The sequence below is a fragment of the Podarcis vaucheri genome (genome assembly GCF_965113315.1).
Source record: "Podarcis vaucheri genome assembly, chromosome: 3".
Classification (NCBI taxonomy): domain Eukaryota; kingdom Metazoa; phylum Chordata; class Lepidosauria; order Squamata; family Lacertidae; genus Podarcis; species Podarcis vaucheri.
This window is the reverse complement of record NC_138761.1, coordinates 70,400,800-70,543,767: the sequence shown is the minus strand read 5'-3', so window position 1 is coordinate 70,543,767 and position 142,968 is coordinate 70,400,800. Positions and strand designations below refer to the sequence as shown.

Sequence of the window (142,968 nt, the reverse complement as noted above, 5' to 3'; positions counted from 1 at the left end):
ACATCCCTCAAGATTTATCTGCAATAAAATCTGTTGTCAGTTTTAGCTGAGACAGGATTCTACCAACATGAACAATGAAACTCCCTTATAAATTAAAACAGTTTAAGTTGGTGTGATTTTGAAATAAAGCCATATATTTCAGTTTGGCTTCAAGGATAATTGGCTGTTCTTTCCTTAATTTCATTTCATCAGTAGCCAAGAAACTGTGGTGTGGGATGCACAGACGGCAGCTTTAAGGAGTTCAGGGGTTGCAGGTGCAGGGGAACCAAACAGGTAATGCTCATCATGTGAAAATATCCCTGCTGCTTCTCTAGTGTGCACAGCAACATGCAAATGTGACTTGAAATGCCACAGATAAACAACCTCACTGCACTTAAAGCTACTAATGCACACATAGCCTTTATGGCAGTAATAGCAAGTCAAATCCAAAGCATTTTAAGTGTTCCTCCTGTCCCAAGGGATAAGAAGAGGTTTCAGGGACAATGCTGCAGGATTTAATGTCCTTTGGGGGCAGTGCATAGGAAATTTGCAGCATCTTGGTATTCTTTGTTTCAGTTACAACTGAAAAGCAGAGCTTACTAGAAGTTAATCGACACTCCTATAGCAGACAGCAAAATCTGCTAATCTGACATCATGTTTCCAGAGAGAACCCTTGTATCTCAAGATGCTACAGCACTCATCTCTATTTCACTGGCTCCAAACTCTTTATCTGAGCGCCTCCTGCCAACTTCTCAAACTAAAGAGGAATCTCAATCTGTTAAGGAATATGAATATTATTTTGTTAAATTCCAGACTCCTATCGTGCGGCACTCTTTTTAAAACCGTAATGATAGACCCATGATCAGTAATCAAAACGATATCACAGCTTCTGGTGTGTGCTGCATATGCAACTAGCTGCTGCTACCACCACCATTCAGTTTCTTGGTTGGACTTTGACTCCAGTTTGCTCAGCTGGGAAGGAGGCAGAAGAAGTCTTGCACAGGAGAGAAAGGCAGATAGGGAAGTTTGGGGGGAAGGCTGCTCTAGACAACAACCAAACATATGTGCATAGATAGCTTTCCCATGAATGCAATCCATTTGTTTTGCTTGCAGCCTTTGTGACACACATGCTATGGTTTGGTCAGACTTGAGGTTTGGTGTACTAAACTGCATGTTGTGGAAACATTTCCCCTCTTTGTTTTTTGCTCAGCTGCAACGCTTTTACACAAAGTTTATGCCTTACAGAGCTTTGGCACTTTGCAGTTTCTGAAAGCCCTTTCTATAAGCTTAGTATTTCTAATAAAATTCAGAAATACAGCCGGATTATCTTCTGTATTTTTAGTGCAGCATGCATCGTTTCGGTGCCTTTGCTTAAGGAAGAACCAGCGTAATAATGGAGACATACTGTGGTAAAAGGATGCAGACAATGGAGAAAACAGGGCTGCTATAATAGGACATGTACAAATGTGCCATTCATTGTGACCTCAGTTTTGGCAAGAAAGAGGTCATTAAATATGAATGCAGGCCCTTCTTGGGAAATTACAGTGAATATATTTATGAAATAGGAAAGCAGCACTACTGGTTTGAGACCCAATAAAAAATAGTGGAAGTACATGAGGCGAGGAAAGGTTTGTGAGTAAAACAAAGGAATGTGAGAAATCAGCACTGATATTTTATTGGAAAACAGTGGCAAAAAGTTGCACAAGGCAGCGAAATGCAGGCAGGTCAGGATGTTTTGGAAGAACTCTTGGTGATCTGAAGGAAATAGGCAAGGATTTCTGACTCTAGTTGTACGGTGAAATAAAATGACTCCTGCATTGCAGGGGTTTGGACTAGATGACCTTCCAGCTCTATGATTCTACGATTCCCCCTCCAAAATGTTATCACTGAAACAAATAAAGCTTTAGTAGAGGCTTGAGAAAGTAACCACAAGTTGGTTTTTGTGTGGTGGGACTGTGAGATCAGTTCGCTTCTGGCCTTCATCCAGAACAAATCCCTGGATTAAGAATTTTTTCAATCCCAATGTATGCCTTGTGCATCTGACTCTCAATGACAGATCTGTGCATAAACACCCAAACACCCAGACTAGGTGGCCTAAACCTGAAGTCTACGCTAGTCTGACAGAAGATGGACTCTGGTTCACAAATGGCTTATGTCTTAAAAGAAAAAAAGATGTCACATGACTCTTTTTACTGCAACAGACCAACATGGCTACCCCTCTGGAAACTGTGACAAAAGTAGTTTTGCTAAAACGGAAAACTTTGCAGCAGGTGGAGCACCTCAGACCCAGGAGTCAAATGCAGCCCTCCAGGCCTCCTTGTCCAACCCTCAGGACTCTCCCCGGGCCACACTGCTCACAGGTCCTGGTCTGTGCCCTTCTGAGTGCTTCTGCCTGGTTGGAATGTGTCCTTGCCCAGTGATAATGCCTCCTGGTTATCCTCTCCCACAACTTTATTTTTTGTTTGCCAGGATGGCCAGAGGCCTCTGTGTTATATTTCTGATAATATAACCAGCAAGATCTAGCTGAAGGTGTCACACACACACACACAACCCAAAGTGAATTCACAGTGATTAATAGTGTCTAGATTTGCCAAAGTATTGCTGTACTAAATTCATTCCATTTGGCAGAGCAATTTGGCACAATGCTTGATTAATGCGAAAAGTGCAATATGTATAGTGGAATGATAAGATCCAAACTGCCTTATACATTTTATATGCCAATGGGTACCCACTTTCCTGGCATCTGACATTGTCAGTACACAATGGCGCTGATACAGAGGAAGAAACACTTTTGCTAGATTAACCACCTCTGAAAGTCATTCAGACCTTTGCCTTGTTGCCTAGTTATCAGATTAATCTTCCATTGAACTGCACCATCCCCAACCAAATCAAAATACAGTACTGTTGTTTTTATATTTTGTACATTGCATTGGGGCATATGTGGTAGGTGATTGTGGTCTGCAGGACCACAAGGGCTAATTAATTGCCCCAAACACAACTGTGGAGAGAACAATGAATTATGGATTGCCTGTAGTTGATGATGGTTTCCTCCTCCTCCTCCTCCTGGATGCTGCCACAATGGCCCAGCAGCTCTGAGAGCAGAATTTGTCATTCCACTGTAGTTTTAAGTTCCATCTGCTGGCAGCCACACAAACATCAACATAACAACATCCTTAAGAAAATATTTATCAAGAGAGATAGTAGAACTGTTCTATAAACTGGAGGGTGGCTGTAAATGTTTCGAAATGGACCTCTAGTACTTAGTACAAGCTCCATGTGAATCATATGGAAGCAAAGGAAATCTTTTTTCTTCTTTCTTTTTTCTAGAGGCTTCTTTAATAGTTCATCAGCAGTTATAGCCCCAGGCATACAGTTTTTTGGATCTCCTTCATTAATTTTTGAAGGGCATTATGAGCCATGATTGAAAGCATCTCATTTACGGGAAGTGCATTTGGGGGTTGCATGATCTAGTCGTTTCAGCTCTGATTGGCATTTATTGTTAAGAGCCGGTACTCTTGCTACATTTCTCTCTTCAGCACCTCCTCCTAGACTGCTTTGCAAAGGAAAGTAGCTGATTTTCTCTTGCAGCCCTGAAAGCCTAACTTTGGATCCATTGTCATCAGTAGCATTTTATGTGCCTGCACATTTGGAAACAAATCAGGATTTGCTTCTGGGTGATGTGTGAAATGGCCTGCACAGATTGGTACCACCCATTGTGTTGTTTGAATGTGGGAGTGTCATCATGGGTGACCTTACAAGAATAAATTTTGTATATGATTAAGACAGTTTTTGCAAGATCCAAGCAACAGTGTCTAACACCCCAATATCTAAAAATCATAATCATGACTATGGTAACTTTTGCCAGATGTGTCCTTTGTGGGGTTTTACTGTTTAAATTGTGTGTGTGTGTGTGTGTGTGTGTGTGTGTGTGTGTGTGTGTGATACATTATAGCTTAACTGAGACTTTTAAAACTAGAGCAATCAAAATAATGGAAAGTATTGTTAGCAACATTTGGGAAATTTCTCTTACCCTTTCTGACATTTCATTCTGTTGATTGGAGTGTAACAATTCCATACATGTCTATTTTGTGCAATGCTTTTTAAGTCCACATAAAATCATATAAAAGTAAAAAATTCTGCTGACCATTAAAAAAAAAAAAATAGCTTCCACAGTGTCTCCAATAGCATGCATGATTGTGTTTGGCTTCATTATTTAAAATAACAATCTGAACCCTTAAAATAACCGTAGAGTTTAAAGACATCTACTCTGAATGCATTAATATCCTGATCTTTTAATAATACGGTATTTTGGAATAAACCCACAATGTCCTATTTTGTTTTGTTTTTTTTTAACAATCCAGTTGCTGATGCTGCACTACACTGTTTGATGCTTAATCCCTTCTGCTAAGATTTGTGTCTGTATAGGTACTGAAATCATAAAACAACATTCTGAAACTGTGGTCTATAAACTCAGCTTATGCTAAAATGTGTTGGTATTTTCACATGAACTGTGCTTCATTTTTAGGTGTGTAGTTTGTGCAAGGAATTGTCATATTTAATCAATACCTTTTATGTTGAGCTGTTGCAAAACAGTGTTTCATACCTTGCAATGGCACAAAGCATTTTATTTTTGCTCAAGCAGTTAGTGTACATTAACCACTGCGAAACTTGAGTGTTTCTTAGTGTTAACCAGCTTCTTCTAAAGGTTACAGTTTGTAGCTGTCATGGCTGCATACTGGAAAGCTGCAAATTGGAAAAGAATAAGTATGGCCAAGCTTATAGTCATTTGAGGATGAAGTCCAACTGCAGGCACAAACCAATCCAAGTTTAGCACCTTGAATTCCCTTTTGTTTAATTGGAGGAATTAAGCATGTTCCCGTATAAATTGGTGGGGCTTAAAAGGTGATCACATTGAGCCAGCCCCAGCCCAAGACATTTTGCTACCAGTGAAGAACAAGATTGTGCCCTCAGTGCATTCCATGTGCATAAACCAATTGGACTGGTAATTTAATCTTAGTGCTGCCAGTAGGACAGTGTGCTCCACCACGCCTGAAGTCAGCCAGTTATGGGGCCACAGGACAGGCTAGTTATGTGTGGAATACACAGCTCTGTTCTCCAACAAAAGCATATGACCAGGGAGCTTGGGAGAGACAGTCATGGAGGCTGCCCCTGCTAGCCTCCAGCATTTGATACCAGAGGTGGTCACCTCACACTGCCTAATGGTAGGGCAGGCCATGACTGCAAATGGTATGTCTCTTAAAAATATTGTTTTGTCCTCTCCTATTAGCTATTGTTTTTGAATCTATGGTTGGTTTTGCTTCTTAGGGAGAGCATTTTGCTAACTTGTGATTTAATCCACATGGTGTGCATTCCTGACCCTTTGAAGTCAATGGGCCTGTAGTTACTGATATATATCAATCTGCACAGTCAGAACTGTAGGCTGCATTTCCCTTGTGGTTTTAAAATCTAGTAGAGTGGAAGCTGTGTTTTTCCTCGAGCATTTATCCTCTTTAGCCACTGACCCTTTAAGCCACAGCATAGATCACTTTACTTTCCAGCTAGGTCCTTCTCCATTATATATAATTACACATTCATATACAGCAGCTGTATGAAGATTTGATATGATACCCAGTTTTCCTTCCAGATAAAGAGGTTAGCTGTGGGCAGCCCAGTAGTTCCCAGCATGGCCAATTTATATATGACTCAGCAAACAAATATCATTCTCTTAAACTCTCCTTTATGAAAATATTTCAGATATTATGGGTGATATATTGATATGTTTTTCCCCCAAGGTGGCTGAGGTGTATGGGTATTTTTGGTTGAATTAACTCAATTATATTAATATTATGTGGGCATAACTGACTGGCAATTACTGACATTTTAAAAATTGATATCTAATCCATATTTGGCAAATTGCTAAATTCTTTGGCACAGAATTTTCTTTGTAGCAAGGAGTTCCATAGTTCTGCTTTCCTTAAGCTAAATACAGACAATTTGCTCTGGAGGCATTGTGACTCAGCCTCCCCAATTTAAGCAGAATTTGCTGCTCCAAAAGCACTTGGGTTGTTTATGTTTTCCCCTACTCACTCTAATATGCCTCCCCAACTATTTTTACCATATCCTTATTCCCCACCCCAAACTCCCAGTTTCTTCAACCTCTCCAACCTGGTCCTTCTGCATCCAATCTGCCCTCCTCTTTTATCCATTTTCCTTTCTATTCCCACTTTGCATTTTTATTTACGTTATTAATAGTATAATAAATACTAATATTTTCCCCCACTTTCTAATTTCCTTCGACACTTCATCTGGCCCCTCCGTTTCCTTCCCTTATCTTCCCACCCCAAAATTATCTGACTCCCAGCCTCATTTACTCAGTATGCAGCGAGTTATGGCATGCCTAGGGGATGGAGTAGGCAAGTGAGGAGGCATTTAGCAGGCTAATGCTCACCTGGAAGTGGCCCAAGGCCTATTGGTGGGTCTTGATCCACAAAGGAACACTGGTCAAGGGCATATTCTATTCCAGGAGTAGTTTCCAGTTGTTCTTGGATTACAGCCCCAGCCAGCCAGCATGGCCAAAGGCAGGGATAATGGAAGTGGCAATCCAATGACATATTGAGGGCACTATTTGGGCTACCCCTGCTCAGAGAAATAAATGTTTTGAGTGGCATGATTTAGGGCAGTGTGACCAGTTTTGCCGCACTGGGCACCAAGCCTAGGGGGTGCTGCAGCGCATGGCAACCGTGAAGTAGTGAATTAAGCAGAACAGAAGGTGAGAGGTGATGGGGGTGTGCGTGCCAGATTTTGGCCTCTCACAGGCCACCGCTGCTGAAATGTGAAAGACCAAACTCTGCCTCTGATCCAGTTGGGTCTGCCTGTGTGCCAAATGGACTTCTCTTCATGGAATGGGCCTTCTTCCTCTCCTCCCTCCTGCAGTTCATCTCACATCCTCAGATCTGCTCCAGAGGGTATGGGGACCTGACAAGCAGATCTGGGGATGTGGGAGGCAGTTGCAGGAGAGGAGGAAGTGGAAGTCCTGTTCACTGAGCTGATGTCTACTTGTGTCATGTTTCGCTATCACTTTTCAACATTACTATACAAAACTGAATACTATGTTTTATTTTGAAACTGAGTAAGATGTTTAATACCTTTTACAAAGGTTTAATATCTTTCATTAAAGCTCAATTCACTTTTAACAGGCCCTGCTTTCATTTCTGTGTAGATCAAAGACTTTAACGGTGGAGCATTTTGTACATAATAACTCTTTTGAATTAGCATCACAGACTCCCTGAGGTAAAGTCCAGGTGAAGAAGCAGTGAACTGTGAAGCTGCCTTAGTTGCAGTTTCAGGTGACCTACATTTGCCTGGAAATATGAATAATATTGTGGATTTTAAATATAAATCCCTTTCATTAGTTTCGCCTGGTACAATCTGCATCTGACATAGTGGATAATGATGGGGGAGGGGTTGGTACTAAATATTATGAGCAAACCCATTGAACAAAAGCTGATGAACTGGGTGTGCCTTGGGCTATAATTCACCCCTCCTTTACACCAAATAGTCCTTGGGAGCTTGGTGAGCAGGCTCCATAATGACTAGCTTGGAGCCTCTGTTTCTAGGGAAAGATGACTGATGAAGGGAGCCCTAGGATTATTCTGATGATTTTATGGAGATGGAAGACATACCAATTTACAGAGCTGAAATATACGTGGTGGGATTTCTAAATGAGGATGGGGAGACTGCAGAGAAGCTAAATGAATTATTTGTGTAGTTTTTCACTGCAGATGATGTTGGACAGCAGCTACTCATACCTGACCCAGTGCACTGAGTACATGTCTACTCAGAAGTAACCTCATTTGATTCAATGGGGCCTACTCCCAGGTGTATCTAGGATTGCAGACTGAATCTTTGTTTCTTTGGAGAGGGTGCCAGAAAAAAACTGACTGAAATAGAGGTTACAAGATATCACAGTAGAGATCCACATATTAACTCATCTATTTTTTAGATGTTTAGTTTTAAATGTATGGCTCCATAGCTGAAAAAGTTGCCAAACAAATCTATTTCTGTTGTAGATTTTTTTTTTTTACTGAGGCTGCATATACACATTTTATTCTAGAATCAATGAAGGCTTGCTTTTTTCTACATAGTCGACACGTAATCTAGATCTATTGCTTATTCTCTGCCTCTGAAAAGTGCTTTTTGAGAAATGGGTTTCATCCGAGAAAAAAAGTTCATTGCAGATTGATTCTGCATTACTCAGCAGTGTATCCATTTGAAAACAGATGTAGGTGGCCCCAACAAGGTGTCTGCATGTATTCATGCCTGTCCAATAATGTTGTAGATGGACATAACCCAAGATTGCAATCATCACATCCTCCTTCATTCACTTAGGACATGAGCAGGGAAGAAAAGGCATGGATAGCCTAATCAAGCCCCGCCCCCCATGCATATCAAGTAACTATGCCCACCCTGGGGATAGGGTTAGCCTAGGATCAATTGTAGATTGAAACCACCATGTTGAGAAGGAGCAGGAATTAGTTTGGAATGAGGAAAAACTACACTTTTGTGCTACAAATGGGTTAGCACGTATGCAGCCTAAAATGCAGTTTGTCCTTGTGGTAAATGTAGGTTACAAATTAATTCAAACACAGCTGTACTTTACTTCCTTAATGCATTCTTATTTCATATCTTTATTCAACATTTTAGAACATACATTCTAAGTCAGTGCACCCACTTCCTTCTTGTTGAGTCTGGGCATGCAAGAAGAACACAGATTGCTATGATCAGGCAATGAGGTGGCTGGATATTTGTGAGTATTAGAAGCAACTGACTGAGAGCATAGTCAGAATGGGTTTCATTCACAGATGCAGCAGCCCAAGTTTAAAAATGTTTCATTGCAAGGAAACAGTGTGTGTGTATGTGTGTGATTTTAAGTAGTTGTCCAAGCCATTAATGCATTGAGAAAGATACTTATTCAAATTATCTCCCCCCCTTTTTTAAAAAAAAAACAAACCTCCTAGCTTATCTAGTATATCTAGATATCATTAACTGGCAGGACCATGGGGAGGAGAAAGAGGATCCCAGCAAGGGGTGTAGCTGAGACTGGGAAATACTGGGGCAAGCTGGAGATGGGGAAGGAGAGGTTGGAGTAGGAAGTACTCACAGGGTGAGGGAATGAGGTCAGTGCATAGGAACCCAAGCAGGACCCAAAGCTAGAGCCAGAGGGGCCTATTTCCAAAAACAGAACGGACTCTGAGGTGTAGGGAGCAGCCAGAGTGGTGCTCTAGGAGGCTGAGGCAGACAAGACCCAACAGTCTAGCCCATTAGCTGGCCAGGTGAGACTCACTAGCCCTGGGAGGAAGTGTGTGATTCCTCAGCTGGAGGAGGCCTGGAACAGGTGAGGGTTACATGCCTCATCAAGCCCAGATGCTGCAATCAGCATATGAAGGGAAGTAGAGCTGAGGTGCTGTGTCTGCTCAACTGCCCATGTTGATGACCCTCAACTTGATGCCCCAGGATCTCTGCTGGACTGTGCTTCAGTTTGGACTTTGGACATGTGGATTGACCCTGGACTGGGGGGTTGACATACTGACTTGCTGCCAGGTAGGCCGGGGGTTCAGGGCACTAGATGATTTTTTTTGTAGTATTTTTAATTATTTCATAAAATCTAAAATGTAGTTGGGGCAAATTTTCTATTCATTGATTTGGGAATGAGCAAGTGTTCCCTGCATATGAGCACAAGCACTGAAGGATCTTCACTATAATTAAGTAAGATTGTTTTTTGATACATCTGCACCTGTATTTTTTCCTGTGTAAGAAATCTGCCATTGAATGAAATCTGGCTGTGCTTGGCACTTCTGAGCAAGTGGGTGCTAGTTGTACTCTGTTTAGCAGAATCCTATGCACATGAATTCAGAGGGATGCCCTGTTAAATTGATCTTGATTGTACCTGTTATGCTGGTATATTTTTATTTTTTTGCATTTTTCTTGTTGAGTTCTTATGATTTTTGTGGTAAGCTTATTCACAATGTAGAGCAATATACATATTTCTAAGTGAAGGAAGCAATAAGAAATGGAACACTTGCTTTGCAACCCTGCACTGATAAAAGCAGTGGAGTCTTGTGACACCTTAAAGACATTTATATTGTAGCATAAGCTTTCATGGACTCGTGTCATCATTTCGGACCAGGAATCCTTGAATGCAAAGTCCTCTTACGATGGTTTGAATTAGGAAAAGAATGTACCCATTCTTTATCTTGTTCCTTGCATTAGTAGCATTTATTAAATTTACACCAGGCTCTTCCTCCCCAAGGAGTCCAGGGCAGCAAGCAGATAAACAGTTAAAAAACAAAAGCAAAGCAAAAACATTGAGAAACAGTTAAAACATTCCAAAAACAATTTCAATTAAAAACAGTCCAAAAGAAATAACACTTAAGAATATACTTTTATTCGATGATCTCAGGGGTATTGTTGGTATTATTAGTTGCTTGTTACTAAAGTCTACCAGTGACTTACGTTTGAAACCATAAATACAGTTTTCCATAAAAAATTCATAGAAAACATTAACAAGCTCATACAATTCTTACATAATTACATTCATAATCTGCCCCCCTATAACAGCTGCAGGAAGCTTTGACAGCACATTAACAAGAGAAGGAAAAGCCAGCTTAGTTCATCAAAGATCTGGGCTAGGGGAAAGCAAGTATTTACCTGACACCAACAAGATGTCTGTGAAGGTGCCATGCAGACCTCACTGGGGCGAGCATTTGACAGATGGTGGGCCACAGCTGAAAAGGCCCTCCCTCTTTTTATGGCTCCTTTGGCATCTGCCTGCACATACATGCTTCTCTCAAAATGACAAGGTGGCTTGGAAAACATCTGCAGGCAGCGCATTCACCTGCAAAAGGCACCTAGTGACTTCCCAGGCCTGAAGAAAGGAAATGCTATTGGACTGGTTACCTCTATTAGCCTCTGCCAGTCATGTCAAGCCCCATCTATTTTTTCAGGTGAGGATATATTGCAGGGCGAATGCCTTTCTGCATGCAGTCAGAAGCACCAGTGTTAAGCAATCCCTACCATCTCTGCCCCAGGAGCGAACCTGTCCCACTGTGTCACTCAAGCACAAAGGACATTTTCCTTTCTCTGTGTGACTCATAAGGTGACTTGCAATGCTCTCGCTCCCTCCCTCCCCCAAATCTCTTCTGCTCCAATAAATTCTTGTGTTGGAGCCACTATGCCGCAGTGAGAAAACTGCTGAGTTTCTTACTGTAATATCATTTACAATTAGTTTGCATGGTTTTGATTATGCTCCCTACAGAAACATATTTTCAGCAATGTATTTGTAGCTGGCTTGCAATGGTCCTGCATGATCCACAGTGTGGAATAACTGCTTTTATGCCTGTGACATTTATGTAGAATATTTCCAAACTTCCCAACCACAGATTTGTGGGTTAAACCACAGAGCCTAGCTAGGACTTGCCAATCGGAAGGTTGGCGGTTCAAATCCCCGCGACAGGGTGAGCTCCCGTTGCTCGGTCCCTGCTCCTGCCAACCTAGCAGTTCAAAGCACGTCAAAGTGCAAGAAGAGAAATAGGTACCGCTCTGGCGGGAAGGTAAACTGTGTTTCCGTGCACTGCTCTGGTTTGCCAGAAGCGGTTTAGTCATGCTGGCCACATGACCCGGAAGCTGTACACTGGCTCCCTCAGCCAATAAAGCGAGATGAGCGCCACAACCCCAGAGTCGGCCACGACTGGACCTAATGGTCAGGGGTCCCTTTACCTTTACCTTACACCACTCGCCCCAGCTCAGCTGCAAATATTGCTGAGAGGATTTCACCCAACACGGCTGATCTGTGTTGAGTGAAATGCACCCAATAGTTTTTCAATGGTAAAATAGAGCGATGGGCAAACTCTGCTGGTTTTGATTTAGAATTAGGCTTAGTAAGTCACACACCAGTTTCCAAAAGTACATACATGAATCAAAAGCTCTTTTCCACGCTCCATTTCTGAATATGGGGAACCCCATCATGCTTTCCATGATGTCACAGGGAGCACAATTGCCTTTGTATTCCACGAATCACAGTCTGCCAATGAACCCTCTTACTGCTTCTTTTCTTCTTCCTAAACTTACGCAGCCGAAAAGTTCAGAGTATGTTTTGCTCATTGTTATTTATGAGGACTGGCAAACTCCCCCCCCCCCCGGTATTCTGTAAATATCAGGACTATGAAACATTGCAGTTAGTGAGAGAGAGAGAGAGAGAGAGAGAGAGAGAGAGAGAGATGGTGTGGTGGTGGTGGTTTTCTGGATTTATGCATTTTTTCCCTTTATTTGGTCTGTGAGTGACATTATATATTTGCATCTAGCTTTTCCTCCCTGTAAAAGGTAAAGGTAAAGGTACCCCTGCCCGAACGGGCCAGTCTTGGCAGTCTCTGGGGTTTGTGCACCCATCTCACATCTATTGGCCGGGGGCCAGCGCTGTCCGGAGACACTTCCGGGTCACGTGGCCAGCGTGACAAAGCTGCATCTGGCGAGCCAGCGCAGCACACGGAACGCCGTTTACCTTCCCGCTGGTAAGCGGTACCTATTTATCTACTTGCCCCCGGGGGTGCTTTCGAACTGCTAGGTTGGCAGGCGCTGGGACCGAGCAGTGGGAGCGCACCCCGCCGCGGGGATTCGAACTGCCGACCTTTCGATCGGCAAGCCCTAGGCGCTGAGGCTTTAGCCCACAGCGCCACCCGCGTCCCTTTCCTCCCTGTAGTTGGTGTAAATTATCCTCCCCCTGTTTATCTTTACAACAGCCCTGTGAGGTAGGGTAAACTAAGTAAAAATATATACATAAGCAGCAGCAGTTCTTGCCAATGGGTACTGATGGTGCAGGGCCCCCAATCCATATTTAGCATTTTAGGGCCATGAAATCTTGTTTGCATCTCTGTGGCCTTCAACTCATGCTTCTCTCTCTTTTGAGATGTATTTTCCTTTCTGCATGTCTTAGCCCAGGGTGTACAATCCATACAAGACACATGAAGCAAAGTCCACCAGCCATCTATGACAACATACCCTCCAACATTTCTCCGATGAAAATAGGGACGCTCCATTCCATAATGCTAATTTTACTATTTATACCCCACACATTTTACTGGGTTTCCCCAGGCACTCTAAGCAGCTTCCAACATATATAAAAACGTAATAAAATATTAAACATTTAACAAAACTTCCCTACACAGGATTGCCTTCAGATGGCTTGGGGGTCTGATAATGCCTTACCCTTCAATGAAAATAGGGACATCCTAAGGAAAAGTGGGATATTCCGGGATCAAATAGGAAACTGGGATAGCTTCTCCAAAGCAGAGACGTCCCTGAAAAACGGACACTTGGAGGGTCTGTGACAACTCACTGGGTGCTTAATAAGCTTTCTGAAAAGGGCTCCCATCCTATCCCACTTACCAGGGATATAAGTATCACTGAATTTAGTAGGACTTACCTCTGAGTAGATATGGTTAGGATTGTGCTGCTTTGTTGCCTGCCTGGGACAGCAAAAACGTGTGTATTAAGTAGCCCTGGGAAGGCACAGTAGTGTGTCATGTTTCTCTTTTCCTTTTGTGGGCGATATTCATAGCACAGCAACATTCATTTTCAGTTTCTTACGACACCCTGGCATTTTCATCAGCCTGTTCTTTGTCACTTGAATTTGTTTATATGTAAGGAACATTTTCTTTCATGAGTTTCTTCACTTCATTTCCATTTCTGATCGTTCAAATAGTGTTAATGGCCTGTCTGCTTTGATAGGCGAGATCTTGCACTGAATTAATGCTCTAGGAAGAAAGACATGCTGACAACCAGAATTTTTGAGATCTAGTTTTGCAGTCAGTTGTGCTACGATTTTGGGCTTCTTGGAATGAGTGATGACAAGCTATCACACAATATACACTTAAGTGGGGCCCCATTTGTGTGGCCAAGCGGCCACCTCTTTCAAGCTTCTGTAGGAGGATGCAGGATCTTGTGAGAGATCTACGTGGGCAGAGTGGTAGAGGACTTAAAACCTTCAGCCGTTGAGCAGATGGGGGGGCCATGTTGGTTTCTATTATCAGGGGGACTATAGATCAACTGAAGTTGTGATGTCCAGTTTTAACTTTTAGAAAAAATGGTCTTTAGCCATGCTACATAATTATCTTTTTTGGGGGGAAACATTTCCCCATCACTTGAGTTTGTTTATTGTAGATATTTCAACAATGCTGTCTTAACGCCTACCTGAATCAAGCTGGACAGTGTGGGCTAATGAATCTATTGTTAATTCCTGAGTATTTGCTGCCCTCTGCAGCTGAAACGGTTTATTAGCTTGTCAGCCATTCAAATACAACCCTGCATCAATGACTTTCCAAGCTCTTTAAAGCATGCCCTTTTGTCTTAATGCTGTACCGACGCTGCTATTGCTATCGATTAAGCAGTACCCATCCAATAGTCTTTCTTGACATAATGGTAGGGAGAGGAATCCTTGGAAATGATATCACAGACTTGGGCACAATACAGAAAAGGTTGAGATAACTTCCCTACAAGGAAAGAGTTTGAAAACCTGCTGGGGAAAAATGAGGTTTGTACAGGGCTTCCAACTATTTATTGTGCTCACTTGACTGCTTCAGTCTGTGGAACTGGCACTGGTACAGGTCACACACAATACTCATTCTGTAGTTGTAAGAAATTGATTTTTTAGCGTGATGGCACCTACAATTTGGAACTTCCTGCTTGACGTCAGGCAAGCACCTTTGCTGTGCTCTTTTCGGTGCTTGCTTAAAACATGCTTGTTTAGGAAAGCCCATCCAGAAATGTGATGTTGGCAAGTTTTAATCATTTTTAATTACCTTTTAGTGATTTTTAACTGTTTTTAATTGTTTTTAACAGTTTTCATTGATAATTTTAACATTTCCAGTAAACTGCTTAGAGGTTTTACTATAATCAAGTGATATATGCCAGGTGGCCCAAAAGTAGGCTTACAGAAGTTGGTATACAGTTGAAGGAAGGAAATTCCTCACAACAGATTATATGGGTACACATAACTGACACACCACAAAGTGACCGTTAAATTTTAGGCTGGCAGTTGGAAAGAATAGTGGAATCAGGTAAAAGGATTATTCTTCTTTACTGATATTGTGAATGATGACAGCGAACTTGAGTCAAGAACAAAGAAAGTGGATTTTAAAAGCAGTATACCTACTTTTGGGGGTCCCTGTACACTTTGCTATTTTAATAATAATATTATTATTATTTATCTGAAGTAACTAACATGGGAAGCTTCCTTATACTCAGTGTTATGAGCTGCCAGTACACATTTCTTGATAAAAGTGGTGTGGGTGTTGGCACAAAATGGCTGCCATGGGCAGCAGTAAAAAGCAGAGGAGGTATTTCATAGGAGTGAGAGCCTGCATTTTAAAAACAAACACCACTACTTGCACTGTATCAGACCATGGGTCCAGCTAGTTCTGTGTTGTCATCACTGATCAGTTACCTTTTAATACCCATTAATAACTGCTTTGAATTTAAAACTGGAGAAAGATTTCCCAACATAATAATATTTGGAATGGAGGTTCGAATCCACTTGGTAGCTGTAAGTCCAGAATGAGGGTTCCCACAGAGCAACAAATTGTGAGCAAAAGGTGAGATTTGGCATGTGTGCCTTGCAGTTGCTGCTCAGTGCTGCTCAGGTTCCCGGATTTTTCAGAGGGTACCGAAAAAGGCATTGGACAGAAGGGACAGGAATGTCCTTGAAAGAGGTACAGAGCTGTTAGCTTTGTACACTGGGATTGTTATTGCTGGCCTGGTCTTCTGGCGTGACAAGTCACATAGTGAATGGATGAAAGGTACATCCAGTTTTAGCCTAAGGGAAAACCATCCATCTGGGTCATTCTTCAGTTGAAGAATTGCTCTGTTTTTTATATCTGGCAAGGGACAGACAGGTCTGTCTGCAGAGAGAATTTCTTAGCAGGAACAGATGGAATCTGAAGTAGAAGATTTCTCTTCTCTTCCAACACTTCCTATTAATAGTTAATATTTCAGCCACTCGTGTCTGTTTCAGATATCTGTAACAGTTTTAGGTCTGCAGATAGCAGGGATTTAGTTATTATCATAATAGTATTTCTATCCCACCTTTCCACTTAGCATAAAATTCTCGAGGCAGCTTACAATGCAAATTAAAACACAATATTACACAACCATCTTCCTGCAGGTGGATCTGAAATTACAGCCTGTCTCAGGTTGCCATCCAAACAAAAACAACTTCTTATTGGTGTCAGGGCAGTTAGCTTCTGAATCCATTGTCCTGAATGCACCTTGTCTCTAAAAATCCAATTACAGTGGACTGAAAGCCATTTTCTCATGTTTGATTTTAAAGGTTTCTGATTTTTAAAGCTGCTCTTCTATCCTTTTCAGGCACCATCCTGTGATTAGCAGTAATGTGCTCCCCTCTTGTGTAGCTTTCACTTTTAAACCAGGGCATCAGCACCAGCTAGCATAATACTAATACTGATACCAATACTAGTATTATTTATACCCCATCCATCTGACTGGGTTTCCCCAGCCACTCTGGGCAGCTTATAGCATATATAAAAACATAGTAAAGCCTCAAGCATTAAAAATTTCCTGATACAGGGCTGCCTTCAGATGTCTTCTAAAAGTTCTTTATCCCCTTTACATCTGAAGGGAGGGTGTTCCACAGAGAGGGTGCCACTACCAAGAAGGCCCTCTGCCTGGTTCCAGAATCAGGAATAGCAAGAGCTGTAATGATCCCCCTAGTTTAAACTAATCAGAGTTTCTTTGGGCTTACACAGCTCCTTTGTGACATAAAAGTGTGACTTGCTGCCTTAGCCATCCCTATCGTGTGTGTGTGTGAGAGAGAGAGAGAGAGAGAGGGGGGAGAGAGGGGGGTAACTACGTCATCTATGGTTGTCTCTGGGAATTTCTGGAGTGAGCAAGTAAGCTCTCCATTTGACTGTCAGATGTAGAACATGAATAGTCCTCCAGTGATAATCCAACAATGATATTTGACGTGCCAACTGAATAGACGGTTCTGAGGTACAGTTTTGAGAAGGAAAGTGGTTTTTGTTCTTTTTTTAAAGAAGGGACTGAAGGGAGAAAGGTTGTTTTCTGCTGCTCCGGAGAAGCGGACACGGAGCAATGGATCCAAACTACAAAAAAGAAGATTCCACCTAAACATTAGGAAGAACTTCCTGACAGTAAGAGCTGTTCGACAGTGGAATTTGCTGCCAAGGAGTGTGGTGGAGTCTCCTACTTTGGAGGTCTTTAAGCAGAGGCTTGACAACCATATGTCAGGAGTGCTCTGATGGTGTTTCCTGCTTGGCAGGGGGTTGGACTCGATGGCCCTTGTGGTCTCTTCCAACTCTATGATTCTATGATTCTATGATTCTATGTTTATTTTCCTTTTGAGAATAAATTATAAATGCCACACAGATCAGCCTGTCTGAAAAGGCTGAATTAATTAGCCTGCCACCTGAGAGAGTTACCGTCCTTTCTGCCAGGGATGGAGTGTTTTCAAAGAGCACTACAGAGATCCCATGTGGTACTTGACCTTTCCAGAGATGTGGTAGACAGATCAACGGGTGAGTGACTGCAACAAGCTGAAATGGCGTAGCTGGGAAGAAGGAGAAGAGGTAGAAAAAAGTTGTGAGAGCAATTGAGAACATAATTCTCATAAACCTTAAAGAACTACTTCGGTTTGTAAGGTGAAGGATGGAACTAGTGATCCACTTAGGTGGCCTTGTTTCATGAGTACAGGTCAAACTTGTAAAACTGGTGTTTCCCAAACTTTGGATAGGAAAAAAACCACCCCATGAATTAAAATGAGAATTATGCTTCATTCTTACACCCCCGCCCCAAATGTTTACAGCAGCCTTCTTCAACCTGGTGTCACCCAGATGTGCTGACTATCACTCCCATCATCCTTGACCTTGACAGAGGAGGCAAGTGGAGTTTAAATATACAGTGGTACCTCTGCTTACGTACTTAATTCGTTCCAGAGGTCCGTTCTTAACCTGCAACTTTTCTTAACCTGAAGCACCACTTTAGCTAATGGGGCCTCCTGCTGCTGCTGCGCCGCCGGAGCACGATTTCTGTTCTCATCCTGAAGCAAAGTTCTTAACCCGAGGTAATATTTCTGGGTTAGCGGAGTCTGTAACCTGAAGCATATGTAACCTGAAGCGTATGTAACCCGAGGTACCACTGTATCTGGACGGCACCTGGTTAGGAAAAGCTGTTTGAGAGAAATGCAGCAATTGCCAGAGGCCCTGCTCCAGGTCCAACTGCCAAATGAAGCACAGTGGATGGTTGCTAGGAGCAGGGCCTTTCCACTGGTGGCAATGACTTTATGAAACACCCTCTGCAGAGAGATTTGGAGGCCTTCAACATTGCCTTCTGTCAGGTGCCAAGCCAAATGTTACTGTAAAAAAACCCCCCAAACCACCCTTAGGCAAGCCTGGTTTGATAATGCCGCTACTTATTGTTGACTCTCATTGTGATGGTGTGTGTCAGGGATGGTATATTGCAATAGCTGCATCCTGCACTTAAGATCCTTCATTGAGTAGGATGTTGGACTGCATGACAACTCTTACATTCTCTGGGAGGAATACAACATTCCACTATTATGAATGTTCCATCTGTGCAAGCATTTCAGCTTGTCAGATAAAACAATTGCCCTCTCCTCCTGCCCCATAGTGCTGTTCTGGGGATATCCCAAGCCAATTTGGGGAGCATAGGGAGCACACAGATGGAGGAGAGGGGAGGAAGTGCTGGTGAAGATCCTTGTACAGGCGTCCACTAGCCAGGCTCATTAACAGAATCATGGGGATTCATTCATCTATGTTATGTACTGAGTTGAATTGGATCCAAAATGCAGCAGTCTGATTAGTCCTAGAATAATAGGATTCAGAATGCAGCAGTTTGATTGGTCCTAGAACAATAGGATTTTACCTGAACCATTGTAGAGGTTTGTGCCCTTTGTAGCTAAAGCAGGATAGTTAGTACCCTTGGAAGGTGAGCCAAGCAGCAAGACTCTGTCCCTTCTTCTTGGTCTACAGAAGTTCTAGCATAGCGCTCCCCTGGCCACACTGCCCACTGCTAGGATGGCGTGCAGCTACTGCTGCTGGTTGTTTATCCTTCTGGATTCTGTTTCACATCCACCTGACCCATAAGATGGCATAGCTGCTCCAGTCAGGGGTGGGGCAGGGGTGATGGCAAAGTTGTGCTGATGTCTTCTTGGCCTCCTTGGCTGTGGAAGCAACTTGCTGAGATAAAAAAAAATGGAACTCCCATAACAGTCCTACAAAGTTACCGAAGCTTTATAAGTATTATACCGAAGCTTTATTTGCCTAGGTGCTGGAAGAGAAAGGTAGAGCTTGTGTGGGAATGGATACAGGGAAGAGATTTACAGATTTACAGATCAAGGACTAGTTCACACAAGCAGGTGGATCATTTGATTTTCTAGCACTTTTATCTCTGCCCTTGATGATTGAGTGTGTGAACTGAGGGAAAATGTCACACATAAATGGCCACATAATGCAACTCATGAGGAATGCACATGTGTAAACCAGTCAAAACATTTGGATTGAAGCCAGATTACAACCCTTACCTAGAGGCTGCACATAGGGTGCGTAGCAGTGTGTGGCAGTTCTGAACAAAGATGGCATTCCATCTGTAAAACGTCTGGAAACGACTGTGCTGAAATAAGCTATTTATTACTAGGGTGCAAGATTTGTCGTTGCCTCCCTTTCTTCATGTAAAGATGGTGGTTTCTTTGTGACACATTGCAGGAGATTGCTGTGGATTTTTATTTTTTATTTTTATGAGAAGGCATCAAAGGCATGAGAGCTTTCTTCATGTCCTTCACGCAGCATAGTCAAAGTGGTGTGTAAGACATAGACACACAGCATTCAATCCTTCTGGTGCCCTGCTGTCTTTTTATGGGTCTGGCTTTGGTCTGACAAAGCACTAAAAGAAACTGTTAGCAATCTGAAAAGCAAGTCCCATTCAGTACAATTGTCATTCTATAGCTACAGTATACTAAAATCCATGTTTCTTAGCAAGACCAATAAATGAAACCTGGGATGGGACTATGTAGATGAAGGGGTGGGGCCTATGCAAATAGGTCCAGGCTTCATTTTGGGTTGCTGCATTTAAGGCCTCGGGGAGCTACGTGCCAAGTAGTTGGGCTGTAATCCAGGTCAGAGACATCACCTTGCCGACAAAGGTCCGTATAGTTAAAGCTATGGTTTTCCCAGTAGTGATGTATGGAAGTGAGAGCTGGACCATAAAGAAGGCTGATTGCCGAAGAATTGATGCTTTTGAATTATGGTGCTGGAGGAGACTCTTGAGAGTCCCATGGACTGCAAGAAGATCTAACCTATCCATTCTTAAGGAAACCAGCCCTGAGTGCTCACTGGAAGGACAGATCCTGAAGCTGAGGCTCTAATACTTTGGCCACTTCATGAGAAGAGAAGACTCCCTGGAAAAGACCCTGATGTTGGGAAAGATGGAGGGCACAAGGAGAAGGGGACGACAGAGGATGAGATGGTTGGACGGTGTTCTTGAAGCTACAAACATGAGTTTGACCAAGCTGCGGGAGGCGGCCGAGGACAGGGGTGCCTGGCGTGCTCTGGTCCATGGGGTCACGAAGAGTCGGAGACGACTAAACGACTAAACAACAATAATCCAGGTCAGTGTTCTTCAACCTTAGATTCCCAGATGCTGTTGGACTACAACCTTCTGTGTCTGTAGCAAGGTGCTATTGTGCTCGTGTCCTGCTTACAGGCCTCTCACAGGCATTGGGTTGGCCATTGTGAAAACTGGGTGCTAGACTAGATGGATGGTTTGATCCAGAAGGGTTCCTCTATGGTGCTTAGTGGCTCACTTCAGCTCTGTGGTCTTTCAGCTAACCTTAGGCTCTTCTGCCTCGCACACTTTCCTCTCATAACGCTGTGCATTTTTGTGCCAATTATAATAAAAGTCAATCCCCTCGCTTCCATTTCTTTGTCACTGGTGTACTGTGACAGAACTGAGTCGTTCAGCAACATCACTTCAAAATGGTTTTAAAATGCATTGACCAAAGCCAACCAAGTGTACAGGCTGGAACAACGAAGAAGTGCAGATAAAAACCACAGGACCCGACGTACCAAAAAATGGTAAAGACAGTCATGCATTTTCCTTTGAATCCCTAATGAAATCAAACAGGCCGATGAAAATACTTCAAATATCATTCCCTCCCAGCTCCTCCCAAGCCCCCATAGTCTCAGATGATTGCGTTAATCCAATTGCCAGGGAAATCCAGATCTGATTCAAGAGGGTGATTATTAGTGGCCAATGATGTGCTGGACTATGCAAAATCAAATCGTCCCGCATCAATCATCATTTCCCTCTGCCTTCCTTGATCTGTTCTTTAACTTCTTGAAAGCATTGATGTGTGCCCTGTTAATAATGCCAAAGTCCTTTCAGGTGCAGTAGGCGGAGAAATAACTGGGCAACAACTACCTCACTTTCGGTCACAGGTACCCCATTGTTAGGTAAGGTGATCATGAGGGCCATGGTGGGACAATTGCAAGCATTCTCTGATGAAAAGGGGTTTTCTTGGGGACGCAGGAAGCTGTCTTATACTGAGCCAGACCGTTGGCCTATCTAGTTCAGTATTGTCAACATTGGCTGGCAGCAGTTCTCCAGGATTTCAGGCAGGGAACACTCTCTATTTCTTGACCCATTTCCATCCAGGTCAAGGCCTGCTTATTACCCAAGGCTTTTTTTCAGCCGGAACTCATTTCTGGCACCTCTCAGGTAGGCAGCATTGCCATTATAAAACAGCATGGGAGGTATTCATGGTGAGTTCCAGCACCTCTTTTTTTAGAAAAATAGCACTGATGGTATCCTTGGCAAGCTGTGTCTTGGGGGCACTACTGTACAGTCGCTCCACTCCTATCTTTGAGGTCCCTTTCAGGGACTAGCATTGGATAGTTACTTGGGAGGGGCATGGCAGTTGCATGGTGTCACATGGTTGCATACTGTCTCTGATGCTGTTTAACATTGTATAATAATAATAATTGTATAATTCCCTTCATCCCAGGACGGTTCACAACAGAGTATGCAAACAAAACAAAACAAAACAAAACAAAACAAAACAAAACAAAACAAAACAAAACACATAATAAAACAAAAAGAAACCACAAACACATTTAAAAAGCCACAGAGCAGTCATTAAAACCATGAGAGCAGTCATTAAGAGTTTTGAGGCTCCGTTTCTCTGTAACATCTGCATTCCTACATGGAACCCCAACCAGTACTCTGGCCATTGCATTTTACACAGATGGAAGGTTCTGAGTCATCTCCATGAGTAGCCCCACAAAGAGTGCATTGCAATAGTCCCGTCCTCTCTGTCCAAAGGGGGCTGTAGTTGTCAGGTGCAGCTGGAAAAAGGCACTTGTAGCCACTGAGGCCACCTGAGCCTCCAGTGACTGTGTTGAATCCAGGAGCACCCCCAAGCTGACCCTTCCAGGGGAGAACCCCCCTTCCAGCTTGGTGAAAACAGCATACAGAAATGCATTAGGTAAGGAAGAAACACTTTGCAAAAATGTGTATATTAGACACAATTGCACACCAAAACACTGCTGAATTTTTATGAAGACATGTTTTTTTGTTTTTTATCACACATAGATGTGGAAATGGAATTGAATAATGAGAAACTGAGAGAAACCGAAACTGACAGATTTGCCCATTGCTAACTAGGAGGCACACGGCTTGGAAACAGCCTAAGGATGCCATCATATACCCACTTTCCTGGGAGTAAGCTACACTGTACTCAGTGGATTTCTTCTGAGTAGGCAAGCACTGGAATGCAGCAGTACATTGTTGCACTACAGACAAGCCAGATCCATTTGTGCAAGTGCCCTTCAAAAATTCAAAATGGAATATTCCCCACCCACACAATTGACATAGCTTGAGCAGAGAAGCTTGGAGAATTGGTGCTCTTTTCATTTCCCCTGATGAAGAGCCAAAGAACTGGCTGAGGGGAATTGTGCATTAGCATTTGGCGGTGCCCTTTGGTCCCCTTATTAACACTCTCTCAGCCCCGCCACGGAAAGGCCAGCACACCCTGCCCTGTTTTCCTTGCACTAAGCACTTCTGCAATGTTTTCTTCTCTTGCACCAGACTCTTTGGCAGTATGAGTCATTTTATACTTACAGCAATTTTCTGCTGAGAGCTTAATGAGTGCAAAAGGGCACTTTAGACTTACAAACATCACAAGGCAAAAATAAGCGCTATGTGGAAGCAAGGCAAATTAAAAACAACCAACTAACCCCCTCTCAAATAAAAATAGACAGATCACAAGGCAGAAAAGTGATGGTGGTGAGATGTACAAAAAGAGAAAGAAACAAATTCTGGATGGCTCACAATGATCCCTGGACTCCATTTACAGCTGCAATGTATTTTTTAAAAAATTAAATGATATTTCTAATGCACTCTTAAGCCTTAAGGTATTTGTAATGTGCCTGAGACATAATGAAGCACATTGTTGCTTTGACCCATGCAATGTGAAATTGTTTCAAAAAATCCGTTCGCTGCTACTGGCTAGAAAAATTCTAATGTTCTAAAACTTCTTGAGAAGTCCTCAGTTTGTATTTGGATTAAGGCCCAGAAGGTAGATCTCGATCTACTGGTAGCTCTCTGGCTGATTTGCATTAGATTGGCAAGGAGTGTTGGCTCTCACTTTTTAAAATCTGGCTTCCAGTTTGCTACTGGGCTATGTTCAAGGTGCCTGTTTTGGTGAGTCAACCACATATAGCTTGGGATGAGGATACCGGATATATCATCTCACCCTGTATATACCCAAATGATCATATGAAGAAAGCTCAAGGCAGCTATTTGTGTGGAAGCACAGTTCAATTCTGATACTCAAAACAAATACCTGGGTTCATTCTCTGTCTTTTGCAGCAGGCTCTTATTGGTGGATCTTGGGATTCTTTAAACTAATAATAATAATGAAGTAGTTTCCACAAGCCTGAAACCTGGCCACCCATGTGCTAGTCACTGATCACAAAAGATCCATAAGAGCAGCTGGTTGACATTCTACCATTATAAATCTTCAACACTGTACCTATTTTCATTCTCCTCTGGTCTTCCACTCCACCTGCCACACAGCTTTCCCCTCGATGTTATTTATGTAGGGTGTCTTTATTAAGTACATGTGCCAAGAGTAGGAGGAATTCCTGCTTCCTTTTTCTATCATACTGTGTGATTGCTTTGGGGAGACTTGTTCCATCAATAATTCTTTCCAGCTTTCTTGATTGACCATAAGGATTGCTTATTGAAAAGTCACCCAGTGAAGGGTGGTATTGGATTTGGCCAGACTTCTGGCAGCACATATATTATGTTTGAATTCCCAAGCATTCTGTGAAAAACATATTGGGGTGGTGGGGGAATCACACTTTGGGAATTGGTTTTCCATAATACCTTTTTCCAAGTCCCTGTGCATATGAGTAAAATAGTAACTCCTTATTAGGGAAGAACAAATTTTGAAAGTCATTCATTCCTTGTATTAAATGGATTTGTATCCTAACAGATGTTAAGAAGTTAGAGATGCTGACATGAGTTAATTTACAATCAGAATTATGTAAAACTGAAGCCTTGAGTATTTTGGAAAGAAAACCAGGAGGTGGCAGCATAATGCTATCTCTTTGCCTAGTTTATTTATTTATTTTTAATGTTAATATTGCAAACAGCAAGAAGAAAAAGGAAATAAAAGAAAAACTGTCAGCTCACATTAGCAATAAAAAAAAAACAATTTTGGCTGAAACGTATATATTAATATAAGCAGTTTTGATCTCCAAACAATGTGATTTATGATAATAAATCCGTTCAAATGTAGAAAGGGCAGTGAGAGCTTCAAACTGCTGAGTCATGGATGGTGGGCGTTTATCCTTCAAGTGTCAGTCTCTTTGCAATCATAAGAGCTTGCAGGATTCATGGTGCTAGTTCCTACATCACAGCAATATATTGTCTGCGAACATCCACAGGATTTCCCCCACCACACCACACCCCCCATGCAAAGTTAATATGAACAACAATTTCTGACCAGGAAAAAGGCACCGCAGGACATACCCACATCAAATGCCTCCAGCAAATAATAGATTACTCACAACAGCAAATGTGGGTGTCAACCCATCCCTTCCCAGTATGTAGTTCTGATTAGCTATATTTAGTCTTGTTTCACAATGGGGTAAAATACCTAATCATAAACTAGTTTACTTTTGGTGATTAGAATAAAAATTCTTAAGAACTTTGTGCATGCAAATGACCATGGCTGTCTTTCCTCTAGCTACCTAAATAACATGCCATTCACTTGTTCTCAAAGATAGTTCTAGCATTTTCAAGTTTGCGTACATGTCTGAAACTACTTTGGCCTCTTTTTTTTGCAATTTGCTTTATTAAGTAAAGCAAAAGAACATTTTTTTTTAAAAAAATGATTTTATTGCTTTTTCACATATAACAAACATTGCATAAAATACAATAAATAGCAATAATAGCAGCTAAACCAGGCATAGGCAAACTCAGCCCTCCAGATGTTTTGGGACTACAACTCCCATCATCCCTAGCTAACAGGACCAGTGGGTCACATTACAGTACAGTACAGTACAGTACTCAGCATTACAGTAATGGGACACATTACTGTAGTTGAATACCATCCAGGAACTCTAAGCTTACCATAACACCCAGGATAGGAAGACGGTAAAAGGATGAATAAGCATCACAGCGAGGACAGGGTGCAGAGGAAAAGGTCCATTGTGATTGACGGGTCCAGCTTGTAATGGAAGGAAATTCTTTACTTCTATTCACCAATCCCTGGGCTTTGAGTGGAAGGAGTTTTGCAAGAGGAAAACCTTTGTCATTAAGCTTAGGGACAACATCATAATGTAAAGCAAGGAGAGATGGTTCTTTCAGTAGAGTTTCTTTTCGTACTTCCTATCCCACATCCAACTTTAAAGATGTCTAGTACACTGGACCACTTGTCAGCAATTTGGCAGGTTTCTTGCTCCGGGGACCTCTCTCGTGCCTTCAATTTTCAGACCAATTGCCCACGAAACATTATATCCACTTTGGAGGGGCTATGATGCTTGCAAATTTAATCAACTTCTGTCAAAAGCTTGGGAAAGGTTATGGCCATTGTTTGATTTCCCCATAGAGAATGGCAGTGGAAGGGAATCAAGTGGACTTGGACCCCTGGGTCGAATTGAGCAGCCTCTGTATTGGCTTGAGCTGAATTGCGTTATGAAGTGCCAAATTCACATCCCAACATATATATATGGCACTTATTTAAACTGAGCAATCTGATCCAGTCCTAACACCAAAGATCAGTAACGATGACAACAATTACAATTATATAATCAAGATACTGTACATGCTGGGGCCCCCACCTCCTTGACTTGAAGGACAAGCCAACCCCAACAAAGCCTGTTTACGTCCCGTTGATTTCATCATCACGTGCTTCACTCTCTCACCAATTGTACTTCATGGGTCTTCCCTTTGGCTAGATTGTGTCATCTTCCTTGCATTTAATGTTCACAGTTCTAATTCAGGAGAATGATCAAGAACCCGTTCTTCATGAAGAGTTATAAACCTTCCAAATTAGGGTACCCATGTGTTGCGCATTATAGAGGACAACCTGCTTAAAGTACTGTCCAGTCCAAGTCTGCTTTAAAGATAGAGCACCGTAAGAAGGGAGAGCAGAAGGGGCCTTGAAGTTGCCTGTCAACAGTTAGTACCAGGACTGATTATAGGCCTCCCCACTGTAGCGGGATATACTATTTGTTTAAATGATAGTCAATCTTGTTTTTTAAAATTATAACATATATTAGCATATTCAAATTTTATGTGAAAACAACCTTCTTCTGCCCTCTTTTCTTTTCTGAAGCATTCTTTCTATTATAATGACTGCTCTTTTTCATGTGGAGGAGTGCTTGTCAGCATTGCCCGGGAAGGAACTCCATACTTTTCCGGATATATCCTTCTTGTCTTGCAACTGGAAAGTCCATATTTTTCATGTCCAAAGGAGATCTATGTTTCAGTTTGTGTGCTCAAGGGCTCACTGCATGGCCTTGGCCCCAGCCGCTGTCTTTCAGCCCAGCCCACCTCCCAGGATTGTTGTGAGGATTAAATGGGGAGGAGAGCCATGTATACTACCCTTAGCTCCTGGAAGGAGAAGGGGAGACGTAAAGGCAAGAAATGAACAATCACTTTTTGCAGATTCCTATATCACAACCTTCCCAGAATCTGTTTACCTCTCCATCTGTTGTTGGTTTGCAGGAACTAGGCTTGCCTTTCTGCTTTTGTTGTAGCTTGAGCCTCTGCTGCTGCTATTGAAGACGTGAGCTAGATGTTTGCTAAGGCAGGCCAAGCTGGAGGAAGGACTGTGCTGTCTGATTCCTCAGGAGGCTGAAGAGAAATTTCATGCCATCACATTATTTTTTCCTAATCAAACACTCTAACAAGATTAATCTAAATGGTTCCATCAATTCCTTTTGGTGTTTTAAAACAAAGCCTAATTATAATTTCAGATTTCTGAGTCCTCAGAAATTAGATCAGATCAATATTTTCCTGCAAGTGTTTGAAAGTCTGACTCAATTTAAATTTCTACTTTTCCTGTCTGGTAATCGTTCAGCTTTGTTTACTCCTAAATGAGCACAGTTTTCCTCTCTTCCTCTGCAGTATTTCATCTGTCCCCCTCTTCTTCCATAATTAAATATTTGTAACCAGTGCTGTAGGGACGCGGGTGGCGCTGTGGGCTAAAGCCTCAATGCCTAGGGCTTGCCGATCGAAAGGTCGGCGGTTCGAATCCCCGCGGCGGGGTGCGCTCCCGCTGCTCGGTCCCAGCGCCTGCCCACCTAGCAGTTCGAAAGCACCCCGGGAAGGTAAACGGCGTTCCGTGTGCGGCTCTGGCTCGCCAGAGCAGCGATGTCACGCTGGCCACGTGACCCGGAAGTGTCCCCGGACAGCGCTGGCCCCCGGCCAATAGATGTGAGATGGGCGCACAAACCCCACAGTCTGTCAAGACTGGCCCGTTCGGGCAGGGGTACCTTTACCTTTACCTTTACCTAACCAGTGCTGTGTTGTAATCCTGATAGGCAATGTGCCACAAAAAATTGCTTCAGGTAAAGAGAGATTCAGTGAAACTATGCTTTTGAGAGCTTCTATCCCTGTTTTCCAAGGATTACCCATAGCAACATAGGAGGCTGCCATATAGCAAATCATACCATTGGTCCATCTTCTTTAGTATTGTCTGCTCTGACTTGCACTGGCTCTTCAGGGTTTCAGGCAGGAGGCCTTTTCAGTCCAGCCCAACCTGGTGATGCCAGGGATTGAACCTGGGACCTTCTGCATGCAAGGCAGTTGCTCTTACAATAGGCCACAGTGCTTCCCTAGTAGTGTTGTTGTTTAGTCGTTTAGTCGTGTCCGACTCTTCGTGACCCCATGGATCAGAGCACCCCAGGCACTTCTGTCCTCCACTGCCTCCCGCAATTTGATCAAATTCATGCTAGTAGCTTCAAGAACACCATCCAACCATCTCATCCTCTGTCGTCCCCTTCTCCTTGTGCCCTCCATCTTTCCCAACATCAGGGTCTTTTCCAGGGAGTCTTCTCTTCTCATGAGATGGCCAAAGTATTGGAGCCTCAGCTTCACGATCTGTCCTTCCAGTGAGCACTCAGGGCTGATTTCCTTCAGAATGGAGAGGTTTGATCTTCTTGCAGTCCATGGGACTCTCCTCCAGCACCATCCCTAGTAGTATACTACTATTATTACTACTGTACTACTATTATAGCTTCCTCTGATAGACCATGTTAATACTGAAAATATATTGCTTATCCTGAAGTCCAGGTAGAAATGTGGCAGTAGTTACTTTACAATGCAGGCCAATTCTGAAGATGTCGAGGAGACAAATGTTTAGGAATTGCCTGCTTTAAGGTGAAACTTCATGAAAAGTAGCAAGTGGAACTTCTGTGGGTCGGGGAAAAGGTTGGGCCCCATTGACCCCTGTGCTTAATAGGGAATGTCCTACTGACAGCAGTGAAGGGGCTGATGTAGTAAAATAGCCTTATTAGCAACAGGGATCGTCTGGTAATTATGAACGAGGAGAAAGAAATTGATTTTGAACACCATAAAATTACTCAGCTATCTGTTATTACTAAACACTTGGTGTTTAGAACCAATAAACTGGCCATAGTGTAGATGAAACCAAGGAGTAATCGGACGTGTGAACTGCAACACAGGACAAAGTGTTTCTCCTTTTGGTTACTCAAGGTTCTGTAAGGTTCCTCCTTGTTTCAGTGGAGGCTGCTCCATCAGGACTGCCCCATCAACCTCAGTCTACAGTCAGCCAGTCCTCATCTGGCCTCACACTTGCAACCTGTCCAGGGGCTATCACTGAATGTCCACGTTCCCCTCCTTGGTCTCAGTGCTGCCATTGTGGAACTTGGTGAGGAGGAGGATGGAGATACAACTAAAAGTGATTGGCTCCCCTGCTCATTTGTTCTGGCTGCCTGCTTTCTGTCCCATCAGTCCCATAGGCACCAGCCCCCACGGCTTTCTTCTCTCCTATATTTCACAGCAGGGCCAATGATGTCGTCTTTTGGGCACTATTTGCCAATCATCCGAATGCCAAATAAGCAAGCTTTTCTCAAAGAGCCATTCACCAAAAAAAGGTAAGCTGAGGAAGAGGGAGGTTACATTCACATGCATGGCTAAGGATTAAACTGCTACCTTAGGATAGTGCCAGAATTCTTTTATTACGACCAACCAGAACGTCACAAAATAGTGAATAAGCATTTGAGTTCATCCAGATTGGATGGTAAGCAAAAGGGTTGTGGGTATAAGGGGTGGGGAATAGGTTTGGTATTGAAACCAGGGTGTATTGCAAAACCTTATTTTTGCAATACAGTCTAAGAATGGTGTGTCATGAAAAGATTCTGCCCTTCAGAGATTACCACTACTCTGCTGAATATGAAGCATGACTTCTTAAGATCATACTGTACTTCCAAGGGAGGGGACTTAAAGTGACGCCCTCCTAAATTACACAAACATTCTCACTGTGCAAGTAAATGTGCATGTTTTGAAAGGGCCTGCAGTATTTTATTGCTCGATTAATAACATTTTAGCCATATAAATAAAGTGGCATTTGCAGCTGAACGTGAATGTGAGAATGTTGGGGGATATAACCCAACGAGGAGCTCTGCCTCCCTTCACATCTGTTCCTCTATTTGTTCAATTTGCATTTTTAAATTAATTCCATTATTCTTATGGAGCCCCAGCCTTCTCTCCTGTCCTTTCAGCATCTGTCCCCGTGACACCTTCCTTGATTCCAAACCCTGAGAAATAAAAGCAGCTCTGCGGACCAGCTGGTAGGAGAGAGCCTTGTAGCTGTCCTCTGATTCCCATGTGGCTCCCCTGAGCGATGTTCTTTTGAAATACTAACAGCATCTCTGGGCGGCTCCAGATTCTTGATTAAACTCAGCCTTTCTAGTCAACAGCTGAAAGGGACAGCATCTTTAATAATTTCTTTAATTCCTTTTTGGCTGGGAAAGTGTAAAAATCAAAGTCCACCAAGTTTTTGTTCCCCAGAGAGCAGAGAGAGCTCAAGCTTTTTATTTTATTTTGAAATTGCTCCATGAAAGTAGTAAGAAAACTTCTCAGTGTGTGTGTGTGTGTGTGTGTGTGTGTGTGTGTGTGTGTGTAAAAAAATAGGAAATCCATAACAGCTGTCCAAGGATTAAGAAACAGTGGGATGTGCCAGGAGTGTGCTACAGCTTGGAAAATTTAATAATAATAATCATTATTAGGATTCCTAAAGTGTCCAAGAATGTTCAGAGCAATTACTTGCTTTATTTAAACATTTTTCATCCCATCCTTCAGCACATGCGCTCTCAGAGCAGCTAACAAAAGGTCCTCCTCTGCCCCTTTTATCTTCCTAATAGCCCTTTGGGGTAGGCCAGAATGAAGGTTGGTGAAGGGCAGGTAATAAACAAATTAACAACAACATCAATACTCAGGGATGATGAGAGCTGGAATCCCGACAATCCGAGGTGCTGCAGGTTTCCCATAATCTCCCTGTTTGCTTCTGAGAAGCTCCATTCTCGTAGGTTTAGTAGGATGCATGTGGCACTCTGTATTTGGAACAGGAGGTCTTTTTTGATACACAGGGTAAACAGAGGCATTGAACTCTTTTTAATGAATTTTTCACCTTACCTGCTCCTTCCAGTGAGCAAGGTTTTTAAACAGCTGCAGGGTTGTTGCCCTTGCCGTGACTGAAACTTACATACTGAGTCTTTCATATGGCCCCCCAACCCCTCCCCCCCCCCCGAATTTAGCTTTTGAGGACTGTGAAGGTCTCTTTCATCTCCCTTCATTGTTGGATCTGTAAAATGTGCAGACCCAGGTTTTGTTTGGTTTTTGAAATGTTAATTCATTACTTCTCACTTTCTGTTCTCTTTTCTTTGTTGGTTATTTCACACAACATTTGTCTGGATGTAGCTTGGGGGCGAGTCTCAGTGTCTCTTCGCTGTGCTAACATTTGAGAAACCAACAGAGTATTGAGCTTAACAGTGGAGATCCCTTTGGTTCTGCTCACTGAGAACTCCTGAAATGGGCCCATTGGAGAGAGGTGCAAAAATCATAATACAGTGGTACCTCGGGTTAAGTACTTAATTCGTTCTGGAGGTCCGTTCTTAACCTGAAACTGTTCTTAACCTGAAGCATCACTTTAGCTGATGGGGCCTCCTGCTGCCGCTGCGCCGCTGCTGCGCGATTTCTGTTCTCATCCTGAAGCAAAGTTCTTAACCCAAGGTACTATTTCTGGGTTAGCGGAGTCTGTAACTTGAGGCATATGTAACCCGAGGTACCAGTGTATTGTGAAACATCCCTGCAGCTGTTGAACAATCTCATTTGCACAAGTTGCTTATACCTTTTGCATTGGATGTCTTGTGTTCAAAAGGCATGTCATTGCGTACTTTGCGGTATGCATCTAGGTTATTTCCACCCTTGGGTTTTTCAGAGTTTTGCCTTTCCCGTGTTGTAGGTCACTAGTGTGCCAGCCAGTACCTTCTAAGACAACTATTTAAAGTTGCAGTGACCTTCCCTTAAAAATCCACAATGCAAAAGGGAGTGGGATGTATTCTACATAGTGCTAACTCAGCAGTATACTTGCTTTTTGGTGAAATATTTTGCACTAGTGGAACACCTTTGCACAAGAGAATGCAAGTTGCTGGTAACTTTGTCACACAATCATGAGATTCTTAAGATACCCTGTGTCTTCAGATCTGAGAGTAAAAAATAATACGTGAATCTAGATAAATTTGGTATTAGTCAGAGTCTTAAGAAGAATTCTTTGCTCACTGTGAATCAGAGGTTTGGCAACTTGGGAATCACAGCTGGAGAAAACATGACAAAGAAAATACTTACAAGAAAAAAAATGCTACCAGTTTCATAGTTCAGTCCTATGCAAGGTAGTTCAGAGGTCATTGTTGACTGTGCTCAGTTTCCTTCTAGGGGTGTATGTGTGTGTAGCTTAAGGGTCTTTTCACGCAAGACTTAAATTTAACACAAGGCTGTGACTTCAGTTGACCTCTAATACAATTCTAAACTCATTTCAAGGCGAGTCAAGCTCTTTCAAAACAATTCTTGTCATTTCACAACAGCCCTAAACATCTATTGAGACTGATATAAAGGAGCAATCAGCAAACAGTGATGAGATTCTGTAGTGTGTTTGCTTTCAAATTTGGAGCCTATCTTTCCAGGTAAGCATGAACAGCAGAAACAACACTGACCCCCACAAAACATGGGCGTAGCCAGGATTTTTGTTGGGGGGGGCAGGACTTGGTTGGAGTGGGCATACCCAATGTGATTGGCCAGTTAGTTAAGCATTTCTATTGTTTTACTTGATCGGGGGTGGGGTGGGGAGAGCTGCTCCCCTGCCCTCCCTGGGCTACGCTCATGCCACAAAGCAAATTTTGTTCGGTTGTAGTTTTTTTGGTGGGGGTGTCATTTCAACTTGATTAAGAGGAATAGTTGTCCCAGGCTTAACACTGGAAGTTTTGGGAGCCATACAAAGTACCATATATAATGTGTGCATGCCCACCCCCCATTCTGCAACCAGAATCAAATGGCATGGACACATTTGCACATACTTTTTGGTTATACTTTATTCTGCTTCTTCCCCCTAGGAGACAGAACACAGAACTCTAAGGAAAGCAGGCAGCCTGCTCCCTAAACACTGGCATTGTTCTGTCTTTGCTTTCTACATCATTCCTGTAGGATCACCTAAGCAGCCTTTTCAACAGCAGGGCAGTGGTGTGGTGGCGTCTCTCACAAGAAAGACTACCTGATCTCTCCAACCACTGTTCCTCACTATAATGCAAAGTATTTTCTTTAAGCAGTAGCAGAAAGTGTAGTTTGCAACTTTAAGGTCCATATGGCCCATGTCTGACTTCGAAAGAGTTTTGTATCATCAGCTCCAGCCAGCCCTACCAATTGTCCTGGATGGTGAGAGTTGTAGCCCAACAACTTTTGGAGGGCAACTGATTCCCCATCTCTGATGCAAATGTGACCTTTACACGATGGAGGTGGAAGTATTTAAAGATCTCCCTTGCAGTACCTGTTGGTTAAACAAATGTATCCATTAAGTCTTGTGACTCAGCCCATCTCGATCTGGTGAGGAAGTTGGTGATAGATAAGCCCTTTCTTGATCCCATTTGATTCAGTTAGCCATACTTAGAGTAGACCCACTGATTTATATGTAACTCATTGGGAGATCTCCCAACTAACTAGAATGCTTGGGTTGAACTGAAAGAATCACATAAGGAGCTTCTTTTGTATATGTGCTGCTCAATGACACACTACAGAATATTTCAAAGGATTGCAGGGGATTTATTGATCTTACCTTTGGTCCAGAAGTCACAAATGCAAGGTGTTTGTAAAAACCATATCCTTAGCTCATTGGTTTCTTATGACTGAAAGGTAGGACGGCTGCTGTAGGGATCCTAAGTTGGAGACTCTTTTTGCGAAATTATTAAATGAGGCGCCACTGTCATGTTCAACAAGACTCCCAAGCTCACATGATCTGAGCTTGGGATGATCTGAGCTGAGATTACTCCACTAGAGGCCGATTGAGCTAACTGCTCAACAGCAGCTCTTCCCTTCGTTCCCTAGGATTCTAGTACGAATAGTGTCATATTGCTTCTTCCCATTTCCTAAGCCTAAGACCTTCCAATCATGTCACCAAATCTTGTAAGAATGGTGCTGTGCCTTGGGGAGAAGGGGTTGAATAGAACTGTAGAGTTGAAAGGGCTGCCAAGGGCCTTCTAGTCCAACCCCCTGCAATGCAGGAATTTCAGCTAAAACATCCATGACAGATGGCCATCCAACCTCTGCTTAAAAAGCAATGAAGGAGAGTCCACAAAAAGGAAGCAACGTTGCCCCTCCATCGGTTTACCAGACAGACGGAGTCTAATTGACAGCAGGGGTGCCTATTCCTTAAGGAAAAAAATAGGGCAGTAGATTACACACACATAGATATTAGCACATTATTGGGGGAGTGGCTTTATGGGGCACCAAAAATCACTTGGGCAAGGACTGGATATAGCTTGCAGGCTGCAGTTTAGCTACTTCTGGTTTAGTTGGTAAGTACTGCTCCTGCCAACCTAGCAGTTCGAAAGCACCTCAAAAGGGCAAGTAGATAAATAGGTACTGCTCCGGTGGGAAGGTAAACGGCGTTTCCGTGTGCTGCTCTGGTTCGCCAGAAGCGGCTTAGTCATGCTGGCCACATGACCCAGAAGCTGTACGCTGGCTCCCTCGGCCTATAGAGCGAGATGAATGCCGCAACCCCAGAGTTGGCCACAACTGGACCTAACGGTCAGGGGTCCCTTTACCCTTTACCTTACTGCAGTAGAAATAAATCTACAGAACCAGTTTTGGTTCATTACCTTCCATACAGCTATCCAGCATAACTTTTCCTCTTTACAGGAAATTTAACTCTTTCGGCACTTCAGTGCAAGGAAAAAAATCCAATAAAATAAGAGGCTGTATTAAAAGACTTTATTCACAATAGATTTTTTTTGTTTTGTTTTACAAATATAGTTCTTAAAAAGTAAGCATTTTGTTCTCTTATAACTTCAGAGATTTCTATAAAGGTGGAAGAAAACTAAGTGGGATATGCAGAAATAATAATTAAAAAAATACGCAATATGACCACACAAGTTTACTGAATCAACAAGGTGTCACTGGGTATCATAGAGCTGTCATATAAACAAACATGGACTTTAAATTCGCATTTCAGGATTTAATATATATTTAAACAACTGCAGTGTGATATGCTGAAGAGCAATGTAAATTTAGACACTGTTGAAACAGGAAGAGACACTTTAAAAAAATTAAAAATTGCCTTAAATTACACATACAGTGGTCAGCATTAGCTCAGTCACCCATAGTTACTCCTACTGAATGTAAACACAGTGTTATTTCCAGCTTGATTGTGTGACAAATTCTAAGAAATACTTAAAGTTAATTCTGAAGCTATTTACACCACTGTAAATAATTTCAGGACTGTAGCTACAACTTTTTAAATGGTGATCACTCTGAAGTTTTATACTTTGGTGTTTTGTGTTAACATAAATGACTGCTTTGAAGATATAAAAACATGTTTCTCTTACACTTTGCAGTTCTACAGGGAGATACAATCTTCTTGTCTACTTACATCACTTTACAAAAAAGGTACATTATAGTGCAGCTTGTACATACAACCTGATTACTGTATGTTATAGAAACATTGTGCTCTTTCAAATAATAAGACCAATGAACAAAAAACTACCATAATCACAACTTCCCATAAAGAGAAATATGTAACTGATCAAAACACTTGTGTCAAATACATTAGGGAAAATAAACCTGGTGAAATAATCACTAAATTGCCTGCAAGAGGAAAATAAGAAATATCCAGTACAATTCCTGCTGCATTTATAAATTTCTATTTCCACTCTGTTTATAGTGACTGACAAAAAAAAGTTTCACAGAAGCACAGTAACCATTTCACACATTTGGCCAGGTTCCTCCAAAATGGCACCAGTGGGTTTTGATGAGGTCCACACTGGAAGATTGGCAACAAATAGGGGAGAAATTATGCATTAGGCCAGGCATAGGCAAACTTGGCCCTCCAGATGTTTTGGGACTACAACTCCCACCATACCTTGCTAACAGGACCAGTGGTCAGGGATGATGGGAGTTGTAGTCCCAAAACATCTGGAGAGCCGAGTTTGCCTATGCCTGCATTAGGCAATAAAAGATGTCAACTGGACCTGAGCCACTGACAAAATACTACTGTTAGAGTGTGTTGGAAAAATGATTCCCTTTAAAGGCTTCTATCAGGACATTTTTGAGAAACAGGATGCTTAAGGTGTGATGTATCCTGCCTAGAATATGGGGCTGGACTGAATATTATTTTTAACAATTCACTACAGATGGCATTACACAGTTTGAGGGCTATAGGGTTTACTGAGCTTTGCTTAACCAGACAATACTTCTATGTATGAGCATCTGCTGAAAGCCCAGAAGAGCAAGTTACAAAGGGCTACTTATGTTCAATGATGCCATCTCTTGGAATGTTTAAAAGCCTGTTAAACTGAACAGAAAATACTATCTGGATTGTGGCCTTTGAAAATCAGGACAATTTGTCTTAGCTATACATAGCAGATTATATCTCTACAGAACATTTTTTAAACAAAATGTTCCAGATTTATACGTGAAGAGAAGCAATCGATTGGCACAAAAAGGGTGTGGTAATTCTACAAGGCAGCCTGTTAAAAATGGAGCCTGGCAGGACTTCAGTCAGAAGGCAGAAATGGAATACTATATTAAAAAACTGAAAACCATACTAGGTAATCCAAGATCACTGCCATTTTTATTGGCTCAGTCTTAGAAGATGCCCTCTGCTTTTGGTTCTAACGTTTATTCCTCATATAGGCTCTCAAATGGGATAATTCACATTCTACTACGATGCCTCTGTGGGAGAACTTGCTCAGAAGATGGATTCCCCCCACTGACATTAGCTTCCACAGAAAGTAAGAGGGGTTCTTTCGTTGAAGCTGTAACTTAAGCTTGGGAAATCATTTAAAAATAAAAAAACTTATACAGTTAGCAACTTTCAAAAATTTGGTGACTCTGCAGCCCAACATTTAATTGGTGTCTTGCATTTGCTTTTCCATTTTAGGTTTTGAAGAACCAATTAACCTTAAAAACAGAGGTCTGCCAGTCAACACCAGCAGACTTACATCATTCCAAGTTACCAGATGAGAATACCTGTATGGCTGAGTATATTTTGATCCTGTCCTCTCGCTTGTGTGTTGCATATATTTTCTTTATATGGCAGAAGCCACCACTATTTGCTTAAAAAATTAGAGAATTTAATTCCATTCTGCATTTAGACTTTGAATATACACACAATAGTGCTTTGGGTGATACAATAGGATGTTCTTTGTAGTTTGAAAAATGCATTATAGCCTGTGAGCTAGAAATAAACCAGAAGCTTCTTTCCCCTTCATTCCTTCAAGGGGGGGGGGGCCGATAAAATATGAAGTTTCTCATAACAGAAAGTAAATGAATGTTTTAGATTTACCACAGTATTGATTTTCTATACATCAGGCTATCCAACTATTTTCAAATAAAAATGTTTAAAGTGAATAACATCTGAATTAATGTTTCACATAAATGAGTAAAGAATTGAGCACACAGACACATAGCAGAAGAGCATAGCATATGAAAGGCTTCTTTTAATTTGTCTAACTGATTTTCTGGAATGTAAAGATGTTAGCAGAAGTCCAGAATCAGAAATGTGACACCGATTCTAGTTAAATAAAGGAAAAAAAATGTTTGTATTTTCATTATTATACTTTATTATAGTGGTTCTTGTGATGGCTTAAAAATCCATACACCAACACCATATCCAATTACCTGAACATCAGTCTTGAATAATAATCAAGTTTTAGTGTAAGAAAATTTGCTAGGCAACTCATTTGTAATAACCAGAGATTCATGTGTGCCAGCAACTCGCATGGTTTCCTTTGATTCTTCAGCTGCCATGCCTGATCTTAGAATAATTTTTTTAAAAAAACATTGGGATGGGTGAGTAGGGAATGAATGTAGTACGGAGAGGCACAGAAAGAGGAATACATAAATTTGGGGGGAATTATTGCTTGTGTTCTCTCACTATTCTACCAGATCGAAATATAAGAGATTTCATTCCTATGGCCTTCACAAATGCTGTGGCATAGCCCTGGGTAAATCTATTATATTGAAAGTTAGAATTGTGTAAAGCTGTTCATCAGCACAGAAACTGATGCAGATTATCACCAGGTTTTTTAAAATCTGTGGATCACTCATTTTATGCACCATTCCAAAAAGTCCTTCAGCTACCAAGGAGTTACCTGTGTTGAATCAAATCTGTGGTTCTCATATTTCTTAGCATAAAAAGGTTTGCAATAGATTAGAATAACAGTGTGTGCCTGTTAAATCACAGGCACCTATGTGGCCAAGTAGCTTTACTATATTAATCACTAATTAAAGGCTATTCTGCTCAGAAAGGCATCCCAACTGGTAAACTGGAAAAAGCGGTGCTGTTTCATCCTCTGATTAGACTACTAACCACAGTTATTGAAAAAATTTGGGCTGTCTCAACCAACATTCCATTTCTGTCACTTTGATTAACACTGATTAATATGAGTACAGAGTAGAATCTTTTTTAAAGCAAAGCATTTAAAGCAGTAGTGGTTTTTTTTCCATCTCTCAAATGTGAATGAAAGCTGAAATGTGGATTTCTAAAGCATAGCACCTTCTCTTCCTACTTTCACAGCATTGTTCCTGGTATCTACCAAGTGTCACACAGTGGAATGTCTGAAATGGCAATCAACATACTTGCAATACTAGCCAGTCCTAGTCTCTAAATGGGCAAAGGCTTAACACAAAGGATTTCACAGATCAACCCATTTCTCATAAGAAATTACAAGTTTCAGGAGAAACCAGGTTGTGCCTTCAAATGCAAATCATGCTGAAACTTTGCACTAACAGAAGGTTTTGAGATTTGCAAATTGTTGTAGATAAGGGTAAGTTCAGATGGCAGCTGCTATGCTCTTGGGTGTTGTGGCTGCTTGTGAAACCAAATACAGGAAAAGAAAAAAAGGGCCCTAAATTTACTTGTATTTAAGTTGATTTGCAGTTATGTTCTAAAATTGTTATTAGATAAGGGTTTCAACATCTGGACTTTGCCTATCAAGAAAAGCCACAGTTTAACATAATAGTGCACACAGATGAGATGAAACTATTCTTATGAACAGAACACCTTCTAAAGTATTCAAATTACCAATTAATGATAGACCCGCATAAGAAGAGGCTGTCACAGTCAGATTTGTCTCTAGTAATAGACAAACCACATTAACATATATTAAAAAAGAAAAAGCTCTTCATACTTAATTCTTTATGGCTTTTTGCAACACAGCAAAGTATTACAGCTTAAAGCAGACATCTCCTCACAGAGGAGGAAAAGATTTTGCAGTCAAAAACAAAATGGAAAACAAGTAACATGCTGACCTCTGTATTCTATTTGGCCAGATGCATACTGCAGCCTAACAAAATCTAGAGATGACAAGTTACAATTCCTGTCAAAACATAAATATGTTTAATTATAATTAATTACTTTAGGTCACTTGTTAAATATTGTACGGGTAGACACCAGACTGCAAATAATTGGTTCAAAACTAAAAAATGATGGAATTTTAATTACTACGTTGTGTGCCCCAAACAGAATTCAGCATTATTTTATTGGCTTTTTCTTTTTTTCCTCCTCTTCTTTTTTCAGAACTGGTAGAGGGTGTGCCTCAGTGTTAAAGACCCAATGTTCAAACGGTAGAAGATCATCTTCAGAAAATAATAAATATAGATACCTGGCCAAAAAAAAAAGGATATTTAACAAACTACAAAACTGGAAGGCTCACATAGGAATAATAATGGAATCATTTGTATCTCTCAAAACACCTAGATCAATAAAAGTACAATATATCTTCAATGTGGCATAGTGGTTAGTGTTGAACTAGGACCTGGGAGAACAGGGTTCAAGCTTATTATGTGACTTTGGGCCAGTCTGTGCCTAAACTACCCCACCGGGTTGTTGCGAGGATAAAATGGGGCAAGGAAAACCCATGTCTGCCACCTGAGCTCCTTGGACAAAAGGTGGGATATAAATAAAACAAAATATAAAGGAATAGCTAGGAAAATACCTGACTGCATCTAAATTTTAGTTCCCTTTCTAAGCTCACATTTGTGTGTGCGCGCAAAGCAGCTTAGCACTCAAAATGACACATGGGGAAAGAAGAGATTTCCTCGAAGGAAACATGGAAATGCAGCTATGGGACTTTTTTGCTCTTCAATATACAGATGCTCCAGAAGCTAAAATGGGACTTAGAAAGCCCCTGTTGCCTCTGGAAGGGATGATATACAGAAGATAAGCCCTGATGGATCAGACCAAAGGCCCATCTAGTTTTCATGCAGATGCCAGATGATACTCAGTTGCTCAAGAGCCTCCCCTTCGAGAGCACACAGCCCTCTTCTGTCCCTTCACAAATTATCTATTGGGAACATAGTATTTGTAATAAAGTATTTGTCCAGGTAGTGTTAACTATTCGTTTTAGGTGGATAGCTTGCCAAATCCACTGCTCAATTTGCTCTGTGACACAGAAAGGAATGACTCCTTCATAAATCAAACCATGCTCAACTATGAAAACTAGATTACTTTGCTGCACAGAACTACATTTCAGACAGTATTTAAGAATTAATGCTTAGGTGTTCAAGCTTGCTTCGAGAGACTTTTGAAAGGGTCTCGCCTACCTGATTTGGAAGCACCTTTACTTCCTTAACATTTCCTTGAGAAGTTCAGACTTCTGGAGAAAAGCAACTGAAACAACTGCATGTAACTAAAGTTTGCCAACTTTCTCTTTCCATCAGCCCCCTCCATCTGCCTGGGCAACTGCTCTCTGCCAGGCTCCACAGATACTAAAGCTTATACAGTGGTACCTTGGGTTACATACACTTCAGGTTACATACGCTTCAGGTTACAGACTCCGCTAACCCAAAAATAGTGCTTCAGGTTATTAACTTTGCTTCAGGATGAGAACAGAAATTGTGCTCCAGCGGCGCGGCAGCAGCAGGAGGCCCCATTAGCTAAAGTGGTGCTTCAGGTTAATAACAGTTTCAGGTTAAGAACGGACCTCCGGAACGAATTAAGTACTTAACCCGAGGTACCACTCTATAGCACATAGCAAGAGTTCAAAACACTTCATAAATTCTCACTAATAATATTTATTATTCCCATGTTACAGAAAGTAGGGTTGGGTCAGAAAATGGAGAATTCAAGGTAAGTAAGCAAATTTCTATATGATATGCAATGAATCACAGGACTTTCTAGAGCACCTGCTCTGCCAGTATTTGTTTATATCTTGACTTTCTTTCAGTGAGCTCATAGCAGCATAAATGCTTCTCTCCTCCAGTCCATTCTCATAAAACACTGGGGGTAAGTGGAGAAACAGGGATGGGTTCAATGCTCAAGGTTGAGTGGGAATTTGACCATGGTTCTCCTAAGTCCTAGGTCCGACACTACCCACAGGTCAGTTTTCAGAGGCACAGAACCAAATGACTGCAGTCTCACCCTTACTTGGAACCAATCTGCCTGATCACAGCCCTGGCGTTCCTGGTCACAGTTACATTTCTTTGTCCTTGTCTGAACTGACATGCTTGCTGAAGATAACAGCAGTACCCCCTGAAGCCCCCTGCTTCTATTCTGGCCCCGAACAGCATTTCCACGCAAAAGCAGAACTTGTTTTCTCCACCACACACCAAGATTATGTGCAAAACTCCCATCTGTTAAAATACTATGGTACTTCAGTAAACAGACCATCTTGTCTTTGAAAGACCACTAGAGATAACCTGCTTGCTTCTCCTGGTTCTGACTCCCCATATTCCCATGCCCCTTTTTTGTTCTGCTGCCCTGTACGCCAGCCCATACAAAGATTAATGACTCTTAGCTCTTCAACTTTTAAACTGAAGGGTTTCAATTGCTTACTTGAGTGTTTCTGAAAGGAAGAAACTCTGTTGCACATCATCATGGGTTTGACGGTTGCTGTAAACATCCCTAACACCAGAATAGCCGCCATCTACTCTGCAGTATTTTTCCAATGCCTGAATTCAAAGAAAGGAAAAGAGGAGTTTGATATTTTATAACTTACACCCTGCGCTTTAATGTAAAACATATTCAGGGCACCTAATAGCACAAAGTTAAAAATTTAAACACAATATAAAATAGCACAATTAAACACCAGCATCACAACAAATGTAAAACAACTGCCCAACTGAAGCCAACAAGACCAGTTAATGATTGCTATTTAAAGTCTCATTGATTTTGAGCCATTTAACACACAACTTCAAAATGGAGTTCTCAAATTCCCTACACTGTAGTTTTTTCAAACAGATACAGTTCCTGAACTCAAAGGACATGCAGAGTAGAAAAACTACCATCTTTATTCCACACCTAGACAAAGCTCCTATTGTACTGATGTGTTTCCCAGCTCACCAACCATTCTGATGGAAGTCGAAGATACTGAAAGATACTGGGCACAGTATGACTTGGGACCTAAATACTTGAAGTTATCCTGGTATCTGCTGATGGGGCCCTACTGAGAAGTGCACCAGTGAGTGATTGCAGCTGCTGTTACTATTATGGTTTTACCATTTCAATATTTGTCTGATGTTCATGTTTTGATATTTATGATTACAGTTGCATTGAAGTTTATATTTGGCTGTGGTATTTGCTCTGTAATTACTATATATTGCTTTGGGATCACTTTTGACATGACCGGCAGCCAATAAATCCAAGGAATTGGACACTGAATATATTCATATTAAAATAGAGTTAGGTACTGATGGATACTAAAAAAGAATTAATAGTTATTTTTCAAACAAAAGGAAATAGGAGATTTGTGGAGAACTGTCTGGGATATTTTGTGGGAAACTGCAGTCAAACATAACTATGCATGAGTGCTGGTTAGTACATGAAGGGGTTAAGAACAGAGAAGTTCTTAACCCCTTCATGGTTCTTAACCACTTCACTTCTGTGATGTGGGAGGAAGTGAAGCCTTCTCTTCCTGTTCCCTTTCTCTGTGCCATGTAACTAACTGGTCAAGAAGATTTGTCTAAGCAAGCGCCAAGCTTAGAGCATGTGTTTGATGCTTTCTGTATCTTCTACCCAAGAGTGTTCTGCCAGTGTTCTCCTTGCTGCTGCTTGGACAAATGCATGAATCTTTGGAACCTCTGGAACATTTTGTAAATAAAGTATTTTAAACATACTTACCAGTGTGTAGTCAGTTCATTGCAAGAGTGGTAGAAAAAGAGGAACACTGTAAAAGGGTCTACCAACCTATATTGATATTGCTGCTAGACTTTTGTGTGTTTAAACTCTGCTATTGGGGGCTCTCTTCTGCTACAGAGTGTGCAAAGCTCCATGTTTTGAATCTGGGCACCCAGCAGATTCTTTTGTTATTTACCCCCCACATTTGGGTCACAAGGATTAATATTTTCCTCCCGTATGTTTAAGACTCATAAGCTGAGTATTTATCAGTATTTCCAGCTAATGCACAAGGTGGGAGGGCACTAAGGAACTAAAATCAAGGAGTTAGAAGGAATGAATAAGGACACTGTTAATGAGGAATTATTTAAGGAACTGGGTAATTATAATATTCACATGAGGCAGAAAAATCATTACTTTTTACTAGGCAAGCTTATTTTGAGTGAATATAAAACACATTATTCAAATTTAAGCCTTTAAAGAAACAAACAAATATATTACCTCTACAGCTTCCCAGCCCCACTGCCGGTACTTTGGATCATGAGTGAATCTCCACATATACATGTAGGTTTCGATAACTTCAGGCCGTAAGATGTAGTATTTTTCATTCTGTCTAGTAGCAATTGCCTCAACTCCACCATCAAACCTGAAGGCTTCTGGTCCCAGCTTCATGCCTACACAAACAATGTGCAATATCCAACTGAGTTGGCACATGAAAAACTTTCAACTCTGCTTGTGTCATTAATGCATGACATTTTAGTGTGGAGGGCACAAATATTTTGAGAGCATCCCAATAAAACTTATAAAAACACACCTCTTCTATGACATTTATTGATATCCCTGTCCCTTCCAGGAAATAATGCAGAATAAAAAGGGCAAACTGGGGAAACAAAACCAGAAGAATGAATCTGCTTAAAAATTGTAGGCAACAATATTTCCAAGCTGAAAGTTGGGTCAAAGATAATGTTGGACTATGAATAGGCCTTATGTATGAACCACTCTAAGTTTTCTAGCAATATTGCTTTCTCTCACTCCAGGTTTTATTGGAAAAGGAAACATGTCCTTGATGAAACTTTAGCTTGAATATTTAAAATCTTATTATTTTTTGAGTACATAATGCCAATTGGTTGAAAGGGTTTACAGTGGTGCCTCGCAAGACGAAATTAATTCGTTCCGCAAGTCTCTTCGTCTTGCGGTTTTTTCGTCTTGCGATGCACGGTTTCCCATAGGAATGCATTGAAAATCAATTAATGCGTTCCTAGGGAAACCGCCTTCAGACCAGGTCCGGGGACAGTCTGTCCCCGGACCTCTTCTGAAGGCTGGGGGGGGGGGACAAGGGATTTTCTTCCCACCCCCAGCTTTTTAAAAAACCCTGGGACAGCGGAGCGGAGGACTTCTCCGCTGTCCGGGGCGATTTAAAAGCCCCTGGGAAGGCAGGCAGGGGGGACAAATACTTTCGCCCCCTGCCCGCCTTCAGAAGGTGTTCCCGCCCCGCTTCGGAACAGCGTTCCGAAGTGGGGCGGCTGGGGCAGGTCTTCCCGCCCCCCTCCCCGCTTCGGAACAGCGGGCTAAGCGGGACCTCCCGCCGGGCATGCGAGGCTTGCCGGCATCTCCCCCAGGCAGGGGGCGGGCTCCGCAGCTCACCCCCTGCTTGGGGATGCAGGCTGCCGCCCCAAGCCTTGCGCGCAAGGCTTGCCGGCATGGGTCGGGAGCGAAGCGCTGCCGACCCCCAGCATTTTAAAACCTTCCCGGGACACGGGGAGATTTTAAAATGCTGGGGGTCGGCAGCGAACGCTTCGCTCCCGCCCGCCCGCATTTTAAGATCGCCCGGGGCAGGCGGGGGGGGGGGGAAGGCAGGCGGGGGGGAGCAAAGACTTTTGCCCCCCGCCGGCCTTCAGAAGAGGTCCTCTTCTGAAGGCCGGCTGTGGGTGAAAGTCTTTGCTCCCGACCGCCAGCATTTCCCTATGGGCTTTCGCCTTGCGATGCAAGCCCATAGGGAAATTCGTCTTGCGAAGTGCCTCCAAAACAGAAAACCCTTTCGTCTTGCGGGTTTTCCGTCTTGCGAGGCATTCGTCTTGCGGGGTACCACTGTATATGCCAACAGTTTAGCCTGTTTTAAATAGGCTCAACTGATCTCAACTAGAAGTCAGGTCAGGGAACACTCCTTCAGCTGAGATTCAGCAAGCACCCTCACTTTTGACTCTTAGGTGTCTCTTCAATATCTTTTTATACTGACAAGTCTTGCATTGGTTTGAGTTCTTTTAGTCTGGCCCGCCATTTTAATTATTGTTTTGTACTGTTTTTAATTATTTTTGTGTTTTATTGAAGTATGCCGCCAGAGACTGTAGCATATAAATACTTTAATAAATATTGATCCGTGCTTGTTTCAAGTTCTAGGCAATTCAAAATTAAGTTCTTGCATGCATTGATCATACTTTGCAGCCAAAGTTGATACAAAAGTCTGCTACTTTTCCCTTTACTGGACAGTTTGATGTAACTTGGAAGTTCACAAGACAAGTGCCCGTTCCTCTGGAAGCAGAAGCAACTATTAAAACGCTACTGAAATCTACAAAGTAGTCGTTAGTAAAGGCAGTTAAGTCCAAGACATAGGAATACATTTAAATCTGCTGGGAACATGTTGCATCTTTTTAGCTTTTTAAAAATACCTGTAAAAACAAACCCTTTAGAAGTTTTCCCATTGATGTACATGGATATTGGACAACTGTGTACAATATCTATTGAATGTGTTTTAACAGAGGCAAAATGATACATAATGCATGTGTGCTGAAATGGGGAAGCTTCCAAGTAAACTGAGTGGAACTGATTTCTAGCACAGCCTTCTCCAATGTAGCGCCCTCCAGATGTTTTGGACTATGTCTTCCATCACCCCATACCACTGGCCATGCTAGCTGGGGCTGATGAGGAGTTGGAAGTCAACAACATCTTGAAGGCACCAGGTTGGAAAAGCTAGTCTAGCTTTTTACACGTCTGTCAAACTAACACAGGCACTCACTGGCTGATAGCCCACTACAAAACTTGCTACCAGTGTTAAAAGAGAGAGCGAGAAACACTCTTTAGTCAATAAGAAAATAGATTACAGGTAGTGTCATCCTGTACCAATCATAGTTTCAGTGGTGTTGTCTAACTACTCCAAGGACAGAAGGTGGTTGTCAAAAGCAGTTCTACAGCTTATCTTTGAATGCATGAATATACCACTCTGGGTCTTAATATCAAGGGGAAACTCCCCCTCAAAAAACTTCCCTCCAAACAACATACAGTGGTACCTCGGTTTATGAACTTAATCCGTTCCGGAAGTCCGTTCTTAAACCGAAACCGTTTTTTAACCGAGGCGTGCTTTCCCTCATGAGGCCTCCCGCCACCGGTGCCCTTTCACCATTCGGATTCCATTCCTAGACCAAGGTAAAGTTCTCAAACTACTTCCAGTTTTGCGGAGTTTGTAATCGTTCGTAAACAGGGCTGTTCTTAAACTGAGATACCACTGTAAGGGAAGCAGTAAAGGAGTCTAGAAATGTTGTGAAGTGCTGAAAAGCTGCAGAATCACTTAGCATGCTGAATCACTGTGACTCATCTTGAGGGTGACTCATTCTCTGTATACGTATTGTATCTGTCTGCAGGCAGACTCAGTCAGTCAGTCAGTGTGTGTGTCTGTGTGTATGGAGCCTGACTCAGAAGTGAAGCCTGTACTCTGTGTATGCTCTGAAGCTAGTTTAAATCTTCTGTTCACTATGCTGTTTATTTGCAAACAAGTTTTAACACGGCAAAGCTTTTATTCTTTTACTGAAGAAGACTCTGCATTATTAATTTACGCTGCGCGTCTATCTGCTCTGGGATCTGGTGGTGAAGGGCATGTAAAAATAATAGATGACCCTCGTGGACCCTTCCAACTCTACAAGTCTGCGATTCTGTGGTGACAAGTAACACAAATTCAATGCAGAAAAAGTAAAATGTATTAACTATGTTGGGGTGGGGGAAAGCAAAATGCACAGCACTAACCATCAATATAGAATTGGGCAAGTTTTTTTTTTTTTGGGGGGGGGGAACCCTCTGGAAAAGAGCTACTCCACAAAGTTTAATGCTTACTTGTGCGATCATAAGACTCGTGACATGTGCGGGCAATTTCAGCACCAAGTTCAATGTGACGTCCAGTTTTATCAGCAGGTGCTCCATCTGCACCCAGAACGAACATCCCTCCAGCAAAGCAAGTGAGGTGGCCCATTTTGTGTTCAAGCAGCCCACCCTTCCACTCAGCAATGTACATCAAACCAGTGCTAGATTTTCGGAGCAGATGGGTTTCGATAGACTAGAAAAATGCAAAGATATTTCTGTATTAGAAATAGACGCTCAGCTGGAAGGTATACTGCAGATCAGAAAGGGTACCAGAGGATGTTGTCATAGTTAACAAGAAGAATCAAGGAAGTTGTTTTGAGACAGGAAGGCTTCCCTCAGAAACTAGAAGCGTTGCCCAAATTAGAACAATATGAAAAACAAATTTGTACCAAAATGCTAGCAGACGGTAATGGTTGTAAAAAGGAAGCATGTTGCTAAAAACATTAAGACAAACAATAAAATAGTCTTTAAATACATCAGAAGCAGGAAACCAGCTAGGCAGGTGGCTGCATCAATAGAAAGCAGGGGAGGAAAAGGAGTGTACAAAGGAGCTGAATACATTTGTTGTGTCTGTCTTTACTGCCTGAAGTGACATTTTCCGGGAGCGACGTGAAGAACCGAGGCAAATAGTGACAAAGGACAAAATTCTAGGCCTTACTGACTTATTTAAAATAAACAACTTGCCAGATCCAGATAGTATCTACTCTAGCATTCTTGAACTCTAATGTGAAAAGATTTAGGGGCTTCTTAGTCTGCCTGGCAGCAGTCCCCCTCCCCATAAGCGACTTCCATAGCTTGGTATAGTATTTCATGAAGAATGAGCAGCTGTCATGGCAAGGGCAGATTTCGGCACACACAGTATGTTACTAGTGTTTCACATATGCAGTGGCCTCTGTACAGCATAGGCTTAGTTGACATATCTGATTAAACTTTTTTAAAAGATGGAAACCCAACTTATTATGCTTCCCTTTACCTGAGGGAAAGGGCTACATTTAGTACAGGACTGCTTTTAAAAATCCACCATCTTTGAACAGTCACAAAGATACATTTTAGTCACAACAGCCAGTGAGGGCTTCATTCAGAAATAACAGATTTTCAATATTTAGTTATTGCTGTTCCTTGTAGCCATTGGGGGGGGGGGGAATCCTGCAAGGCCACTACATACATTCCGTCAACTAATGTTGTCAACATAAAAGCTATTGAAAAGTGTGTTGTCATAATGTTTTGAAACAGAATTGACACATGTTTAATAACCATGTAGGTCTGGTTCAAGAGATGTTTTGTGTGAGCAGTCCTGCTTCCCTCATGCCCTATCACACACCATTCTGAAAGGACCCTCGATCCTGGGAGCAGCTTCTGAGGGGAAGAGTTTGGGAAATCATTGGCATGCGAGCAGAGTCTGTCTATGGGTCAAACCCATTACATTTACAAAAATTTTCTACTGCCAAGCATGGAGTAAATTATATGCTTTGTTAGTACTGTATCTCTTTTCACAGATAAATAGGCTTTGGCTAATCTTACAACTAGAGGGAAACTGACCACCAGACACAGGTACATAATCAGTACGATGTGAAGACAGATGTAGGAGGAAATCATGGTCTATTCATAAATTAGGAACAATGACATTCATGTAAAGTAGATGAATATACTTACAAGTTTAGTTTAAAGGAATACATATTCAATCAAAATTTATTGTTGAAAATATTTAAACAATCCAGACACTTAACATATGCTGCAAAGCCCCTTTCTTTAGAAGGTGTTTCATATTAGAAAATCTTAAGTAGATTTATATATTTCATTTACCTGAACAGCATCATAATACATCTGCATGCCTTCTTCATCTGTCTTGTCTGACATTAGCCATGCCTTCAGCAAATATTCATAAAAGCTATCTCCAAGCCCTCCAATTGACACATGATCTGAAAAGAAACAAACAGAAAAGCACTCTAAACTAATTTCACCTTCAATTTAAGTGTCTGTACACTCCCCACCTAATTTTAAAGATGAACTGCAAAATAACTCTTTGCACAGTAAAGCCGGAAACCCAAGAAATTATTTTAATTTGTAACCCTGCGCACACTTATCTAGGTGTAATTGCCATTGAACAAAGTGAGGCTGACTTCCAAGTAGATATGCAAAGGACTGGGCTGCAAGCCATTATTCAGAATAAAAGTGCTCTACAAACAACACTTTTTGATAAGCTGATTATATATAAATCCAATCACTCTGTATTGTATTACTTCAAAATATAGTGCTCTGCGAGCATGAAAGAATGTCAAGCATTTGGCATATTTAGCTGAACTCTACCCCTAACAAAGTTAAAAAGTCCTCCCATTCAACCTGATTTGATGAACTCATTCTATTCTTTCTATTCTATAAGTGGGACTGACACATGGTTCAAATGCAATGCATACCGTCATCTGGGTTTAAAAAGGTGAACCAGTCTAATTTTAAGCTGACTCTTTAGGTTTGATTTTAAGTCATGTTGTTTGATTTTGCAAGTTGATTCTCCTTTAGGTTAAATAGGAGGCAATGCTACACTTAAGAGTTTTATTGAACCTTTTAAATGAATATTTCTAGGATGATGAGATACATTTTATGCTTTCTTTCTTTTTCCAGATCATAGTGCATCTACCTCTTCTAAGGTGGCTAAATACTGTGCTGCTGCATGTAAATTAGTCACCAGGGACTAATTGTAGCAAACATCATTTTGTTTTCCGTGTCTGGTGCTTTTATAGTATGATACAGTTACAGTGGTACCTCGGGTTACAGACGCATCAGGTTACAGACTCCGCTAACCCAGAAATAGTACCTCGGGTTAAGAACTTTGCTTCAGGATGAGAAAAGAAATTGCGCAGCAGCAGCAGCAAGGTGGTAGCGGGAGGCCCTATTAGCTAAAGTGGTGCTTCAGGTTAAGAACAGTTTCCAGTTTCCAGAACGAATTAAGTTCTTAACCCAAGGTACCACTGTACTAGTGATTTTATTGTTAGGGCTCTTTGTTTTGTTTTCCTTGATATTTTATATATTTGCAAAAAAATTCTGGCCATTGACCATAATGGCAGATTTCCTAAATGTCAGTCATTGCTATGACTTCAATCACAGCAAAACAGTGAAAGGAAGAATAAAGTAAGTGTTTCACGTAGCTAATGAGCAGAATACTGTTGGAGCAATGTGCCCCGTATGGACCAGAAATTTATTTATATTAAATGAAATCTGGAAAATTGAGGAGTATGTCTATTCTGGGAGGGATGGGGGGGGGGCAGCTTTCCCTTTCACACCTATACCAAATATCCTGAAAAGAAGTCTATTTAACTTCATGAAGTTCTTCCTTTCCAAATTATGCCTTCAAAATTGAAAGGACAGACATGCTTGTTTACTCTTTAAGGCTTAAAACCAAACAAGTAATATGGCCTACTTTTTCCTATTAAAGGTTTCACCTTTACAGTGTGCATCTTTAACTATCAGCCTGTGACCTGGTATTTAGTTTTCTGAAATGTTACCTTTGCTCTCCATTTCCAAAGAATTGTTCTGTGATGGCAAGATAGAATTACGAAGAACTAACAAAACAGAACACTTTTTTTAAAGTAAAGAAATACCTCATTAATTACACGAGTGTCCACAATACAAAGAAGAAAGAAGCTTTTCTCAGAAGAATGAGTGCACTCTCTGTGATGGAAGGTTGATCTCTGAATAGCAGCATTTAAATGACCTTTGCAGTTTCCTAAATGAATTACCTCAGAAACTCTTGACATTTGCAGACTAAATAGCACAAGCAGAGTCTCATCAATAATAAGTCCTGCTATTATATCCATTATTGCTAGAGACAAATCTAATTGACCCATGACGCTGGAAATCACTTTCAATTTGCAACTGAAGTAACAAAGGCTAAATAAATGTACAGGAACAATAGCAATAAAATAGTTCCAACATTCGGAACTATAGTACTGCTGGTCTAATTGTAGTAGAAAATATTTTGCCTCACAGTGGCTATTGTTGCAGTCTCAATATTCTCTAAGGCCCAGTGTCAACATTTTGGTGGTATTTAGTAAAAGGTAGGGTGTGCACCAGAATCAGCCAAAGCCCAAAGTCCAAACAGAATCAGGTTGATTTGTGTCCTGCCTAGAGTGGGTAGAAGCAGCAAATGGGCTTGTCCCAAAAATATTTGTACAGATCTAGGCCAATCTGTAGCTCCAAACAGTCTCACAGAAAGCCAGGCCAATGTTTCAATTATTAATTACAATACCATATAAGAATTCTAGTGCGGAGAGAAGGGGATCTGGAGGAAGGGTAGCATGATCTCCTCCTACTAAACATGTGCTAATCACAGGCTTACAGGGATGAGCTGGACTTTGCTTCATGCATGCTGCGGGGCTACCTAGAAGGCTCCTGGTGTGTATGAGAAGTCTTAAAATGAGAAACACTTTTGGAAGTCCTGTCTCTTATAAAGCGTTTGATGTGTTTGGTTGCATTTCTTCAGCTTGTGTTTGTTTGCTCTCATTTGTCAAACAACCCCAGTTCCCTCGTTTGTTTGTTTGTTTTGAAATGTTTGCTGTTTTATTTTTTATTTTATTATCTTCTCATTGTTAAGAATATTGCATTTTGATTATCCATTGCCAACCACAAACTACAAGAAGGATCTAGCTTGTGTTTTGTAGCTTAGAGGTGTTTTACCTTTTTATCTCTACAGTCGTACCTTGGTTCTCAAAAGCCTTGGTTCTCAAACGCTGAAAACCTGGAAGTAAGTGTTCCTGTTTTCGAATGTTTTTCAGAAGCTGAACGTCTGATGCGGCTGTCAGCTATTGTTTCTGGTGCACCTGTACCAATCAGAAGCTGTGTCTTGGTTTTCGAACATTTCGGAAGTCAAATGGACTTTCGGAATGGATTAAATTTGGTTTTTTTTGTTTTTGCTATTTATTTTGCGTTTTTGTTTTTAAGGATTTTTTGGTTAATTTGTTTTTGTGACTGTGTGGAACCCAGTTCAGCTACTGATTGATTGTGTGACTGCGGAATGACTATAATCAGTGCAGGTAAGATTTTTTTTAAAAAAATTTTATCATCTACAATACTGTCTTATTTATTTTATAATACAGTACATTGATTATTGCTTTTATTTTATAGATCAATGGTCTCGTTAGATAGTAAAATTCATGTTAAATTGCTGTTTTAGGGGTCACTTTTAAAAGTCTGGAACAGATCAATCCGTTTTGCATTACTTTCTATGGGAAAGAGCACCTTGGTTTTGTAACGCTTTGGTTTTGTAAAGGACTTCCGGAACGGATTAAGTTGGAGAACCAAGGTGCCACTGTATTTGCCATCCAGCCAAACCTTGTGGCCACAGCCTACTGAATGCAATATTATCATAATTTATCAGCAAACACAGGAGCGTGAGAAATGACATGATTGAGCACTGAGTCTATTTTTTTTTATTACTTTTTTTGAAAAGCAAATTTTAAAGGTGTAGAGCACAAAAAGACCTGCAGCTCTCTATCTGCAACTAGGCAGTTACTCCCCTCTAGAGAGGTTACCATGCCCCCAAGTTTGCATGTTTCTATGTCAAAAAAGCAAGTTATTGTAGCTTTTATTCTGCAATGCCAGTCAATGTGATTTTGGAAATTTGTAAAATAAGACAGAGCCTGATCCAGATTTACAACCAGAGCAACAAATCAAATAAACGTGTCTGCAATAACACTTTATGAATTTTGAAATTTTGTATCGGTAAATCTTTTGTTAAATATTTATAATTAACAAGTAAAATAGATACATGTGCTCAAGATGACTGCTGCATTTGTAATGAACTGTGTCCAAAAGAACTGTCCCATTCACAAAACGAGTCCCACCTGCACAAGATAATTTCCCCTCTCTCTTCTCCCCCATGCAACCCCCCCATTCTTTTCTGAGTGTTCCCAAATCCCTCCAGAGGAGATGGGAGAGGGAGGGGAGACTCATTGCGCTTGCATGAACAGGACAACTTTGCTATAACCACTTATAAATTATGAAAATGCATTTCTATTTCCTGAAAACAAAACTATCGTAATTATTTTAGTTCAGAGTATATTTAGTGTACATTTTATAAACAAACACAAATAATGAAGGGACAAAGAAAAGCCACATTGACAATATAGTTCAAGTAGCTTTTTAAGAAGTCTTTTAAACGTTTTGTTTTTAAACAAAATAACTGAAATGTGTGCATACCGCTAGTGAAAATGATATACTTACGTTGACCCCACTGACCACTACTCGGATTTAGGTAATTAGGATAAAGACCTTCTGGCTTATCCAATCGTTTTAAAACTTTTCTAATGTTCATAACCTATGTCAAATAACAAAGACAATTATGGTGTTTCATATGCACATTTTTTTGGTGTATTTTACATAAAGAATTTATTCTTTGCAAAAAGAAAAGAAATGTATGACTATTCAAACTTAAGGGAAGCAACTCTTTCAAGAGTAAAGGATTATATTCTAACTAAACTTCTGCTGACAGTCTCATGAGCAGAATTTTGCTTTTGGGGCACATTCCACAGTGAAAAGGAAGGAGGAAAGAGGAAATGCTTTTTGCCTATCTTTCCTTCCCACTGCTGCCCCTTGAAAATCTGCTGGAAAATCATGAGAAGCAACAAAATGGGAAGAGGAGATTGACCAAAATGCTGCCCCGCCCATACTCCAACCAGACCTTCTGCAGGATTCCAGTTGCCTATATAAACAGAAGCAACTCTTCCATTTACTGATGAGTTGTTAGGATTCAAGCCATCATTTTATACTGGCTTGCACTCTCCCCCTGTCCCACTCTCACACACAGCCCATACTGGGATGGACATCGTCCAGAGCTATTTTGTGTAGCTAATTAATGACTTCTTGCTAGATTAGTGTTGAACATTAGCTGAAAAGTAATCTGGTTCCGTAACTCCTCAATATATGTTGCTGCATTTGAACTTGGGTATTCAGTAACTATAGTTAAAAAATGCAAATAACCTGTGCACAAGCTGCTTGCTGTCCTAGCAATCCTGTTTTGCTGCTCCTTGAGTTGAGCAAGGAAACAAACCACAAACTGGTTGGCTTAGCATTATATCCAAACCAGCCTTTTGTTTCACTCTCTAAACCCGAAGCCAAGGTTTGTTCTTAGTTGCAGATTGTGGTTTGGAGAGAGAGAGGGAGAGAGAGAGAGAAGCAAACCAAGAGTGCTGCTTTGGACTAAGCAGCCCTGTGTGGTTTGTTTCCCTGATCCTGAAGTGGAAGAGCCTGGGCTGGACGAACAGGCTAATTTGTTAACTGCTTATCATTATATACGAATGAAGCATAAGAATGCAGAATGTATTAGGGGCAATTATGGGTTGTGTTCCATGTTGGGCTATTACAAATGTTTCATCTGAGCAACTATATCAGCTTGCCAGGCGGAAGGGTGTCCATCCCCCCATGTGCTACTCTAGGGGATCATCCAACCACTTCAGAGCCAATTTCATGGGTGCAGGGGGCACACAAGGGGAGGCCTTACTGCAAAAGCAGCTACACAGGGCTTCCTCTGATGGGGTGAAATATACCTATGTTTTTAATCCCACACTCAAGTTAGCTGGAAAACATTTCTTTTTGAATCAGCACCTAAAACAGACTGTTGTGCCATAACAGGCAAGCACAACATGATTTAGGGATGATTACTACCTGTGAAACTACTAATAAGCTGGATACAAAAAAACCTAATGCAGACAAAATCCACACACACTTTTTCTCCCTTGTTTGCAGTACAAGGTCAACCTAAGATACTTAAAATGTGTACACTTCTACCATCCTACTATCATAAAACATTTGAAAGAAGCACTGGAAACCAAATCATTTGTACTCAGAAAATAAGTTCAGAGGATCCAAAGAACAAAAATGGAGATATTCCCGACAACTGGCAATTGTCACACTTCCAAAAGGGTGATGCAACTACTGGCAAAAACTCTTTACTGACCTTTTCAGCAAACACTGGATTTCCAGATAAGTGGCTTAGATGCATAAATTCCAAATGCAGAGTTCCAAATTCCGCCAAAATACTGCTTCCTCCTGAAGCCCAGGGCCAGTTGCGACCAATGCCACTAAAAAGGGAAAAAAAGTGATGTGAGATTGAGAAATAAAAGTTACAACATCATAAACTACGTAGTAGCTTGACAAGAAACATAAAAGCTGTGAATACTAAATGCTAAACGCAATAAAAAGCCCCTAATACGCAGTCTCTTATTTAATCACATTTGCATCTCTTCGATGTTCACATGTACTTTGCTTTTATTTCCTGTTAATGCTGTTAAGCAGTCAGAGCAGCACTTCCTTTGGAGTATGCCTAGTTCACAATACTTAGAAGAGCTGCATTACCAAATCATTTTTATGTGAACCTGAATACCCTCCAAAGAGTGCTGTTCACCTAAATTAGCTATTTGTAACTATAGGATGGAGCCAAAATAAAATGTATTATTCAGTTCCTTTTCAATATTAGCACATTTAACCTATCTGCACTGCTTTGGTACTATTGCAAGTTGAGAGGATGCCCAATTTAGCAATAAGCTTGTTATACACAGACCATGAAGGAGAAGGCTAAGAGATACTAGCCCTTCCCAAGCAGATCTTCTCTTTCCTCCAGAGTACCATACATTACTGTCACATGTTTCCTTGAGTGAACTTCTCTAACAGCCTCAATCCTATGAAATAAACCCAAATTACAGTGGTGTCTCGCAAGACGAAATTAATCCGTTCCACGAGTCTCTTTGTCTAGTGTTTTTTCGTCTTGCGAAGCAACCCTATTAGCGGCTTCGCGCTATTAGCGGTTTAGCGGCTATTAAAGGCTTAGCGGCTATTAAAGGCTTAGTGGATTAGTGGCTTAGAAAAAGGGGGGGGGGGAGCGAAAAAAAATCGGAACACTTGCAAGACGTTTTCGTCTTGCAAAGCAAGCCCATAGGGAAAATCGTCTTGCGAAGCAGCTCAAAAACGGAAAACCCTTTCGTCTAGCGGGTTTTCCGTCTTGCGAGGCATTCGTCTTGCGGGGCACCACTGTAGTTCAAAGGTGCTTATGCCCAATGGACGTTGACTCCTTGTCACACTTGGCCAGCTTTATGTGATGAAAGCTGAACCAGCATCCATCCTTGGTATTCTCTTCCAGCTCTTGCATGGAACTTACTAGTCTGTCATCTCAGGCTAGTTATGCTCATGAATCAGTTATCTACATGAGTGAACTCTTGACGTGACTATAACTGATGCGAAACCTGTATTTCTTTTCTTCAAAGGTGTCTAAAACCATTATGGCAAAAAATCCATGTAGTTTATTTTCAAAATAGAAAGTTGTATAAAAATGGAGTCTCTTTTCAAAACTTTAAACTAGGATATTATACTTCATGCTATACCTGATACAAAGCATGGGCTGTTAAACAAAGCATTGACCTTCCAGTGAAATAGAAACCAAATATTACATTAAAAAGCTTTCTGTGTGAATCTTCTGTTACTTATTTTACATTGTGGTTAACAATAAGAACTTCTAAAATAGAAAGCACCAAGGATTTCTAGGTCCACAAGTTCAATACACGATGCGTTTACTTTGAAATTTCTGATGAAAGCAATAAGGCAACCTCTTTCAAGAGTCAGCTGAACAAAATGGAATTCAGTTTTTGAGGCCTTGGGCAAAACTTGATATAAAAATGATCCTGGCCAAGACACTATTTTGCAACAAAACAAATATTCTCAATATGCTTATATTATCATGTACATCCTTGCATGAAAGTAAATCAGACCTGGCTATGGCAATGGACTCTATATGGGGGTACCTTTGCAGACTGCAGGAAGCTTCAACCAGTCCAGAATGGAGCAGCAAGAATGTTAGTGGGAGCTCACCCCTGGATCAGGCTACACCTATCCTGTGACAACTGCACTGGTTACATATTTATTTTCATGTACAAGTCAAAATATCAGAGATGGTTTTTAAAACCCCAAATGGCTCTGGCTTAAGATATCTGATGGAATGCCTTCGCCTGTGTGTGGCTAAGCTATGGGAGAGACTCCCATCCATCAGGGAGACTTATTTTACTGTGGAGATAGCAAGGCCTTCTCAGTGGGCAGCCCCCACATTGTGCAACATGTTGCCTGCTGAAGCCTAGGTTGTTCATTCTCTTGTTTTCCATGGGTTTGTGAAGATGCTTTTCTTTCAGCTGGCTTTTGCTGATGGACTATCTGAAGAGACAGTTTTATCTCTGCTTCCTGTTTCTTTTCAGCTGTTCTTGAATGCATTTTGCCTTTACTGAGGCTTTAATGTGAATCTGATCTATTTGTTGTAAACCATCTTAAATTATGTGTATAAGTGTTTTTAAAAATCTTATCTAAATAAATATAAATTACAGTAGAAGAACTGGTAGCAAGAGATTTAGTCTGCAATCCTGTGCATGTTTCCTAAGACTATGGCCCACTGAATACAGTAGGACAGCTAGGTAAAATATGCATGGGACTGAACTTTTAGCTATGTATATTTTCATAGCTGCTTATGATTTATTATTCTCTCTCAACAAAATGGAGATACATCAACACCGCTCAGTGCCTACTTGGAAACCCGAAGAAAAATGTGCAGCACTTCATGTCTGGGATTTATTTTACTTTCATCACCATGAGATAAGTTCAAGAAACTAATAACTATTTTTTATGCATAGGTTGAAATAAAGATAGCAAACTCAACTGTCAAAGAGATGAAAATACCAGAGGGACAGAAACAAAGATCTGCACTTTCTTCCTGCCAGAGGGGCATTCATTAAAATTCTTCAGGTATTTATGCTTTCAAAGTATGTGGGCTTAAATTCAGGGATTTTTTTGTAACAAATTACAGGAATAGTGCTGCTGAAGAGTTTCAGATAATCAGTTGGAGCCAAGGTGTATGAAGCACGTCAAATGTGGGGCAGGCATGAGTAATTTCAGCCAGTAGCAGAAATATGCATTTTAAAAAATAAATAATACTGTATTTACATACATTTCAGAAACATTTAGCTACTTTGGTGAAACAACTGAATGGAAAAGAATAATTATGGAGTTTCTCCAACATGGCTTTATTTGAATATTTCACCTGCAGTTGTAGGCAAATCTGCAGGAATCAACAGAAACTATAAGTTATTTCTTGCCCTACATATACATTTAGGTTGCAATTAAATGCACATTTACCTCAAGTAAGTTCCACTGAACTCAGTAAATGAGAACATCCAATCTTTGTTCCATGCATGAATGAGGAAATGCAGTAGTGCAGTGGGGGGCGGGGGGAAGGAAGGGTGTAGCCCTGGGTACAAATTTCTGAGGGGGTGCAATCAGGCACCATCACCACCAGCTCCCTCATCAAGGCCGGAGCTGTGGGGAGGCAAACTGTGCACAGGGCGGGCCTTCAGGGCTGGGGCAGCACCTCCTTTTCCTCATGGCTGGCAAAAGGACACTTGTGCATGCTCCGCCCCTGGGATGGCCAAGAGGGAGGGATGAAGAAAGCACTGCCAGAGCCATGTGTGTTGCCCAGAGCACCTCGCTGCAGGGACAGGAGGATGAGGTTACACAGTGAAGCTCCTGGCTTCACGTTTCTCTGCCTTATCTCTGCCCTCAGGTTGGGGCTAGTTTGCAAGGAGAGATTCCCTTGATTGGATGCTGGCCAGCGAAGGGACTGACTGCTGGCCAGCGAAGGGACTGACTGCTGCCCAGGCCACTAGGGGGCACAACACTTGCCCCGCCCAAGGCACCGGCAACCCATGCTACACCCCTGAAGAAATGTGCATGTGTTTGAGAAAGATAGGAGGAGCAAACCATAGCTTTCCCCATCTTTCTCATACACTTGCCCCAACACATCCCTTCAGTAAAAAGCCGTAAGCTGTTTGGTCTCTTACTGTGGCGTGAACCCAACTACCTCAGATGTACAGATGGCTGATTTAGATCTTTTTAGTCATCCTTGGCTTACTGTTTTGTGTGTAATGCATCTGTTTATATATGAATGAATAAACATGTCAGACAAAAAAAATGCTGCTTTTAAATATGATTAGTCAGTCTTTTCCTAGATTAGCACAATAGTCATTCCATTCAAAAAGCAGGTACATGAAGGCAATTTAATTATTGAAAAATCCAGATCCCAGTGCATTTTAAGTACGTACATACTTCTTCAGGTATTGAGTTTATAGCTTAGTTCCTCATTAGGAAGTACATTCCAGCTCCTGTAAATCTCAAACATACTTTTTATCATCTTTCAGAATACACTTATGTAACACTGATTAATAAAGGCAAACAATACAAGTTTCCCATTGCTTTATGTGCTAAGGGTTTGATTAATCATTCTTCCTGGAGTTTCACACATAGCAGGGGGGAATAAAATATAAGAAAGTTGTAAGATTATATGTAACAGTGAGAGCCAGCCTTAAAGCAGTTCCCTAAAGCAAAAGCAAGCTGAACACTAAATCAGAGAACCATGAATATGAATCTATTATTCTATGAGCCATGTGATGATAATAAATTATCTCTGAAAAAGAAATCTGTTAGATCTAAATCCCCCTACAACAGCATCTTGTATAATAGGGAGATTCAGTACCAGAACCACTCCAAAGCCGCAGGAAAGTCAAATAGATTAAAAGGCAATTCATTCAACATAGCTGTTGGCATTGGGAAGACAGGTCAGTTACACAGCCCTACTGACTTCTACTGTCAACAGTTTGTACAACCCTTCCAAGTAGCAAAGAAACCAGAAAACAGACTGAATATAAGGGTGATCCCTAACAAAGTCACAGTGTGTAGTGTGTTCCCATTCAGTATTCCTGCTAGTGATTTCCTTTTCAGCATAAGCCATTCAATTCCCCTTCCTGTTTTGAATTCTACCCTCCACCCCTCAGTCAGTCACCATTCTGTGCCCTCTGAGCATGCTCACTCCTCACTGAGTGGTTTGTGTTCTCTTCTGAAGGTTTTTTCTTAAAACAATAAATAAAAACAAATCTGGTACTTCAACAAGCATTGAGTTCCCTCAAGTCTGTCTATTTTCGCCATGTCACACACTTTGAGAAGGAGGGTGCAATTAGTATATATTGATTTAAAAATTGCAATAAAAAGAAGAGTAAATATTTGCACTGTCCTTGCATCAAAAGCTGACTTTCATGCAGGTCACCTTTTTGTCTTTTGTACAATTTGCTATTGCATGATAGAATAAAAAGATGACCAACATAAGAGCATGGGTGTGCATGAAAAAATATACACTAGTTAGTTAGTTAATTTACCATTTGCCAGTTGAAGTAAATTAAGAAAGGAATTGAAATAATTAAGTTACACCAATTTTAGAAAGTCTCAATGTGAAATTCAGGCATATTAACTTTAAACTTAGAACACTGTGGCTTCACTACCTCCTTATAAATATTCAGAGTAGACTTTGAGAAGACTGGACTTCTATTCAACTGAGACCACGAAAGTTGTTTCAGTTTGCAGAATGTCTGCAAATTGCAACAAATGAGGAAAATGAGAGAGCAATTATGTGTCATCTCATGTTATGTATTCACACAAGCCAGGAGCCTAAAAGGTAAGATAATACAGAAAATTGTCGCCTGATTGTCCATCCCAATAAATAAAGGGCAAACAGAAGCTATTCCTTGTTTTTACCTTTTGATATTTAACAATGCCCAAGGAATTCCTGTTGGCGTGTTAAAGGCTGGAAGCAGTTTCTCTCCTAGTTCTACTGCTTTCTTCCGAAATACCTGTAAAATTAAAATCAGCAATAGTCAGACAAATCAAGAAACAATAAACTCTAATTCACCTGGAGCTGTGGAACTCTCCCAGGTCAGAGTCCAACACATGCTAAGTAGGATTTGGAATACTTCATGGACACTTTCCCATAACAAAATGAGTTAGAAGCTTTGTTCTAATTTTTAAGTGAAAGCTGAACATTTTTGGAAAGGATCCTGGAAAATCCATTCATTTATGAGACTTGTAGACCCCAGAACAGATTACATATATGAAAAACAAAATAGAATAAAAATTGAACATAAAAAAATCCATAACTCCAACAAAGAAAAAATAATTTCACACTTCCTCTTTTCATCAAGCCATAAAGATTATGTCTAACATACAACTCTATTCTTCATTCAGACAATCATGCATTTTATTATTTAGTTCCCAATTTATAAACCCACCCTTCACATAGTGATCCCTGGGAGGCATACAACATAAAATCAAACTTAATCAAGCTAATGTGATTTACCACCAATGATTCACACATTTATTTGCATGTGCTCTAGTGGCCATCCTTCAAACCCATCCAACAGACAAGTGGCAGTCTATCACCACATCAGGGTACTGGTTCTAGACAAGACTTGCCAATTTCATTCATGTGCACAGGTAGGTTTTTCAAGAATGCTGGTAACTAAACTGAGTGGATCTGACAGTTCACCCACTTGAATCCGTTGCCTCTAATCTATGCCTGTGTTCACCAGCACTTAAAGATGAAAGGAGAACGATGAATAACATTGGCACAAAGCAGAGTTAGGAACAGAAAACACTTCATATGTCCAGATTTTGCTTGCATTACAAAAAATGACTATTGCAATTTGCTAATTAGGTTTTGTTATCTTATGAGAAGAGGAGAAAAAACCCAGTGGAAAAAAGTTTAATTCAGCTAACAGTAAAACTTCTGTTAGCAGAATGGGGAAGGAAGCAGTTTTCAGCTACTCCCTCTCTCTCTGCAATCCGCCATGCCTCCCTAAATCTGCTCTGAAGGACTGGGAGGACGATCTGGAGTAAATTTAGAGAGAGGTTGATGAAAGGGGGAATAGCTGAAAACTGCTTCCTTCCCCATTCTGCTAACAGACGCCTTACCTATCTGAATGACACAAACGGATTATAAACCTAAGGAAAGATTATTTTTTTTAATGTAACTAAAATTCCCTGTAAAAACACAGAGAAGAAAAATGAAAAATGTAGACAGGGCACAGAGTTTGCAGATAACTCAATGCACATGAAAGTCATTGCTCTAAATAAAATTCTTATCTACATATTACTTGAAAAGAACCTCAGTCTGGAGGAGACACTGAAAGTTCTAGGAAGTGCCCTGTAAGTTTTCCTACTTGGTTACATGCACAATCTTTTGCCTGATCAACCTTTAATCTCTTAGCAGAACAAAACTCTACATCTAATTGGTCAATACTTGTTTTGTTGGCTTTAGAACATCAGGGACTGCAATCTTTAGCTGATCTAAGGTCAATTCATGACAAACAGAAAAACATTTATTCCAACGAAACAAAAATGCAGGTTCAGTGTCACAAAAATTGAATTATCTAGGACTGCACAAACAATTGACAAATCCTGAATCAAGAACCGAAGTAGAGTCACTTCAAGAAGGTTTGTCTGAAGTGGATCTCTACAAAGCACTATGGGAATTCAGATGTTTAATCACAGCAAACTGAGTCTCCAAAAAATTCTCCTCCAGTTTGTCATAGAAGAAAAATGCCAGAGCTGGGAGAGGGACATGTCTTTTGTGACAGACAGGTCTAGCTTTTAATCAGAGGACATCATTTTACCAGGGCTCTCCAATCACACTGCTTTGGGAGACGGGATGCTGAATACATCACCTAGTTTTTGTCTTTTCTGTGCTTTGTCAATTCTTTGTGCTCTGCCAGTGGTGACTGCTTGGAAAACACTGAACATTAAAGCCCTTCTGCCTTTGTACCACATGCCAAAAATATCCACTCCTATCAAATCAGCTTTGTGCTTAGTTTCTGTGACTTTTGGTGCCAACTGAGCACAACACAAGCCTGAAGCTGTTTCTTTCATTCATCATAACTCCCTAGCCACGGCACTCAACGTCCTGAAATTTTGCAAGTTACTTTCCTAGGGAAACCTCTACAATGTACAACATCTTCATAATAAAATTGTTGCCCTACAGTAAAGTGCCCGCCAGCTCAGGTGTAACACCCACCCACCAAGAATATAGGTGTGGTTAATCCAACAGGCTATATGGGTGAATACCCAGGCGATGGTGATGCCCCAAAGTGGTATCAGACGCAAAGTCTGGCAAATCACTCCCAAAGCAGTAGAAGACAGAAGGGAAGGGGGAAAGGGAACACACAATAGGGATTCACACACACGCCAGGCAAAGGAAAAGCGGGCAAGAAAGGAAAGGAATAAGCCAGCAGTAAAGATGGTGGACAGGGAAACCAAACAAAATGGTGACTGGTAAAAGACAAAGCTGAGGAGGAAAAAACAACAACCAGCCCTCAAACATACCAACCAAACAGACAAAAACACTCTGGAAAACACATCATGCCACACACCACTCATATAAAGAATAATTAGAAAAAATAAGCTTTAAAGAGTTGAAGTAATTTATTCTTTCAGGGAGACACATGAAAAGGTCTCCATTCTTATAAGCCAAATTACATTTAGGTTAAGTCAAATTACTTCGCAATCTCAGAGATCCTAATAAAATATGGCTATAATACTGATAACCACAAAATGGTGTAATGTATGGAACATAAGCAAAGTTTGCTGTGGGACCAGAAAACTGTGGATGTAAAGCGGAGGCTATCAGACAAAGTTGCCTGATGGTGTAAAGTTGGTGTAAGTGTTACCACAAGTAAGATGGAGTCTACAGCACAGTATCAAGAAAGAAATTCAGAGAAACTGAACACCACATTTGCTGCATGGGAAGATTTCCTCTCTCCTGTTGTGTGCTGTTCCACTGGTTCTCCCAAGTCCCCACCGAGCAAATTTTGTCAGGGAAAAATAGTTGTCCTGATTTTAGGCAGCATGATACAGCGCAAGCTCACACTGTCTCTCTGCCCTGCTGCCACCCTACACTTACGTAAAGGTAAAGGGACCCCTGACCATTAGGTCCAGTTGTGGCTGACTCTGGGGTTGCGGCGCACATCTCGCTTTATTGGCCGAGAGAGCCGGCGTACAGCTTCCGGTTCATGTGGCCAGCATGACTAAGCTGCTTCTGGCGAACCAGAGCAATGCACGGAAATGCCGTTTACCTTCCCGCCGGAGCGGTACTTATCTACTTGCACTTTGACGTGCTTTCGAACTGCTAGGTTGGCAGGAGCTGGGACTGAGCAATGGGAGCTCACCCCGTCGCGGGGATTCGAACCGCCGACCTTCTGATCGGCAAGTCCTAGGCTCTGTGGTCTAACCCACAGCGCCACCCGCATCAGGCACCCTAAGAACAATATCCCAAGACTTCTCAAAGAAAAGCAAAAGAATTCACATTTTTGTTTTTTCAACTACTGTGTATGTAAGAAAGAAAAAGGGGACACCCACCTTTCTAGACTCTCAAAGTTATTTGCACACTTGTTATGGGGGGTGAACTCCTCATTTGGAGTATGTACATACAGGGTAGTTTACAGGAACTTTGGGAGTGAGAGTCTGGGAGTGGCACAGACTCCCACAAGAGATGATGAACTCTCCTTCCTTGGAGGTTTTTAAGCAGAGGTTGGATGGTCATCTGTCATGGATGCTTTAACTGAAGTTCCTGCATTGAGGGGTTGGACTAGATGTCCCTTGGGTCCCTTCCAACTCTATGATTCTATGACTCTCTTGAAGAGCTCAGCGATTAGGTCTTCCCATTCTTGAGACATCCCAGACCCAAGTTGTTAATGGCTTTGAACCCAGCCTGGTAGTGTATGAGGAGGTAGTGCAAGCTTTTGAGCACTAGAGTTATGTGCTTGCAGCATTTCTCCAATTAGCCAGTCCCTGGTGTGTTGTTGGCTAACTTCCAGTCCCCTAAGCCAAACTTTGGGCTTTAACCTGTTACTCAGTATTATAGATTTAGAGCTACTATTGAAGACCATAAATGATCTTACCTCTTCTCCAGAAAGGTAGTATGCTGAAAGCAGCCCACCAACAAAGCGAATGTTCACTTCAAAAACGGAAACTTCTGCATTCTATGAATACAAATACAATAAATTTTTAGGTAAATTATAGTGAATTTTCAACATGAAAAGGAAATACAATGTCTGCAGTAGTCTCCAGTTGTTTCTAGGGTCTGGTTTGCATGACATGGTAAGCCAATTTTGGCAGGCACCTCGAGAGGAGCTTGCAGCTGCTTTGCTCCTCCTGGTGCTTTTAACTCCTGTGCTGCACTCAGTGGCGTAGCGTGGGTTGTCAGCACCCGGGGCAAGGCAAGTAATTTGCGCCCCCTAACCCATGGATTTACGCCCCCTAACCCGTGGATTTGCGCCCCCTAACCCTAACCCCCAGATGTTGCGCCCGGTGCGGCCGGCCCCCCCTGCACCCCCCACGCTACGCCACTGGCTGCACTGAGCTAAGTCAAGGTTTGGCTGAGCACGTTGTTTGAACCCAAGCTCACGGTGAGGTTCTCTCCTCACTAAACACAAAATGTATCCATGATTTTTTACAAACTTGGCTCCATATCACAGACAGGGAAGTCACTTTGCCTCCAGGAGGATACACTATCCAAAGATTTAAGCATAATTCTTGCCCAATTTGCATTCAGTGTTTATGCCACTTTTAAGCTTCAAGATGCAGTATGAAAAAGTTTATATCCAGAAGCAGAAATAAAACGATGCTTCACAAAGACAGAAACATCAGTTAAATTCTAAGAAAATGTATTTGTTTCCACAATGAGGGAAATAGTTCACCTAAGGAAGAGTTTAACAGACTACTAAAATCATTTGAACCTCACACCCTTACCATGTCCACAGCACTACGTTTTTGTTTTAAAAAACCTCCTAAGAATAGGATTCTTGGCCAAAGCTCTTTGTGAATCATACCTCTATGAGACAAACACATTTTCAGGATGTTGTTATTATTCCCTGTCTTTCCAGAGAAGACAGTTCTTCCTAGATTCTTTATGCCCATTTCTTTGTTGCAAATAGTTACACCATTTTACAACAATTAATATATCATGTATTGCTTGTCACATGATCCTGATCTTGACTGGGACTCTGCCGTGGTTTCTCATCCAAATTCTCCTATCTCCTATTTGCCTCTGAATGGACTGTCTGCTATAAACAGCACTGCCAGGAGCAGGAGCAGCCACAGAATAACTTCTTGGTGGAGAACTGGCAGCTGTAGGCAATTCTTCTGTTTAGTACTCTATGGAGCTGATTTTCATCCAGAAAGCAAAATTAAGCTCTTAAAAACAACAGCCTGTGCTTAACATGTAGTTAGGCCATTAATTACTGCCTAGCTTATGCCAATTTTTTTATAACAAGGCAAAAACTTTGCATACAGCTACAGTTCTCTTTATTAGTATATTAATTCCGTAATATGATAAATTTTGTTTTAAATGTGGAGAAAAGAGATATCACAAAAACTTAAAACCTTTTATCATATATTACTCAACTTTCTCTCATACAATCTAAGGATACTATCATTTTAAATTATAGCCCTAAATAAACCTTGCAGATTTGCTGAAGCTAACAACTGTACAAACCATAGCATTTCTAGAGTACGTTACACAATCCACTGAGGCATGTGGAACAAATGAAGCAAGAGATTGTAGTCAACGTAGACATGAAAGCTCTGTATTTAATAGGAGAGCTATCCTTAAGCTCATTATGGCAAGCTAGCATCACCCTGGGAAAACATGTGGATGAGAGAGATTTGAAGAGAAGCTGAAGAGGCTTTACTTAACTTCTAGGAAACCAGTCTGCATTTGAATGGGAATGTGGGGGAGAAGACAATGAGGAGTCTCATTCAAGCCTGTATCAGATTTCCCTATGAGCAGATAATGAAGTCTCAAATCAAAGATGGTGGGGGGCACTTAAAATATTCTCTCCCCTCTCGCAAGCTTCAGAAAACTATCAAGATATATCATGTGTAAATGTAAGAAATAAAATATCTGATGAATGCAGTTGAAAATCAGTATGCCATATGTGATGATGAAGATGAAAAATGTAACACAGGGATCATGGATTTTAACACTAATTGTCTGTCAGCAACCTATTTCTATAGCAAGTATACCATAAAGGTCAGGAAAGAGAAATAATGCACTGTATTCTTCCATGAATAACACGCCTCCATGTATAAGATGCCCCCTATTTTGGGAGACTCCAAATTGAGAAAGTGGTGGTGGGGTTATTGTATCCGTGTACAAGACGGCCCACAATTTTGAACATGATTTTTGAACATAATTTGTATAAAAGTTGGGAGGAGCAGATCTAGAATCAGGAAGTGGCAGGGGAATATGAAGACTTCCTTCCAATATGTCTTTTTAGTGGGAGAAGGGGGAAGAATATGTACTTGCTCACTGAACTGTAAAGTTGCAGAGCAAGCCTTTTCTAAAAGTTGCTGGGTCAGATGCAGATTTTCAACTCCAGTCAAGTCAGCACTGAATATTACCAGGGTCAGATTTGGTAATATGGCCCCCTGATTGAATAGTTGCCCAGATGTTGGCAAACTACCAGCTGTAAGGTCTGTTTATGCTATACTAAGATCACCTTTGTTCTTTTAAAATCAGATAATTCAGGAGTGAACTTATTTACTCTCTACCTTCTCCAGAACTCTAAGTTCAGAATTTGAAAGCTCTGCCATCACACATTCTTCATCCTCCTTAATCAGGCTTCCTCAACCTCAGCCCTCCAGATATTTTGAGACTACAATTCCCATCATCCCTGACCACTGGTCCTGCTAGCTAGGGATCATGGGAGTTGTAGGCCAAAAACATCTGGGGGACCGAATTTGAGGAAGACTGTCCTTAATCATTGGATTCTTCCACCCATTTGTCTATTTTGTTGTTCATTAGAAGTTTCTTTCTTTGAGTAAGCCCATTTACTATCATTATTATCAATTACATTTATTAGATGCTATTTGTTGCCGCAGGCGACTCAAAGTGACTTTACATAAAAAAGAAATAATAAATTTAAAGTTTATCACAAAGGAAGTTAGAATTCTATGTCCCAAACTGCATCACTTTGTGTTTACACAGAACTACATTTTCCCTGGCACTGCTTTTGGAGCTCTTCATGGTCTGCTTGGAATTTTCTATCCTGTATACTGTCTTCCACAAGTTTTGCTATCTCACCAATTACCTTTGTCTCCAGTTTTCACACTAAATGCTGTTAGTCTTAGTACAGAACATTGAAGCACTCAATTTTTATGACTTTATTCCATTTTTAGCTATCCTCTGGTTCCTGTTTATTAACTAGTTGATCCCTATTTATAACATAGGCATGCCACTGTTTGTGAATTAATTTCATTAAATCTTGCATGAAATTACTCCCATTTATTAGGAAGGATTAAAACTAAAAATGTATTTAGTTAGATATTCCTTTGGTAACATCATCACAATATGCAGCAAAGGCTAGATTTAAATACATAAAGACTTCTGGGAAACATCAAGGTGATTATAAATACCAATTCCACAGTGGCCTGACAAACAATACCTTGGCAGAAAGATTTTTATTTCAGTGAGACATGGAGGAAACAGATAAATGGAAAGGTGCTGCTGCTTATAATTTTGTGTTTGAACGGGATTTCCTGAAATTTTAATTGCTATATGCTGAGAAAAATTGAGGTGATACAGCCTCTTTTCAACTTTAAGAATAGGGGGCAGAGCATTAATTGCTGCCTAGGTCTAACAAAATATTGTTCACATTCTAGCATTACATTCAGATCCTCTCTAGAACAGCCCCATGGGGTGGGAAAACACAATTACTACAGAAATATGACACCCAGGTTTGCAGCTCTTGGGACAGAGGTAGTTATGAAGGTCTTTTAAAGTAACTGTCTACCTAACATATGTTTTCTAAGTAAGAACACATTTTAACTAGCATTTAAATTTTATTTTATAATATACACCTCCCACAATTACCTTTTAAAAAGATTCTTACTAAAGGATTTTACATTTTAAATAGGTAGTAAAGCAAAATGACATACTGGAAGTCCCCTTTGAATTGTGCTAATTAGCTAAAGATTTAAAGTTTAAAGCTCTGTCTCATTTGAAGATAAAAAGAACTGTCATAAGGGTGAGATAAGTAACTTGCTTAGAATGAAACTTGCCTAGGCCTGTTCTGGGTTTGAAACCCATGTTGGGCAAAAGATTCCTGGACTGCAAGGGGCTGGACTAGATGACGCTTGTGGTCCCCTCCATCTCTACAGTACTATGATTCTCTTCTGAGGACTGCTAAAAAAAACCAGTATCTCTGAGCATTATTCAAGTCAGGGTTGTTGCTATGTGTGCAAGCAGTAGAAAAAGAACACAATACTCACCACATTGAAATCTAGATTTTTCTCTACCCATTCTTTAGCTTCTTTAAATTCATCTTTCATTTCCATGATGTACAGTGTATCCAAGGCATCGACAATTGTTGCTCCTTGAATATTACCTGAAAAGGGCCAGCATTGTAATTAATGATAAGCTTTTTTTTGCTGCTCTATCAATACAGTAAATATTTATAAAGCAGACAAAGATCGTAATAACTTTCATGGTTCTCAGTCTACACGAACTACAGTAGAGTTGCAGATATTATGAAGGGAAAATCCTTACAGTAACTGGATTTTTAAATTTGCTTTAGTGTCCTATTCTATGGCACTGAAAATCTGATGCACACTTGTGCGCTATGGTCTAGTTGTCTGCATTTGTGAAACTAAATTTCTTGTCAACAGGCCTACAAATCAAATATCAGTCCATAAATAATAAAATACTTCATTTTGTAGAAAGCTTATGATTGAAACAGAATACCTTGAATAATAACTATGATCCCTGCATTAAGAGCACTATTTGGGATTCTTTCCTATCCTGCTATACTACCTGAACACCACCCTTTTGTTCGCACAGCCCCCTGCAAGCATGCAACATTTCTTCACACTCCATATTCCTCCAATAATACATTTTGGATTCTGTGCCTCAGTTCTATTATCCTCCAAACCCTGTCTATAAGATGTTCTTATTCTGTTACAGAATATAATGATATTGTGTCTCACCTTGATGAGAAGGTTGGGTGCAAGAAAGGTGGTAATTTGTTAGGTTTTTATTTTTAAAAAAAATCTCAGCATTTCTATTCTGAATCACATCATTTTAGCTATTTCTCCTCTACCTGACCCCTCAGTTAACACAAGTCTTTCTTGTAACAGTGCATTTGTTATTCATTAACTATTGAAATGTTATAGCTGTGTACAACGACAAATATTTTACAGAAAAAGATATGAGATATCTTGCAAACAATGCAAGAACATTAGCATGTAAAGAAAATGTAAGCAATTCTTTTGGCAAACAACTTCTGAATGGGCCTCAACTGGCAATTGCAAAATCATATAAGTATCTTGAAACAACACACATCAGTGCGAATGTCCTTTCTGTAAAACCAGCAATAAAAGCACAAATAATAAGCTGAACCACACGTCCCACACCAACATATGACTCTCCATTCACTAAGAACAGTAAGAGAAAGTGAAAGGCATACCTCATCTTTTAAAAGGTTTGAATACATGAACTTGAAAACTGGCTGAATTCTTAAGTGCTCAATTCTAAACTAGAAAGAAAGCATAACACTTGCCTACAGGGAGATTGCATGCTCTGATTCATGAGTCAACCAATGTGGCACCAGGAAGCACCCATAGAGGCCTTCCCTGCCACCTGCAGCATCCCTGCCCCACTGCTGAAATTTGGCTTGAAAGAATATGCTGCTCTATGATGATGCTGGGAACAACTGCTGATCTGAATTGTCTGCTTTCAGCATAACTTTAGTTGTATCTTCATGACCATCAAAGAAAATGCAGTGAATTTCACCCATCTAACAAAGAACATCAAATTCCTGAGCCAGGGATTTCAGAACATTTTCTTAGGCCCTCTTGACAGCAAGTCTCTTTTCTTCAGTGATCAAGCTGGCATCCATAAAGGCAGCTGTAGCAAGCAGGCCAATACCATATCTGATGCTCTACATCCCAACATTATGCATTTCTATTGTGTTGAACTCTGCCTTTTTATTAGAAGTGGAAGGTGTATTTGGTTTTTCTAACATCAATTCATAACTTCCATCATTTCCATCTTGGTCATCATCTATGTGTTATTCATTTTCATCAGCACAGAAAATTATTTCGTTTAATGGTATTGAATCATCCAATCTACCATATTTTTCGCCCTATAGGACACACTTTCCCCCCTCCAAAAATGAAGGGGAAATGTGTGTGCGTCCTATGGGGCGAATGCAGGCTTTTGCTGAAGCCTGGAGAGCGAGAGGGGTCGGTGCGCACCGACCCCTCTCGCTCTCCAGGCTTCAGGAAGCTATCCGCAAGCCTTGCAAGCCCGGCGGGAGGTCCCACGGGCTCGCAAGGCTTGCGGGCAGCAGCCTGCAGCCCACAAGCTCGGGGGACAATGGGGAGGCGCAGCGCCGCCACCCCGCTATTCCCGGACCTGGTTGGAGGCTGGCGGGGGGGGGATAAGCAAGCTTGCTTCTCCCCATCGCCAGCCCCACAAGCTGGGGGACAGCGGGGCAAGCCGCTGCCCCACGGAGGCTAGAGAGGCTGTCCCTGAAGGCAGAAGAGGGAGACGGAGCGCTCCGTCTCCCTCTTCTAGCTTGGGGATGGCTGCGCAAACCTGGGGGGGGGGGGTAAAATTTTTTCCCTTGATTTCCCCTCCAAAAAACTAGGTGCGTCCTATGGGCCGGTGCGTCCTATAGGGCGAAAAATACGGTACTTCTATGCTTATATTCAACAAGTCTTCTCTCATCTTCTTGCTGCTTCCACTTTTTAACTTGTTTGTTATGCTCAAGCATATGTAATACACTTGTGATTACTAGATAATAATTTTAATGATTATTATGCAATTTTACACACATTGTTTAAAAAAATGACAAGTTTTAAATTACTGGAAATTCCACAAAATGTTAAAAAGTCAATATTTGTTTGCAAAGTACAAATCAAAACTAAATTACAGTTGTACCTTGGTTCTCGAACGGCTTTGTTGCCGAACAAATCAGCTCCCGTATGCCGCAAACCCAGAAGTAAGTGTTCCGATTTGCAAACGTTTTCGGAAGCCAAACGTCTGATGCAGCTTCTACTTGAGTGCAGGAAGCTCCTGCAGCCAATCACAAGCCACACCTTGGTTTTTGAATGGTTTTGGGAGTCGAACAGACTCCCAGAACGGATTAAGTTTGAGAACCAAGGTATATTTATTTAACCAAAATATCTTTTGAATTCCCAACTCATGTTACAACTTTTTAGCAATCCTCATTTTTTGAAATTGAAAGTTGAAAAATCCAGCATACCCTATTATGAGAACCTACAATTTTATTCTCTTATACTACTTGAAGCTGCATCCCTATGTACACTTACAAGGGGGTAACTCCCAATGACTTGCCTCTAATTAAATATGCATTGGATTGGCCTGCATGTTTATTCCAAGTGTGAGATAGTATAATCCCAAATCAAACATCACTGCTATTGGTTTTTCTGTGTTAGATAACATGGCTTGCAGTCAAGCGGTGGGAACTAGCCCTGGATGTTTACAGGGAAATAAATGCATTATCAAGTGGTACTACTCACAACACTCCAGCAATTTAGTTTAGTTATATTGTGAAGGCAAATATCAGGTTTTTATTCCTATACTTTAACCATCTTTAACCAACATTCCTCTCTGAAACAAACTCAGAAAAGCCTTCCAAGACAAATATGCTACTTGACATGACATCATTTAGAGGACAAAATAGGGTAATGCAATTTAATAGCATGAACAGGATAAAGTTATTTGATTTACCAATAAATCCTGGAACTAGTTATGCTGCCAGAAGAAGTGTTATTGGATTTAAAATAGTTTATCTTATTAAATCAGCATAAGCTATAAATACAAACTTCAGTGTATGACTCCAGCAGGACAATTTACCCACTGAAATAGCATGTTTCTTAAGTCTCTAAAAGCAGGACACACTGAATTGTGATGCTTAGCATCTGCCGAAGAGCCTTGGATCAGAGTTTTAAGTATGCTATGCCATATATATATATATATATATATGCTTTCGTAGATTTTCACGGGTACAGGAATGCAGGTTTTGGTGTCTTCGGGTGTCTTCCCGTGTAAGAGTCGGGGTGTCTGTGCGACGTTTCATTTGAATGACTAGCAATAGGGTTCTGTGCACCTTAAGTAGATCATATGCCAGTTTGCCTTGGGGCAACATCTTCAACATCTGTATCAGAGATTACCAGTAACAAGAAGCCGAAAGCACCAGCCTGAAGATGACGAGTGAGACCTCGTCGAAACGTCGCACAGACACCCCGACTCTTACACGGGAAGACACCCGAAGACACCAAAACCTGCATATATATATATATATATATATATATATATATATATATGAATACGAGCTTAGCCTTTGAAATAAGTATGTTGTAAGTAGTCATCCTGCCTCATTCCTGACTAGCTGCCACTACAACTTCCTGTAAACACTTCCCTGAATTCTGGAAGACATGAACTTGTACTTGCCTGGCTGCATGTGAACTACACACAAAGGAGCTTAGCTGAAATGAAAGAAAGAGAAGGGACACCAGCAAAACAAAGTACTGCACAATATAATGAAGCAGGTAGACATCAAGAGGAGGGGAGGGTAGGTTAGCAGTTCTCACAAGGATGTTTGCCTGACCTGTGATTTGCAACAGACTAGCAACAAAATGTCAGAGTAAAAGCATTACATTTCATGGCCTTACAGGAAAGTACTAAGAGATAGGCTGTATTCAATGCCTGCAGCTTGAGCCTCCAATATAAAAAGAACTTTAATCTAAATTCTCAAATCTGCTTATATTTTAGAAAGAACTTCTTTGTTGCTGCCTTTTTTTCTGCTATTGTTTTATATCAAGTACCTCATCACTTAAGCCATTAGGACCTGAAACAAATTAGCTCATACAGGGTCTGCTATACATTTGCTACTTACTATAACCCAAACTAAACTTGTAAAAAAAATTTGTTCATACCAGTGGTACTAGATTTACCTATGCAGTCATACCGTGGTTTTCGAACAGAATGCATTCCGGAAGTCCGCCGGACGTTCAGCTTCCAAGGCAAAGTTCGCAAACCAGAACACCTACTTCCGGCTTTGCGACATTCGAGTTCCAAGTTGTTCGTGAACTAAGCTGTTCGAAAACCAAGGTACGACAGTAGTTTTTTTCTTTGTATGAAGAAGATGTATGCAATGTGAACTAAGGCTAAGTTTAAAACTTTGTTTTTCAAGAGCAGACAGTCTCACAGAGTGCATAGCAGTGATCTTCACGTCTGCCGCACACAGAAGTAAGTCAATTTATACATATGTCATACAACATGTAGATCTAAACTGTAATAAAAATTAAGGTTATAAAAAGAGAAAGACCAGCAAAAATAACTTTAGAAGTAAAAATATCATAGTCCTATCTCATAACTCTGACAAAGGATTTAAATATTCTCAACTGTTTGCTATTTCATTGTTCTATACACTGTGCCCACTCATGTTTGAACCTGTTCATTCTGTAACTTGTTGAACCCAGATACACCAAGTAATTTTACTCAAAACTGTTATTTCCCATGATTTAATACACCATTCTTTCAGGTGGGGAATTTCCCCACCCTGTGATCACACACAGTATTTTGCATATAGTATCCTTGCAGAAATCAAATTTTTAGATTACCAATGCATGGACCACTGTGGCTAGATTATCTTTGCCCAGGAACAGACATAGTGGGCATACAAACCAAAGCTAGCTACTGAAGTCAGTTGAGCCTCTAGTAATGAAGATGAATGACTACATTCTGACTACAAGCTTGGTCCTTCAGAAGGAATAAAACCACATCCAGACAAATTTTCTGGACCTGAGGACTACCTATCCACAGTGCCTCCATCTTGCCAGTATTCATGCTCACCTTACTGGCCCTCATCCAGTCCACCATTGCATCCAGAAACCAGCTCAGGGCTTGCATGTTGACTCCTGACTTGGGCGTTACAGAGAGATAGAACCATCCACTTATTGAAACCATTGTTCTCCAAATCTTGTAATGACCACCCCCAATAGCTTCATATACATGATAAATAGCATTGGGGACAAAATAGCACCCCACAGCCTAACTACTAGAGGGCAAGCACATTTTTAAGTCCCTAGAGATAAGCGGCAGAGCATCTATGTTGCATGCAGAAGGTCCTAGGTTTAATCCCTGGTATTTCCAGGTACAGCTAAGTACATCCCCTATTTGAAATGCTGCAGGGTTGCTGCCAGTCAGTGTAGACAATATAAGCAGTTTCCTTTGCTGCTTTCTGGACTTGCAGATAGAAGTGGAACCACTGAAGATCAGTGCCTTCAACTCCCAACCAACAGAAGAGATCCAAAAGGATGTCATGGTTGACGGCATCAAATGTTGTTGAAATATCAAGAACGAGTAACATGATTGCACTTCCACTGTCCCTCTTGCAAGCAATGTCATCTATCAAGATGACCGAGGACAACTCAGACCCAAAAACCAGATCACAACCGAGACTAGTAATGGTCAAGATAATCTGCATCATACAAGAATGAATGTACTTGAACTGTCACTACCCTCTCTCAAGCAACTTCCCCCAAATGGGGGTATTCATGATTTATCCCAATTACCACTGGGTCAAGGATTTAACAGATGCTCCCTAAGGTGATGGTGAAGTTTACACCCACTACCATACCCTACAGATAACACAGCCACTATGAGCGCTGTGGTGCTCACAACGTAACAGAGCCTCTTCAATTACACCAGGCTAAACCACTGAGTCAGCAAAAATGTGGTGTTACACCTGCTCTCTGTGCTATTAGACCTTTCCTTGACAGTGTTTGTTTAGTTTGCAATCCATGTTGCCAGAAGTGAATAATTATTAACATGTGCCAAGGTCAATATATGTAAAGCCCCATAGAAAAGCTGTTATTTCCTTTCCAACCTTGGCATTTTAGACCACAGTTTTAAAAGAGTAGCAACAAACTTGAACTGTTAATCAAAAGAGCCAGCTACCAAGATTGCTCTCCACTATATTTAACAATTCTTCCAAAAGTGGGAGTATAAATTTAATGGCCTTTTGGTAGAAAAAAAAGTGTCAGTAAAGAGTATATTCTAAGTACTGTGGCACAGCAAATATTCAGCTTCTCATAAAATTTGCCATAATGCACATGGGTGTACACTATGGCAACTAAGACATAGTTTATACCTCAAGCCTTTCATCTAGATTTTTTCCCAGAGTAGAAAACTTCATGCAGAATTGCAGCAAGCAAAATGTTGTCACTAAGAACCTCATATTTCATTTTCTCCATCTCATTCCTATGTGAGGTAATATTTAACAGATTTCCCCCTCTCTCATCATGAAGTGGAACACGTTGCCTTGATACAGTGTTATAGAAGGCAATAAATAATTCCATGATCATAGTAAAAAGAGCATGAACTGGGAAATCTGGATGGTGATTGCATGTACTGTTCCCTCAACATTATAGGGAAGGAGATACAGGGCTGCTGTTTTTGATGGCAGCTATGACTTAATGTTTTGCCTTTCCGCCAAGGAGCTCAAAGGTAATCCTGCCCCCCTTCCATTTCATACCACAACCCTGTGATATTAGCTAGGCTCTAAGCGCACAAGGCCACGTAGTAAACTTTATATTCTAGTGGGAATTTGAACCTGGTGTCCCTGCCCTTAGTCTGACTCTCTAAACACTACTGCACTTGAGGCTCTTTTACTTCACTACTGAGCAGCTAAAGAGAAATTTCCAAACATGAGATGGAGATTACCATGAACATGCAACCCCAAAGACAACTGAATTTATCACTTTAGAGTTCTGGCTGGCTAAAGAACATTAAATGAAACAAAAGCTTGGATTCCACTATTTTAAGCACAAAATAGAAGCAGCTAAAGGAGAAAAGATCTACAGGACAAGGCGGCTATTTTTGTTGCTGCTATGGAAGTTCTTAAATTAAGAAACAAGGCTCCCTCAAAATATTCCAAAAATTCCTACTGTAAACTATCATCTATTAATAAAGGATATAGATGTTCAAAGCTGATAATACAACAAGAAAAAGCTTAACTGAATGATTCTAATTGCCATTCTTATGTAGCTAGCATGCCTATTTTGAAGAGTGCTTAAAATCTTTATCAGTTTGGCCAGGTTCCATGGTCAACATATGATAACCTTACCATTTTAAATTATTATTATTTTTATACTTGAAGCCACTCAAGGGCCCTATGGAGTCATGTTGGTGGGATAAAAATCCCCATATAAGGAGTGCAACACTGTAGTATACCTTGTATGATCTCCCTTGTAAGTGGGGAACAAACTAGTAAGACAATGCTGCTTTGGTTATTTTCAATAATCAACCATTTACAGATAACCAGCTGTTGTGACATGTGCTAAGAGCCCACATGCTTCTAATGTAATCTCTAACTTCAGAGCAGTAAATCAGATGATGTCACTAAGTACAAAAGCACATATTACTTACCAAATAAATTGCTTGAGTGTCCTTGTTTCGATATGGGTTTCAGTTCATTTAATCCCCATGCGTAATGTTTATAATTATCCCAGGCATGTTTCATCATCTGGTGGGAAATGAAAGCAGGATTATAATGTTGATTTAGCAAGAAACCATTGCAGTAAATGCTAGCAGAAAATATACTGTACACTGAGAATCAATGTGTTGAATTCAGTGGTTAATTAAATCCATATTGTATTTTAGACATACCACTTTAACATAAAGCATTATTAACATTAAGTTGCTGTTGTGGTGTTTTAGTTATAGTAGGGAGTCTTTTATTCAATTCCATTCTCTATTGTTAATTAGGAATTTGTAATGCGCACCCATTAATTCTCATTAAGAAGTTTAGCTAAAAGACTATTAATCCAATTAAGAATTTCCCTCTAAGACAACAGTCTTCTGAAGCTGGGAACTACAGAAAAGATATTTTATTCCCCCACAACATATGCTTACAAAGTTATGAAAGATAAATCATATGTCTGGTAGAAACTGCAGTTTGGTTACAAGCTAGCAGACTGAAACAACTTGAAAGAAAAGAAAAGAAAAGAAAAGAAAAGAAAAAAGAAAAGAATGTACCAAATCAATGACGGCAGAATACATTCTAGCAAGCAGTGGAGTTTTATGGAATACAGTGGTGCCCCGCAAGACGAATGCCTCACAAGACGAAAAACCCGCTAGACGAAAGGGTTTTCCATTTTTCGATGAGCTTCGCAAGACAAATTTCCCTATGGGCTTGCTTCGCAAAACGAAAAAGTCTTGCGAGTCTTGTGATTTTTTTCGCTTTCCCCCCCTTTTTCTAAGCCGCTAAGCCGCTAATAGCCTTTTAGCCACTAAGCCTTTAATAGCCGCTAAACCGCTAAACCGCTAATAGCGCTAATCCGCTAAGAGGGTTGCTTCGCAAGACGAAAAAACCGCTAGACGAAGAGACTCGTGGAACGGATTATTTTCGTCCTGTGAGGCACCACTGTATGCTAAATGATCAAATCCTGTAATAGGAGTAGCAAAGAACTAGATGCTTTCCCATATTTACTAGATGAAAGACTGGTGTTCTAATATTTCACAGGACTCCCACAGCAGCACAGTCTTTGTTCCATCCCCATGCCATGGTTGCCACTAAGCAACAGCTGAGTAAACACAGTGGTACCTTGGTTTAAGAACATCTTAATTTATGAACAACTTGGATTAAGAACTCTGGAAACCTGGAAGAAAGTGTTTTGATTTGTGAACCTTGCCTTGGAAGCAGAACATGTTTCGCTTCCTGTTGAGTGTGTTCCATTTGTAAATTGAGTCCCCCGCTGCTATGGGAAAGAACGCTTTGGTTTAAGAACGGACTTCCGGAATGGATTAAGTACGTAAACCAAGGTACGACTGTAACTTCCATTCAAATAGACTTCCTAAAAGTTTAGGCAGCTTTTCTTAAAAGATTCAAGAAGACAACTTCACAGAAAATGACTCTTCCTTCACATGATTGGTCTAATTGCCACTGATCACATCAAACAAAAATGTCAAGAATATAATTTATAAAGCTACAGTGGTGCCTCGCAAGACAAAAAGAATCCGTTCTGTGATTCTCTTTGTCTAGCGGTTTTTTCGTCTTGCGAAGGAAGCCCATTGAAGGATTAGCGGATTAGCGCTATTAGCGGCTTATCTGCTGATTGGATCAGCTGATAAGCGGCTTAGAAAAAAAGGGGGGAGGAAAAAAACCCAGCAGGAACTCGCAAGACATTGTCGTCTTGCGAAGCAAGCCCATAGGAAATTCGTTTTGCGAAGCACCTCCAAAACGGAAAACTCTTTCGTCTAGCGAGTTTTCCGTCTTGCGAGGCATTCGTCTTGCGGGGCACCACTGTACTACATTTTGGTTGGTGTATATACTTGTATCACAGCCCAGTTTTTGAAAGCAATACAGTAGCCAATCCATATGTTGAGGGAGAGAGCAGACGGATCTTTGGGGAGGAAGCATTATTCTTGACATTTTTGTTTGATGTGATCAGTGGTGCTTAGACCAATCATGTGAAGGAAAGGTTATAAAAGGAGGAAAGGCAGTAGAATTAGAAATAGATTTCCTACTTTCCTCTGCCCCTTGATATTTTTAACTGTGGATGTTCCTTGGTATGGCTAATTTTAACACTATGAGTGCCATCTTATGAAAATAGTGGAACATATGCTTCTAATATGTCTGGTCTGACAAATCTGATAATGGGGAAGGCAGGAACAACTGTGTGTTCCCTCAGACTGTGCTCACATTCCCATTTACAGTGCACTCAATGCATTTCTAGTGCTGCGTTTTTCATCCCTGTTCATTTGATATTATCCAAAATGCAGATCAAGTCTGTACTTTGCTATAATATACTACAGCCTGATGAGTTGTTAGAATCATAGGATGATAGAATTGTAGAGTTGGAAGGGACCCCAAGGGTCATCTACTCCAATCCCCTGCAATGCAGGAATCTTCAGCTAAAAACACCTAAGGAAGGGGAGTCCACAACCTCCCGAGGGAGACAATTCCACTGACAGCTCTTACTGTCTGAAAGCTTTCCCATATGTCTAGTTGCATGTTTAGTTGTTTGTTTGTTTATATTTTCCATATGTTTTGTTGTAACTTGTCAAACCAGCTTCACACCAGTTGGAGTCTTTAAGTTGCTTTTATTTGTCTCTAGCCAATATGTAAATACCTTTGCATAGAGTAAAGGCATCTGTGTCCCCTCAACACTGCTTGGTATATGCACAAACAAAAACAAACCTGACACTAATAAAGCTGTGCTGATGTGAACAACTGGAAGGGGAAGCTGTAAAGTGGACAAGGCACGGGGAGGACAACTTTACTGCACTCTAAGGTGGCAATGTGAACACACTGTCCTTTGGCAGCCCTTGCTTTTTTCTTCTTAATTACTCTCCAAAGTTATCTGCTGCTCCTCATTTGGACAGAGTTCTTCCTAGACCATTTTAGCCAACAACAAAACCTGGCGAAAACTTAAATTTTCATTATTGCTTGATCTCTTGCTATTCTATGGTGTGTTTTTGTGTGTGTGTGTGTGTGTGTGAATACACATACACCCCCCTTACCACAATAAAAGACCTCTAAGTGGTTTAATAATAGACAATCTAAAGTATTCATTAAAAATGCCAATAAAAATATTAAAAGCAAGTTATATATACATACATACACACACACACACACACACACACACACACATATATATATAATCAGTAATTTTAAAACATAGTAGTGTTGCTCCTCATCTTGGTTGAGATTTCATATTTCAAGTGTTCTGACTATTTAGGGTTCTCTCACCTGAGAATTGTATTTCAGTAAAACACCTGAAATACTTTAATAAAGTGCTGCTAATCCACAGTACACATTCCAATGCCGATCTTCCATCATAAGCCCTTGAAACAAAACCCAAAACTGGACCTGGACCACATGTGAGGTGAGCACCCCCATGGTCCTTATTAGTGTACCAGCTGTTCATAGCCAAGTGCCAAATTTATACCTGTCAAACATGAAACAACCGGCTTTCCACATATGCTAATAGTCAAGTACTAGATTGTAAGAAGAGAAACCATTCTGGTGTGTGTTTTATAGATTATGATGTGATCCACAAACCAATTAAACTTTGACCTAAGTCTATTCTCCATTTTCAAGATAAGCACAAATACAACCAGGGTTGCTCAACTGTACTGAGGAAAGTTCACATGTACACACACTCACACTCTTCTTATATATACACACACATACACTCTTCTATATTGCATTTATAGTCTGATCTGCAATCCCAGGAGGCAAGACAGTAGTGTTTCACCTGCATCAGTCTGAGAGTTTCCTTCTTGGTGTGATTCCTGCCTGCAAGAGGTTTTTTTGGCTGACAGCAGAGTGCAATGTTGTTTGGTTGCTGACTGACTAGATGAGCTGGGATGTGATCCAGAGCACATCTTATCACAAAGGCAAATTGTGCTGCGGGCAGCAGGATTAACACCAAAGGGGATTTCCACTTGCAGGAGTTATAGGAGTATGGGTGCGTCAGGATACAGAATTTTAGGCCAGGTACAATGGGTGACAGGCCTGTGAGACCCTGGGAGAGGGGAAGTTTGGTTTGGTGTTGTTTCCCTTGAGTGAGAAACAGGGGAACAAATGCTGTAGTTGTGTTCTGACTGACAGGGTGGGATTTGTCCACTACTGGGCCTTACTTAGTCTACTATCTGTGGCCCTATCAACTACAGTGGTACCTCGGGTTACATACGCTTCAGGTTACAGACTCTGCTAACCCAGAAATAGTACCTCGGGTTAAGAACTTTGCTTCAGGATGAGAACAGAAATCGTGCTTTGGCGGTGTGGCGGCAGCAGGAGGCCCCATTAGCTAAAGTGGTGCTTCAGGTTAAGAACAGTTTCAGGTTAAGAACGGACTTCTGGAACGAATTAAGTACTTAACCTGAGGTACCACTGTATATGATGATGGTGCTAAGATGTGTCTAGGCGAGCCGGTAGCAGCGAGTTAAGAAGATGCTACCTTGATGTCAGTGTTAGTGAGTAGGGTAAGGTACAGTCTGAATGGAGGAGCTGACCAACTGGGGTAGAGGTCTAGAATGCATACCCCGTCTCCCATTTCAGCCCTCCCACTTTTCCAGAAGTTACGGGTAGATTATCCACTGAGTCTTCTGGTCTGATGGTGCTATTAATGAATGTCAGATCAGTTTATAATAAGACCACGCTCATCCACAATCAAATTGGCTGACCTACCATGTATTACTGAAACTTGGACGCATAAGCTGGGTGGACCTAACCTAACTCAGCTGTGCCTCTCTCTTCTTCACCACAAAACCTCTTGATGTTGGGATAAACTTCAAGAGTCTGCCCCTGGTGTTTGGACAGAGAGACAGATTGAGGATGCTCCTCCTCTATCAAATACACTGTTGTCCAGCAGTGGCTATTCTGTTTCAGCATTTTATTTCTGTGTCTTGCTATCACCACATAATAAAGCTGCTCCTGCAACTTCTACCTACTTGAAGAAAGTGCATTTATTTCAGAACAGCACTGCATGGCCCCAACACTTTCCATATCTTTACTGAACAACCCATACTCACAACCCTTAATGCTTCTTTTTCTGCATGTTCACACACACACTTTTTTCTAGCTCTGCAAGTCCATCTGGTAAAACCACAAACTCTTTCAGCTGTGCTACTGCAGTGGTGTGAAAACCTACACCAAGACCATAAATATAAACATACTCAGGTCTTTTTGCAATAATTTTTTGAATATCCCAGCAAAAAGTTGAATTCTAGCTAGAAAAATCAAAAAGGAAAAAAAATCACAACCATGGTCTGAATTATAATTAGGACTGCACTATTTGCAAGCAAACATTTTTTTTTAAAGAAAGGGGAACTTGAGGTCCACTCCCAAATGTTCCTAAAGATACAATTTCAAATTCCTGCCTTTTCCAAGTCATTTTTGGGATGTCTTTGCAGCCCAGGTAGGCTGATGCAATTACACCATTTAATAATGCCTCCCCAGGCATTATTAAAGTCAGCAAGTTATCAAAATTATTAAAGTCAGCAAGTTATCAAAACTAGCTCAAATGTGAATGCAGTACTTTATTAAGATGGAAAACATCCTGGGAACTATATTTACCTCTCACAGAGCTACAATTCTGGCCGAACTACTGAACACAGCTATGAGAATACTGGTTTGGGAGTAGACCTATGATATAATAGGAAACATATGGAGGTCGTCTATAGCTGAGAAAGCAACCAATAATGTAATAGAGATGAAAGGAAGGAGGGGTGAACTGACTCCTTTTATGCTATTTGAAGGTTGTTTATTTTGTATACGAATGAAGTTTACAAAATACATTATCAGCCACATCACTACAAATTTGGATGTTGTGACCATCTATACTTGTTGATACTTTAAGTTGGAGAAGATGACATTGTAAGGGATTGTGTTTCTATAGAACCCTGATGGAATAACATAAGAGAGTCCTGTAGAATAACTAAATAAAAAAATATTAAATATCCTCTATGCACTTCCCTTTCAAATCTTGCCACATGCAATTTTGTTTATGTTTAGATTTTTTGTATATTATTTTGATAAGGCACAAAGATCAATAGCAATTCCATGCTCATATCCAAATGGGAAGAATATTTTTGTGGAGCGAGACATGAGTAAACTGAGTAGTCAGCATCTTGGGATCATCAGATTTTGCACTGTCACAGGTAGAAGAAAGGACATATGGGTAGTTTCCCCACAAGCAGCAAAAGACATGTCTTGTGGAAGAAAGTGACTAGGTTCCAGGTGTCCTTCACAAAGTTTATTAAAAACAATTATGACTAAAAAACCCCACATTTTAAAAACTAAATTTTGTTATAGTATAGTAACCATGGATTTATTTTAAGTGAAAAACTAAAGCTCTGTCAGCATAGTTATGTCATGCATTTGACTTGGGAGATTTCTGCTAAGTTCCAATGATAGTACTCTTACTGAAACTTTATTTGGTCCAGCACAATTTGCAAACTATTCATAATTACTTTAGCAGGTGCAAATAGATCTAAGTTCCAAAGATGGAACATGTTTTACCAAGAGAAATCTATTAATTATAATGTCAAACTAACAGTGATATTCATAGTGAAACTTTTACTTTTAATCTTGAAAGGCTACATATGGAGTGCATTTCTCAGAGCTACAGATGGGTGGAGAACGAGAACCACATAAGCCAGCCCTACTCTTCTTTTTATACAACAGAACTAGCAAAGCTATATTTTAATAATTATTCAGCAATTATCAAAGGTAGAGCTAAAAAAGCAGTGTCAGGAAAGTTTAATCACATGTCTCCATGTGAATTTTAGTCAGTGAAATACTAAACCACTGTCAATTGCCTCCAATGCAAAGTTTTGCTTTCTTTAATTAAGGGCCCTAAGGCTGCTAGATTCAATGTAAGATACAGTTCTTATGCCTTACATAAATAGTTTAACACTTTTATTCAGCCTTATAGACACTAGACCTCTGTCCTAAACTGTGTTGCAATTTTGGACCATACAACTTATTTATTGTTTGGAGGGGGTAAACAAACAATCTTGAGAACACATAAAATTCAGGAAACAACTACAGTTCATTCCTATGCTTACCTACTCAAAAGTAAGTCCCTGCAAGTACAATGGAACTTGCTTCCAATGAACTGTAATAGTATTTTAGTCTTGTTCTATAAGAGCCGTGATATTCCTCAACGCTAATGAGATTAAAAGCAATGTGAAGTGTTTAGATATTATTCCTGGTGATCTGCAATGGGCCATTGTTGTTGGAACAGCCTAACCAAAATATAATTTATCTTACAAGTTACGATACCAAACCTACTCAAACAACACTGAATCCATTTTGCTCTGATCACAACACATCAGCTCTCATTACAAAGTTAGGAGAGCTGTGTTATTGTTGCTCAAATTCCATTTACTTTTATTTCCTCTAGAATAAGCTACAATTTACTTCCATTTGTAATTCCAAGCACATTAAATGAACAGCCCATTAAAATCAAGTTGTGAGTTGCCAAAACTGTAATCCTTAAAAAGCAAGTTTAAAAAGATTTGCTTTGCTGTTATGAAGCAGCTGCATGCACCACATGCATATGGCATTAACACACATTACTTGTGGAAGCCAGCCTACCAACTTCACTAAGACTTTCCATCAGCATTTATCAGTGTGTTTGCCATATATGTAACCAAAGAATACTTGTCTAGTAAGTTTTGCTGCCAACACCACTTATCTATTATTTCAATGGTGCAATTTACAACACTGCACTTTGGCTACATTCTAACACACTTACAAGTAAGACCCATTGAAATCCATGAGTATTGCCAAGCAAACACAGACAAAGTAAGGCTGTCATGATACTTTCATTTTGGCTTGAGTCAAGATATAGTTTCAAGTGCTAACACCATGTATTTGGGAAAGTAGCAGTCGTCACCAACAAAGTCAATATATAGCAGCACTAGTAGATGCAGCTATATGTACACAAATTTCATACCACTGAATCATAAAACCAGTTTGCAATATTCAAAAGAAAGGTGAAAAGTTGCAGATGTCCACGTCAGCCTGCATGAATCGGGCATCATGCCCGACCAGGTTTTTGCCTGCAGCACACTATACAAATCCCAGAAACTTATGTAATTCTTGGACAGATATAAATCCAACAAAGCATCTTAATATTGTAGTAGGCACAAGAAAAAAGCTTTAATACATTAACAGCCAGGTTCTAAAAAGAAAAGAAAAAATGAATCTGAAGGCCTCCTCTGCAAATATGATGTTAGCTTTGAGGCAACAGGAAGGGGTTATACAGGATACAAAAATAGAGTTTCCTGTTTCTAGATAAGAGGACTGTGATGCACGTAAATATGAACAGTTGATAATAACCAATGAGAGAAATTCTAATGAGGGGAACTGCAGTTTACTAGACTAACAAGACAATGCTACTTATGATTGCTGCAAATAAGATACACACAAAAATTCAGCCTAGGCACATATACTTAGAAATATTCCATTGAACTCAGTATGACTGAACTTGAAGCCTTCTGAATCCAAAACATGATCCCTTTCCATACACAGCCCTTACTTTCAGACTTAGGACTGACCAATAAAGAAGTTCTCCTGTGGAAGCAGCCGACTATGTACCATAGCCTACCCTACACGCAACAGAATCCTTGTTTTATATTTACTAGGAAGCCTCATTGAAATTCAGTGGTGATTGACCTGAAAAGGTGCATAGAACATTGTAAGCTGAACTACCTAAGAAATTAACGGCAAATTAACGGCTTTCCCAGGTAGCATACACCTGGGAAGCTACTGTCACTTTAATAGGACAGACATGGTTCTGTCACAATCCATGGTCAACAATGTGATTTTGTACCACTGCTGCCTTTCTCCCTACTGTTTTTCACTTACTGCAAATATGACAATGACCATACCACTTGCCCACACAGTATCTAATTGAATACATGATCCTAGTAGTTCCTGGGAAAATGCTTGATAAAGAACTATTACAGTAGCTTCTTAAGATGCAGGCCAGAGCATCAAAAGATTTGTTAACACATTCCTAAGATGGTGATGGCTTGTTTTGCTTAACTGCCATCTGTTCATAAGATTTAGTTTAAAAGGTGTACAAAACTTTAAACAGAAACCAAGGGAACCACAACAGATATGACAATGTATCACTGTGTGTCCCCTTTTTATTGAAACAAAAAACTTCTGAAACAAACTTGAGCTTATTTCACCAAGCATTTGATATAGGAACTTGAACTACCACTTTGCCCTTATCATAGAAAGACGCAGCACAGGTAAAAATCACAGACCCACAAAATCAGACTCCTGTAATTACAAGCCTGATGTGTCAGCCAAATAGTCACTGATAACAGTAGCAGCTTTGATCTTAAATTTAATTAGATGATTTACTGAGTGATTCAAGCTGGGATTTAGACTGGGAATTCAAGCAATTCAACATTGTAAAAAAATTAATTCTTAGCAGGCATACACACAATTACAGTTGCTCTGTAGCAATCACTATTGGTACAGTCATCAGAACATTTTCAGAGTTGTCTATTTCAAAAGTCTCATACTGCACCAAGTCAAAAGCAATGTACATAGCCACTCATTAGCAATCAGTTACTGTATTGATGTTAGGTATGCCTACCCAAGATTTTCACCCAAGTCTTCTCTGATACCAGCTTTTTATTATTGGTGGTAGTAGTAGCAGTAGTAGTAGTAGCAGTAGTACTAAGACTTTCACCAGGAATAGGGCAGTTACTTAAAAGCAGACATGGACACACACTTAGTAACTTAGGTGTTCAAGAAAGTGTCTGTGTAGGTGGGTTTTTTAAACTTGTTTGTGCACTAATCAAAAGTTTGGGCAAGAACATGAAAGACATTATGTGGGCCACTTCACATATTAAACAATTCTTATGGGCAAGTTAGTCCCATGAAGAATTAGGGTGCAAGAAAATGTATGCCATTTTGCCCACAGGGTATGCATAGGATTGCTACATCTCTGTGTGTTTCATGATTAATAGAAGTGCCTCACAAGCAGGACCACTTTTCAACTGTTACTATGTTTTAAAAGTTTAACAAGATCCAAGTGAACAATGAAGTATATTATCCATAAAGCATGATGTTTAAGAAGTGGTATCAATATAATCCTATAATTTCTCCAACATATGGTCTCAATTACAGTAATAGTACAATTCCTCCCAACTTTCCCCAAATAGTAGGAAAATATTGCACATGTGGAAAACTTCCAGTAACACTGACAAAGCAGATGAGCAGGGAGAAAACTGAACATTGTAAAATCGGCAGATGGATGAAGACAAAATTGCACATTTAACCAGGCTATCACTAATATATTGACAGTTAAGGACGTCCATCAGTCATTAAAATGCTTTATGACAGTTACTTCTGCTACTAAGCAAAATACTGGAGTTAACTTTTAAGCCCTCTTAGCAATCTGACTTGAAAAGTTAGACAAATTTAGTTGAGGAAGTTACGTAACACAGATGTATTTAGTTTAGAAAATTACATAATATCGTCAGGATTTGTTATGTTGTCCAGCACGCCTGCTAGATTTTTCTTTTGAACGCTGAAATCTCAAGTAGCACTTAAGCAGAAATGTACTCTGGCACAAAATACACCCCTACAAGCACACACACACACACACACACACACCCCTCGAGACAAGACATAAGATTCAAGCCAACACAAGAGAAAGCTGAGCTTCAGATAAGATCGGAGAGCTGACGTAGCCTATTTAAATCATCATCCCGTGAGCTCGAAGGAAACCAGAAGCGCTTAAACTATTTTGAATGAAACGTGTCTTTTCCCCATTAGAAGTTCCTCCTCACGTCCAAAGCCCTCCTCCTCCTCCTCACACAGGACCGTGCCCGACAACGACAACAGTGGAATTATTGCAGGAAAGAATGGGAGGGAGGGTCGCCAAGGTGGCGGCAATAGTACTCAAGAAGAACACAAGACCCAGCCACACAAAAGCGAGAGGGTGACTTTTCGGGATCGTAGGGAAGGAAGTTAATTTCTGTATTATCATTGTTAATATTATTTGCGGGGGGGGGGGAGCTGCTTTGAAGGAGTCACCTACCTCTTTGATCTTCTCCCTTTTCTTCCGGATGGCGGGGTCTGTCGGTTCCCCTCCCACGGCCCCGACGGGTTTGCGGAACGGCAAGTCCGGCAGCCCGGCGGCCCCCGCCTCCCTCCTGCCCAACTTGTCCTGCAGCAGAAACTTCGCCTTGTCCTGGTGGATGTCCCTGCGGATCTCGTCGGGCAGCTTCTGGAGGGTTTCTTTCGCCTCCCGCAAAGCTCGCTCGTGGTCCTCGCGGATCTTGGCCAAGTTCTCCGCGGCTTCCTCTGCAACAGCAGCGGCGGCGCCGGCCCCATAGCCGCTGCTACTACTCCCGGCTCCGGGCGGCTGCGGCGGGCGCTGGTGCTCCCCGTGCGCCGGGGGCGGCGGCGGCTGCTGCTGGAGGTTGCTGCTGGAGTGGAAGAAGACGCCGCTGAGCAGCTTGGGGGAGTCCGGCAGGAAGAAGATGGCCCCGAAGCAGAGCGTGATGAAGGCGCTGAAGACCAGCAGCAGCACGAACTTCTCCGTCAGGCGGAACGCGCCGCTGGGGCCGGGGGCTTTCCTGCCTCCGGGCCCGCCCAAGGGACCTCCGCCCAGAGGGCCGCCCAGGGCGCCCGGGCCAGCGGGGCTGCCGAAGAGCGGCAACAGGCTGACGGCGGGCATCGCGCGGGGCTCCGGGACTCAGCGCCCCCTGTAGGCCGGCGGCGCCCGCGGGGCAACCCGTCGTCACCAAACCTCCACAGCCGCGGCGGGCGCCGTCACAGCCAGAGCGGGCCGGCGGGACCAGCCCGCGCTTCCTGCCCTCGGCTGCCGGCGGCAACTTTCTTCGTCCTCTTCGGCGGCAGGAAGTTTTGCTCGGCCGCCGCCTCCTCCTCCGCGAGTTCTCCCCTCACGGGAAGCGGCTGCCTTTTGCCCGGCGAGGGAAGTTCGGACCCGAGGTGTGTTTGCGGCTCTGTCAGCTCCTGCCGCCGCCGCCCCCTCGGCTGGTGCGGCTGCTGTCGCCGCTGCCCATTTGACGCCGGCGCTGCCGCCTGCCCTCAGGTATCCGGCGAGAGGAAGGCGGAGCGGCGCTGCTGTTATCGCTGTGGCCGCCCAGCCAATTCATAGGAATGATGACACTTCGCTCCCTCTCTCCCCTCCTCCCTCCCTCCCTCTCTCCCCTCAGAGGCGGCGGCGCCTGGCACTCGGAAGCGGAGGACAACTGCTTACTCGAGCACGGAGCGCGGAACTGAGGCAGCCGCGAGAGGGAGGCCCCTGCTTCTCGGCGAAGGAGCGCGCTGGACCAATCACAGAGTAGGCGGGGCTGGGTGGTGGCGGGCGAGAGGAGGAGGCGGTTACGGGAAGAGAAGGGGCGGGGCATTCCAAGGAGCGAGGGGCGTGGCGTGTGGGTTTGTGGTTTTTTTTACAGTTGAGAAATAGAGCGTCCCGGGCGGAGGGGGGCGTTGCCCGTGCAGAGCGCGCGGGGTGCCAGAGCCGCTGGTTGCAAACGTGCGCGGGCGGGCGCGCGCTCACACTCGCACACAAGCACACAGACAGATGATGACTTGGCTTGCTATGCATCGTCGTCGGCTTCCCCTGTTCGGGCGTACGTGACGCCACGCAGGAGGTTAGGCGAAATCCTCGTGCCTGGCCCACCTCCCTGCCTAGGGATCATTAACCCCGGGTCCGTTCATGCATGCACACGTGCAGTAGTAGTTGCGTTTCTTGATCAATCAGTCCTGCTGCAATAAGTGGGGCTTTGATTCTAGCGCGAGATTGCAGCATGACGCGCACCGTCCTGTCCCCCCACTACAAAACTCAAGTTTTAACACTTGTCGATAAAGGATCTTCCTATGGACGGCCGGCTGCGTGCATTTTTTGTTTGTTTGTTTTGTTTACTTATTATGTGGCGACAGTTTATGGGAAGGGAGGAATTGAGGCCGAAATCTGACACCGGCTGTAAATATACAGACCGATCGATACATTGCTAAGGCAATAACGGGCGCGCTGGGCTTCCTGTGCCGCTTACTTGATTGACTAAGCGAGACTGGGTAAACGTGCACAGCCTCCCCCCGAACTTTTCTGGAATTAAACAATGCATTGGCTGAAGTGACCAACTGGGTTTTTCCACCACAATAATCTAGCGGGGCTTCCAGACTCTGCTGCCCATGCACAAAAGTTTTGCACGGTGTCCTGAGGACAACCTGATCAAATGGAGCTGTCAACTTTTTCCTTTTCTTGCGAGGAGTCTTATTCGGAATAAGGGAATTTCCCTTAAAAAAAGGGGAAAGTTGACAGTTATGACTCCGATTTAAATCACGTTGCCCCCCCAAAGAATGCTGGAAACTGTAGTTTGTTAAAGGTTCTGGGACTAATAGCTCTGTGGAGGGTAAGATACTGTTCCCAGGATTCTTTGGGGGAAGCCATGTGCTATGTACTATGTGCCATGTACTATGTGGATGTTGCATGACTGTGGTAATGTAGCTGGAGTCTGGCTGTTGTTTATTTACTGGACTTGTAGCCTGCCCTGTCCCAAAGACTTGGGACTGTTAGCAGTGTACTAATTATTCTGCCTTATACTCCACACCACTCCATCCGTGCAACCAAAAACATCCACAGTAGACTTACATCCCTACAACCTTGGGCAAGTCTTCTTAAGAAAGTAATTCTAGAGTTTAGGTGCAGCCACCCACGACACTTGTTTATATTCCCTTGCAGGCATTATTTGGTTCATAGTGGTGGTATGCTTAAACGTTATGATAGACATGCTCTCATAGCTACAGGGTAGTTCATAGCCACCAGCAGCTTGAATTCAGCTTGGAAGGTAATGCAGGGTCAGTGCAAATACTGGGAGAATAATGGTGAGTCACCATTAGAAGGTGGGTTGCAATATTTTGCATTGGCTAATACTTGTGAATTATTGCCATGGAGAGCCTTGCATAAAGATTTGGCTATCCTTATTTAGCAACAGAAAGGCTCACCTGGGCCTCTGCATGTTATACATTTTGCTGCACAGCTGTTGTGTTGCTGTGGTGCACTCGACAGATAAAACATATGCTCATTTAGGGTCCTTGGTACTCTGGGAGCTCTAGGTGGGAATTGTGCTAGGCAAAATGGTTTGTGTGTGGTTGTGAAGGGGATTGAAAATGGTGATTGTGGACTTTCACCAGAACATTCTTAAATTCAGAATAATACTGTATACAACATCAAAGTCTCACATTGAACAAAATGATCCATAGAAAGTACTTTACGATCTGAAAATAGAAACAATGTATGTACTTTTGTAACCCCAGAAAATCTTTAATAAAAACAATTAAAAAGAAGAAGGGGGGGGGTGGCCTTCCTGGGTAGAAAAAGTTTGCAAGTGCTTGAAGTAAAGGGAAAACAATCATCTGATACGTTGCAAAAGAAAAAGAAATTGAATGTTTTGTTTAATTAAAAGTTTGCAATGAACAATGACTCAACGCTTTACCAAACTTACAAAGCTATTTTTTTCTATAAGAAGTTATGTAAAGCTACACATTTATTGTACATGGCTCTATGCCCAAAGCCCTTGCCAAGCAGTAAATTATACAGTGGTGTTGTAATGAACATAGAAATGAAAGGAACAGCTATAAAATGGTTTAACAATAGCCTGCGAAGTCTTGTGACATTAAAAAGCACATTTATAGTATGTACAGTACCCCAGAGCATCTCCAGTGACCATGCAGCTACACTTCACCTTATGGTTAAGAAAAATGTGGTGAAGAAACAACCAAATCAGAACCCTATAATTACCATCTTTTTATTTATTTTTTAAGGGAAGGGATTGGAATTTTTCATGGAAGATTTATTTTACTTGTGACTATAATTTTAGCAGACAACAGAAAATCTTTGTCAACTCTTAACACAATCATTTATGTGACTATATTCCTCTTAGGCTAGTGCAACATTGTACTGCAGACCACTGCTTTAGTTTGTTCGTTCTTTGTGCACCAGCACATTGTATTATGTTATGGCCACAACATAAGAGGCTGCTAGAAATTGAATTAAAACTCAGTTTGTTGGCACTCAGATGCAACTGGGGATATGAAGTGAAGAGAAAGGGAAAGTATTGCATGGTTGGATTGCACGTGCTCAGTGCCTCTTGAGTTGGGATGAAGGAGAAATTCAAGTCTGTTTGTATTTAAAGGCAGATTAATCAAATTTTCACTTCTATCCTTTGCAATTCATACTTATCTGAATTTTGTGATGCAACTCTCTTACCAACCAATGATAACAAAAATGCATATATTATGTAAAATGTGCAGACGAATGAATGTATTAGTGAACATAACGTGAGAAAGGCATTCTGTTAGGAGAAAATGCTTACAAAATGCACAGAAAAAGTGTTTATTAGGAGAAATTTGCACTAAAACGCAGAAGTGTTTTTTTAATCACAAATTGCTGCAGAAATGTGGAGAACCGAATTGAAGGTTGGAAAAATAAGAAAGTGGGAGAACTTAAACTGACAGATCCTTACATTGCAATCTGTAAAGCGCTATGTATGTCTTAGGTTCAAACTATATGAAAGACCGTGTTCCTCTGGTTTTGAGATCTTTGGGGGAGGCCTCTCAGTCCCACCACCCTCAGAGGCACACTTGGTGGGGATGTGGGAAAGGGCTTTTTTAGTACCTGCTCCCAGACTGGAACTCCCTCCCCGGAGAAGATAGACTGGTTTCCTCCTTGTCCTTTTGCCAGCAGGTGAAAATCTTCTTGTTCCAACAGGTTTTGGGGAGCTGACTGCTTTTAATAAAAGGGATGGTGCAGTGCTGCTTTTATTGCAATTATTTGTATGTTTGAAACACACACACACAAACATATATTTGTTGCTTTTAATAAAGAAACAATGAGAAACTGAGTGTTAATTCAGCATTTATCACTGCTTGGTCTGGAAAGGCCTTCAGTACTTTTGCTGTGTTATTTCTTTGTGTCCATGGAACTTTACCTGCAAACACCCTGTGGACCACAAGCAGTCCTTACACCACAGTTTAGGAATTACTGCCAAGGATATTTAGGAAATTAAGATGACTACGTTTTAAAGATATTCAAGCTAACCACAATTGTGTTAATTATACTATCTGCAGGAGGTGTACTGTATTATGTCTTGTGAAAGGTTATGTGGATATTGCCTAAGTTTTAACAATCTTGTGCCCTCAATTATCCCTTTGTTGTTATTGCCCATTTCCTTCCTTCTCTTAGCAAATATGCAGTGTATGCCTGATGTTTTTTCTTTTTTGATGATTCCCAATATGGCTCCACCAATTAAACACTATGGAAATTGCTTGCTGAGGGTTCAGATGATCTTATCCTCACCAACTGGAAGGGCATTTACAGATCATAATTTCTGTTGCTAGCTGCAATGCTTTAAATTCAAATGCCATTGCTGCATGGAATACAGCTATATACATATTTTGGTGCATTCATTTATGATATATGGTTTTAAAGGGCCTGATGAAACTTGTAGTGACAGAGTTCTGTAATTGAGGCTCTAAGCAGTTTCCAAAATATGGAAATTAGTTACACAAGACAGACATGATTAAAATACACAATAGTTAAAAGAAAACTGTAATTAAAATAAAAAACCCAATCACGTTAAAACATTACAATATAAACACTCATAGTTAAAATGTACAATAAAAGAATCCAATTAAAAGTGATAAAAAACGAGTCTTGTGTCAAGAGATCAAGGGAATGCCTTTGTGAACAGGTGCATCTTCAAGAACTGGCGGGATGCCAGTATAGATGGGGCCTCATATTTCTGCAGGAAATGCCTACCACAACACCAGTACTACCAGTGAAAAACCCCACCTCTGTCTCACCATAAATCATCAGGCTATCATAGGACTAACCAGGTTCCTGTTGTAGATATCAATGCCCTTACTGAGCAATGGGGTGGAGAGTTGATCTTCCATGTATTCTTATTCTTCTTATTCATTTCATGTTTATACCACTTTATATTTTTATTTTAAAAAATCCTCAAAGCGGTTAATAAGACATAAAAACATCAAAGTATGCATTTAAGGCAACATAATTGACAGGAAACTAAAATATTAAAGATTTCAAAATAAAACATTGCAAAGGAGGTCAACTACAGAATGCACATTTAACACAGCAAAATTAACAAAAAAATCAAATCAAAACAAAGCCTTACTATAGGAAGTCAAGTATAAAAATGCACATTTAAAAGAGTGTAGTTAGCAAGAGATTAAATATTATCATAAGCATAGAACATCTGCTGGGCAGTGGCTGTGGAAGCTCAGGTTCAATGACCCGGATCTGCACTAGAGACAGCCTAGACAGCTTCCTTAGCTTTTGTAGCTGGAGTGATTCCTGGGCCCCATCCTCCCAGGCCAGTGGAAAAAGGCCTGTAAGGCAGGAAACAGGTCTTCCAGGACTTACAGCCAAGATGACAACCTGCTCTAGAGTTGCTTAGGGCTTTATATGTAAGAATACTGTAAAACTGGCTCAGTGGCTCATAGGCAGTCTATGATCCCTTCGCACTGGTGTGACATGGGCCCACATTCCCCCTGTCTCCCCCCCCTGGGAATTTACACAAGTATTGCACTTTCTCCATATCAAGCTTTTAGTACTTAAGGCAGCCTTCCCATTTCTTCCTTCTCATCTTTTCCTGCATTCTTCATTCTGTACCAACTCATCTGCTATTAATGCTTTTCTTTTTCAACTCCTGTCTCAGTGGCTTCCGATAGAATTCTTCCTATGGTGTGGCATCCTCCCCTTCTCTGTTCATGAAGGTGCTTGCCTTTCTTATTCTATACATGGCATTGTGGCTGAATCAAAACAAATCTCTAGACTTCACAGCCCTGTTTACAGACATTGAAAAACCCCTCTCCATGGGTGATGGTTTGGGGAGGGTAGTAGCAGGTCTGATGATTTTTGCCCATCTTATATTGTAAGCTGCAACATTTGTATGCACTTCCCTTTTCCACCACTCATTATGTGTTCCTTCCCACTCATCCATGCAGTGTGAAGCAACTGAGTAAAAGAATGACCCCCACAATGAATTAGCTATGTTTGTAATATTGCAACAATGTGAAATCTGATTGGCAGTATGGAATTGTAACATACAGTAATCACATTCACCATGTGCTCCCTGATTGGCTAGTTAATACAGTGTGCAAAATAAGGAGAAGTGGAATAAAAAAAGTGCCTAAACGGCTGTCCAAAGTGAAAATGAACATGGGCAAACGGCTGTGTGAAAAAGTCAACATTTGATGGTCTTTGGAGAGACATTTTTGGAAATCCCACCTCTCATTACACCCCTCATTTCATATCAAAAATGTTCACTCCTGAATATTCATTGCAACCTTAAACAAAATCCATTTCTTCAGCAAAGCCTCTACCTGCAACTTTACTTTTAACAGTGGACTCTGTATCCTTTCCCCGTTGTTCATTTATCACACTGTGGCCTCTCCCTATACTCCCCCTGTGCTTACTTATTTTCTGTCCAGTGCCTAAGAGACTGTTGACAATAAAACATGTTAAATGGTAGTGGTACCCGATGCAGCAAGATTCTAAAAGTAGAGTTTTAGTAGTACCTTCTACCTTTATGATTTATCTGAGTTGTAAGAACTATTTCCCAACAACCTCCTGTAATGTTCTTCAACAATACCAAGTTGCACTCTCATACTCTGTGTGGTAGTGATCTGAAAGCATTGCAGTCTTTACACCTATTGCTGCTTTTATACTTGGATGCACACACAATTCACTCTCTTTCTTTGATCTCTGGCCTTTAATCATTGTAGGTCCCCCCCCTTCAAATCTTGGTGCTGCATTTCAGAATAGATTCAACTTCATAGGCAAATAAAAGCACAATAAGAGGGAACAGTAGTAGTAAATGTGTTAGATTTCTTTCTAGTCCAATAAGGAAATATGACATTAGGGTATATTTCCAGATTACAACTCAACATTGATGCCTCTAAATAAAACATTAAGATACTAGGTTTGGTTAACAATTTCTCTGTTTTCCTTCTGTTGTGTTCCTTAAAAAATAACTTTAAAACTTATGCTGCAAGCCCTTTTTATATTTCTTTTATATCAATAAAAATGCTATCCAGAAAGTATGTGGAAATATTTATTTATTTACTTATTTTGTGTCCTATGTTTCCTCCACCATTTAGAGTACTTATTCTGTTCTTTGAACATAAGATTTTGGGAAGAGAGAGAAAAAAGATACCTTGAAAAAAAATAAAGCAAAGGGCCAGATTAGCCCATTGGCAATGCCTCGAGACATACCTCAATTTCTTTTTAGCATGTGTCATCTGAACAGGCACACTGTTCCCATGGGCAAGTAATATAATGGTGGAGAAAAGGGTTTTCTAATATGAATCAACACTGTACTTTTAAAGAATGGTTGGTGCCTGTTGACCACTGCTGCCCAAGTGCTTATATTTTATGGCTTTAATTTTATTGTCCGTAATGGTTGTATTCTAAGACTTTAATTATTATGCCTTCCCAATGATTTAGAAAGCCTTCATTTTAAGAGCCCTTGCAACCTGTCTCACTTTTGTTGCCGTGTTATAACAGGCCAGTTTTGTTCCACCATTCTCAGCTTAGCCCCATGAATTTCATTTCGTGCAATCACTCAGAAGATGGCAGTTCTCAGGGGGATGGACTGCCATGTGTTGATTAATACAGCTGGGATGCCTGTGTTCAGGCCATACCACTATGAATATTTGTCTTTTTCCAAATGAGATCAAGGACTTTCTCCTTAGTTTTCTAGCCTTAGGGTGCTTATTCCATTGATTTACTCGGTTGGCTTACTTTTTAATAGGGGAAAGACTAATCAGAAACAAAAATCCAAACTTGTCTGCTCTCCAGACTTCTTCTGGGTTATCTGGTATAGCTAAGCCCAAACTTTGGAAAAGGGGCAGTTGTGTTAGTGGGTTGTAGCAAAAACAACCATGATTTATTTGGCACTTAGAAGATGGACAGATTTATGGTGGTATATATTTCCATTGGCCAGAGAGACCATTTTGTCAGTTCATAATCACCTAAGTGCATAGTAGGTACACATATATAACCATAGAGAGAAGTGTTATTTATTGTCGAGGGCCTGAGCACCGAGTCTTTTTTTACATGGTGACCAGGATGGCTACAAAGCCGAGTGCTAGTGAGACCCCAGACACTCACCCTCTTAATTTCCCCAGAGATGTTTGTTACATTTTGCTAAGCATCAGTTTTTGCCAATAGATTTTGGGTGGGGAGAGAGCCCAAATCATGTGCCATGTACTGGGCAGAGAAAATCCTCTTGGTACCACTTAGCTCAGCGAAATACCTGATAGCTAGATTTTTGGTGGTGGGTGGGGAGAGGGTCCTCTTTCTCTGAAAGTCAGCCTAAATTTGCATCTATACAACTTAGTTAGAATATACAAATGTTACATCAATATGTATCACGGGCCTCTGCCCTTTTAGATATCTAGCAAAGCCCCTTTTTGCTGTCATTGGTTTTAACAAAGTAGACCAAAAGGGCATGCACTGTAAGAGATGGAGCATGTATTTCACACTGCTATACAAACAGGTGATTTGGTTGATTTACAGGGCCTGTGATCTCACTTTCTCTGTGTTTATGGCACTGATTGTGATGCATCCTGGGAAAAGACAGATACCTCTTGGACACTCCTCAAGGGGTGCAGAGCCCAGGCTGGTCTTGTGCCTGTACACTCCGGACATACCAACAGATAAGGACCAGGACAATCACTCCGAAACATGCATGTAAGAAACCTAACACAACAATTCTAGGCATGTTTACTCAGAAGTAAGTCCTATTCCAATAAGACTAATCCTAAACTTGCCTGGACATCAGTGGGGTGTGTAGAAGTGGCATAGCCATTGCTGCATCTGCAGCCTTGCCATTCATGCCAGCAGGGACACAAGGCAGGCAAAATCCTGCTCGGTGTTTCGCCAGCCTGGAGCTGATATAGCAACTTAGCCTAGATCAGGCTCACTATCTTCAAATGATGGCAGTCAGCCTGGCTTGGAAACTAGTGTACAGTGGTACCTCGGGTTACAGAAGCTTCAGGTTACAGACGCTTCAAGTTACAAACTCCACTAACCAGGAAGTGGTTGCTCCAGGTTAAGAACTTTGCCGCAGGATAAGAATAGAAATCGTGCGGCAGCAGCAGGAGGCCCATTAGCGAAAGCACGCCTCGGGTTAAGAACCGTTTCAGGTTAAGAATGGACCTCTGGAACAAATTAAGTTCTTAACCTGAGGTACCACTGTATTCCAGGTCTGTGCAGCCCTTCTCTGCACCTGGAATGTTTTGTTTGGGAGTTTTCCATGGGCTACTGCTGGTGGGATTCCTGCTGCCAGTAATTTTGCCAGGCAGAATGGGGAGCTCTGCAATGGAGAAGAGATGTCAGCATCAGTCTATGGACAGAGACTAGTGGTACTGTTTTAGGATGCGCACAGAGAGAGACACCTGCCCCATCCAACACCTCCTTCCCCAGTATTTCAAATTGTGGGGTTTAGATTGCAGCCTTATTTTCTAAGGCACGTTCAGAATTGTAGATTAAATCTGAAGCTTTTAAGAGGACACTGTACCCAGGGAGCTGGGCTACAAAATGGCACAAAGCAGATTTATTTAAAGTAATAATACACTGTTAAAATATATTTTGAAATATGAAGCACCTGTTAAATGCAATGTGCATATTGGTGCAAGATATTCAGACTGAAAGAGCTTAAGGTATTCGGTTCAGGTCTCTAGCAATGCAGAAGTAATTAAATGCACATATATCACTTTACGAACACATACCGGGAAAATTGTCAATATACAACTTTCAACATCCATTGGTAAAATGCAGCCCCAGCAGTGAACATCACCTTAATGAAAATCTGTGAAATACACAACTGTACAGTGCTCGGCAATAGATAACAAATTGGAAATAAGGGAAATATTATGGAGACACAAAAATGGAACATTGTATTTAATTTATGCTTTATATTTCAAAGGGTATTTTAATAATATGTTGTAACTTTTAATAAGCCTCTTCTGTGCAATTTTGTGCTCTAACTTTTGAGTGTAGCACAGAACTTTTTCTTAGAATTTATTACCCTTCCCTTTTGTATGTGAGGGTCTTGTACAGCCTTTAAGAGGATTGCAGTGTAGGATCATTTGAATCATGGGGGACCTTGAGCTGCACAAATATGAGGCTCCCTACCAACAATTGATTGAGTGAGGGTTTAATAGTCATTTATGCTAAAACATCTGCAGTGGGAATAATTTTACTCAAGTGTACAATATGCTAATATGACAGCATAGGATCAAAGTACTGAACAATTCCTTCATTGAAACTTCCTTGGTAGCAACTGCAGGGAACGCTCTCTAAAAGGCCTTTATTGGTCTTTGGTATCTTCAGTGCTGAACAAGCAGGGTCCCATGGACACTGGGAAATGTAGTTCTTCTGGTTGCATGAGTTTTTAATATAGATAGCAGGCAACCTGGAATTTCTTTATTGTTGTTGTTGTTGTTGCTGCTGCTGTTGTTCTATAATTGCTCCCCCCCCCAAATGAAACTAACTCACACCATTTACAATGGATTCATGTTACACTGAAGGCATTAAAGACAGGTATACATTGAATGACTATATTGTAGAAAGGTAAAGGCACTTTATAAAGAAAAGTAATAGAGGTACAGAGATATAGAAATTTGACTGGGGGCATTACAGGTCTCTTATGAATGAAGAACAGACAGGACACAGAACATACCTACATCATAAAAAAATCCAAGTTATTAATATGTGTAGGACCTACTCTAAGGAAAATTGCATAGCATTTCAGTCTGTTGTATTTCATGGAATCTAGAGCAGCATTTTAGCCCCATGACAACTCTGTGAGCTAGTTCAGGCTTAGAGAGAGTGACTTGTTCAGTGAGCAAATATCTGAATTGGGATTTGAACCTTGTTTCCCACATCCAAATATTGCATTGCCACAACAGATTACATTCCAGCCACCTCTCAGTTTCTCAATTTCTCTAGAGGCATCTACTAACTTCCCTAGTAGTACTAACTTCACTTAGATTGAGAGACAAAACTTCATCCCAACACAGTGTTGATGAGCAACTATAATGGAAATTAATCAGTTACAGATAGGTAGCCGTGTTGGTCTGCCATAGTCATAATAAAAAAATTCCTTCCAGTAGCACCTTAAAGACCAACTAAGTTAGTTCTTGGTATGAGCTTTCGTGTGCATGCACACTTCTTCAGATACACTGAAACAGAAGTTGCCAGATCCTTCTATATAGAGAGAAGGTGGGGAGGGGTATTACTCAGAAGGGTGGTGGGAATGGGAGATTGGCAGAGGAAGTTAATCATTAATTGTACATGGACTCAGAAAGACTATTTTAACTGGAGCAGAACCAGGGATTGCACTGTTGTTCTTAATAAGGATGCCCATTAAATCCTAGATTTACCTTTTCATCTATCCATGGAATAAATGCACTCTGAAGATCTTGCTATAAAAGTGACTTGCATACTTACTTTTCTTCTGAAGTTTTTTTTTAAAGACACTTTATTTGTGAGAGGCCATATGGTGTATCTTATCTTTTTTTTGCTCACTAGGTAGAACAATAAATCTATTGTGCCTGATGCATAACAATAGGAATCTGTAAGACCTTGCTGTCCTATCATTTGGATGATGATTCAGTTTATATTTACATCCCATCCTTCTTCCCAAAGAAGCTTAGGGTGGCATGCCTTTGTTGGTAATGTGCAAGAAAATATAGAAAGTTTTTATTTTCAACTCGGCCAAGAAGATGGGATGCTCTGTAGCCTGTCCCAAACATATCCTGTTCTCTCTATGAAAATGTTGTGTTTCTCTACAGTTTGCCATTCTTTTGGTGTTTCCCATTGCTTTGGAGAAACATCAGCTGCCTTACAAATCCTTCCTATTCAGACACATTTAAAAGAAGAAAAACATGCATCAAAAGCGTTCAAAAAGTAACTGAAGTGCATTGTACAAGCAAGACAGAAGTATCAAAGTATAATAGAATCAAATCATAGAATCACAGAATTGTAGAGTTGTAAGGGATCATCTAGTCCAACTCCCTGCAATGTAGGAATATGCAGCTATCCCATAGGGGTATCGAACCTGCAACCTTGGCGATATCAGCACCACACTCTAACCAACTGAGCATTGCTAGCTTGCTACATTTCCCTCTGACTTGCAACAAGTTAGACAAGATAAATACAATAAATCCATAGGTTACTCTACTGACAATAAGACTGCCGTCAGTGGAACATGGAGTGAAGTAATATTTGGCAATACACTTTATCTCATTCAGCTCCTGCCTCAAATCTGCTCCAGGGTATTGTACAAGTCATATATTGTCAAATGAAGTTATATGGCCATTGATCATTTATATTTATTTATTTTTCTGCCATACCAGATAGTCTCCCATTGATTGAAATTGTATTTCCATTTGCTCATCCTATACTAGAGATGTGATAATTTAGAATTGGCTGAAATTTACACGAAGCTTTGTTGATAGAATTTGTTGATAACCATAATAAGGTACAGTATTAGGAGATTGGGAATGGAATTATTAGAGGATTCTGAATTCCAAAATCTTGTTTGAGATAGGAAGGCTATTGATATGGAAATGTTGTGTTAAGGAATGGAAACTGCCAAGCAGCATCCTTAATATTCCAGAGCACAATCCACTAAGAACTTGGATTACATATACTCAACATAATTCCCACTGGAACGGGTGGAAAATATGTGGCAACAGTCTTTATGGAGCGTACCTCTTTCCCTTGTGAGAAAGATTTGTTTTCAGAATCGGGGAATCTGACTTGAGCTGTCAGTAATGAACATAATTCACTATGGAATCTGAAGCAATGTCCATGCTAGAGAATTCGAGGCATTCCCCAGTTGTAGATGAAATAAAATATTCACCACAGAAAATATAATGAAAAGGCTGCATAATTTTACATAATCATAGCACTAAAAATAATACAAACTTGCTTAATTCATGAAGTTTTGCTATTTCTTCTACATGAACATTGCCATTTAATTGCAAATTCTTTTTTTTTTTTGCTGTGTAATTTTTATTGCCTTGTCTAGGTAAGTGTCTCTTGAGCCTGAAGCTGGCCAGTAGCTCACATCTCTCACTTGCAACATCTGTGCAACCAGACAGAAACAATGAGTCCTGCTAAATAATTCCTATGGGGATAGGGACAACCACAGCAAACCTTGCTTGTATGAAATATTTACCCAGCATGTTCTTTCTATAGAGGAGCAAAGAGGTTCTTGTTAAGTTAATACCCTTTGTGTGTGGGGGGGGGATGATGATTTACTGATTTCAAAAGGCTTCCTGTACAAAGGTTTGTTGATCACACTGACAACCTTTCCAGTATGTAATGTTGACTGCCCATGTCCCTTTATCACCTTTCGCCAGACCTGGGTCCAGTAATGGAACAAGGCACTGAACAGGATAACCCCAAGGTGGACCTCTTGTTCAGTGAGGGAGGCTGCACTGGAGCCCTAATGTATACCAAAGATTGCTCTTCTGGATATCCCATCATAATAAATTATATGGCATTATGCAGTGCCAGAGGAGGAAGGCTCCTATGTAGCTCAGTGGTAGAGCATCTGATTTGCATGCAGAAGGTCTCAGGTTCAGTCCACAGCATCTCTGGGTAGGACTGGGAGGGAACCCAACCTGAAATCCTAGAAGGCTGCTGCTAGTCCATATAAACTATTCTGAGCTGGATGGACCAGTGGTCTGACTCAGTAGGAGGAAGCATCCTACGTGTCTAGGAAAGGGCCTTCTCTGGGATGGTGCTCCATTTATGAGGTGTGTCTGGTGCCTACTTTGGGTTTTGTTTGTTTCAGTGCCAACTTAAAATATACCAATTTGTCCAGGCATATGTGAGGAGGCTAACTAAGGTCGCAGTCCTCACTTGCCTGGCAGTAAGTTGCAATGGATTCAACAGAACTGAATAGAAATGATGAGGATTGTACTGCTAGTTCAGTGCTGGAAGGATGGAGCCAGCTGCAGTATTAGAGGTTGTTTCAGAGTGCACTTATGGCTGTTATTTAAATTACTTTTTAATTGCTTTTGTTTGTTTGCATTGTCTTTTGTTGATATTTTGTTTTCTATAATCTGCCCTGGGATCAATACTGATGAAGAATGGGCTAAAAAATTTCAAAGCAAATAAACACAATTGCCTAGCATAGTTGTATTGGGTTAATTTACATACCTATAATATTTTTTTTTTTAAAAAAATGGTTTATTTTCTTTCAGCATGTGTGGACAGCTGCCTAGCTATAGTCAAAGGCTCAGTCCAATATGAAAGTAACAACAGAATGAACGATTGAGCGCTAAGAGCATAGTGACAACTTATGAGAAACTCCTCTCCTTATTCTGTCACTCAGAGCTGGCGCCACCCTCTTCAGGACTTCTTATTTAGCCCTCCTGATAACATCTTGTGCACTGGAATATGGAGGTAGCCTGAGCTTTGGGGACATAAATGGACAAAACATTGTTGTCAAGAGGAGACAAAGGAGAAACTCCACTGGTGGGCAGTTCAAAGCTCCTGATTGTTCTATTGTCATTGAAATGTATTGTTTTAAGGAGCTCCAAAGAATGCACAAGTCTGGACTTATTTCTGCAGGAGCAGAAGGGAACAAATTTGCTTTTTCCAGTTGGCATAAATAGTCTGCTGCCATCCACCTGATTTTGCTTTCCACTCAGCTCCCTCAGTGGTTAAAATGCCAGCACAGTACATTTTCCTAATGTGTTTTGTCAAAGTAGCAATTTTCTAATAGTGTCGTATGAAAAGTAGAAAATGACACAAAATGTTTGTGTTTTCTATTGATCTTTAAAATGACCCCGCTCCTTTTCAGCATAAGTGACTGACAATTACTTGGCAGATAACCCATGCAGACACCGACCTTGAAGAATTAGAGGAAATCTGTTCCACGGATGAAGTGTTCTTGAACAATTTCTCTGAAGGATTGCACACAAAAGTGCTTTCCTCCGGCATCATTCATGCATGCCCTCTTGTTCCACTCTCTGACTGTGGTACAAACGTGATGCTGTAGTCAATGTAAGGAAGAGGAAGAAGAAAAATAAACAAACTACCTTAAACCTCAGTTCCCACCCACATCATTTTATAGAATGCTACAGTATAATGTACACACAAGTTGGATGCGGGTGGTGCTGTGCTCTAAACTAATGAGCCTCTTGGGCTTGCTGATTGGAAGGTTGGCGGTTCAAATCCCTACGACGGAATGAGCTCCCATTGCTCTGTTCCAGCTCCTGCCAATCTAGCAGTTTGAAAGCACACCAGTGCAAGTAGATGAATAGGCATTGCTGTGGCGGGAAGGTAAATGACGTTTCCATGCGCTCTGGCTTCTATTACTGTGTTCTGTTGTGCCAGAAGCAGCTTAGTCATGCTGGCCACATGACCTGGAACGCTGTCTGTGGGCAAATGCCAGCTCCCTAGGCCTGAAAGTGAGATGAGCACTGCAACCCCATAGCTGCTTTTGAGTGGACTTAACCGTCCAGGGGTCCTTTACCTTTACCTTTCCACAAGTGCACCTGTCTTTAATTCTTATTTTGTTCAAGCTTCACGACAACACCAGAATACCAAAATTGCAGACCACGTAGCCATGCATCATGGCCTTGCAAGTGCTTGACAACCCACTTCCCACGTGTTTGCAAAGCTAAGTTAGCATTTAGCCCCTACACAGCACAAAAGTGCTTCACGCAGATGACCTGGTGAGGAGTATTATCCCCATAACATAGGTCAAAGGCTAAGACCAAGAGGCCTGCTTGGGATTGCCTAGTGAGCTGTGTGGCAGAAGCAAAGCTCAAAGCAGCTATTGTGTTTTTATTTTCTCTAGGTCTCTGTTGCTATGCTACACCAGCTCTCTGAAGCAGCTGGACAACAAAGGCAGGAGTTTTATTGAGCCCTGGTGGGCTAAATAAAATTCGGAGGCTATCTACCTGGCAGCGTAGTTGACAAGATCTTCACATCCATGCTCATCAGTGAAATGAGCAGGCTACAGGTGCAGTGCTGGGCATCTTTGCATGGTTTGGAGTAGCAGTAATGTCATCTTCATGCAAGCTAGCAGGTCAGCAATCGGTGTGTTTCCCTCCACAGCACCAACAAGCAAGGGAACAATAGACCTTTTTGCGGGTTGGGAAGGTGTACGATGACACAGAGGAGCTGCCAGAGAACCTCAGAAAATATGCCCCATTTAAAATATCTATTATTTCTTTAGCTCCTCTCTTAGCCTCTGCCTGTTTTTGCATCTCCCCAATGGTAAGAGAATTGGTAGTAACAGACCTTGGAGGCCACAAAAAGTGTCAGTATTGCAACCAGCTATTCACAGAGAAGGTGGAGAGGGGGGACAGAACATTTATTAAGTGAAATAAATGGTGGCTTGCTTGAACATTTATGAACCTGGTCTTGATTTAGGCTGTGTGCACAGGATACCCTTAAAACACATTCGAAACACATTCCTTCACACAAGGAATTCTGGCCACCTTGGTCTGTCTCTCACGGAGTTACAATTCCCAAGAACGCTTAATAAACTACAGTATCCAGAATTCTTTGAGGGAAAGAATGTGTTCCAGATGTGCTATAAATATTTAGTGTGCATGCAGCCTTACTCAACAAACCATAGTTGATGTAGAGCAGAGGTAGGGAACCTTTCTCAGCTCATGGACCAGGTTCCTTCCTCAGCAACCTTGTAGCTGGTGATGGGTGGAGCCAAAAGCAAAAGTGGTTAGAGCAACCACTTTGTTGCTTTGGCCTTTGTACAGCAGGCTTCTTTCTGCACACACTTGCACAACCCTCTTTATCCTCCATCCAGGTAAGAAAGAAGCCTCATCAGTCAGGCAAAAAAAAAGAAAGAAAACAAAAGAAAAACTTTCAAGGAGGGTGCACAGCAGGGCTGATGAGGGATGTTGTCTGCGGAAGAAGGGGCGTGGCCTGGAAAGAATCCTAAGGGTCAAAGAGAGAAGGGCCCCATTCAAACCTCAGAGCTCAGGTTCCTCATCCCTGGTTTGGTGCTACATCTGAACCACTCCAATGGGCTTACAGAGACATGGAAAACCACACACACAAGATGACCAAGTTGGACAACTGCACTTCTTTGGGCATTCATAATGATTGAAAATAGTGATTTCTAAAATGCCGCATTGGCCATATCCTGATGTTCCAAACACTCATCTCCCCTGTGTTAGAACAAAAAGGAATTTGTTAGCATCACTTAGTGAAAAAGCAGCCACAGACTTATTTGCTGCTCACTGTATGACAGCACTGGTGCTAAGTGGTTTCAGAATTATGGTCTCAGTGGCTTAGTACACATAACTTCATTAGGTTACAACAGGTTATTTTCAGAAAGGCAGATACATATGGAATAAATATCATACACATAGACACACACACAGTTGAAACAAACTGACATAGATATTCTTCTTTCATTTGTGTTTGTTTCTGAGACACTTAAATGCTGGATGTTATGTTATGCTAATATTCTCATTTATGTCTACAGAATTGCCTGTAGGTGTTAACATTTTTGATAGCATGTCATATTATTTTTTGCCACCCAGCTGACTGATTCATGCCACCTAGTAAAGCTTCATGTAACTTTCAAGTATGAAACTATGCCTGAGTTGGAGGCGGTGGAGGGGGGAGGGAGAACCATCTTAAGACAAGGCAAATTTAAAAAATAAAATATAAAAGCTTTGCAAATGTCAACATGGCTATGTAATGATATATGAACCAGAAACATTTTAATTTGTATCTCACCATGTTCAGAGTCACCATTATTTCATCAATAAAGTGAACCATCACCTTAACTTGTTACACAGTAGACCCAAAATGTGAAGCTATTATTAATGAAGCCATGAATTCATGAAAAAGGAGAGGTAGTTGTAATACTACTGTGCTTCATTTCAAAGAGACATCTGGTGATACACTGAGACAATCAAGATGCCACATTAATAGTTAACAAATTTCATGGCAAGCCAATCTTTGATAGCCCATTGATGGCTGTACCTGAGGTATAATATTGGAAAGGGGCATCAACACAAAAGGATTGCCTCCGGAGCCAGTGTGGTGTAGTGGTTAAGAGCGGTAGTCTCGTAATCTGGGGAACTGGGTTCGCGTCTCCACTCTTCCACACGCAGCTGCTGGGTGACCTTGGACCTTCTTTGAAGTCTCTCAGCCCCACTCACCTCACAGAGTGTTTGTTGTGGGGGAGGGAAGGGAAAGGAGAATGTTAGCTGCTTTGAGACTCCTTAAAGGGAGTGAAAGGCGGGATATCAAATCCAAACTCTTCTTCCGAAAGGCATAGCAAATTGATAACTGCAATTGTTATCTGAAAACTGCATCTGAATGATGACTATATTGTTACAAATCAGCAGAAATACACTGTACACCATATGACACAGAGATGGTTCAAAAGTCATGAAAATAAAGAGCACAGTTTTAACTGTGGAAATGTGGCATACAAATAAAATTATGTATGTATGTATGTATGTATGTATGTATGTAACCCATGTTTTATTGTGATGGGAATGAGCCACTGTAAGCATCTAGCCCTTTCACTCCTCTCCTCCCCTCTTCCACCACAGCCCCAAGGAGGAGATTTAGCTCCTGTTTTTGATTAACCACAGCTTGTCATTTCATCTAAATCAACAAACTGTTGATTGTTTGAAGCAAGTCAACTTCAAACCATGAATTATGCAGCTAGCTTGTTTCAACAAACCATAGTTAAGATTTCCCACAGTTTAGGGTTTGATTGTAAGGCTAAACTGTAGCTAATCTACAATGGAAGTGAAAAGGTTCAGATTTTCTCTTCAGGAACACATCGGATACCAAGCAGCATGCAAACACAAAGCTTGATAAACTGTGGTTTATCACGATGACTGAATTGTCCCAAAGAGAAAATGAACCATACAGTACTTGGTCTGATTTATGACCTTTTCAGTATTACAGGATGTGTGGTACAGTGAACACCGAATCTGTGCCAAAGCAATTATTGGATGGCCTTACTCTACATCAGATCATCGATCACTTCTCAACCCACTTTCAGAAGTTTTGCATAGATATGTGCAGAATCTGGAGGAGAGTTTTGTTTTTAAAATGGTAATACCAACTCCAAGCAGGGATTTCTGGGGTGGGGGGAAACTTTCTGGCTTTTCAGATTTCAGCTGATTCTTGTTGCTCAGACGTACTTGACAGTATTGTAAACTCCTTGCTCAAAATTATAGAGTCCTCAGAGGTTTTCAACCATGCATATTTCATACAGTGACAATGCATCATGGGTTTTATAGCCTTATGTCTGCATAAAGAGTTAGTTGTTCTTGTCCATGCATGGAATGGTATAGTTTAGTTTGAAAGAGAATAAAACTGCTGTGGAAGTAACAAAATGTTCATTGGTCTGGTGCTGGTGAGAAAACAAATGAGAGCAGTTCCTGGGTGAATGTGAATGCAGTCAGTCCTTCAAAAGCAGCACAATTTCAATACTCTTTTCTACTTTGAAAGAAATTCAAATTTCAGCATGGATTTAAATAGGCTTGGCATTTGCAATGTAGTATTTGTTTTGTTTCTGTGCAAATGACCTTATCATAAGAAGGAATTATTCTACTGGGTGCAACATCTTCCTTTCCTTAGTAAACACACAGGGTAGCTTAATAAACAAGTTTGGCTATATGCAATTACTCAAACTAGCCAAGTTATCAAATAAAGCAATATGTTTCTTGCTGTGCGTACAATATGCCAGGCACATTGCAAACAAAACTGATAGACCAAATCTAGTTCTGAAGAGCTCAGAAATGATACTGTTCATTTCTATCTCACCATGCTGGAGGAAAGCAATTGTGTTACGGGTTTCAGTTGTTTCTGCAAAATTATTAAGCCATTTGTAACATAGCCATTACTGCAGCTTCAGAACACTGTGGCTTTTTCCAAGCTAAGTCCTTTTATTGGCTTTCTGTCAACCCTTCTTTCAAAAACATGCTTTCATACTGCTTGACAAATCTCAAAGGGAAAGTGGAGGAAACTAAATTAGAAAGTCAGATATTTTTGAATTGGAAACGTGATGGTTTCCCATGTGTTGCTATTCCCCACCCCATATATTTATGTAAAAGCAGTTAGTTGGGTTCACTCTAAATGGCCAGAGTGTGTTCTGTTCTAAAGGCAAGGGCACTGACTATCAGTTGGAGCAACAGGGAATAATTGGCTTCTATTTTCCCTTGACTTTGTTATTTCAGAAGCTTGGGATAAATTAATTGAGGTTTTAGAAATGGGAATGATTCACCGGTTAAGAAGATCGTTGAATAAGAACATAAGAGCCTTGTTGAATGTGGCCAAAACCCCATTTAGTCTAGCATCTTGTTCTCACAGTGGTTGCCTATATGGGATGTCCATAAGCAGGACATGAACACAATAGGGCCTCTCCTCACAGTTATTCCCAAGAAGTGGTATCAGGGGATAGGATTATTAGTCAGGCCACTCAAGCCCCTCTTTAGCCATCTCCCTTGTGTGGCTTATTGTTAAGAAAGATGCATATTACTGGCTATTTGGTGACATAAGCATTGTGAATACAAAGTAAGCAGGTGGAATTTCATCCCAGTGCAGCCTCCCAAAATCAGAGAGTAGGTCTCTGCTGACTTTTTCAGCAGGAAAAAAAAGCATATTCCTGAGTTGTAGCTGTCATTCAGCGACAAAAAAGAGAGACAAATTATACAGCTACAAGAGCGGCTGAATATAATTAAGGCAGCCAGCTTTTTCAGTGCTCTACCATTATAACACTTGAAAAGTCTATTCATCATAAAAAATCAAGACAATTTGTCCTAGGAAAGTAAAAGCTGGGATGAAGCGTCTTCCCACCAAGCTGTACAATCTGGCCAAATTTCAAGACACCCCAGACCAGGATCAAGCAGATAATTCTCAATCACTGGTTGTACTCCTGTCCCCTGATTATTAATATAGGACATGCTGAGCACTTTCAAGGCATAGTGGATCTCAATGTGCAGTCCCTATGGGCTTTCTTGGGAGGTGCACATTAAATCTTAGTACAGGGAGGCCACATAGCCTTGGCTAAGGCACAGAAGCAGCCACTGGTGACGTGGCCACAACGTTAATTAGGTTCAAGCAGTCCCTTTCTTCAATTTACTTTTCTAGCTGCATCCTCCTTGGATCTGGACTTTTCTCATTTGCTTCTTCTGAGGTCTGATTGATGCATGCAGACACCAGGTGGGCAAATGTTTTGAATGCAACTGCATGTTATCAACCACTTGCGGGAAGTGCAGTTAAGGCCATTTTTAAACAAACCACTACAAAACATCTGTCTTGGGTTTTTTGTAATAGCACGATAGAAATAATCTCAGCTACTCACACAAATCACTTGCCATATGGAGCACCTTCCAGATCCCCCGCCCCCTTTCAAATGGCTTCCTATACAGATCTGAATCATCCATGGGGGATCTAGTTGGCTTGCTTTGCTTTATTGAACAAATGGAGATGGATTTTGCTGAAATGGAATTTATCACTTTGCCATCACACCATTTCTGCTTGTACTCGCATTTATTCTTAACAATTGCACACCTGGTTTCCACCTTGTTCCAGCTGGTTAAAAATTGACCAGGTGGGAACTCTGCATCATGGAACTCTGTATGATGAGCCACCGGCAGTGGGTCATGAAGAAGGGGACAGTTTGACAGTGGCGCCTTCCCAGCAAGGCATTCACTGGAATGGGGCAGGTCAGGCAGTGGTAAGGTTGAGGAAGATTTGGGTTGGCATTGGTGGCAGCCTACAGGTACACATGTACTTGTGAGGCTGCCAACACCAACCCAGAGCTGGTCTTGCCATCTCACCTCACCCTTTCACTGTCCCAGTAATGTCCTGCCTGAGGGCCACATTGTGCATTAGACAGCAGCAGATACTTATTTTCTGCTTCCTGTCTATTCAGCAAGGTTTTGTGACCAAACCACACTCCCAGGATTATGTGACTACATTCTGCACATGACACGCTGATTAAGGTTTAAAACAGAAAATGCTTTTAATGGATGCTTTAATGTGTGGAGTGGACCATGGTGGAACTCAATGGGGCACACCCATTGGGGAGCACACCTGGTATAGAACAAATCTGTAACGTCTCCTGCACAAGGAAAGTGGAAACTCAAAAGACTAACACTGTGCAGTGTTACAATGCTTGACATGTTATATTAATCACAGGCTCACTGGCTGATGTTGAGAAGCAAAAGTTCTGTCTGTTTAATCTTCCTTATGTCTCCAAGCTGTTGAGTAGACATGCTTTTAGATCATTTTCACATTCATGAATAAAGACTCCTAAGTAAAAGTAATGTACCATTATAGAATGGAGCAAGCCGATGCCAAAAAATAATAATAAAAAAATAATAAAAAATACTGCAAAGTGGTTTCAACAAAATTTCATATTAATCACCAGCAACACAGGACCCGATTTAGAACATAGCAATTCGATGCTGCTGCTTGCTGCCAGGTCAAAGGTGGTTTTAGAAATAAGAATTCCTTTTCTAGAATTGCTCTGAAGTCACTTGGCCAAGGATATTTGGTGCTGATAAGTGAAATGCAAACTGTATCTTAGTCTTAGGGATGCTTGACGAATTTGATTTCTTGTGAATTCCAATGTGAATTAACCTGATCCACACTTCCTGCACTAATGTGTAGATTTTGAGCTTTTGAGATACAGGTCTCAGCTTGAAAAACATACCAAAGTGTGTTGATAATTCACATGTCTAGAAATGTGTATATTGAGATAAATATGTTTTAAAATACACCTTTGTTTAAAAAAAATGGAATGAAATGAATTTATGAATGACCACATGAAAAACCGTCATGAACTGTAAATAGACCAATCTGTCCATTCTTACATAGACTTTCGTAAGCCTCAGAACTAAAAAGTTTTCCCAACCTGAAGATGCCACCTAGCTATTAATAGCATTTCTAGTATATTCTTTTTCTACTTCACAATGTGCGTCAGATAACAGTAGTTAAAAGTTATCAACTTTCCAATTAGTGTGCTCATTAATACTACAAGCAGCGCAGTGAGTGAAGAAGCCATACAACTTCATCTGGCTTTGCCTTCCAAGTCACTGCTTTAAAGATAGATTTGTCAGAAATTTACGAAAACACTGTTCTCTTGAGTTGACGTCAAATCATTGTACTTACATTTACTCCCAAGTTCAGCGCAATGTTAATGCAATGTTTTCAAAGTGTCATTCTGTTCTGAAAGGTAGCTATTAAAAGAATAGTCACCATCCTGCTCTGATAATATCTGTTCCCTATTTACATTAAGTGCCAGGTTTGCTTATTTTTTGTGTGTGACAACCTCCCACCTCCCACTTTTATTGCTTTTTAATTCAGCTAGTGATGCAAAGCCAAATACAGCAAAGAGAATGAGCAAGATTCTATTAGCAGTTGTGCATCCATAAAGTTGATTAAGCCTCAATCACATTTATGCAGGCACACAACCAGTTGTAAATGAGGGCCAAATGCTGCCTGCAGAGGCTTAGCTACTGGCAGTGATGTGCAAAAAAGGAGAACAGAAATTGAACATAGTTCTCAGAAGGATTGTGCAAGGCTATCTGCAACTCCCCCTTGCCTTGGTTTCCATTTTTCTGCCCACTCTTTGCCAGTAAACTGATCGCAATGTCATCTCTTACATGGTAGGAAAATGTGTGTTTTCTGCCATTCATACATGTGGTGGGAGCTACAGCCATTCCTGATTCGATGACACACATAACTCATATAGAAAGTTGGACACCTGCATTTCTCATAAACCCCATTGCGTTATTGAAAACACAGGGCATGATTGAGCCAAAAAACAAGAGCTTCTGAGTCCTATTGATTTGGATGGGAGAGTTAAGCATGTACTTAAAGCTTGTCCCATTGAGCCTGGATTTAAAAATGTATAACTTTGCAAGGGCCATGCATGTAATGTGTGATTCAGCTGTGAAAGTACATCTAGTTTCTAAAGGCAGATTCACAAACTACTCTCCCCCCCCCCCAGTGTGTACTTAGATAGTTTTGAGTATATACTTGGGCAGGGGAGAGGTGAAAAACAGAGGCAGGCGTGTTGGATCATGTACATCAGGGAGCCAGAAGAAATCCTTTCTGAGGCCCAAACTTATTACTATTGTGCCCATTGTATTTCCATTTGAACCTACAATAGTCAATATGAAGGTGAAGCATTAACAGAAGGTTTGTGAAAATGTCTGACCTCAAAGTTTTATGCTTGGGTACTTTTGTCATTGAGTATACCTAGCTGACACAATTGGTTACAGAATTAAACACTACCACCTGTCGGAATTGTTGAACCTTGAATAAGATTTATAATGGCTGGGATGTAATGGCCTGTTGCAATGATAGCACTGAAATACTGATTGACTTGGAAAAGTTTTCAAACTGGCTGATAATGATCAACTGTAAAAACAGAGTAGCCAATATAGTCAGTGTAAATGACCAGAGGAATTTATAAAATATTTTTTTAAAAATAGCACTACTGAATATTCTCCACTTTTGATTTTTGGGTTAAAACAAGAAATTTAGGTGGGGTTGACATTTCTCCTGAAAAATACTACAATGAAGAGTGAGGGCATTTCATGGAGGACAAGGCCATAAATGGCCATATTGCCTCTAGTACCAGATGCATAGAATCATAGAATCATAGAATCATAGAATCATAGAGTTGGAAGAGACCACAAGGGCCATCGAGTCCAACCCCCTGCCAAGCAGGAAACACCATCAGAGCACTCCTGACATATGGTTGTCAAGCCTCTGCTTAAAGACCTCCAAAGTAGGAGACTCCACCACACTCCTTGGCAGCAAATTCCACTGTCGAACAGCTCTTACTGTCAGGAAGTTCTTCCTAATGTTTAGGTGGAATCTTCTTTCTTGTAGTTTGGATCCATTGCTCCGTGTCCGCTTCTCCGGAGCAGCAGAAAACAACCTTTCTCCCTCCTCTATGTGACATCCTTTTATATATTTGAACATGGCTATCATATCACCCCTTAACCTCCTCTTCTCCAGGCTAAACATGCCCAGCTCCCTTAGCCGTACCTCATAAGGCATTGTTTCCAGGCCTTTGACCATTTTGGTTGCCCTCCTCTGGACACGTTCCAGTTTGTCAGTGTCCTTCTTGAATTGTGGTGCCCAGAACTGGACACAGTACTCCAGGTGTGGTCTGACCAGAGCAGAATACAGTGGCACTATTACTTCCCTTGATCTAGATGCTATACTCCTATTGATGCAGCCCAGAATTGCATTGGCTTTTTTAGCTGCCGCGTCACACTGTTGGCTCATGTCAAGTTTGTGGTCAACCAAGACTCCTAGATCCTTTTCACATGTACTGCTCTCAAGCCAGGTGTCACCCATCTTGTATTTGTGCCTCTCATTTTTTTTGCCCAAGTGCAATACTTTACATTTCTCCCTGTTAAAATTCATCTTGTTTATTTTTGCCCAGTTCTCTAATCTGTCAAGGTCGTTTTGAAGTGTGATCCTGTCCTCTGGGGTGTTAGCCACCCCTCCCAGTTTGGTGTCATCTGCAAATTTGATCAGGATGCCCTTGAGTCCATCATCCAAGTCGTTGATAAAGATGTTGAATAAGACCGGGCCCAAGACAGAACCCTGTGGCACCCCACTAGTCACTCTTCTCCAGGATGAAGAGGAACCATTGATGAGCACCCTTTGGGTTCGGTCAGTCAGCCAGTTACAAATCCATTGAGTGGTAGCATAGTCAAGACCGCATTTTACCAGCTTCTTTACAAGAATATCATGGGGCACCTTGTCAAATGCCTTGCTGAAATCAAGGTAGGCTACATCCACTGCGTTCCCTTCATCTACCAGGCTTGTAATTCTGTCAAAAAACGAGATCAGGTTAGTCTGACATGACTTATTTTTCAGAAATCCATGCTGACTATTGGTGATCACAGCATTCCTTTCTAGGTGCTCACAGACTGTTTGCTTAATGATCTGCTCCAGAATCTTCCCTGCTATTGATGTCAGACTGACTGGGCGGTAATTATTTGGGTCCTCTCTTTTCCCCTTTTTGAAAATAGGGACAACATTTGCCCTCCTCCAGTCTGCCGGGACTTCGCCTGTTCTCCAGGAATTCTCAAAGATGACTGCCAGTGGTTCTGAGATCACATCTGCCAGTTCTTTTAATACTCTTGGATGCAGTTCATCTGGCCCTGGAGACTTGAATACATCTAAACTAGCCAAATATTCTTGTACTATCTCCTTAGTTATTCTGGGCTGTGTTTCCTTTGCTGAATCATTTGCTCCAAATTCTTCAGGTCGGGCATTGTTTTCTTTATCGGAGAAGACTGAGGCAAAGAAGGCATTGAGTAGTTCAGCCCTTTCTGTGTCCCCTGTTTGCATTTCACCATCTTCTCCTCTGAGTGACCCCACAGTTTCTTTGTTCTTCCTTTTGCTACGAACATACCCATAAAAGCCTTTTTTGTTGCTTTTAACCTCTCTAGCAAGCCTGAGTTCATTCTGTGCTTTAGCTTTTCTGACTTTGTGTCTACACGTGCTGGCTATTTGTTTGAATTCCTCTTTGGTGGTTTCCCCCCTTTTCCATTTTTTGTACACATCCTTTTTTAATCTTAATTCAGTTAAAAGTTCTTTAGATAGCCACCCTGGCTTCTTTAGGCACCTTCCATGTTTCCGTCTCATTGGTATTGCCTGACGTTGTGCTTTTAGTATCTCCCTCTTAACAAACTCCCAGCCATCATGAACTCCCTTTCCTTTTAGTATTGTTGAATGCTTCTGAATAACAATTGCTGGGGATCATGGTTGGGAGAATGCCATTTGTCCTTAGGTCTTGCTTAGGTCCCATAGACATCTGGTTGTCCACTGTGAAAACGGGATGTTGGAAAAGATAGATCTTTAGTCTGGCCCAGCAGGGATCTTCCTAAGTTTTTATGTTAAGTTAGATTTCCAATACTGTTCAATGTTAATGTTTCCAGTGGCTGCTTTTCCTTTTTCCTTCCTGGATTAGTCACATGGACAATTCCTCCCCATCAAGGCTCACTTCATGAACTGGATAACGTAACAATGCTGTGTATCCAAACAGATTTGGCTTGGAAATATCACCAAATGCATTAAATGAGTAATTGAGCCATTTTTTCTTTCATGGCAAGGACTGCAAAAATCGTCAAAGTGAGAGACATTAACATTGCTAAAATTGTTTCCAAAACCTTGAAAAGTTTCAGCTCAGCCCAAATTTCAAATAATAATACATGTTGTAGTTGTTACAGTTTATTATTGCCTGCCCTTCACCATAAGGTCCCAGGGTGGGTTACTGGAATTAAAACCCAAGATTAATATTAAAATCCAGTATCACACAATATTAAAAAAACAGCTCAGAACAATTAACAATTACAGAAATAAGGAGGTTCCTAAAAATATACACCTTAAGTGTCAAAAACCAGGGGAAAGAAGCACACCTTCAGCATTCTATGAATTCATATAAATGTTAACTAGCATTTGGGGATGGGGGGCATCACACGACATTGTCCATGGTGCTAAACCGTAGCCTCTCAGGACTATTTTCTGGAAATGACCCTGGGGGTAGGAGCAGAGCCACTAAAACACAGCTCCCCCAACCTACTGTTCCTGCTAGCTAGAGATGATGGGAGTTGTAGTCCAAAAACAGCTGGAGACCCAACTTTGGGAAACACTGCTCTAGAAGAATACCATGGTCAACAGTATCAAAAGCCGCTGAGAGATCAAGGAGAACAATCAGGGTCCCTGCCTCTCTCTCCTGATAAATGTCATCAACGAGGGTGACCAAGGCAGCTTCTGTGCCATGACCAGGCCTGAAGCCAGACTGGAATGGATCCAAGTAATCTAGGCAATGGTCTGTTGTTTCTTTATGGGTCTTAAGTCTAATTACTTTTAAAAATAAGAATTACATTGGCTGTGATAGACTTTGATAGCAGCAGCTTATTAGATGAAATCAATGGGTGTAGTCCATAGGTCAAAAGACACACCAGCCACGGGAGCCCCCCAGCACTGATAAGCTAGCTAGAGTGTGATGGGTAATGCACCTTCTGACCCCTAGAAAAGTTGTGGGTCAAGGCTTGCTTACGGATCAGAGCAGCTGGGAGAACTGCTCTTTGTCCCCCTCAGTTACACAGAAGCTGGACCTAACAGCAACCCAGGATGACTTGGGTGGCTGCTGTTAGCATAGAAGGGAATGGATGGAATACAGCAGTGGAAGAAGTGTTGCCTCCATAGGAGGGCACCTTGACATCCTTCTTTGCTGTGATACATTCAAATGAACACGGCGGTTGCTAGTCATCAAGATAAAAATCTCCTCCTATTTGGCTGAAGGAAAATGACAGATCAATATGAAAACAATGCCCTTTGCAGTAGACACAGCAGATGCTCTCAATTACAGGCAGCAATTACCATACAGAGGGAATGGGAAAGCTCCAGTACCACTTAACAAACACCAAATAAGCTGTAAAAACTTCATGACCCTAATAGTGCTCTCTTATAAGCCTGGAAATGATTTCCTCAGCCTAGCATAATGTACTTATAAATATGTATGTAATCTCAAAAGGAGCCTTAATAATGATAGTCATTTAAAATAAAATAATAAAATAAACCCCTGACAGTGATAAATCAGCCTATTACAGTCTAGAGGCAGTTGTTGCTTTGTGCAACAGAGGCGACAGATACCCACGACCAAGGCTTACACAGCGGAGAGATGACGGCCATTCTTGGAGGGTGGGATAACAGTTTGCAGAAATCAGCAACTGTCTGCCTGTGGCAGCTGAAATTAAATAGGCCATTTGCAACCTGCTTTGGTTTAATTTTTACCAATTCCCATAATTCTGGGTCCATAGGAATTGTAGCAATATTATCACAATAAGTAATTTCTGTAGGGGCAGGCGTACTGATGGGGCACAGAAAACTCAGAGCCCAGAGAATGAGCCAAGGCAATTCTGGAAGGCGACAATCACAGGGGGCTCAGTCATTTAAAAACTGGTCCTAGGTTGGCCAATAATTTTTGAAAACTGAATATCCCTGTTTCTGTTTTTATATCCCTTTGAGCTGTATATACAAGCTTTTGCCCTAATGTTTGCAACTCTCACTAAAGAAGAACGTGCTTCCTCCTCCATGGCTGATGTTCTCTCTCTCTCTCTCTCTCTCTCTCTCTCTCTGTCTCTCTGTCTCTCTCTCTCTGTGTGTGTGCATACACACACACACACACACACACACAGAGACACACATACAGTGTGTGTGTGTTCAGTTTGGCTATGCCTTTAGGAATTTTGATATTTTTTTAAGCTACATATCTGGAGGTAAATATCAAAGGAAATAATTTACAAGCTACCAAGTGTTGCTTTGTACAACATGCTGAACACCCTATTTTTAATACTGAGGGTTCATTTCATGCAAAGGCATTATTGTACCCACTCACACCCAACAAAACGCTGTCCTGTGATTTGTCTTGCTTACTTTTAAGGGTGTTGTAGCTAAAAGCTGGAAACGAGACCTTTAGTGAGATGTTTGCTTGTGTGGAACTGAGCATCAGAGAAACCATGACACCCAGCATATTACATACGTGCTGAGGCAGACCTAACACAGCACCTGTTTCCACAAATATTTGCAGCATCCAGTGACTGTAGGTAAAGGTTTGTATAGGCCCACCTCCGTATAATTTAGCCCATGCAAGGTGACTATGTGAAGCTACCATCCTACACAGAGTGTAGCATTTGGCACCCCTTTGCAGTGGCATGCTAATATTAGATCATGTGCATGTTAGTAGGTATAGGTAGCTGGCTTGCCATGGGCTGATGCAGCTGGAGACTTGGGGAGGGTCGTCCTCCCCAGCCATAATACATATTATAATTAAATAGGAAATATATTGTGAATTTTAGAATACGGAAATATGTAGTGGTCAGAGAAGGTGTGGGAAGACTCAGGTTCAAATCCTAACTCTGCCACAAATCTCACTGGGTGATCTTGGGCCAAGTCAAATTCTCTCAGCCCAACCTACTGGAGAGGTTAGTTGTTAGGACAAAACAAAATGGGAAGAGACACATATGCCACTCTGAGCTCCTAGGGCAAAAGCAGGGTTATAAGTACAGGGTGAGCCCTTTAAAAATGGCCCCGTGGATACAGAGTACACATGTTCCACGGGGCCTCTTTTAAAAGACTCACCCTTGTACATTAACAGTACTATGGTAACATATGGAATGTGTTTGTATCTGTGATCCTAACAAACGGACATACTTTTGTAAGGCCTCTTTGCCATTTTCTCTTCAGAAATGATTGTGTGATTTATGAAATGGGGTCCTCGGAGTGGGTTGGGAAACTTGTTCCTTGCTATTGCTGTCCCATTAACGACTGAAAAAGAAATGTACAATTAAAGAGAAACAAACAAGAGCATAAGAATGAAAAGTCTGCTGCAATTGAAAAAAAAGTGTGTTATTAAGAAGAAAAGTATAGATATGATTAGACCAGCTTCATAGAGAGATGAAAACTAGAGGAAAAACCAAGCACAAACCTGAACTAAGTTTCTTTCTTTCTTTCTATCTATCTGCTAAAGTGCACCAGTTCTGTGACCTTCAACGGATCCATCTCTTGGTAACCTTATGGGAAAGTGCCCTGTTTAAATTCATTTTGCAGATCTCATTACCTTGCCTATTATTATTAATTTGTATAATAATGAGAGTTCTTAGAGGCCACTGTCAGAGTCTCTGTAGGTTAGCAGCTGTGAGTAGACAGAAGCTGGTCACTTTCCCCCAAGAACAAAAATGTTTATTAATTTAAGGAAGAACAACGAAGGTAAACAGATGGAAAAGAGAGGAAGAAAAAAATTCTCTTCCCTCCAGTTTGGTAGAATCCTAATAGCCACATTTTTCATTTTGTGTTTCTCTCTCAAAGCAACTTCCCTGTCTTTCCTAGTCCCTCAAAAATCTGGTGACATTTTTTTTTAGTTAGCTTTTCAGAAATCCAAAATAGTCAAGGTTTGATATTGTGACATCTGTGGGCAGACCCTCTGGAGCACCGTCCCTCTGTCCCTTTGATGACAACTGGCAGTGGAAGTCTGAGAAGTGAAATAAAAGGAATGACTATAAATTTCAGAATATTCTCTCAGGCTACCAGAGAGGGCAATAGAGTGCACACTATGCTGTTGTTAAAAGAAAAAGTACCAAATGAAAGTTGCTCTTGTTACAAAGACAGGATAGTATCTGTCTGTTTGTGAGAAAACAGGGATCTAACAAGAGGCCAGAGAAAAGCAGAGCTACAAGATGAAAACACCACAGCAAATATCAAAGATGGCCTCCAGCACCTGGCAACCATCTCCTATGGACTTTGATAATGGAGATATGGCTGAAAATTGGGCCCAGTGGAAGTAGCTCATGGAACTAATCTGTTGCAGGCCCAGAAGCGGACATATAATCTGCAGAGCAAAAGGCAGTTCCAGTTCAGCATCGGACAGAAGCACAGACACACCTGCAGGGCCTGGGGAGCAAGTGGCAAACTATTTGTACAGGACAGAAAGAAACACAGTACTGTCTGTATTGTTTGAAACCTAGGCTGCATTTACACAGAAGTAGATTCCATTTCCATGACATTTCCCTAACTGCTAATTTCTGCACTTTATTTGAGCTTTCGCGTGACATAAAAGCCACTACTGGAAACCTTTAGGGGAAATGTTGAATGTTTGGTGGTAATTTCTGTGTTAATTGCTTCAAAAAATAAAAAAAAATCTGTTTGCAACCACTTTAACCCAGAAAATTGTGGGAGTAAAGTGATGAAATTTGAGGCAGGTTAATGGCATGCAGTTATTTCCTGCTGAATTCATAAGAGAAACAAGGGGTGGGGCGGGGCAGAGAATAAGATAGTAGTGACGCTGTCCAATGATGTTCACTTCCCCCCCTTTTTTTGGGTTCTTTCAAGATATAACAACATCATGCACACATAAAATAAAATGTTCAGCTCTAATCCAGAATAAGGACTTTAGGCAATACACACAAAATATCAACCAAATAACAAGATCACATAAATTCTGCACTGCATTAAAGAATTCAAAAACTGGCTAATATTTCCTGAATTTTTAGTTTGCTCCTATGTTAGATGTACATGAGGAATGTTCTGATTATTTTACCACAAAAAGCACCAACCAAACCTTTTAAAAGACATTTAAAGAGGGTGCAATCCTACACCATCTTACTGCAAGGAACCCATCAGCCTCATGCAAATTACTTCTGAGTAGACATGTATAAGAAAGTCTGAAGTTTTCAATTTATCTCCTCTTCACTGATAATAGAACTACAGCATTCTTGCAGCCTACCTCATAAATGTGCCTCATCTCTGACTTGAAAGTGATTTCCATGGTATGAGAAGCTTAGTTCATATTCTGCATCCATGCAGCTGTTCACTTGCATGCTGAGGTTGTTGTGAAGGATGCCAGTTATGGAAAGGGCTTTCCCCTCTCTCTCCTTTAATTTAAAAAGAGCCTAACCACAGAATCTACCATATATTTTTCAGAGTCGTTTCTGCTGTTAATCCCTGTCCTGCTGACCTGCACCAGTAGGCAACTTGCTTGCTGTATTTTGGAAAACCACAGGGAATTTAGTTAGTGCCCCCTGGGAACTTACAAGGATTAAAAGATCTGTTCCTTTATTTTACACTTCTTTCTTCTGTTGCATCATGAAATGGCTGTGTTAAACTGCTTCTGCTATGTATTTGGATTAGGCTGCCATTCAAGTCTGTCCTGATGAATATTTGTTGTTCTAAGTGAATAAATATCAGTTTTTGTCTTTTAAAAGTGATAATTTAGAAGATAATTAAACGAGTTTCTTTCTTTATAGCTGGGAATTTTGTCAAATGAGAAGACTAGTGTGCAAATCAGCTGGAGCTGAGTGGGAAATATAATTTCTTGGCGATTTTCCTGGTAATTAAAATTTCAATGCAAGCTATGGACATGATGCTCTTGAAATATTAGAAACCCTTTTTTGTTTTTTATTTTGACAGATTCATGATGTTAATGTTGATGAATGTTCCACATCAAACAAACACAGAACACCTCCGTGACTATTTCCCCAGACTTTGAAAGAAAATCTTACATTTTCAAAGGAAAAATATGCTGTGTGTATCGCAATGTGTTATTAAACATCTGCAGAGTTACATGTTACTTAAAAGCAGTGCAATTTATATATATTTAAAAAGAGGTGCTGGAAATCACCATGAACACCTTTCATTCTCTTAGAATGGAAATGTTGCCCACCTGAGAGGAGCCGGAACTGAGTTCCCGTGAGTCCCCCTGAAAAAACAAAAACCTTGCTTAAAAGGGAAAACAAGTATCTGTTCTGAAAATGGGTTTGTCACTCTATAACTTGTAAATGTCTTCCCACTGCAGTATCACAAAGTCAAGCCCAGGGCCCTCTATCCCTTAAAAACAATCCCTTGTCTGCTGTGGACTCTTTCCCTCCAGTAAGGCCGAGAAAGTGATTGTTGTCCATGATCCCCAAAGTGAGCCAACACATAGACACACCTAGTTGTGTTTTTATGTTAACTGACTTTCTTTAGACCTGCTTTCCTCCCATCTGCCAAGGAGGAAGGGAGAAAACTCCTCAAATTCACACCTTTTCCGGCTATTTCCCTTGGCTAACTAGTCCCAAAGGAGAAGTGGAGGAGACTCTTGAGAGTCCCATGGACTGCAAGAAGCTCAAACCTATACGTTCTGAAGGAAATCAGCCCTGTGTGCTCACTGGAAGGACAGATCATGAAGCTGAGACTCCAATACTTTGGCCACCTCAAGAGAAGAGAAGACTTCTTGGAAAAAGACCCTGATGCTGGGAAAGGTTGAGGGCACAAGGAGAAGGGGACAACAGAGGAAGAGATGGTTGGACAGTGTTCTCGAAGCTACCAGCATGAGTTTGACCAAACTGTGGGAGGCAGTGGAAGACAGGATGGCCTGGCGTGCTCTGGTCCATGGGGTCACAAAGAGTCGGACACGACTAAATGACTAAACAACAACAAGCTAGTTCCAAAGTACTATTCCCAATCCAGTTAAGATTCCTGCATTGCAGAGGGTTGAACTAGCTGACCCTTGGAGTCCCTTCCAACTCTATGATTCTATTATTGTAGCATCCTGCTTGTGGTTAACGCTTAGCTGGAATGAAATATTCAACGCAGCAACAGAGAAATTTAAAAAATAATTTATTTGTCAGACAAATAAATAAGAGGCACAGTGGTATATAGTTACCAAGCTCTGGCCTGGCCTCCTGCCATTATGGCCAGCACTTATATTCCCTTAATCCAGCCCCCCTTTGCTCCTCCTGTGGCTGCCTCTGTTCAATCAGCCTGGTTGGATTTCCTATTGGCTGATTGCTATAATTAATTCTAAAAGATACACCCATATCCTCCTGTCCTTATATGGAACACAAAGAGCTATATATTGTTACATCTATAAATGACAAATAAGTAGTAATATATCTTACATGTGTCTCAACAAGGCATCTTAATTACCAGCTCACCTCTTGCCCTCCTTGCCCTTATTGCCTTCTAAAACAAATGGTTAATCTTAAATTTTTATCTTAAACATATGTCAAGGATCTTGAGTTTCACATCAACATTGAAAGATCTACTTCATTTGAAGGTTTCTAAACAAATGTCTGACAGCTAATATATCAGGACAGCATTTGATGGCGTCTTCTTGTCTGGCAAGAGGCTGGGCTCAATGGCCCCTGTGGTCTATTCGAACTCTAGGACTCTATGATTCTATGAAATAAGAATCTAACATCTAAATTTGTTACTTTCTAAATCCTTTGCATAGTTACATTTAAGCCAATATATTTAAGCTAATATATTTCATACATTATCATAGGTAACCTTTTAAAAGAATAAAGCTTCTCAAAGTAGAAAGGAAGGAACTCAGTAAAAAAACAGTTTTTAAAGAAGGCTCTTTAGTTTACACCTCCCCCTTTCACCCTCCTTTCCAGCCTCAAAATAAAATAGGAAGAAGCTTCTTTTTCCCTAGCCAAGCCAGTTGCCTTTTCTCTCAGTTTTAAAAGACTTCCCAAAAAAAGCCTCTCTTTCTCTGTCAGCTAGATGCTTCTCCCCATTTGCCTCTGGCCTTAGAAAATACAGCTCAAGGTTTAAGAGAGGCCCATGGTATCATTTTACTATTTGCCTATTCCTAATTATGTTTATCTCTGCCTTTTTTATCTTCTGTAACATGTAGGGTCAGTGTCCGTTTTCAGCCTGTAATTTTAGCTTTTACGACTTTGAGAATTGTTTTCTGCTATAAATCAAAGGGGCCCTTGTCTAGAAGAATAAACATTACCAAGGTTGTAAACTGCTGGTCTTCTGGCTTGAAACTTTTGAAAATCTGAGCTCTCTCTTTAATATACAAGTCCTGATCAAACATTAATAAAATGCAGGCTTATGCCTGATGCCTCATTATCTCCAAGATGGACAAAAAGGGCCATCACCCACCTACACCCTGGTAGATTTGACATACTTCAAAACCAGGGGTATTTCAAAATGGTGTCAGCAACCCCTTTAAGAAGTTGCTAAGTGTGTGCTCCCATCTGCCACACACTGTAAGAGCATTCACTTCTATTAAGTCCATGAGTGGAGCGTCTCCTGCCCTTCTTAGCTGCCAAGTTTCCTTCTCTCACCTAAAGGGTCCTAACTATGGAACTCTGCGATGGTTCTCCATTTATTATTTCATTGCAAAATTGTGTTAGGGGAGACCCTGATCCAACGCCTCCTTTTCTCAAAAGCCTTTGAGGTGATATAGTTGCATCAGATGGGGTTGGTTCAGTCTGTAGCACTGAGGCAAGAAAACAAAGTATGCTCAGTATATCAGGGAATCCATGGTACAAAACCCACACTCCTGCAATTTTTCTCTAGGAAGTTTCCATTGATTTCATAGTTACAACAAAGGAGCAATTGTATTGGCGTTCTCATGATATCATAATACTTTTTGAACAACCGTGGCATGCAATTTCACAGCCCTGTCTCTCTCTTTCTCAATTTGTTAAACTTTTTTTTTAAAAATCACCCTACCAAAATACTAACTATATAACTAAGCACATAGCAAAACACACAGTATAGCCTTTAACTACTCTTCATGCATAACCTTGCAATTTGTAGTCTATTACATTTTCATTCTCTTCTACTAGTTCCTAGCCCTCAACCACACCAATGATGTATTCAAAATCTTGGGTCTCAGCAAATTCTGTTAATGTTTTCCTTATTCCATTGTCAGAAAGATACAGGGGTGGAAATGTTGAATAGAGTGGCCTCTTATCATGGAGTTACGATCCTCTCTTGGTTCAGACATTTGCTTGTCAGTCTGTTTTTCCTTCTCACCTTTATCTAACTGCATGCTTATCTTCCAGTACCTGTATTAATCCACATCTTCTCCAGCGTAACTATTAATTTCCCATGTGGTGGTGTATCAAATGGGGTACTGAAATCCAAATAGACTGGATCATCAGCATTTCCACTGTCTAGAAACCCATTATCTTACAAAAAAGGAATCAGATTAAACAGCAAGGATCCATAGCAGACCCCAACCCCCCCTTCTTTGCTGCTCCAGCAGAGTTTGTTTTATCAGTGTTGCCCAAGGTGATCTTAGTCCGCACACTGATACTGTTTCTTCCACATTGTCACTCTTTGTTTCTTCACTATCAATCATATTGATATATAATGCTCTTCTGCATTCCCTCCACACACACCCCTGAAAGATAACAGATTCTCTTTGGTGCTGTCATTCCAATAAAACCCCTTGTTTACAGGTTATATACATACAATATTTAAATTTCACACCCTATTCTAGCAATTTAACTCTCTCTCCCATTAAAAAAAGCCAACTGGACTGTTCACATATGTGCATGCTGATTCCCTACATTTCATATTCTGCATTTTGCTGCTACTTGGAAATAAGTCCAATTATTTCAATAGAATATATTTCCAAGTTAAGTATGATTAGGCCAAGATGATTGTGGGCTATATCTATCATTATTATTTATTGAATTTATATACCACCCTATACCTGGAGGTCTCATTATGTACCATCTTTGAATCCCAAAACACCACATCCAGTTTCTTATCGATGCTTGGAGGTTTTTAAACTCTCATCTTCTGCTATAGTGTCCTGTCCCCCATGCCAAACAAACAAACATTTCTCTGAAAGGCTGTGGAACTTTTCAGAACAGCATCTTTGAGGCCTGATGGGCTGTTGCGCGTCGAGGTCCCCAAGACACCCCCCCCAAAGAAAAACACAATTGACACTTAATTTTTGTTTAAGGTTTTTGGCATAATTTTGGCCACAACCTTATTCAAATTACAGCAATGTGAGTGGTTGCTTAGGCATTGGTAGCACTAACTGACCCCGCACGGGGACAGCTCTGACATTCGCACCCCCCGTGAAGTCAGCAAGGGTAAGTCATCTGGGGAGAGAGACGGGACTGGGAACCATGCCTCACCTCTCCCCAGAATGCTCCCAGGGGCTTGCATGGCCCTAGCCCCTTGCCAGGGGGTCTCGGACAAAAGCACGGGGAGCCCCTGGGTTCCTTTAACGGAAAACCCTTGAAGCAGCAGCAGCAGCATTTTGGGGGGCAGGCACAGCCGAATCCATACCCCTCCACCACCACCAGCATTTTGGAGGGGCAGGCACAGCCGAATCCATACCCCTCCACCAACCAATTCCAAGACCAATGCCTAACCGCAAACCTTACAAGTTGTGACGATTTGCTACGCAGTAGGCAAAAACCAAGTGGCACACACTAATCAGCCAAATGGACAAAATTCCTACCAGGCCCCTGCCCCAAAGCAGATGACCCCATGACAGGCATAGCAAGGTCAAGCAAACAGCCTAAAATTAGGGAAGGGAAGGCGGGTGATCCGAAGTAAGCAGCGAAAAGAGGAAGTTCCTCGCTGTGAGCATTGTATTTAACGAATAGGGCTGTCAATCAACAAATGGCAACATCTAGATTTCCCCAGTAACAGCCCGCTCCTGCTTAAAGGATGGCCAAACCATTTGCCTAGTAACAGTGAGGTGTCTTGTCAGCCCCGCCCGCAACCTGTGCTCTCCATGAGGGAGAACACACTTTACCAAATGACAAATTTGGCCCATCCACAGTGTGTACTAGGGGCTTGTGGTGACCACAAGATTCACCTTGCATCTGTAGCATTTGAAAACAGACCAATCTGTTTCAGATCTGCTCTGTGTCATTGTGATTCATGTAGTTATTTGGATCTGGATCTCATCTGTTAAATCCAAAACTGTGTCTTGCCCCATATGTTTTTAGAGAAACCTAAAAACAGTTTCTTTGTTGTTGGTTTTTTAGACTGTGGGAAATTTAAATTGTTTTTCAGGGTGTGGGGTGCAAACTTATGCATGTTTGCTTACTCAGAAGTAAGTCCTATTATGTTCAATAGGGCATGTTCCCAGGAACGTCTGGGAACAATTGTATAATTGTTGTAAAAATTGTTTATTATGACAGCAATGGAAGACTGACACAGGCAAAGGACTATACCTTAATGGTAAGCATCTTCTTTGCATGTGGAAAATACCAGTTCAATCCTCAGTTTATATTTGGGAGAGAATTTTGTCTGAAATCCCAGAGAGGTGCTGTTGGTCAGTATGGACAATACTGAACTAGGTAGAACAATGGTCTGAGCCAGTATATGGTGGGTTCCTGTGTTCCTATGTTGCATCAATAGAGCTCCACTCATGCAAGCTTCCTCTATCCAATTTTGAGAAATATTATTGTGACTTGTCTCAATACAGCCCTACGTGTTGCAGCCCACAATGTTCATAGATCCCTCCAACCCTCTGGAGATTATGGGGCTGTGGCGATAGGAAGGGAAAGATCAATTGCACAAACTTGCTTTCCACTTGTAAAACTCTGTATACAACCCATAATGCTTCTACTGCTACTGTTTTACAAAGGGAGAAGTGAAAATGTAAGCAAATCTGTTGCAAAATTAGAATTTGAACTGAATCCCCTCAGGTCTATATCACAGCCAAGCTGTATCTACCAGGTCAAGGCAGCCGCCTAAAAACTATTTCTTAGGCCAGATTTTGTGCATAATTTTCCCATCAGCATTCTTCTGTTGCTTTAATGCCAGAGATTGAATAGCGAAGAGATTTAAAGACCACATTTTGTTGAATTCTGTAATTTCAGGTCCAGCACAGTGAAGCTGCGGAGTGGTGGAGCCAAGGCATGGTGAAGTTGCAATAAACACAGTACAACCATTTTTTGCGGGGGGGGGGGGGAAATTAAAAACAGGCAACAACTTTATTGATTACAGATGTCAGCAGGCATTGGCTGTTTATCCTGAATCGCTCAACTTGTCTGCAGGTTGATTAGTCAGCAGGGTTAACCAAGGTTAAGGATCACCCTCCAAGATCGCCATTTTGGGAGTGCTATGGCCCGTCATCCGGCATCTGGGCATCAGGACAAATGCATCTTCCCTTGGATCCCTTACCAGGAAAACCTGATACCTTGGAGCGGGGAGTGGAGCTCCCAACCACCCCCGCCATCCATCTAGGGTATGGATGCAATCCAATGCCTTATCTGCCATTGAGTAGTCACAATTGCTATAAGGTAGGTGAAAGCCCTAGGCAGGCCCAAATGGTCTGAAAGCAAATTCCTCCCTGGTCACAAATATGGTGGCTGAAGACTTCCAAAGCAGGTAATAATAATGTTTTTATTATTTCTATGCCACCCGTCTGACTGAGTTGCCCAAGCCACTCTCTATGGTCTTATGCAGGGCCTGCCTGCTTACCCATGGGCAGTCATACACCATAAATATTAGGGTGGTGGTGGGGAATCCAGTGCTGCTTGAAGCTGAGTCCTAGGCTCCTAAGACTGTGCCCCCCTAGCTCGCCCACAATGGGCTGCTATTGGTGTGGCTGGTGCAGGAGCAAGTGACAACCTCCCTTGGTTGTGCTGAAGCAAAAAGACCGACCAGCTCCACTGTGACTGCGCCAGCCCACAACTGCTGCTTCCCTCCAGCTGGCGGTAAGTGGTCTTTGTCAGACCTTTTAATTTTATAAGAGACTTTCAGCATCCAAAAGTTCCAGGAATACCAGACCTCTGTGCCAGCAGGGCCAGCTACCACCTCTAATGATTTACTGAGCTTTCCTCCCTGTGCGTGTCTGAGGCAAGAGTTCAGAGTGAATTTTATTTTTCTTTTCATAGCCATTCAGTTAGGGCTTATAGTGCAAATTGAGTATTAGGAAAACAAATGAGCGTTGTGTGGAAGCACAGGCATCCCACATCCCAGAGGCCTCAGGCAGTGCTTGGGCAGCAGATGTGAGCTAGTGGGAGCTTCCTACAAGGATGCTGTCTGATGAAGAGCATGTTGCAGGCTACTCAGAGGAAGAGAATTTAACACCCAATCTGGCTCTGCTGCCGAAGCCAGGAGTTCACGCGCCTCAAGAAGAGAATCTGAATCTCTAGAGCATCATCACCTCTCCAACTGGCCAAGACCCTTCAGTCCTCAGTAAACGCCAGACCAAAATCACAGAGGATGCTATGCTGGAGTGCACACTAGGCTTTTGCGTCTCTAAATTCTTACTCAATGGCCTGGTTTGCACCACACAATAAGCCAAATTATGTCTTAGGAAGACTGTGCAGCATCTTTGTTCCTCAATAGTCCTTTTGAATGCCACGCTAAACTAAGCCACTAGATGCTAGGACTGGACACCAACCCTTCTGTCTGCTCTGAACTGAGGAGAGGTGCAAAAGCTTCTTTCTGTAAGGGAGCACGTCCATGCCTTTCCCCTGTTGATCGGAGGAGGTACCTGCATCTTTTTGTCTTCCCGTCTCTTTTACTGCTCCTTTTAAAAATGTGACAGTGTATCCTATCCCCACAGAAGTCATTTTATGTTGTGATTAAGTTCCATTGGAAGCAGTGGGACTGCCTTCTTCAATACATTCTTCCCAATGTGCTCCCATCATTATCCGAGGCCCTGCTTTAGATCCCTTGACCTTGTGAAGAAGCAGAGTGGGTGGCAACAATGGCTAGAGCATTTTCTGTGGGCAACCCATGGAATGCCTGGTCAAGCAAGTGACACAATGCCCCATCACTCTATGGTTTGAAGTAGCAGAAACAGATGTGCTTTTGACTGATCTTTCTGCTTGGTGCTTGGCAGTGCTAGAACTATTACTGAGCTTCATTTCATTTTCAATTGGAAGATAGTTTGTAGTGGAGATACTGTTTTGGTATTGTGACTTGTTACCTGCCTTGAGTTCCTTTGAAAGTAGGTGGGATATATGCTAAAAACAAATAATATAAGTGGAAGGTGACTTGATTGTGGCTTGATTAAATTCTATTGATTTCAATGGGATTAATAATGATAAAGGTCTGCTGGATTTTGCCCTCTGTAGACAGAACAAAAATTGTCTGGTTTGGGTGCTACTAACCGCTTCATTAACATCTGATCATCATACTACCTTTTGTTGGCATATTATTTTTATATGCCCCCCTCCCCAAAGCACAGTGTGTTTCTAGATGGGAGCTTAAATAATGCAGATGGTTCATTCAGATATCATAATTTATGTTTTTAAGAAGGGGGGAGTGAAATCTGAATTAAATGGGGGGAAATATGGGCCAGTGTTTTGATGCCAATTATGTTGGGTGAATCTCATGAAAAATTTGCATGTGTGAATAGTACCTACCCCTCATTAAGAGCCCATTTGGAAGCACTCCTAGAGTGCACTGGTAAAGCAATGGAATAATAGTAATTCTTTCAGTGAGCCAGTGGTTAAAACTATGCTTCAGTGCAGCTCTTTGCTTGCTCACTCTTTCTCTTTGTCAACAATTATTCATTTCAGTTGCTTGCTTAATGCTGCTCTTGGGCCACACACCGAAAGTTCAGAAAACTATTGCATAATCTATGTACAAGTCAAAGGAAACTCCTGCAGAGTTTAATAGATGAGGAGATTGTGCCCTGCAAATGTAAACTGTGTGAGGGGAGACTTTTTATCTCATAAGCCCAAGGGCACAATTTCTTTTTACAGCTCCTCCTATTCTCTCAAAATATAGATCTACCACCACATTGTACACAAATGCTAAGAGAATGAACACATTTGCCACTTATTAATTTAAGCACAAAAGAAAACAAGCAGAGTTCAGCTTCGTGGGGGGTTGAAGGAAGGGGGCAGACTCTGAACTTACTGCATTAAAGCTTGGTGTCGCACTAATCTAATGAGTTTTCCAACAAATGAGGCATGAAATATAATGCTGGAATATATACTCAGTAAAATATCCAAATTACTGCATAATGCCGCTGTGTGTTTTATCTTGTTGGAGGACCTAGTAACAAATGCGTTATTCTTAAATTTGCACTACCAGCAGAATAAAAGGAGGTTGGCACACGGTAACCCAACACCTTAATTTATGAAGTAATTTGCTATTCATATATGTTGCTAATAAATGCACATTACAAGCTATCCCTATGCGAGAAATATACCTGCACCCATTTTCAGGAACAGCATTTAAGACTTCAGTTTGGTAATTTATTTACAATTCTTGTTTACTTTTCTATGTCATCAGATAACCTTCTCTAACAGAGAACAAAAAGTACTTGTTTTCTCAGATTGCCTCATGCAAATAGGAACTTTTGCAATGCACACTGCTAGCATTTTTGTGAAAAAAAGATCCCAGATGATCAGTGCATTCCTTCTGCTCCCCTATATTCTGTGGTTGCTAATTCAGCCTCACAAAGAAATAAACTGGTCCTCTAGTAATATAACATGGGTTTCATTTATGCAACCCTTAAGACTGGGAATGGGTATCCTGTGGCTCTCCAGATGTGTCATACTATAACTCCCATCATCCCTTACCGATGGTCATGTTAGCTGAAGCTGATGGAATAATGTATGGAGGGCCACAGATTCCACATTCTCAGTCTAGATCACAAGAAGGGATCGGTGGGCTTCCAAACTCTAGCACTGAGAAAAAAGGAATTAGCCAACTCTGCCCAAACTCTAGAATAGATCAAGGAAAGGCTTTCACAGTTTGCTCCTTAGCTAGGGAACAGTGTTGTGGTGGCCTCTTGTTGCGTCAGAGAGTCCTTGGATTGTGAAGCAATTCCTATCCTGGTAGCTCTGTTGCACTGTGATGAGAGGAGGATTTTGGTTTTTTAAAATCTCCATTTCCTTGCTGCATAGTAAATGGACTCTCTTGTATAGTGGACAGCACTCCACATGCTAGGAGGGCAAGGCTCCAGAACGCTAATGTAGGGATGGGTAACTTTTTTCAGGAACAAGGGCTGCATTCCCTTCTGGGTATGCCAAAAAGTGGATGGAGAATTTAATATGAACTTTACCTTTATACAGCAGGCTGCTTTCTACACACACCTCTCAATCCTCCATCCATCCAGGCAAAAGGCATATTCAAGGTTCAAGGACATATTCAAGGAGGATGTGAAGCAGGGATAGTTGGAAGTGTGGCTAGGGAGAGGGTATGTCCTGGGGAGAGTCTTAGGGGGTCAGAAAGAGAGGTCTTAGGAGGTTCCCCATACTTGCAGTAAGGGTTAAGTAATTAATATCCTACATTGACGTCCAAATCAGTGGTGTTGAGAAGACAGGATGGGCTTAAACACAGCCAACTATCTTTGTCTTGATTGTTTGAGGAGCACTTAAGAGCTTGTGTGGACAATTCTCCGTAGAATGCAAGGACAAAAGCTTTAATTTGAGTGTGCGTATGATTAGAATGTCAAAAGCAGATAAGCTCTTCAACAATAGTGCTGATGTCAAGATGGGACTTGTAAGATAAACAGAATCAGTTGCAAGAGTGTTGGGAGATCTTGTAGAAAAACCAGTGAAGGTTAATGCTGGAGCATATGGATTGTTTGGGGGGGTGGTACCTCTGGTGGGGGACATGTCATGCTCCTTCTGGGGTAGTTTGTCTACCTTTGGTCCCCACCCTGCACTCAGCTCTCATCTGTGGCTCCTGGAAGCTGTCAGACTGCAACAGTGGCCACACCCCAGGAAACAGCTTTGACTGGCTGGCTAAATTAGGTGAGGGGAGCAGATGGGTCTCAGGAACTTTTTCTGCATGTGAAAACAGGCTCTGCTGCCTTGCATGATATCTTCAGGAGAAGAAAAGGCCAAGGAGTAAACCCCACACTAATCCAGTGGAGTCTCTAAGATGGTTGGATGGCACCTTGTATGCTTCCTTCTAGCAACTCCTGCAGTCAAGCTGGTGCCAAACACATATTGTTCTGCTTTCCTTTGAACCACATCAGCAAGGCCAAGAGGGGGGTCTTGTCATCTGGGCAGCCCAGGACCTCCACACACACTGCCCAGGCTTGTGTCCCAGAGAGGTCTCTTTGGTGCTGCTAATTCAGAAGTTTGACTTCACTCCTAGAGCCGCACTCCGTTGTCTTTTGAGACAGACAGATGCCAACAACAACAATGCTGAACCATATAATACACATTCAATTCAGATAATTAATATTCCATTGCAATGAAATTGAGTTAAAGAGAATGGTGGTAGGATGAGGTGTATCTAAGAAATAAAAGCCAACTGCATAGTGTTAAAAAAAGATTGAACTAGAATATTCATAGTTTTTAAGAAAGACTGACTGAAGCAATGGTTACAGGAAGGTTTCTCTGAGTCTGGAAGTTCCCCCCCCAAAGATAGCAGTTCCAGCTGCAGTTCCAGCTGCAGTTCCAGCCCATCTAAATGGGATGCTTCTGGTAGATTGTAGCAAATTCATCTAGCTAAAAGAGTGCCAAACCAACTGCAATCATATATAGTCAGTTTGGAAATGTACTTTATGTACTGCTGTTTAACTGTTTAACTTTAACCAGTGCCACTCTGAGATCTTCCAAAGAAAAAAGAAAGACCACTTTCCCAGGAAGATAGATCACTGAACGCAGTGCGCTTGACCTCTGCGTAAATATGGACATCAAAAATATTATTGTTTCAATGGATAAAAATATGGTGAAACTCCCATGGAAGCAGAATTGGAAAGTTAGGGCTCAAGCTTAAAAAATGCAATCTCTGCATCAGTTTTACTTTGGGAACAAACAAGAAGCAGGGACAAAGTGATTTGAGACAAGGTATGCACCAGAACCCCTTCATGGATCACTGCCTTGTCATGGCGAAGGGCCTTGAATAACTCCAAGAAGCTCTGAGTTATGCTGTGCAGGGCCACCCAAGGTGGACAGGACATAGCCCAGAGTTTAGTCTCAATGTGATCCACCTGGAGAAGGAACTGGCAAACCACTCCAGTATTTTGCCAAGAAAACTCCATGGCCATAAAAAAAGGAGAAGCTTTGAGAAGAAAGTGAGAGTTTCCAAGGTATGCTCTGGTTCATGGGGTCACGGAGAGTCGAACACGACTAAGATGACTAAACAACAACAACATGCACCACGAGCAGGACTGGAGGAGAAGCAGAGCAGCCATGATCTCCAAGACCCAGCATGTTTGCTCATTTGTGCTAAGCTACGTCTTAAGTATGAATTGGGCCTATGGTATGAATTCATTAAATGATGAATAAGATGGCAAACATGCCGTAATGGTGATGCTGCTGTTTCCCACCTGGGTTGTTGCAGAGCAAGCTTAATCATGTACTCCAATTCTTTCCCTTCATTCTCTACAATTAAAACCGTTGTACTACTTTTATTGGAAGGATACACAATCAAACGGACCCTGGGCGACCCTGAACGGGAGTCCACCCAGGCTTAGACTCATGCTGTGCAAGCGTGTGATAAAGGAATAATTGCCTTGGAACAACATCCTTAGTTCTGTCTTTGAACAGTAGGCATGATCATATCCAGTCCAGCATCAAAACAAATAGATTTTCTGTATAACCTGCTAATTGAAAACAGAGTTTTAAATGTTGTTCCCCTGCAGTGAAGCATTTCATGCCAGTTTCATATAAAAGCCTCTTAAGTAGCGCCATCTCACAGCTAGCTTTGTTCAACATTTCTATGCGGGGAAACTATATATATGAATATTAGCTCCTTTAGCGGAATAAATGGTTCATGGACTTTTATACTTGGAACAATCACTGGTGTGGGTACAGAATTCGAGACTAGCTAGTTGAAATCCTTGTACAAATCAACCCATTTCAAACAGAACATCAGAAATGTAGAATGCGTAGAGCCTTATTGGCTTATCCTGTGATTTAGAATTTTATTTTCATAGAGAAGTTAGGTTTGTTCTTTCCTGCTCAGCACAATGAAAATTGTATTTTGCAGTAACAGTAATTGCCTTTGTGAGCATTCTGCTTCATCTGGCATGATATCATGCATTCCAATGAGATTATTTGAAACAGAGGCATTTTCCTTGGTTTTTATATGACGATGGTTGAATTTATAGGCACCCCACCACAAACAATACTGTACATGGCTGTAGGCGCTACATTCATATAAGGAGAATGTTGGACAATTTTGAAAGGATTCAGTGGAGACATAAAAGGATGATGAATGATGTGGGTAGAAAGTTATTTCGAGAAAGGCTGGAATTACAGAGTATGTATTTTAGTTTGAAGAAAATGCTGTGTGGGTCAAGAACACAATTGTTATCCACATGCAACAACGAGTAGGATAAAAGTGCTGGGCTTGAATTACAGAATGTTTCTCAACCATTCAGCAATAGAACAAGCTGGATTCAAATGCTCCGCTGTGGACCTCATAGGGCAACTTTGAAGCAATCTCTCATAAAGCCTATTCTACCTCACAAGGTTATTGTGAGGATGAGAGCGGGGGAGACGATGAGCCCTGAACTTTTCCAAGACTGAAAAAGCAATTAATCGATTGACTTGTAAATGAAGTGCAATCCTAAGGTTATTTATTGAAGTCCCCTTGCATTAGATGAACCCTATTAAGGTGTTGTTGTTTTTTGAGTTTGTAGTCTTCAATGCTTATTTGGCAGAGCAATGCTCTCTAATTTCTCTGCAAAGTCCTTAACTGCAAGGTGGCCACTCTCTGCAGTGAGTTACACCACAAAAGGGGGTATTGTGCTGCATAATCGGTCCCTGGGTACCAAGACTGGCCTTTGCCGGGAGCATACTGGATCAGGATGCATGGCCCATTATCTCCCCTTTACAGAAGTTCCCCTGAAGCTTTATGAAAGATGCTTGCTTTGTATTTATAGATCAAAAAGCCATTGTGCTAAATGAACCTCACAAAAACATTTTCCCTGCACTTGAGTATTCAGTACGTTGTTCTGAAGGTCAGCCCCATCACTGACATTTAGCTAAATGCATGGCAGACTCATATTTCATAAACAAATTACCTTTGGACAGCAGAGGTGGGCACAATTGGCAAAGCTCATTGCCCTGCGTCTCTTGTTGCAACATCATGCTGATGTATATAAAGCAGATCAGGTCTCACAACATAGGGTTCCCTAAATGATGTTTCCTGCTCGCCCCCACCCCAGTCCGAAGGTGAGGTGCATAGATCCCAAAGCCAGTTAAGTAATTTTGGCACCTGAGGCAGAAAATCCCACATGCAACCCCCCCCCCGGCAGTGAATACAATAGCAATGAATTAAACAACTCACAGTTTGTTGCTCTTTCATAAAGTTAGCTGCCTATGTTGGCTGACTGCCTCATGATATGGTCGATCAAGAGGCTGCTATGGAGTGCAGAGAGGGATAACAGTTAACAGACAGAAAAACAAATGCTGGGTTAAAATGGGAAAACAAATATACTCCAGGTACTGATGTGGCCCTCCATAAATACATTAAAATGGCCCTCAGAGTGCTCTGAATTGTCCACCCAGCAAGTAGATCAACAGGAATTCTCCATCTTCCAACACAGCTCAATCAATAGTCTATTTCTGCAGTTTGAGTCTTGCTGCTAATGTGTGTAGTTCATTAGTGTTTAAATTAGGCATGCGAGGAGCAAAAACTAAGTGTTTATATCTGTTTTTTATGTATAGGACACGCACACATATATAGGCCATATTCTCAGAAAGGCAGGCTCCCAAACCATTGTCTCTTACTGGAGCTTAACGTTGCTAACTAAGATTTGGGGGAAACAATGTTGCTGTTGTTTTGGTGTTTGGTTTGACCATTTGCTTTTCTTGTAAGAAACCATTTCATTCCTGTGCCTTACTTATGTTGCATTGTCTTTCAATACTGGCACAAGTGCCTAGTGCTTAGGATAAACCTGGCAGTGCGTTGGTGATGCAGCCTAGCGTTCTGCTCCCAGGAAAGATCTGCAGCAAATCTGAGGAAGTTAGATAAGAATTTCCAAAATACTAGTAATTTTTTTAAAGGGTGGTGGTGATGGATGACCTGGTTGAATTTCTCTAGGTAAAGTTCAGTAAACAAGCCATACAGATAATGTTTGTGCAAGCCGGACTGAGATGCTCCATTATATATGGATGCTCTTAATTATACAGTGCAATGTTCCATTATAAATTATTGTAGGGAAAGATGAGGATTTTTTTTTTTAAAGTTAGGTGTTTATGTGTAAACTTCCAATTCCTGGTAAGAAAAGCTTTCAGAAGTTCAAGCTCTGAGGGGTGGAAATGTTCATTATGCTTGTCAGTCAGTAATTTCTTACTAGAGTGAATAATGTCATGACAAGTTGTTCATTAACAGAGAGAAACAAAAAGGAGAAACGTCAAGGAAGCAAAATGTACATTGTGAGCAATATATTGTTTGAATATTGGGGGTGGGGTGTGTGTCATCCACCTGCTTTGTGGAAACGCAGCTTCTTTGTCATCACCCCTGGCACAACAAAGCCTAAGCGGCATCAATTTGTGGATATTGTTATAAGTTTGTGTGTGCTAAATGCCTGGGCTCAGTAAACGTTAGAATTTAATTACAGTTTGTGTGTTAAAATGGGATGTCAAACCTGTGTGTCTTAAGATGTGTGTTAAACGCTTTAATCCTTTGATTACATTCAGCAAACTTATTACATTGTGTATTAGACCTTTGCTAATCCTAGGGAATCAACATGTGAAAGGCTAATTAAGCCAGGACTAGCCTCCTGCAGAGGTGTTAGCATGAGGGTGCTGTGTCCTTAGCAGGACACAGGAGCAAAGCAAGTTTGCAAGCAGTGAGCTGACTGGGGAGGCAGAGAAATGGCTGGTGTCTATTGAAACCTAAAGCTGCATTTATGGAGGAGGCGAAACCCTTGTGTAATGCTGGGTACCCCCCCGGCTCAGGGGTGTGTGTGTGTGTAGATAAACCACATATCATATAGCCATATATCACAATCCTCTCCAACTGCCCCCAAAATGCCGGGACCATCACAAAAACCATTAAGCCACCATGGCTTCTCACTTTGTCACACAGAATCCTGAATTTCCATCTTTGTTGAGGTACACTAACTGGAAATGGCTTCATGTGGGGGGAAGCGGAGGGAAGAGGTACTTGCTGTCTGAGGCAACCTCCTCCTCCTTTGCCACCTCCGTTGCTGCCTCTCCTGGGAGTCGGAGAAGGTGGGGTTGGGGGAAGAGAGAAGAGTCTTACTCTGGGTCTGAAGGAGGGAGCCAGGGAGGCAGCAGCAGCAACAGTAGTGGGAGAAGGAGGAAGGGGGAGCAAGGCAACAGGGACGCCACCAATATCTCCACCATCCCTGATGTAGGAGGCTCTGGCCTTGCAGGCCCCCAGCCACCCATCTAGCTGGCCATGCCAAATAAAAACAAGGAGGAGAAAGTGAGCCAGGTCAAGCCTGCAGAGAGGGCGTCAGCTGGAGGAGACCCTGGGGAGGAGCGTGCCCTGGGGTTGGGGGGTGATGTGGAAGGGTGTGGCTGGCAGAGGGCAGGCAGGCCTGACAGGGACTCGAGTTTGAGGGGTGGGGGCAAGGTAGTTATAGGGGTGGAGGGTGGGTGAGGAAGCTAACTGGGCTTTGGTGAGGGTATTGTTTGTATCATGAAAAACTTTAATAAAACTTAGCCTGTAACTCCCCCCCCCCAAAGCAGTGATACTGTTGTAGAATAGAATGTCCCTATTTTCATCTGAGGAATGTTAGTGGGTATGATATCATAATAAATGTATCGTAAAGAAACCACAGTCTTGATTGTGCCTCATTGTTCAAATGGAAACATGGACCCTGGATAAGTGCGCCTGGAATCTCACACTGTTTGGATATTGGGTTGGCACGTAACCATTTTATCCTCTGTTATAGTTGCCCTTTCTCCCTCCCTGCCTCTCCTGCTGAAGAAGAGAAGGGATTTCTCTCTCCCCATCTTCCATTTGATTTCATGCTTTGAGGTGCCATGTGAATTGATGGTTCTCTAATGCAGCTGGAGCAGGGAGGCTTCAGGGCTGGAATTCTGGAGCTGGATGGATGGAGCAACTGAAAACATGATAATAAACAACCAGGGACCAAATTGGGAATCAGCCAGTTGAGATGATGTTCACAAATTATGTCACAGTGAGTCTTTCTCAAATGAAAGAAAACAGCTGGAGTGGGACCTCTTCAGATGTAGCTAATAAAAAACAAGCACACCGATGACTCATTGACTGGCAGTGCTCATTCTCATTGTAGAACCGTAGCCTGGTAGCGCAAAGGATCTAGGCCTTGAGTTTTGTCCTCTGTGTCAGAGTAATAACATCTGCTATATCTTATCAGCCAATGTATCAACTTACAGCATTGCATTCATGGCGTATATTGTGAAGCTAGTCTTAGTGCTTTTGCCAACCGGCATACAGTTTCAGTTCCTGCTCCCTGGTGGAATCTAAAAAACGCTGTGAAAATGTTTTTTTTAAAAAAACGTTTTGAAAAATATATTGAATTTGCCACAAGCTCACCTTCACCATCTAGTGTCAAATTTGTATAATGCACTTAAAACATTATACTTGCAGCTGTAAAGCTGAGTCCCTAGTTGTGGTGCACTTGACAGCGGATTGTGTTGGACCCCTTGTTATCTGGTATGCTATGGCATTGGGCTACCATAATCTGCCCCATCCACTCTCACACAAGAATATTCTATTTCCCTCTGTGGAATACTGCAGGATATGATACCTTGACTGCTCTAGAAGGTAAGAAGCACGTTCCCTCCTTTCCTGCTTCAGTCAGGTGCAGACAGGAATGTGAGCTGTATTGCTCTATTAAGTTCAAAGTGCGGGCTGCTGTCATTCACCACTGAGTCACTTTCTGTGTAGAGACACATAAGCAAACTAATTCCAAAGTCCATTAACTTACTGGAAAGCACTAAAGCTTTTTATAATAGGCAGATTATCTCACCTTCAGAATGCAGAAATAAACCATTTCAAACCTATTGCCATCATATATAAAAAGCATCCAGAATTCAAGATCCAGGAGAACAGTCCTTAGGTAGAAGCTGCCTTAAACCTTTGGGTAGAAGATCTGCCACAATTTTTAGTATAGGGAACAGTTAGGTACTTTATAATGTATAGAAGACAACATGATGATTTCTCTACCTTTCAATTTGTCCCTAGAAGATTATTAACTCATGCTTGATTTGTTACATATTATTCATTTCTTTCAAATATTTATGCATCACCCTTTAGCAATGTATCCAGAGTGGTTTGCAAAGACATGATTTTTAAATATCAAACAAAAAATGTAGTTAATTGTAGGATGTTAAAATGATAATACATAAAGAAGCTTGGGAATACAAAGCATCTTTGCTTGGCGCTGACAAATATTGCAGTAATGGTGCCAAGCAAATTTATTGGGGAGGGAACATAGGCGCCGACTCCATGGGGCCTGAGGGGGCCCGAGCCCCCTCAAAAATTCGTTTGGGGGGGCTCCGCCCCCCCAATAATCTCAGGCGCCCCTCCAGCAGAGCGCCATCGCCGCCCCTCCCCCAGCCCAAAATGCACAGGGTCGGGCTGCATGCCTCCTGCCCTCCCTCCCGGTGAAAAGCTCCACCCAATTTCCTTCGGAGCTGATTAATAGGCGCAGCACGCTCTCCCCTATTCGCTCATGAGGAGGCGGCACCACTTTATTTGCATATTCATGAGCTTATTTATTATTCATGAGCTTTCATTTATTATTCATTATTTATTATTCATGGGCTCCCCCAATATTTTTTATAAGTCGGCGCCCCTGGGAGGGAATTCCATAAATGAGGTGCCACCACCAATAAGGCCTTCTCTCTAGTTGCCACCTGCCTCACCTGAGATGCTTGGGACATCTGGAGGAGAGCCTCTGCAGATGACCTCAAGCATCTGTCTTTTCAGGTACTTTTTCCCTAAGGAATTCAGGGCAATGTACACATTTCTCCTCCTTGTTATCCTCATAGCAACTCTGTGAAGTAAGGTGGGCTGAGAGATATAAGTATCTCAAGGTCACCCAGTGAGCTAAATGACTGACTGGGGATCTGAATCTGGACAGTCTCAGTCCTATATAGCAATCTCACTACACTGATGGTCAAATTTATTCTCCGTGTCTTAGAGATCAGCTACACTCTGAGCATGAGGAAAATTCACAGTTTATTCAAAACAATTGTATTGGGTACAGCCTCTGCTTTAGAGAATCCCTCAGCCTTTTAGAAGTGCAAAGGAGAGAGGAAAGGAAGGCGGTGTTCTGTTGCGCAAATGCAAGTCCCTTCTGCTGGAAGATGGATACCACTGGCTGTCATTCAGAAACTGGTCTGGTGCAAAAAATTGTGCATGTTTATTTGGAAGAAAATCCCATTGAATTTAATGTGACTGACTCTAGTTAAATGTGCAGAGGACTGCTAACTTAGTGGATTCCATCAAAGCAGTTCTCACTATGCAAAAGAGCTCCACCCACTGCCAGTTCTATTTATCTGAAATATTATTGTTCCCGAAAACACAAGTTAAATGCACCACTGACCAGTTGAGAAGGGGGGGAAATTCTTGGGTATACATTAATGTAGAAAACAGCCCTCCAAAGGGAATTTTGTACATCCCAGTTCATATTTGTGCATCTCTGAGCATATTCTGGTGCTCTGAGAGTGCTTGCAATTGAGTTGTTTTAGCTGTTTTCA

The 142,968-nt window shown here is 41.3% G+C and overlaps 1 protein-coding gene and 1 long non-coding RNA gene across 2 annotated transcripts; one reads left to right on the top strand and one right to left on the bottom strand.

Moving 5' to 3' along the window:
• Positions 1-35,080: 35,080 nt before the first annotated feature.
• On the bottom strand, positions 35,081-90,176 carry MAN1A1 (mannosidase alpha class 1A member 1). Its single transcript, XM_082216126.1, has 12 exons — positions 89,075-90,176; positions 77,922-78,018; positions 69,734-69,849; positions 65,362-65,442; positions 61,169-61,263; positions 55,512-55,635; positions 53,780-53,873; positions 49,367-49,482; positions 47,537-47,756; positions 43,937-44,109; positions 42,158-42,273; positions 35,081-39,986 (listed from the first exon to the last, which is right to left on the bottom strand). Exons 1-12 carry the CDS (start codon positions 89,714-89,716, stop codon positions 39,857-39,859), a joined length of 2,004 nt encoding a protein of 667 aa, XP_082072252.1. The 5' UTR covers positions 89,717-90,176; the 3' UTR covers positions 35,081-39,856.
• Positions 90,177-90,232: 56 nt separating this feature from the next.
• LOC309528601 lies at positions 90,233-105,160 on the top strand. Its single transcript, XR_014217829.1, has 2 exons — positions 90,233-90,346; positions 104,317-105,160. It is a non-coding gene; the product is annotated as an uncharacterized lncRNA (long non-coding RNA).
• Positions 105,161-142,968: the final 37,808 nt, after the last annotated feature.

Bases quoted from the DNA above. Each gene is read 5' to 3' on its own strand.
- MAN1A1 (XM_082216126.1), bottom strand. From the start codon at position 89,716: ATGCCCGCCGTCAGCCTGTTGCCGCTCTTCGGCAGCCCCGCTGGCCCG. The intron at 69,850-77,921 runs GTAAGTAATATG...GGCCCTTTTCAG, and splicing joins ACACTCAAGCAATTTATTTG to GTAATATTCAAGGAGCAACA. The intron at 47,757-49,366 runs GTAAATGAAATA...GCATTTTTCTAG, and splicing joins TGTATTATGATGCTGTTCAG to TCTATCGAAACCCATCTGCT.